This window comes from Carex rostrata, chromosome 6 (genome assembly GCF_964058835.1).
Source record: "Carex rostrata chromosome 6, lpCarRost1.2, whole genome shotgun sequence".
Classification (NCBI taxonomy): Eukaryota; Viridiplantae; Streptophyta; class Magnoliopsida; order Poales; family Cyperaceae; genus Carex; species Carex rostrata.
In genome coordinates, this window is record NC_135923.1 from 6432489 (window position 1) to 6576667 (window position 144179).

Consider the following 144179-nt stretch of genomic DNA (forward strand, 5'->3'; position numbering starts at 1 on the left):
GATAGGGTGCATTTGGGTGCACAAAAATTTGGGTGCATTTGAACCCTCCTTTTAAAATAAAATATTTTGAATAGTGTAAAATTAAATTCTATTTACAACACAAAAAAAATTATATATCGACTCCATTGTTTAATTTTCATAGCTTCGTCTAGGGTTGCAAACAAATCGAACTTACTCCAGTTTGAGTTTGATTTGAATTAATTTCGAACTAAGTTTGGTTTGAATTAATTTTGAATCGAATTTTTTACGAACTCAATTTCTAATCTTTTACGAATTTTTTTACGAAAGCGAGAATGAAAGTCGTCTAGGGTTTTAGAATTGAGAGCGAGAGTTACGGCTTACAAGTTATGGCTTATGGCTGGACGGCCTTATGTTTTAACTTTTAAGTCATCAGTGAACACAAGTCATCAGTGGAAATCAACGGTTCACGTTAATTTAAATTTCGAATTAAAATAGTTTGCGAACCTATTTCGAACGAATCAGATCCAGTTTGAATTTGATTTGAATTAATTTCAAACTATTTCGAATTAAATTTTTGACGAACATTTTCGAATCAAACTAGAATCGAATCACGAACTACGAATTTTTTGTGCAGCCCTAGCTCCGTCACTAATTTACAACATCTAGATATTTATAGCACCTTAGATATTTATGGGTAAAACAGTAACAATGGAATGATAAAAATGACAATAAACAAGTGACTGATATTCTCCAGTGAAACAGAGACGATTTATATCATAGCACCATCAAGTTAAAATCTTACAGAGAGGAGAAAGAATGTTTAATCACGGAGGTGTTACATCAAACTCAAAAGGAGAAAGGAACACGAAAGAATGTAATACACAATGATTTTCCACTTTAGTACTTTTTAGTCTTTAGTGCTTTAGTCAGAGATTCACGGAGTCAGGTGTCATTTGGGTTGGGGTTTTTTTAATCAATGTAGAGAGATATTGACATTTTAATGCATATCTAGATTGTGCATGTACTGATGTACATCTTCACTTTGTTATATTTAAATCTAAAGTTTTTTTTTGTGACAGAAAAAAAAATGCAAGTTTTTATAAAATTTTAATAATTTTTTATGTAAAAATTGAAGATCAAGCTACCAAATTATTTAATAAAAAATTTTCTCATTTAAGTTTCGAGTTTGTGACTTCTTATATAGAGGACATTGTTTTTGTTACTAGATTAAAAACTGATTCTAAAAATAATTAATGTGAAATCTATGTAATAATATTGTACGTTTTATTTAAATTAATTTAAACTTGACAGTTAAATCTTCAGATCAAAGTTGATTTACTTCTTGTAAATAAATCAAATTTGAACTAATTAAAGTTAATTTGCTGAAGTTGAACTTCTTTGCATGCCGCCCAAGATTGATCGTTATGTAAAGAAATCAAATTAGAACTAATTTAATTTAATTTCCTGACGTTGAACTTGTTTGTGTGCCACCTAAGATTGCTCGTTTGTACATAAATCAAACAAGAACTATAATAAAGTTAATTTGCTGAACTTAATCTTATTCGTGTGCCATCCAAGGTTGTTCAAATCAATGAATAGTTCTAGATTAGGCCTATTTATCGCATTTGGATGGTTCAGAATAGCTCTATTTTTTAGTTAGTGTTAACTTGAATTTTCTATTTTGTGTTTGGATGCGTTTTTCAATACAATATCTCTCTTAAATTAGCGGCCATATAGCCTGTAACACTGTGAACTTTTAAAATTCAGATTAATGAAAATAATATGTGGTTAAATCGAATAATATATATATACGTATATACGAAATTAGTGACGTGGATGGTGAACAATAATTATACGATTAATTGTGTTAAGAAAGATGAGCAATAGGTGTTATATAAATCATTTAATCAATATCGAATAAGTGGAGGGTTTATTTTGCAAAAATACCACTTACAAGTGGGGCCCCTTTGTCATTCTTTCCTTCCCCCTCCTTCCTTTCCCTTCCTGCGTCCCCACCCCTTCCTTTTCTTTTCCTCTTTTCCTTTGTTTCCGCCAAGAGAGAAAGAACGAGAGAGAGAGAGAGTGAGAGAGAGACACCCCGGTGACCGTATTGCGCGAAAACGGAGATTTAGGAAGAGGAGCTCAAATCTCGCACATCCATCCGTTCCATTGGTAATTCCCCTTTCTATTTCTCTCTCATTTCGTGATTCCTTGTTTTTAGGGTTTCGGTGAAAACCCGTAGAATCGTACCAAACTTATTATTCTGTGCCTTTGTTGTTTCTATAGTGTAAATTGACTGATTTCGTGTTCCAAAGTGCAACCAAATTTCCAAATTACGGATTTTCCCAAAAATTGATTAGGGTTTAAATTGTAAAAGTGCCGGAATTTAATAAATTGACCTATGGATAGATCCTAACGAGCACGGCTAGCGGGATTGACGAGCTTACCGAGTCGCGAGATCGCGGACCCTCTACGTGCCCTACATAACCAGGTGCGGGGGTTCACGGGATCTGTTTTGGGGTTTATTCGTAGAACTAAATAACGGTGCATATTATTATATTATGTTGATTGCTTGATTTAAATAAACTGTGCATAGCATGTTGAATCTCTGATTGAAAGTATCTGTTGCCGCATTGCATTAATTGTGATATTAGTGAAATTGAATTGTATAACTGTTATGATTCTCATGTTGGTACGGTTTATCGATTGTTGATCTGTCGTTTTGAATAAGTGAGTGGAACCACAGTATGACTTGGATTGATTGTGTGAAGTGAACAGTGTATCATAGTGGAAAGTCTAGATAGCTACTAGACTTTCATCCAGGACCCTTATGCGCATCTGGAGAATGACCCTAGTGAACCCAGTACCGGTTGGGTAAGGGAAGTGCAGTGTAATTTTAGGTAGAACTGTGGTTCAGTGGTTCAGTGATTCAGTGATTCAGTGATAGTGTCAGTGATTTCTTTTTGAGAAAAGTGGTATTCTGTTGCATATTCGCGGAATATGCCCGTGTTTATTTTAAGTGATGAATTGATGAGATTGTATGACTTGAAACCAGAAAATAGAACTGTTAAGCCGGAGGCGATAGATAGTTGATATCTGTACCTCATAACCAGACTTATATATATTATATCTGTGGAACCAAATCTTTCTGGAAATTCGTTGATTGATGTTGATGAAATGTGAATTGAAATCCGTTTGAATCTATTCCTTGTACATGTGCATTTATTGTTATTGGTAAATAAATAACTCGATGCCCTATTGCTAGTGTATTTAGTTCTGGTGATGGATTTCGCACAAATCCAGTAGCCCTTTAAATCCCGCACTGAGAAAACGGATGACAGGTTTTCTCACCCCCTCCCCTCGGGGAATTTTTCCCTTTGAATTGATATGTGCAGGTAAACGCGAGTGAAGTGGGACTCGGGCTCGACACGTGAGTGTAGGCCGGGCTAATAGGTTATGCCAAACCCTTTTTGTACCTATTTTGAATGTGTAGTTGAACCCGTAGTCGGTTATTTTGATGTATAGGTTGTTATCGAACCGTATTATGTTATAAAACCCTAACGGTATGTTTTAAATGGTTGTTATGATTTAAATATTGAAATTGCATTTTAAATGTCATTAAAATTGCTAGTGAATGGGGAATAATTGTTTAGTTATACGGGGATTTGATCGGGTTTGAAAACGGGGTGAAATTTCACAAAAATGGGCAAAGGAATGAAAATCAGTACCCTTATTGCGGGCCGCAATAACCCTATTGCGGGCCGCAATGAGAGTAGACAGAGAAAAATTCGCAGCTTAAAAAGCCAACCAGGTCATTGCGGGCCGCAATAAATTCATTGCGGGCCGCAATGAATGGAGGCAGAAGTGCTGTGCAGAGGCTGGGAATTTTGGAATTTGTTGCGGGCCGCAATAAATTCATTGCGGGCCGCAATGAATGGAGACAGAGGCAAATTTCAAAGGCTGGAAATTTTGGGAAGTGTTGCGGGCCGCAACAGCCCTATTGCGGGCCGCAATGGGGATTCTGAAAAATGCTGTTTTGAGTATAACTTAGCCAAATTAAATCGGATTTGAACCAAACTTGTTTTAAATCAAATCATATGATAATTTGACTAATCTGGACCGTCGGTTAAAGGATTTTAATGCAATTTGACTTCTCCAAAATAAAATTTTTCGTGCTCTATTGAGCGGTGCTTCGTAACCTCAGACAACGCTCGCAGGGAGCTGCCGCCCCCCCTGCCACCCCCCCCGCAGACTAATAGAATGAGGCTCACCCACATAAACATATATCAATGTATATATATATATATAGATAGATATGCATGAACAAAACCGCATTTTAAAACGAAACTGCGCGACCCCCCTGTTCCGGGGTGTGACATAGCCATTCTAATAAAAAATGTTTAGTGTTGGATTTGCGGTCTTTAATTAGCTTGAGTTGGCTCTAATCCTACAATTCCGAATTTTCATCCAAGGTAGGACAAGACTAATAATGCTATTCTATATGTTATTCTTGCATTATAAAAAAGGGTGAAAAATGTAGTTTGATAAAATGTTAGTTAGAATAAATAAAAATATTGGATTCTTTAACAACAATATTAATAGTAATAGTATTATTAGTAATAATAATTAATAATAATAATACAAGCAATAAATAATAATAATAAATTATTATTAATAATATCAATAACATGAGGGTGTATGGTGCTTTGGAAAGTAAAGAAATAATTTTACTTATTATCTTCATTTTTGAAATTGAAACAATCAATTTAAAATTGTTAAATTATGAATTGTTTAACATTATATTCATATTAAAATGTGGTTGAAGACCAAATTTTATATTGAAACTTTTTAGTATTTTTTAAGAAATTTCAAAAATCAATGTCTTTTTAGTCTAGTAAGGACCATAAAAAAATAGTAAAAAAAAAAATTCAAAAAAACATAAAATTTTGTCACCAAGCGCAATTTAACATGGAGATCATGTTGAATGGTTTGGATTGATTATCTGGATCTTAAAATTACAAAATATAGACATAAAGTATAACACTAGCTTTATTTCCCAAAACATGGTAGATTGATGGTCCACCTCGAATGTTCTTATTATTATTATTATCAATAATAATAATAATAATACCTAAATTAATAATAATACTTATTATTCCATCCACCATCAATCTATTATTCTACCAATTTACTAAAATAACAGATTATCTAATAAGAAATTGACAACTATTTTACTGTTATCACAACTCACAGCTGATCAGAGATTCAGAGTTGCCAAATAGGACTGTTGGATTTAAAAGGAGCCTCTTCCAGCCGAATTTTTTATTAATATCCAAATTTTATATTAAATTTAAAAAAATATCCGAATCGGTTAGTTTTTTCGAAATCTATCCATTCCGGAATTTTTTTTTCCGGAATTAAACTCTATTTCCGGAAAAAAAATTTCCGGAAACTTGGTTCTAACTCCGGAAATTTTTTTTCCGGATTTAGGATTTTTTTTTTTTTGGTAAATCCGGAAATTTTTTTTCCGGATTTAGGATTTTTTTTTTCAGTTTTTATTTATAATTTATTTATTTTTTGTATTGAAGTATTACAAATATTTAATATATTTTTTAAAAAATAGATGGAATACTATATAATTTGATTTATTCGAAAGACTGCTACAAATAATCCGGATCAACATTTTTCATGCCGGATTTTTTACGGCCGTAAAAAAAATAATATAATATAATATATGTATATGTATATGTATATATAATATAATATATGTATATGTATATATAAAATAATATATGTATATATATGTATATATAATATAAGAGGAGGGTTCAAATGCACCCAAATTTTTGTGCACCCAAATGCACCCTATATTTCAAATTCTTTTTCTCCGTTTTCAAAGTCCGAAGAGTCAATCCGAACCATTAGACGCGATCTACATATTAAGATGTGCTTGGAGACCAAATTTTACATTTTTTGGAATTTTTTTACTATTTATTAAGCCACTTTGAAAATCGCTGATTTTACATTTTCTGGATCATTGGATCAGCAATTTTCAAAGTGGCTTAATAAATAGTAAAAAAATTCCAAAAAATGTAAAATTTAGTCTCCAAGCACATCTTAATATGTAGATCGCATCTAACGGTTCGGATTGACTCTTCGGACTTTGAAAACGGAGAAAAAGAATTTGAAATATAGGGTGCATTTGGGTGCACAAAAATTTGGGTGCATTTGAACCCTCCTCATAATATAATATATGTATATATATGTATATATAATATAATATATGTATATATATATATAATATAATATATGTATATATATGTATATATAATGAGGAGGGATCAAGTTACAACATTTTTTGAGTTACAACAAGTTACAACAAGCATTATTTACATTTTCAAAGTTTAAATCGTCGATCCAAACCGTTAGATGTGATCTTTACAATAAAATGTGCTTGGAGACCAAATTTTACATTTTTTGGAATTTTTTTACTATTTATTAAGGTGGGTACAAAAACTAGTCAAATTCATACCATTGAATTTTATACCCATCTTAATAAATAGTAAAAAAATTACAAAAAATGTAAAATTTGGTCTCCAAGCACATTTTATTGTAGAGATTGCATCTAACGGTTTGGATCGACGATTTGTAAATAATGCTTGTTGTAACTTGTTGTAACTCAAAAAATGTTGTAACTTGATCCCTCCTCATATATAATATAATATATATGAAAATGAAGATATAAAATATGAGGTATGATGAGGTATAAAAAATATGAGGTATTGGAACCCTCGTTTAGTGCCTCAAAAATTCAGTTTAAATTTTCGTTCAACGGTAGGCATTCAACGATCGGTATTTTCAAAGTTTTCAAAGTCCAAACAGATCATTGAATGCCTACCGTTGAACGAAAACTTAAAAATATATAAATTTTAGAAAATTAAACATAATCAAACAAGGGTATTCAACGATCTGTTTGGACTTTGAAAACTTTGAAAATACAGATCGTTGAATGCCTACCGTTGAACGAAAACTTAAACTGAATTTTTGAGGCACTAAACGAGGGTTCCAATGCCTCATATTTTTTATACCTTATCATACCTCATATTTTATATCTTCATTTTCATATATATTATATTATATATACATATATATACATATATTATATTATATGAGGAGGGTTCAAATGCACCCAAATTTTTGTGCACCCAAATGCACCCTATCTTTCAAACCCATTTTCTCCATTTTCAAAGTCCGAATAGTCAATCCGAACCATTAGATGCGATCTATATATTAAGATATACTTGGAGACCAAATTTTACATTTTTTGGAATTTTTTTACTATTTATTAAGCCACTTTGAAAATGGCTGATTTTACATTTTCTGGACCATTGGATCAGCGATTTTCAAAGTGGTTTAATAAATAGTAAAAAAATTCTAAAAAATGTAAAATTTGGTCTCCAAGCACATCTTAATATATAGATCGCATCTAACAGTTCGGATTGACTATTTGGACTTTGAAAACGGAGAAAAAGAATTTGAAAGATAGGGTGCATTTAGGTGCACAAAATTTTGGGTGCATTTGAACCCTCCTCATATTATATATACATATACATATATTATATTATATATACATATCCATATATTATATTATATATACATATACATATATTAGATTATATATACATATCCATATATTATATTATATATACATATACATATACATATACATATATTATATTATATTATTTTTTTTACGGCCGTAAAAAATCCGGCATGAAAAATGTTGATCCGGATTATTTGTAGCAGTCTTTCGAATAAATCAAATTATATAGCATTTCATCTATTTTTTTTAAAATATATTAAATATCTGTAATACTTCAATACAAAAAATAAATAAATTATAAATAAAAACTGAAAAAAAAAATTTCTAAAAAAAAAATTTTCGGAAAAAAAAATCCTAAATCCGGAAATTTTTTTCCGGAGTTAGAACCAAGTTTCCGGAAATTTTTTTTCCGGAAATAGAGTTTAATTCCGGAAATTTTTTTTCCGGAATGAGTAGGTTTCGAAAAAACCAACCGATTCGGTTATTTTTTAAAATTTAATATAAAATTTGGATATTAATAAAAAATTCGGCTCTTCCAGGCTGGTCACTTTCCAATTTGACTTGTTACCGTTTATCCAAAGGCGGCACGGCGGCACCTATACGGCTATACGCTACGCCTACAAGCCGCCATTAGCATTTGGAACGACTCTATTTTTTTTTGGTCGCCTTTTACCTGTCAGAGAATCTTTCAAGTTCTCAACAGGAATTTTGGTATCTGTTGGACTAGCTCTAACGTGCCATGACCACAGGTCCAGTCGTTTGCGTTATCCATAAATTATAAAGCAATTCATGCGTTATCAACGTTTGAAAAATGCACCTGCACCAACCTTCTGTTACATGCATCTAGATACTGTGACATTTAATTGTATTAGGCACAGAGATTTGTCAAAATTTACTATCATGTGCAATTTATATAACGTCCTTTTTCTTTATTGTTCTTGATATTTATTTAAAAGTAAGGTAACTTGAAATGTTGTTGTGTAAATTTAGTTTTACTGTTTTACAATTTTAATTATTAAATCTTAAAGAGTGGAACGACGACAAAAAAAAAAAAAAAATGAAGACATTGAACTCTGCCCATCTGAATATTTTTCTCATATTGCAATAACGCCTCCATAAAATCCCAATTAGTTTACAATTTCGCAATAAAACAACTAATTAAAACTATCTTACATTTTGTAAGAAATATCTTATTATTATATCATGTCCTGCTTGTTAAAACATAGTATTAGAGGCGCTTAAGGCTAACCATTGAAAATTGTTCCTTACAAATTTCCCTATTTCCCTGAAACAATGTATGGGATTGTCTGCTAAGGCTTCTTGCATAATATGAATATGGAAGGACCTTTTAGCAAACTTGCTTGCAGGGTAATCAATTTAGATTTTTTAATTTCATTCAATAATTATCAACTTTCCCTTTCATATGGCCCAAACCAGTAGTAAATTCTAGTAAATTCTGTTGGCTGTTGTGGTACACACCAGTAAATTCTGGTACTTCAAATTTCATTGAATGTGGCCCCGAATTCATATCTTCTGCATTAACTCAAATTTTGAGTTAAAATGTGGACCGTCCGATTGAGATCTGTACTAATATTAAAGGGCCCCGTGCGTTATAGGCTTGGGCTGAATTGGCCCGAATTCTGATTGTACGGTTCAGAAATTAACTCAAACGGTACATTAATGCAGAGGATACGTGTCCCCCATAGTAGTACATTTTACAAGGACACCTACCAATGTTTTATTTATTTAGAATATATTTAAAATAAATTCTGATAGACGTTCCAAGCGCAATCAAAGACGATGCAGGCATTGATTGATATAAAGAGAAAAATCAGGTCTAATCGCATTCAAATCAGACATATAAAGAAAACAAGATTGAATCGAAAAGACTTGAATGTAGCAACATGGTGCAATGGCAACCAGGCGAGGGATATTTGATTGCATCTGAAAGGGACTGACAACAGAACAAACACCATTCATTAAAACAAATTATAAACCATTAATTTTTTGTGTTCCGAAGATGGAGATGCCTATTGAAATGACCATTCTGGACTCGTTATGCCTGCTCTTATTAGGAAATTTAAGTTGGTTGTGCCAGTGCATATCAATGTTTTTATCACAAGTGGGGTCCATGTGAATTTAAATTTATTAAAGAGGAGAGTTCAAATGCCTACATCATACCTTTATTTTTAAAAACTTTAATAACTCAAAATTTAAAACTTAAAAGTCAAATTAAAACCGATGGATATAATCTACATCATTTTATCTATGTACGTATTAAAAATTATGACATTTCAACTTTATTTTGATTATCATCAAGAGCTTATAAAAACATACTAATATAGATAATTTTTAGACATTGATTTTTCAACTTATCGATTCACATACAAAACCAAAATGTGATAATTTTTTATGAGCACATAAAAAAAAATAACATAAATCACATCTAACGGTTTTATTTTGACGTCTATAATTTAAATTTTGAGTTATTAATATTTTAAAAATAGAGACATTGTGGAGGCACAAAAAATAAAAGCATTTGAACCCTCCTCTTTTATTAAATAACTGTAGAAGATTTTCTACCATTGATTAGTTGCTGACCTAGCATTTCCTGGTACAATTATTCAAGCATGAACAGTTTCTCCTTACCTAACAGTACTGCAAAATTTTGACACATCTTCAAACTGGTACTGATATCCGGTACAATATTTAAACCGTTTGGTGTTCTTATCCGAGACTTCACGGTTGATTCACCTAATAATTTGATAAAATAATAGACTAATTTATGTACAAGTTGTCAACCAAAAGAATTTAAATATGTAGATGTCCTTCAAATGTTAAATCATCACAAGAACATCATTCCTAAACTTTTTTTCCTTGAAAAATATGGTACAAAGTACCACATCTTTCCCAAATTTATACACAAGTATAAAAAATTATGCTGTAAAATTTACCACAAGGTTGAACGTGGATCCTACTTTGAAACACATCCCCAAATAACTTCTCAGTCAGACTTGGACTTGGTTTCGTCAGAGGTTTGGGCCTCGGTGGATTTGGTTTCTTCAGATTTTTGGGCCCCAGTGGATTTGGGCTTGAGAAATTGTTTCGCACCCCAGACTCCAAACAGAGCGGCTTGGATTGGGGCCACCCAATAAACAAGCACATGCTCTAGACTTATGTGGTCCCCTCTTGCAAAGGCCCAACCAAATGCCTACATAGAGAAAAATAACCAAATTTCAGAAAGAAAAAAAATACAAAAATTCAAAAGACAAGGGACCAAGCTAATATTTTGTACATGATTAAGAAACAGCATTTCCCCACTAAAGAATCTTGTTTTTACTTTTTACTGAAAAATATTGAGTATCAAGGACTACTGTTCAAAAAGAAAGAGCATTTTCTACTGTAATGGTACAAAGCTGGTACAATAAAGTTGATTGATTACCATTGGTATTGAGTGTGTATTGACTAGTACTAATCCCATGTGAAGTTATTTACAAGCCCTGAATTCATTAAACCATACACCGGTATCACAAAGGGTTGTAAAGAAAGGCAAATTTTCATGCACACCTGTACAACCTTAAAACGTAACCCCTGGAAAATTTAAGACACCATATTTACTCCAACAAACATAAATATTCCTCTACATTTATTGGCTAGCTGGCAACTTCCAGTAACTAATTGAATATATCTTTTGCGAACATTGTTGTAAATTTATTTGTTTCTACTTTCCAAAATCAATTATTCTCAAGACTCCAATCCTTACTGTATAGGAAGAGGAAGAGAATGAAAATATAAATGTACTATGGATCAAATAGTTAGAGGGGGAATACTATAGTTTCTGTTTGCAGGAATTCTATGTCTGGAGTTATTTCAGGGGCACTCACTAAAATTCCTCTCAGAAAAATATTTAAAAAGAAGTCCTTACAGAAGCAGGATTCATGATGCCTCCAGTCAGGTCAGAGCTAAGGATGTGAAGTGTCATTTTGGAAATACTTGAAATCCAAGTTTTCATGAAGAAGCTGTTCACTTCTTGGTGCTTTAGTATCAGAGAAACCATCACAACTGCAAATGTGGCAAGGCCTTCAACCAATGCACCATGGTGAATGCCACCATTGACGCGGGGCCCATGACCCACTTGCGGGAATACTTCTTTGAGAAGCCACACACCAGCAACAGAACCCAGCATCTGTTAACAAAGTTTAATAATTAGACATCAGGTAAAATTGGAAAACTTGACAGTCATTTACTAGATCATTTTTGTTCCTTATTTTATTAAAGCAAGATAAATTTGATAGTGTATGAGAAAAAAACCTTCTTAATGACAGCTTATACTTGTTATATATATATCAGTATTGTAAATAACGGTATGCGCTCGTCGGACAGATAGGGTACCGCCAAGCAATTAATCGGAAATAATCGGCCATAATTGTGAAAAATTGGCCGATTAATCGGTCTAAACGGACATTTTTCACAACACTGATATATATATATATATATATAACTTTCCCATCATTTACAATGTGCACCCTAAGAAAAGCCGACAAATTTATGTAAAGAGTTTGGTTTTGCAGAAGCATTGCAATCAGTAATAAGAAATATACAATTAACATAAAAAAATCAGGGATGAAATCAGAACAAAATTTAGCCAACAAGTAGTAATTGCTTCTAATTGGTTTGGCATACATTGTTTCTGGGAATTAAGCAATATTCAAATAATTCATTGTGAACAAAAAAGGAATTACAGGTACATGCATAGCACTAATTATTTCTATTATTCTTTCAACAAGCAAATAATTATGTAATTTAGGGATTACATGAATCACAACTGAATAGTATCCGACAAGACAAAAGCAGCTTGTTGAATTCCAGCTAACACAAGCACACCTCGGGTTCCACAACAGCTATGATAGCAAGCAATGGACTAATTTAGCACCAAGAATGGATTCAGACTCATGACCTCTTGATTGACATAGAAGTAGGTGCAAATGGATCAGATATTATCCGTTTATATTTGGATCTGTGTTTGGACTTTTGCAGATTTGGATATTCCGATACAGATACACATAATTTTTTTGCGGACACGGATACAGTTTTAGTTTCGGAAGTGGTTACGGATACCGTAGTTTTTAATTTTTTGGATCTGTTTGTGCGGATACGGACATGAATACTGATACATATCATTATCCGTTTGTTATAGAATCATATATGTTTAGAGAGAAGAATATATTTTTGTTGGAATCTTTTGATTAAAAATATGGTTATATTGGTGATTAATTTTTGTTAACAAGATACATATTTTGTAACAGCACAAGTTTAACATGAGAAAAATTATTTTGTTGACCATAATGATTGAATATTCGAATTATCTCTGTATTTTATGTTATTTTTATTTTCTAATCTGTTTAATATCCGATCCGTATCCGAAAAATAAAAACGGATACGGATAGGGTTTTACCACTATCTGATCCGTATTTGATCTGTTTGCATTAGCAGTACCTTACCATTAAGGAATGTATGCAAATTATGAATTATCAACACAGATCGTGATCTGATCAAAGGGCCATAAGCAGATCATAGATAAAACCAGTGCAGTGGGGAAACAAGCACAGCAATTGCAATAAAGAAAGGGCTTTTATGAGCCAGTAGCATCAGTCTAGAAAGGAAGTTATCCTAACTTGAGGAGAAAGAAAATAATTTTTATTTAATACCATATTATCCCCCACAACAGTTTTCATTCCTTTAAGACATGTAATTGTACAAAGAGACCAATTCTAACTGTTAGGTTGCCTTCACAAAATAATAAATTGTATTTTACTTCTGTTAAAAATAAACAGTAAAGAGATGTTTGTTTTCAAATTGATAATGAAATTAAAGCTGGTCATAGAGCAAGTTATGATCAGGACTCAGTCAAAGGCATATTGTGACTAATAACAAGCACTTATTTCTCAGCGGACTACACTAAATGATCAAAATCAAAATTATGAAGAGACAAACTACCTGATGATGATTCAGGAAGTAAAGTGGATAAAGAGGAAATCAACTTTATGGCAAAAGACTGTTTCAACCAATCTACTCATCTGACAAACTTTCAGTCCCCTCTACTGATATTATTATTTTGAATGAGTTAGTGAAAAGATTACTTATTCAGTCGCTTTAAATTAAAAACAAAAGGTATTACAATAATTACAAATTCTCAGCTCAAAAGGGACAAAGAAAAAAGTGAGTCTCAGCCATAAGTTGCAAGAAATGAAAACTGAGCTATACAATGCGGAAATTATTTCCCTCAAATTTCCTAAATAGAAACATGACCCGGGCCACAAAGTTCATCTAAGCATAATGTGGATCACAAATCATGTACCAAATGATCCCGATTTCACTACAGTTAATTACCATAACAAGCACATGCTAAAAATTACATTAAGCTCAACAGTCGATTTTTCTCAAACATCAAGTACATATATTTACTTCTTTGTATTTGCATCTATAGCAAATTAATTCTGTATTTCTGGAGCACACTTTAGTAAAATAGTTATCTTTTTGCTATATATCTCAACCTACAAATAACTACAAGGACAGAATTATCCAGAAACTGCAACTCTCCAGAATCACGAGCGCAGTAATATATTAATTTTTAATTATCAAACTAATAGTCTAGAAGTAATAAACTGTAACCCCTGCAAGCTGGAGGTAATCTTTTGACAAGCTATCCTAAAGTCCTAAGTCCTAACCTATAAAGATAATACAGAACTTCACTCTTAATTCCCCAATTTTAACATTTGATGTCTATCCCAAATCGCATCTCAAATCATGCAAATAGCAAACAATTAAGTTAAAAGGGTGATAAAAAAATAAAATATAAATAAACCTGAGCAGGAATTCGACAGAATGCGGCGAACAGGTACCCTCCATTTCCTGCCACGGTGTAAATCAGAACGGTGAGCGGGTTGTATGACCCACCACCAGTGAGCTTATCGAGCCAGGCGAAGAAGAACATGTAGCCGATGGAGAGAGCGACTTTGAGGAGCTCGGCCTCGTGTCCTGGGGCCACCGTACGGTAGACGAAGAGCCTGACCATCGCCCCGGCCCACACCCAGAGAAAGGACAGCACCAAGTCTGCCACCACTAGCCTCGCTCGACCCATCGATTCACGCAAATAGTTTTTTTTTTTTTTTTGGAGAGGAGAGATGGTTTTCGATGGGGGAATACCGGAAGAGAACAATTCAGACGGGTTCTTATTATAGGGGGAATTTCATAACCCTCAAAAACTTCAGAATTACGGAACTTTATCTCTAAACTTTGAAATTACTTATTTTCTCTCTAAATTTCAAAAACTCACAAATTTATCCATTTTATTGTCTTTTATATTAAAACTTATTTTAAATTTATAAATATTCATTTTATCTTTTATTGAAAGAATAAAATTTTTGTGAGTTTTTAAAGTTGAGAGAGGAAAGTACGTGAGTTCAAAGTTTAGAGGTGAAAATACAAAATTTTGAAGTTTTTGAGGGGTATAAGTGAAATTCCCCCTTATTATTTTTATGTGAAAGAACGAGGGAGGGAATTTGTAACGGGTTACTGACAAGGAGTTAATGGTTTTTAAATTTTAAGAACCATAATACCTTTTGTTTATTTCCGGACAGAAAGTTCAGATATAAAGTAACACAGAAGATCGAGATGGGTGTGGGGTTAACTGTTTTTTATTTTATTTTATTTTGAGGAAATAAACTGGTTTGGTGCACCGGAAAAAATAATATAATTTTCTCCTGTTGTCCTGAAATAAAATCAACAAGTTTTAAAGTTCCTACTTGTCTGTTAACTCATAAAAACAAAGTTTTTAACTTCTTTTTAAGCAAAAAAACAAGGTTCCTCCTCATCTGTTGAAAACGACAACTGAACAATCAACAATCACAGTAAATTAAATTCGTGTTTCTGAAAAACCTTTTATTTAGGCCAAAAATATATTTCAGGCCGAAAAAAATACTGGTCGACAAAAGAGGAAGAAAAGCAGGTAGAAGAACTCCAGAAAATAAAATTCATATTTATGAAATAATTTATGTTTTAGTAGAAAAATATTTTTTCAGACGGAAAAAAATCTTTTTTGGCGGAAAAAGATTTATTTTAAGCTAGTTCAGTTTCTAAAAGTCGTTGTTTAGGCTGAAAGGAATTTTTTCGGACTGAAAAATATCTTTTTAGGCTGAAATAGATTTTTTTTAAGCCAGTTCAGTTTCTAGAAGTTGTTTTGGTCCTTTGGGCCAAAAAAAATATTTTTTTCAGTTAAGATGGATGAAAGGACATGGATTTTTTTTTTTTTTTTTCCTATTGAGGTAGTTATTTGTATTTTTAGTTATTTTGAACCACCACAGTCTTATAAGGGCAGCTATTTGTCAGAACTGCAGGTTCAAAGGTGGAGTATAGCATTTATTTTTATTTGTAACTTGTTTTCTACTAATTTATAGAAAAATGTTACAAGTAGTGTAAAATAATCTCATTCACAATAACTAAATTTTATATGATTGACTTCTATTTATGTTTGATCTCTATAACTAAAAAATCTGAGTGCGATTCTGTGTGGGTTCAACAGTAGTGGCGGTGCCTTGGTGGGCCTTAAGAAATCTCAAATGTTAAAATTAATCAACAATTTTATTTTAAAGAAGTAAGATTAGGCGAGAACTGTGCTTAATTTTTTTTTTCCTTATTCTGATTTATTTAAATAGTTGACATGAGTATTTTCGTTTTCTAATGTTTCATCACTCATGACTATATTCTTAAAATCAATATACATAATACATGTATGCCAGTAAATGGCTTATTTAGATGTAAACTTTTGTAAAGCTTAAAACTATCTTCTTAAGTCTCATTTTGTTCATAATTTTAACATTGTCAAAATTTTTAAGGAGTCATTCTACATGACTTAAGCACTTGAGACTTCTTAAGAAAGCTAAGCATCTTTTTTTTTTTTTTTTTTTTTGTTTGTTTGCCAAACACCTCTTTTTTAACATAGTTTAAACCTAACTTACCAAACACCGCCCTAGTGTTCCAGTGTCAACTATGACCATGCAGCTCAAAGGGTAGACTAGCTTGACGCTCTGCTACCCGTAAACTACAGAGACATCTCCAATTGTCAAATAAAAAGATTTGTAAGGACTAAGAAAAAAGAAGAAGAAGAAGAAGAAGAAAATTGGCATTAAAAGTCCTCGACGTCATATGAAGTTCCATTTCATTCCATTAAATTTGAGCATTTTTTTTTGTCTAAACAAGACTTCTTTGATCTTGAATGAAAAATATATAATGATTTGTACAGGAGATATGTGACAATTATGAACCAGAGTTGATGTCTGGACAGGAAAAAAATGGAAGCTAAAACTGAAAAGGAGGTCAATTTGCTTCCCCTTTGGGTGTATATTCTGGCTTAGTTTCACTTTGTTTTCACAGTTTGTTCCAATTTTAAATTTGAATTTGTATAAATGTCTTGAATGTTTTGTAAATATCAGTTTTTGCGAGTACGTACTAAATTTGGATCCTCGTTTTTTTTCTTCCAGAAAAGTGAGGTTACAATTTTTTTGACGAAAGGATTACCGAAGAATGAAGAAGGAAAAAAAATGCGAAGTTATAACTAAAAAGTTAATTTTTTAGAATACAAAGACAAAATTTTCATAAATTGTATTTAAGATAAATAAGAAGGCGGGGCGTCAAGTTTTCATCTCCAGTATTTCTTCTCCTCTCAGCTAATTGTCCAATTTACTTTACAAAACAGTTGAGAACGATCCCAAGAAATATCTCTCAACTCGGATCTCACGTTATTAATTTGAGACAATGCCTCATTATATTCAAACCCGATTTAGTAAACAAGCTGTGGCTCAAATTCAGCAAGATCAACTGATCCTGACTCAATCGGGGGCATGAGATAGGCAGCTATCAGCTCTGACACCAAAGCCGAAATAAGAGGAATTTTCTTAAGGTTCTTCACAAGAGGCATGTCGTTAGATTCGCCGACGGCAAGTAATTGTTCATTTATTTCCACCATTCTGTCGAGTTTTCTCTTAAACTCTGGGTTCTCTACATCCAAAACTGCCGGGAAAATTCTTGCAGTTGTGCGGTTGGTCTGAAAATATGTACATTAAAGAAGTCAAGAATTAGAGTACTGCAGTACTGCATTGCTAATTTTTCCTGGAGGGTTTTACTTTTATCAGTAACGTTTCTATTTGAAGCATAAAGAATATTAGGATCAAGCATTGTCATATTGGACCTCTATACCATACTGGCAGAACAATAACAGATGGTACCACTAGGTAAGGGAACCAGCCTTCAATTATATTTTGACTTCTCTTATTTCCTTATTTTTTATTTATTCATTGATTAATTTTTTTTTTTGTCCTCTGTAAGTGGTTAAGCACTAACATATAACATTATAGCATGATAAAACCTTATCATTGAAACCACCAATACCAGTAATTGGCATGCAGCAGGATAATCCTTGATTAGGTAATCATAAATCAAATATATTAACATACCTCAATAATAACATGCATGTCAAACTCCTTGGTGTTCAACCCAATGCCTTCATAGAATTTGGTTCTCTGACAATCGTTTAAGTACATTGTCACGTACACCTGTCATATAATAAAAATCATATCAATGCATCTTAATACAACCATATATCAGAATGGGGGAGCCAAATTCAGTGGTGTCAACCAAGAGAAACTTCTCAGGAATTTTTTGTGTGAAGTTAAAAAGTTCGTATAATTTAAAAGTATCTTTTAAAACTTAGTGGGGTCAATCAATCTTACTGAAAGGCAGAAGAAGCGGGACCACAGCTTAGCCTTCCAGTCATTCAAAAATTGTGGCTGAGCTTTCATCAGAGCGGAGAAGAAGTCACCATGCCGGTTCTCATCCTGGCACCAGTTCTCGAAGTACTTGAAAATGGGGTAGACCTGGTATTCAGGGTTTGCCTTCAGATGCCGATAAATGGTGATGTACCGCCAGTACCCGATTTTCTCTGACAGGTAGGTGGCGTAGAATATGAATTTTGGCTTGAAGAAGGTGTACTTTCGGGCTTTGGTCAGGAAACCCAAGTCTAATGCCAAGTTAAAGTCAGAGAGCCCCTTGTTCAGAAACCTGAAAATGTATTTAAATTATAAACACTGGATGTTGAAAGAAAGAAAATATATTAAAAATGTGTTGATATTTTGTTTGCATACCCAGCATGTCTGGCTTCGTCCCGGGACATGAGAGAGAAAATCTCTGCTACCACTGGATTTGTTTTCTGTCATGAAAAATTCAAAATGATAATTAGTAATTTAGTCAGTGAATATGGCCACGCACTACAATTCATAAATCCATGCACATTTTTCACTAGAGATTTTGTCACGATGAGGCAATTCATCAAACAGTTGACTAACATAGCATTGGTTCTTAAGACTTGGCTTTCAACAATCAATTCTAGACATTTCAAGTACTTTTAACAATAGCACGCTATAATAACAATAAAATTAACCTTAAGTCTCCTTCCAAGCTCCTTGTAAAGCAAAAACCCTGAAAACTCAGCAGTGCAAGACCTCTCCAGAAATTCCACAAAAATCTGACGAAGTGGGCCCTGCATCTTATCAGCCGCTTCTTTGAATTCCTTGTTGCGCACAAAATGGGTCTGGTTATAATCCGTCTTGAATTCATTTAGCAATGCCTCGAACTCTGTTTGGTTCAAGTTTTTGTTTATCTCTGTATTGAAAAGCTGCTCCATTTCATCGAAATCAGTTGTGTAAAACCGCGGGGTTAGCAGGGATTCCTTTATCTCAGTTTTACTAAATTTCTTCTTTGGGGTGGTGTTGGTATTGGTAGTGGCAGTGGCCATGACTCTGAATTGAGACGGGTTGAGGAGTCGGACTGTAGAGAATTTCAACATTGGTCGGTTGAGCTTTTGCATGGGAGAGATGGGTTTTACAAGAGACAGCTCAGTGGCCGCCATTTTTAATTTGCTTGTTTCTCGGCCGAGAAAGAGTACAGAGAGAGAGTGATCTTGTAATGGATAAAGAAGCAGAGAGGTAAATTAAGGAGCTTATTTTTATCTCGTCTTGGCGATTGGGAGTGTCATCCGGTGGAAATCCAAGGGTTCAAATCAGGTGATGACAGGTGGAAGAGAATCGTGAAGTAGAGAATTATGGTGTGTTGTGGGAGAGATAATTAGTGGCCGTAGAGAGGACACGTGGAGAGTTCTGAGTAGCTCTACGGATTACACATTGGCTGTCACAGTGGCACGGAGCAGATCAGAGTGCCCATAGGAAAAAGCACTTTGTTCTGAATTCTTTGATCGGTGGGTTTGAAAACCGGAAGTAAACTGCTCTTAATTGAAAGGTGTATACTGTATATGTCATGGGCCTGATCTTATAGGAATATCTTAAGACCCAAATATAGTCCATTTGAATCGGCCTTTTAATGGGCCGGTTTAATCTGTACCATGCTCGAACTATGCCCGAAATTACTTAGCAGACATTCCAAATGAATATAAGGTTGATTTGACACTAAGCTCCAGACTACGTATAATAGCAGCATTCTTAATTTCGATCTACAACTCAACATGGTTAGCAGAATCCTTTGCTGCATTACCTACATTTGCAGAAGTCAAAATCAAATAATTGCACTCGGATATAGAATAATTCCATTACTATAATATTTGTCTGGTCAGATCTCTATTCAAATTAGACCATTGATTTGCATTGCATCAAGCACTAACTTAGCTTTCCTGTGTATATAAAATTGCAACGGGTGCAATATTCTCACATCAAATGCAAACATGGATAAATTGAGGTTCCTGTAATTTTTTTCTCATTTTTTTTTGTTTGATAAAAGGTTTGTCAGCGCTAAGAAATTGCTCATACTTCAGGTTAGCATATTATTTTTTTTCCCTACTAAACCAGGGCATGCCAAATCCTCTACATAATTTGATTAACTTCTCAAAACTACATGCATTGGACAGCCAGTACAAGGCTACAGGCAAAACAAAAAACAACAGAAAAATAACAAAAAAAATTAAACAATCATTTTTTTTTTGAAGTCCTACTAATTCAAATTGGAGGATAGCTTCAGGCACTCGCTCTGGCAACGTTTGAGACATATATCGTTCCAGTTCGGCACCTGGTGCTGATTCACACAGACTGTTCGTGCGCACGCATCTGCACATGCATCCAGTTCAGACACCCCGCAGACTGTTACACAGGTATCGGGTATTGGGTCCTTAGAGAATGCCCCGACTTTTTTCAACATCCGCTTAGATGTGCAGACCCGCTCACACACGAAGACTTCGTCTGAGTTCTTTTCACGGCCTCTTGCAGCTTTCAGACGGTTTTCTTCATCTCTCCTTCTCTTTACACGAATTGCTTGTCCAGCAAGCAAGGCCGGTACAGCAGCTCCTAGTAAAGACCACCAGATGCCGTCCATCATGCAAGTTGGGGATTTATCAGGGTTAACCTCGTAAAATTTTCTTACCTGGATAGGAGATGTGGGCTTAATTAGAATATCAAAGTTTAAATAGAGCAAGGAGATGGAATTCAATCAATGCAAATTGGGATGATTGCAATGTTTATGCTCTGTGATTTTTGTATCTGTAACGCCAAAAAACATGATATATGTTAGTTATGTACTTAAGTTTCATAAATTACATTGTACAAAAATTTCCAAACTGAACACATCAGAAAATTAGATTAGAGAGCTTGGATGGGACAGTTGAAAACTGAAATTTCATACTTGGTAACCAAAAATAGGATAGTGGACGTTTAAGTACAATACATACACATAAGAGATCAAAAATTCAGGCAATAACTAAAGGACATATTTACATAAACAAATTAGCATCTCTCAGTAGAGCATGGAATTGGTGTCCTAGCAAAATTATTTTTGGAACAGTGAAGTAAATTAGCAGAATAATACGGAATGAGCAAACTATAGTTCCACAAGAGAAGAAATGCTAACTTCCCCCAAAAGAAACCAAGAATGAATTCATATATGTCCTCTATTTAATTAAACACATCTGCCCTTTCAGGACAACAACAATAGTACATATACAACCCTAATAGACAAGAGTTTCGCTTGCTAATGAGAAATTGTTTGAGAGAGATAAGGTTAGAACGGGCTACCAAAATAAAGAAAGAAACTTTGCAAAATAGTCCTTTTACACTAATTGTAAACCAAAATAGCTTGATGAAATCTTGTCCAAAATAACCTCCAGGGCTCGACCTTAGGATTTTGATCGTTTACCAGATAACAGTGCCATTTGTACCCCAAATATGAAATTGAAACTCTGTGCAAGACTGAAGCTGAGTTCCAGTATTAATCTGGTAACCATTCCCAGATATTATTCTGATAGAGAGAACCTAGAGGTGATTTTAACCCAAAATTTCAAGGGATGGTTATTATTATTACAGCTCGAAATTGGACTGGCCAGAATATTTTATATTTTACTAAACATTCCAAAAGAAACATATGCTGGAAAATGAAACTAGAAATGCAATTATTGAAAGAAAGAGAATTGCAAGAATTCTCACTCAAACCCAGGCGCCCTTTCTTACCCCGCCAAAATTTAGAAAAAAGAAAAGAAAAAAAAGCTACCCCAAAATATGTGTGTTGTCATGTTGTGTACTTCTGTTCTGAGATCAATCAAGCAACAGTTGAACTAAACAAATGAACCCTAGGGAGAAAATAACGGAAGCATATTTATGAAAAAACAAAAATGAAATAATACACACAAAGCAAATTGATAATAGTATTCAAAATTCACCTCCTATTTCAACGAGAAGACTAGGGTTTATGGAGCTCGTTCGCCCTTCTGGCGTTCTAGCTCTACTCGCAGATGAAATCGTACCTATAATTAACGTCATATATTCTTACTTCAACTAGAGAAAAAGAAATAAGACTGAGCCCATTGGGCCGAAGTTCTTATCTAAAAGAGCATTTTTTATAAATTGGAGGCCCATGTAGTAATTACTGTCGAAATTGTAGAGCTTATTTCTTGTTATTTTGCGTTGGCAGTTGGTAATTTCTGTATGTTCTCTGCGGTAAAAAGTTGATTAATTTTTTATTGATCCCGCAAAGTTTTTCTAGAAGTGTAATTTTTTAGTGCAGTAAGTTTGAAAATGTATTAGCTTGTTAAATAAAGGTACGAGTAAAAACTATTTTGTACTTGTAATTCTATAAGATAATTGATAAATATAAAAATCATATATGATAATTATTTGTATTTATACATATAACTACATAATTTTATTATTATAATTAGATTGATTTATATTAAATTACATATCATTTTATAATTTCATAATTTATGATAAGATTAATTTATTCAGAAATTTATATAATTATTTAATTAATAATTTGTATTTTTAAAATCATGAAATAAAAAAAATTACAAATGAAATAATTTTTTTATTATTATTTTTTATGATATTAGATACTGTATTTAATATATATTTATTGTATTTTTAAATTAAATTATATATGCTACTAATTTGTTAGCTAATAACGGTTGTTTGTTTTATTATTCGTTCTCTTCATAAATAAAAATAAAATATGGATAAAATAAAATACGAGTTAAAACTAATTTAAGTACAAGAATAAAAATAACTCAGGCCCTACTCGTTCACCTCTAAATAAAGCGAACAATCTATATATATATATATATATATATATATATATATATGTATATATCTGACTTCTCTTCCTCTTCGGCTTAAAACAATCATCGAATTAAGACGAAGAACAAGAAGCAAAAAATTGCTCTTTTTCGAGTTTCATCTCCATCTACCGAAAATTGATCAATGTCACGTTTAAGTTTTTCAGAGCTCATGCAGTTATACAGCTCCAACTTGGACTTGGACAATTTTGCTATGCCCGGATCTGCCATTAGAGCATCTGCTCTGGCCTCCAAGGCAATTCAGTCGCTAAAAATTGTTAAAAACGGAGAAAAAGAGAAGCTGGAAGAAGAGTGCGCCATTTGTATGGAGAAGCTATTTGGTAAGGAAAACAAAGAGGCAGTGGTGAAAGAGACGCCTTGTGGGCACAGGTACCATGGAAAATGCATAGAGAAATGGTTAAGGAAACACAGATCGTGTCCAATGTGTAGGTACCAGATGCCACAGGAGATTAGAGAGGAGAAAGTTAGAATTAGTTCAGAGCCAGACAATGTCCAACAAGTTTAAGAATTTAGGTTTATTCGTCGTGAGAGGATGGATGGAGATGCTTAGTGTAGTAGCTAATTAGGGTTTTAGTTTAGGGTGTGAGAGGATGGATCATGGAGATGCGTAGGGGAAGGTCTCGAGTCGAGTAGGGTTTTTTTTTTAATTAAGTTAAATTTTTCATTTTTTTCCCTTTTTTATTTGGTACAGTGAATTCAAAATCACAGAGAAATACGCATTTTGCTTTTTTGTTTGGACTAAGCATGATTGGATATTGACTTAAATTAGTTTTGGGGATTTTTTTTTTTTTATACCTGATGGTGGTGGTGGTGGTGGTCTCGTATATTTGACAACATGATAAAAGAACTACACATTTTATAAAATTGATAAAAAATGCAGAGAAGTGAACTAAAATATTGTTCCCTATATTAACAAACTACGAGATTAAAGATGATAAAAAACGTAGCAAATTTTATGAAATGCACTGATATGTGACACAATTTTTAATTTTTTTAATTTTTGTAGTTCCATCTTAAATAATTTCAAAGTTCAGTGTTACAACACAATTTTCTTACCAAATTTCAAACTTGCTAGAATTCAATGTGTTAATGGGTACGATAAGGGACACAGTTTGGATGAAAGTATTTTCATATTTATATTTATTAAGAATTGACTTTACACATACTTTATTTTTGTTCATTAATAATTTTCTTTATTTTACTCTACTATTATCTGTCAAGATCATCAGGTAACAAAACAATAGGAGATGAATAACAAATAAATACTAATATAACATTTAACTAGTTTTAGAAAATAAATAAAAATAAACTATCAATATCATTCATTTCGCACATATGCAATTACATTACTAATATAAAAATAAAAATACAAATAAGCAATTTCAAGTTTCAACTAAATTGTTTATTTTTATCAAAGCAAGAAAATTCAAAACACAGATATCTCAATTTTATTTCTTTAATAAAAAAAAGACATGTAAACAAAAATAATATGTTTATGCTTAAAGTTACAACGAATCTGATATTTTTGGTCGGTTTGATTGTTCTCTAGTTCCTTGTCTATTTCTTGTCTAGTCTCCTTTGATGCTACCAATTATCAAAAGTTAATAAAAAAGCTGGAGATGCACAATTACATACAATTACATAGAAGTGAAATCATGTCTTGCCATTTTAATATTTGTTATGTTCTGTTCATTACGCATTTAATCTTTTATATGATTTTAATTAAATATACATCTATATATATTATTTTTTTTGGGGGAATTTCATGTATTCTCCTAAAAAACTTCAATATTACGCACCCTCAAAAGTTTGTAATATCATATTTCCCCTTCAAAATTACAACAACTCACATATTTGCTCATTATTAATTTCACAATATATTAAGCATTTCTAAAAGTAATAAAATAAAATATTTGAGACTCTACAGACCATTATACTCTTATATCTTCCTTTTCTCATTATCTCCGGCATTGTTTCCATCAAATACTCCACTCCCCTGTCTAATTTTATTTCTCTCTGTGCTCGCCCGCTGCCTTCATTTAGTGAGCCGGTACGCATCCGAAAAAACTCAGTTTGGTACCGGCTTTTTTTGCAGTCCAGTACTCTCTTTGAGCCGTTACACATCCAAAGCAGGCTTTGTGCAATCTGGTACTGGTTTGAACCCTTTTTTTTTTTTTGCAATTCTTCGTACATCTCCTTGGCATCAGTAAGACGACCTGATTTTCCCAAGTAGTGAATCAATGTATATATCATCTGGATACAAATCCGATGAAATCTTTTCTCTTTCATTTCATTTAACAAGTCATGATGATCCAAGCCCATTTATCATTAGAATGTTATATGCATATATATCGGATTCAAGGCCCATTAACCCGATTTGATTGGAAAAAAAAGAGCCTGCAGAGTATATATATCTACTTGTTAGGAATTCAAGTACCAGAGAGCAATCACACAACACAGAAAGAAATAAAATTGAGAAAAATCACAAACATAACACAGAGATTTTTACGTGGGAAACCCTCTAGGGGAAGAAAATCCACGGCCGCTCGCCAAACAAAATCCACTATTTCTCAAAGTCAGTTACAACAAATTACAGAGAGATTTAATGTATAAATAAAATACAAAACCCACTGAAAGGGTGCGAAAAACGGATTAATCTGGACCGCACATCTTAATGGGTAATTTGACTAATCTGGGCCGTCGGATAAAGAATTTTCGTAGTCTCGGACACCGTTCGCAGGGGGCTGCCGCCTCCCTGCCACGCCCCTGTCACCCCCCGCATACTCCTAGAATCAGGTTCACATACATAACACTACTAGAATAGTGTGCGATTGAACGTCGAATTTAATCCCCTCTTTATACAAAATCAGTTCGTTGATAACTTGTGAATTTGGTTCTCTCAAAATGGACAGCGGAATTTGAACGAACGGATGAACAAATTGATATGCACCTTCTGGTTAATTTGGAGGGAGCACAACGAGCGAGTTTTCAGAGGAAGAATGGTACCGGACCGAAATTTTTGTTTGTAGCACAAATAAAAATCTAGATTTTGGAGATTTTTATATTTATCCGAGCCGCACAAACAATTTGTGGCTCATTTATGAGGGGCCGCAAATTGACTTAAAGATCTCCTAAGGCACAAAAAAAATGCACTGTAATATTAAATATATTTAAGTTTTGGAGATCTCTATGCCAATCTGCGGCCTCCATAAATGGGCCGCAAATTGGCTGTGCTGCCCCGATAAATATGAAAATCCTCAAAATCTAGGATGTTTTGGTTTATCTTTTTTTTTTTTTATTGGTTATGCTATTAATATAAATTTCGGAGTACCGGACTACCGGATGAAATATTGGGACGAAGGGTGGTACTGGAAGCGGAGTTGTGGTTTAAATATTGTTAGGCACCAGTTATTAAATGATGTATAGTTTTTTTTTTTTTTTTATGTAATTTGACAGCTCCTGTCAAATAGTTTCAAAAAAAGAAGAAGATAACTTGTGAATTTGTATATGTTATTAATTTTGTTCATATAACGATTTCGGTATTTTTAATCAGAAAAGGGGAGACTCTAGAAGTAGTATAAATTTCTTTTAATTCTAATATGGGTATGATGAGAATTATAAATTTAGATGAATGGTAGATTTAAAATTAATAAAAAAATTGATGAATTGGATAAATATGTGAATTTTTGCAATTTTAAGGGAGAAATATGATATTATAAATTTTTAAGAGGAAATATATATATAATATTGAAGTTTTTGAGAGAATACATGAAACACGTAATATTGCCTAGGTGCATACAAAATAAGTCATTCACTTGTGCATACAAAACCAATTGCCAATATAGATGTTTATCTTACTTTTGAGCTGTAATTAAAAATTAGAAATTTCACCCTTCTTTAGTTCAGGGGTAACTTGGTATCAAGAATGATATTATTCTTATGTTTAATATTGCTCTTTTTTTGTTTTAAGTGTGTATATTAACATTTGTGACTTAAATAATTTGACATGTATGGAATCTTGTTTAGCATGCCAATTAATTAGAACAAGTCATTTCAATTTTAAAATGCTTAGAGCACAAAAAAGGCACACTATACCCGATCTTTTATAAATTTGTATTACAAAAGTTAACTCGAGATCAAAGCCATACACTCAATAACAAATTTTCCTTAACTATATTCCCTTCCCCGTTCCGTCTTCTGGATCTTTCTAAGTCTCATCTCCGACACAACAACATTCTCCCTTCTCTCTCGCTCATCTCTATCAACTCATTCGAGAGGAGAGGGACCGGAGCCGATGTGAGTACGGTATCATCGGAACTTTGAGCGTAGAGTATCCATCTCGATAGAAACGTGACAGTGAGCAGATCCGGTCGATCGTCAGAGTGCAGCGGCTCGGAGGAAATCGGATCTAGTCGTGGAGAGAGATAGACAATAAGGTAATAGCATAATTAAGAGTGCAATAAGTGGGATTAAAAAAAATATATAGCACAATTTAGAGAAATTGATTAAAATAAATTAATAGATTTAGAAATGAGAGTTATTTGATTCGTTGTAAATATGTTTTTTTTTTATCAATTGAATCTTTAGTAGGTATTTAAAACCATTGATCTTCCAAAAAAAAATATTTTTATTAATTCATTATCGGATTTGATGGTAGCTGTCTCGTAATACAATTAGAAGGTAGAGCTTTCTTTATTACATTATTTGATGGAATTCGATTTGATAGTTAATGGAAATTTAATTAGATAGAGTTTCGTCTGTTGTCACAAGAGGTGTCAATATATGATAACTGTTTATTCGATCATTATATTCAATAATACAGGTATGGATAATTTTTTTTTTTGATAACTTATCCAGTATGAATATAAGTAAGATTTTTTTTTTTTTGGTTTATTAGATAAAAATATGACTAAGAAGTAAGAACTATTTCATACTTGTTATCATATAATATAATTGCTTTTATTTATATATACAAGTATATAATTGTATTGTTATAATTAAATTGATTTATATTAAATAACATAATTTTCTATTTAGTATTTTTTATAAGATTACTATATTTAGTATTTTATATAATTATTTAATTAATAATTTGTATTTTTAAAATAATGGAATAAACAATTACAAATTAAATAAAAATAAATATTTTTTATTCTATTTTATGATATTAGATAAAATATTTTTACATTAAATTATACATTCTATTAATTTGTTAGCTAATTACTGTTGTTTGTGTTATTATTCGTTATCTTAATGAATAAAAATAAAATATGGATAAAAATAAAATACGAATAAAACTAATTTAAGTTAGTACAAGTATAAAATTAACTCGGCCCGATTCGTACACCTCTAAATAAACCGAACAACCTATATATCTGACTTCTCTTCATCTTCGGCTCAAACAACCATAAAAATTAAGACGAAGAAAAAGAAGTTAAGGATCGCTAGCTCTTTCTCGAGTCTCATTTCCATGGCACGTCTAAATTTTTCTGACCTTGTTGAGTTATCGACGATCGGCAGCTCCGGCTCGGAGTTGAACAATATTGCTATGGGCGGACCTGTCATTAGAGCATCTGCTACCATTCAATCACTAAAAATTGTTAAAAGCGGAGAAGAAGAGGAGCCGGAAGAAGAGTGCACCATTTGTATGGAAAAACTATTTGGTAAGGAAAACAATGAGGCGGTGGTGAAGGAGACACCATGTGAGCACAGATATCATGGCCAATGTATAGAAAAATGGTTGGAGAAACACATATCGTGCCCATTGTGTCGGTACAAGATGCCACAGGATAGAGAGCCTGACAATAATGTCCCTCGAGTTGAAATTAGGTCAATAATTCGTCAACAATTGCCAATTGAAATATTTGGAGATGCTTAGGGTTTTTGTCTTAGAGTGTGAGAGGATGGATGGAGATGCGTATAACATCAGGGAAGGTCGTCTTTGAGTCCAGTAGGTTTTTTTTTTTAGGTTTTTTTGTTTCTTTTGAATTAGGTTTAGTAGTGGTGTTAGTAGGTTAATTTTTTTGTTCTTTCATTTTTATTTGGTACATTGAATCCAAAGTCTCCTTCTACAGAAATAAGCATTTTGCATCTTTTTTTTTACTTTTTGGACTAAGCTAAATTATATATTGATTTAAATTATTTTTGAAACCTGATTAAAGAAACAGAACAAATAAAATCTTTCTCAAACCTGATTAAACTCACTAGGCCTGCGGAGAATATAAGTTTAAACCAGTTGGGCTAGCTTCGGGTAGGCATTTTGTTTGAACAGGGATTTGTTTTTTTTTTTTTTTTGAAAGGCTTGGTAGAAGCTACCAAGTAATTGAATAGGGATTGTAAGTCTAATAATACCTGGGCAGAAATTATTTTCAAAATTTAGAAGTAGGTAATTATCTATCTCTGAATTCCCGATAGTATCGAATTTGAATCTAATTGAAATATGCTGCAATCTCTGGCCCGTGAACAGTATTTCTGAAATCTCTAAAATTCTGAATCTAGCTGTTTAATTTTTCCTATGCACACATCTCCAAACAGTTGGATTTTCTGTGCACGCATCTCGAAACAGTTTAACAACGAGATAATTAGGAAAACCAAAGATTTCCGAAACACTGTTCACAGCCGAGAATTTCAGCATATTCGTTTCCATTTGGATCACCTCTGATACCGCACGTACAATTACTAAATCCTGACCATTATTTAACTATAGCACGGATATCAAAAATGGAATCTCTTTATTTAGATGGGCACCAAATTACAATCGCTCAACTGAAAATTTGTTACGTCATATTGTACTCTATCCGTAGGGCTGCTAATGGGTCAATATTAGGCCTAAACCGTAACCGGTTCATGAATTTGAACCAAATAATCAGATTATGTCCAAACTGAATGGATATAGGAAACGCCCGGACCTTGTCCAAACCAATCTCAGCCCGGGCCCTGTCCAACATGAAACGGGCTCTGTCCGTTTCAATTAAAGTGTAGGCCCTGTCCATTTATGTCCGGACAATCTTAGTTTAATAAGTTGTGCGCTGTACACGGGCTTTATGTCCGATTGGATAAAACGCTTCAATTGTCCGCTAAATTAAATAAAGACATTAAGTATATAACAATATTAAATATATACACTTTTAATCTGGCCAGAGCTTAATCTTCTAAGAATTTCCTAGTTGAAATTGATTCCTTTGACCAAAGTCAATAGTCAAATAGTGGGGAATATTGAAACAAAATTTTTGTGAAGAACAACATAGAAAAAAATCATATAATTTTTTTTAACACTCATGTAAATTATAAATTTTCATATTGAACTAACCAATAAATTTTCATATTAAACTTAAAATTTACACACAAAAATATGTAAAATATTAGCTCTCATTTTATACTAACGTTTATCAGTACTGTATGCAAGCAGAAACCTGTTTATGACATAAACCTGATTAATAATAAAAGGAAAAAAAATGAGAACAAGAAACACAAATTTTCTGGTTATGTTCCTTTTACCTCCACCTGAAATTACCAAATGAAAATATAACTGTAAGATCATCCAATAATATTATTTTGCTTATTTAATTTATTTTTATTTTGCTTCCAACTCCACCTAAGTAGTAATTTCCACAAAACAAAGCAAGATTCTCCATTTATTTTAGCCATTTTTAAAGACCAATAGGGACTAATAGGAGTTAACAGTGGATTCTCTGTTGTACACATGACCCCAATTTTTTTTTAACTATGGAAGAAATAATTCAACATGACTACAAATTACATAGAGTTTCAGTCCGAATCTGCATTATCTAAAGTCGAACCACATCACCAACATCTCAATGACTAAAACATTATACCCAAACTACCCCTCTTTCTTTTTTTTCACATGAAGAAACCAAATAAAAATAGTTGGATATCATGCTTTGAGCAAACGTACCTGTCCACACTGATCTTCACACTTTGATGTATATTTTGTATCCATGTAAAACCTTAAACATCCACCTAAATCGAGCTGCACACAAAAATTTAGAAAAGATCAAGTTCATATAATTTATACTTGAATATAATAAAAAAAGAGCCAACAATATTTACCTCTAAAATCAAGGACGCCGCATGAATGGGCGAAAATCATCTAAATTGAAGCTACCATCAAAGGAGGCAAACCAATCATTTGTACAAACGAGAGCTTCCAGTGTATCCGAATTCATAGAACTACACAGATTATCCGTCAATCGACCCGCTATACTGAAAGCGGACTCTGATGCTACGGTTGATACCGGAACAGCCAAAAAGTCTCTTGCCATTCTTGCTAAAGTTGGCCACTTCTCTGAGTTTCTTTTCCAATATTGCAAAACATCAAAATCTTCTTCATCGGACACCACCAAGACGGGTTCTTCAAGATAATTATCCAACTCGATTTTGCTTCGTTGCACGGTACGATTTTTATCATTAAATCGAGAGAATCTCTCATCTAACTCCCTTTTGACAAGTATTCTACTTTCCATTTGTGGAGACTGACTAGTTGACACCCGTTCCATATTTTCATTCATCCTCTCATACTCCTCATATAATTTTCTAAGTAAAGATTCCACATCTCTCACTCTTTCATCATACTCAACAGTTTTTTCCCCATAAGCATCTTCGAAACAAAACTCCACAAAACGGAACTTTCTCATAGGATCAAAAACACATGCTAGTGTTAGAACCAAATTCGGACTTTTCCAATATTTGTCAAATTTCTTTTGCATTTCCTCCGATAAGTTATGCATAGTTGTATTGGAACTCGCAATTTCGTCCAACAATGCACTCCGAATAGAAAACACCTCTTTCATATATTGATTTGATGATGGTCGCCTCACGGTTGAGAAAATTTTTGTTGCATCTAGAAATACCTCCAAAAACCTCGCCATCTCTTTTGCCTCCTCCCACTTTTTTGGAGTAGGAACAACCATTCTAACATCATTGCCATACCTTGATAAAGCCTCTTTGTATTTCAACGCTTCATTAACTATCTTGTAAGTTGAGTTCCACCTTGTTGGACAATCTAGAATCATACCCATTTTAGATGGTAAATTGAGATCTTTTAGGATTTCATTAAACATTTGGAGTTTTCTACCACGCGCACAAATATTCTGTATTAAATCTCTAATTGTAACCAAACACGGGTCAATGATTTTCATCCCATCTTGCACCATGATATTTAAGATGTGTGCCGCATATCTCATATGCATGTGCTTTCCTTCAACAATGGTCCTATCCCTAAATTCCCTCTCTATATCTCCAATCGCATTATCATTTACTGTACAATTGTCTAGTGTAATCGTAAAGATTTTACCATCCAACTTCCACTCCATTAAAATATCCTTCATTAAACCCGCAACATTAGCACCCGAATGCGGATAAGGCATTTGCTTGAAGGAGATGATCTTCTTTTGAAAATTAAAATCCTTATCTATGTAATGTGTCGTTAGGCACATATAACTCAGATGCACGCTCGACGTCCATATGTCACTCGTGAAACACACACGAGAATTCAATGCTTCAAACTTCTGCACTGCTAACTCCTTTCCCGTCTGAAATACTCTCACGCAATCGTTTCTCAACGTTTGAAATACTCCTATTACAACTAGAAGGCAACTGTAGTTAAGCCTTGTTTTTTTTTCTTTTCAAAATCACAACAGCATTTGTGATACTGAATTATTCAAACTAGAAGGCAACTCGAAATAACTTGCAATATGTAGACTGTTACAAATAAACAAAACAGATAATTTGAGGCAACTATAACAATTACTGAGTCAAAAGATGTGACAACAAGGGCCAATTTATTTGCTGGATTTTTTTTTTTTTGCTTCTAAAGTTTATAAGAAGGACAAAACTACATCCAATTAATGTTACAACTGAGAGAAAATTGTGAGATTGCCACTCAATAACATTGAAATTGGGAGATTGCCACTCCATACTTCAAAATTGTGAAATTGCCACTCAATAACCTCTTAAATTGGGAGATTGCCATTCTTATACAATTTTTATACTTTTTTAATTAAAAATAATCTGAAAAATTCTGTTTTAAATACGTATTTTTTGTATTTCCAATTTTACCCTTCATATAATTAATTTGTTATTTTTCACTGCATACCTCCAGTTCAATGTTCGCCTCCTCTTCAAATCGTCTTCTCCGTGAGATTCCTCCTCTTCAATCCAGGCTTCTCCGTGCGTCCCCTTCCGGCGCTTCTCTGTGCATCCTAGCACCCCTCCGCGCCCCTCCAAATCACAGATCTCTCCTCTCTTGCGCAACACGTAGCTCCGCTATCCACTTTCCTGAGCTAGCGCGTGAAAAGAAGAAGCGCCTCCAGCCGCCTCCCTTGCCCTTTCAAAGCCCTCCATTTTCGGTAAGCACTCTCTTCCTCTCCCTCGTTCTCCATTTCTGTATGAAATTTGCTCCAAAATTTGCCTCCTCCCTAACCCTAAACATTAACTCCTCCAGTACCTTGCCATCGCCTCCTCCAGTCCGATCTAATCAGCATGTATCGCTCAAATCAGTCCTCCCATGGGAACTCTACGCAATCGATTTTGTCCACCGCCGCCCAGCCGAGTGATTGATGTGAAGAGATTTGTGAGCGGTACCACAGCAAATCCACAGAGGGTATTCTACAAATGCATAAACTACAAAAAGGTACTGAATTTTTGACAAATGATCTCTAGGTTTTACGGTACCAGGTTGGTAATAGATTATCGGCAAAGGATTTTGTAGATGCATCTATTGTAATAGTATAGTCAGTTAATGGAACAATAGGTTATAATAGGAATAACAGCACAAGCCGATTCAGTTATGCATTGATGTTAGTTAGACACTAATGATGTTAGTTAAGCTGTTAGAGATGTAACTGACATGAGATTAGTTAGCTGTTAGAGATGTAACAGTAATGAGATTAGTTAGACAGTTAGACCTAAGAAACATAACTCAATTTGGCGGCTCAGAAACATAATTCAATTTGTAAACTCAATTTTTCTTCTTTGTGCTCGTACCTATTTATGCATTCTAAATTGTGTTGAGACCGGAAGTACTGGCGCAAAGATGTATGCAAGAGATATAGCTTTGGTTTAAACACTGCTAGCAAAGAACATGCATGCCATTGTGCATGTTTTGATCATGCATAGAAATTTTTATCTTCTTTTCTTTGTGTTTTCGTTTCTTTATACCTCATATAAACTAATTTTTCTCACTAAGTGCTAAAATACTGGACAATTTATTCACATGCCACCTCTTTTCAAAAGAAAAAAAATGATTTGCTCATTTGTTGTTTGAGGCTTAATTGTGGCTAAATGAGAGATCAACAAATACCAAAAGTCGGTACAGCACCAGAATAGTGAGGTTCATCTCTTGTACCAAGCTCAAATTGAATTCATACGAATCAGACCCATAGGCAAGTTGCATCATCTCTTGTTCGTCAAGAGAGCGCAAAAAAGTGCAACAGTTCATAATGAGAGTTCATACCAATATCTTGCAAAATGACCTCCAAATATTACAATCTTACAAAAGACCCATGACAAATATTACAATCTTGCAAAATGACCTCCAAATATTATAATCTTACAAAATGACCCATGACAATAATACAACCTTGGAAAATTTACTTCCATGTGCTTTTAACAGCCTCCGTCAATGATTAAAAAAAAATTAATTATCCTGAAATAATACAAAGCCTAAAAAATAGAACCCATTTGGCTTTGTAACACTTTAAATAGTAGTAGGACATGTATCAGAAAAATAAGGTTGGACTTTTACAATGAAGGAAAAAAAAAAGTAGCCTTCTGCAAGTGTGAGATGAAACCAATAAGCATACACAATTTAAATCATAATATTACAATATATGTATAAAAATTAAAAAAAAAAATAATAATAAATCATAATATTTTAGAATGCTCTATTAAGGGTATTTGATAGAGTAGCTATGTACTGGTAAGTAAAGAGAGAAGAAGAATTGAGAGGAATTATGATTTCATTGATACTTTCACAATTTGATTACAGCTCCTTATAAGGATTGATTACAAGTATTAACTAGCTTAAACTAAGCTGTTACAACCTAACTACCATGATCTGTTATTAGTTACAACTAACTAACAGAGAGGCACTAACTAACCAAGTCAACTATAACCACTAACTAACTCAACTGCCAACTTCTAATAGTATTACTGGCACTGTAACAGGCCTTGGTACCAACCTGTTTTGTTGTCTTCAAGTTAAATAATGCATTCTTCTCCCTTGCTGTATATGAGGCGAAAGAAATTGTGTATGCTGTCGGGGAAGAAATCAAGGCATCAAGGTCATTGTTGTATATGAGGCGAAATCAAGGCATTTAACAGGAGGCGGGATTTTTGTATATGAGACGAAATCAGGGCTTTATTAGTGATCTTCGGTACTGCATAGTCTAGATAAGAGGGGAAATCAAGGCTTTATTAGTGATCTTCGGACTATGCAGTAATTTTCACTTATTAGTGATCTTTCGTACTGTAATTTCAGAGCAGTTTCACTTATTTAGAATTGCAAAAAAATCAACGAAGGGAAGAAATGCAGTGGACGGGAGGAGGCTAGGGTTCTCCAGGGGAAGAGTCTCCTCGTTATGTTTTTTATTAAGGGTATTTTAGGTATTACGTTTTTTTTTTTTTTTTTAAAAGATTAATACAGTGACAATGGCAATCTCCCAATTTAAGAGGTTATTGAGTGGCAAATTCACAATTTTTAAGTATGGAGTGGCAATCTCCCAATTTCAATGTTATTGAGTGGCAATCTCACAATTTTCCCTAGAACTGAAATTACATGCATGATAAATGATAACAGACTAAGATTATTCAATATAACTTGAGGGGACCCTTCACATTGCACCTTTTTTTTTGTGAAATTACATGCATTTGAAAGTGAAGATATGGAGAGGAATAGAAATTTGAGAAAGAGAATCAATGGATGAAATCGGAGGCATCCCAGTTCCTAATTTGAACGAAGCTTCATGGTAAAGCTTCATGGTAGTAGGTGGAGACTGGAGAAAACAATAAAGAAAGACTTGCGCAATCCTGCTCAAGTTAATCTCGGTTATTAGGAACTGGAGATGTTGTCTATGACTCTATGTGCGAACAGCGAGAATTTTTTAGTTACCATCTTAATATTTTAAAATTGGAGTCACTACGTCCTCCGAGGCTCCGACTCATTGTAAAATATGAATGCCACGTCAATATAAAATTAAACTGGAGCCCGGCTAATATAACTTCAGTATCATGTAACACTAATTTCAAAATCAATTGAATAAATTTTAAACGACTAATTCAAATTGTTAAAACCGATTTACTTTATGAGTGATGCATTTAGATACAATTTTTTTATATATTTTCGAATTATTTTAGTATCAAATCAAGCGGTAAAAATATTGAAAAATGAATGTATTAAAGTTAACTTAAAAACCCACATATTTAACCTTGACTTGATACTAAATAAATTCGAAAGATAATAAATTTTAATGTAAACACACAACTACCGTTTGAAGTTGATTCAATAAGTTTTAGAGTTTGTGTTATATAGGTTGAAATGACACTGTCAAACTCCTTAGGAAGTCATTTAAATTCGAATAAAATTATTTTATAAACAATTAAATAAAAGTTAATAGACTCTACCATCTTTCTATATAAAAATATAATTATAAAAATTAAACCCTAAAACAAAATAAAATACAATTTTTGTTTAAAAAAATATAGTTCCACACAGAGTGGGCGTGGAACTCAGGAGTTTTACGCAGATCCAATTTGCATGTAATGTAAAAATGAAATTTTTAGAAAGACGCTGACAAAATTTAAAATTTAAAATATTAAGGTGGTAACTAAAAAAATTCAGCTGAACAGCGCAAGGAATTTTTTTTTATAAATAACTGGATCTAAACGAAAGCACTTATGTCGAACTTCTAAATTTCTTTGTTTTGGGTGAACAGTAAGGCCAGTGAGTTTAGCAGCTAGCTAACTCAAGAGTTAAAAATAGTTGTTTTAATTATTTTGTTAGAACAGTAGAATAGTTGCTAATTCATAAAAAAAAGTGTTGAGAGTTGTGTTCAAATACGGAATGGAGTTTTTAAATTGGCGCTATTTCTCATCCATTCAAATGCGTCAGAATTTTTTAGTTGAAAATTCAAAATAAGATATATAGGCATTTAAATTTATACTTTAGAATTAAGGGTTTTTTTTTATTTTCAAATGAAAGGAAATATGATATCAAAAAAATTGAATTTTTAGTGTGAAATAGAGAACTTTCGGCTTTGGAAAAACTATAAACTTTCTTTTTAGATTTCCAAATAATAGGATATAGAATTGTGCAAATTTCAAGCTTTCAAATTATCTAAACGATGAACTTGAAAATTTGAAACCATGAATTTTGGAAATGTGATACGTTAAATTTTTTTTCTTCATAAATCTCCATTCTTATATTAAGCATGTAGATATCCTGATCCGCCAACGACTATGATTAAAAGATGAAATTTCAGACTAAATATCAGTCATTCAATTAAATAGTCTGTCTTCTTTTAATTTAATGCATATTTTTAATGTTCATTTTACTTGTAAAAATATAAATTTATTTATATATACACATACTTGCCACACGTACTGTGCACATAATGCGGTTGGATTTAAAATTAAATAGCGGTACTGCAATTGGAAAGCTATTGATATATTACTGTTTTTGTTCTTCTTCAATTTTTTTGTTTGTTTGTTTAATTTCTCTTATCCTTCCTTCTATAGATATACTTCAACCAAATAAAGAATAATTTAGCCACATAATATTTTAGACTTGCAGAAATTTATTTCAAATGAAGTAATATGAAATTTGAAATGTTGAGCTTTAACATGAAATATATAACTTTCTTTGGAGAAATTATGAACGTTATTCAGATTTATGAGGTTTTGAGTTAGAATTGGAAATCTAATTGTGAAATTATGAAACTTGATGATTTTGAAATTTCGAATTTCAAATTATCTACATGAGGAAATGAAAGTCGGAAAAAAAATGGCAATATCAAACTTAGGATTTCTTAATTCAAATATTTAAATATGTTTTTTTAAAATTAAAAATTAATGTTGAAAATCTCGGATTTTATACACCATATGAAGTGAAATACAAAATTTTAAAAATCCAATCCATTATTTTTTTAAAATAAGAACTTCCATAGATCTCGATATATTTTAACTTTTTAAAAAAACCTTTTGCAAATATTTATTCTGAACTTTTCTTAAAAAACCGATTATTATATCAGCTTTAAAAGTAGGTTCGCGTTATTTTTTTTTTTTTTTTTTTCTAACAAGTACAGGCAGTACACTCGCAGTAGCCAGCCCAAAGGTAAGGAATTGAGAATTTTGGGCTTGCCAATTATAATAATTTCCTGTGTCACACAGGCTGTGTGCATTAATCTATACTCTTTAATCTTTAAAATTTAAAAGTTTTGGCCTTCTGAATTAAAAAATATATATATTAATTATCTTATTGTTACAAGAATCAATCTAGATTTTTTTTTTCTTTCCTCAATATTTATGAGTTGATAATTCAAAGAAAAATTAATTAATCTGCCTTTTTTGTACTATTAGACAACCGATAACAAAAATAAGGCCACAATAACTACAAAATTTAAGCTAAATTATTTTCTTTACTGTTTCTAGAAAAGTGCAAAACTACAACTGTACCACCCCTCCTAATGCCAGAATTTTTGTTGGTAGCCAAAAGATATGGTATAGAGAAGTTTCAGTTAAGATTTTATCAGTGGCGTATTCAGAAAATTTTACTGATGTTTATCATGATAACATTGTTCGTCAATATTATACAGGGTTGGTAGCAATTAATTACTTTGGATCTTTTGTAGCATGTATAAAAACATGACAACTGATATATGAATCAATTTAGTCACTGAATGTGGGGCTCAATACCATTATTTTGTTGTCATTAATTAGCTTTCTCCCTTTTTTTTACTTATTTAATTCTGTGATTGTCAGTAGAACAATGTCACATCATATATAGCCGCAAAAAATCACTTCTAGAGAGTTCTACTCTGGCTATATAAGTTGCTAATGGCAGTGCCGGCTCTCAACCATAACCCTTGAAAGAACAGCCATTAGCATATATAGCCATGACTCCGATTGAAAAGGCCAGGACGGCAGGTTTCCTTTTTCTCACCCTTTATACTATCTATAAATCAATTTATGAAGATGACGTGAGGGAGTCGGGAGAATGGGACGATCTAGGGAAAGAAGAAATGGCGGTATTTATGGCGTTGAGATGGATGAGAAATAATGTGGGTGTCGATCTTGCTTCCTCTTCTAAGCGCCCACGTTATGCCGGCGGCGGTAAATGGTAAATTTATTTTATGTTCAACAATTGCTTGGAATTTTCATGTTAAGTCTGACAAACAAAATTGTTTGTAAATTTGTTTAATTTATTTTTTTTCAGATTAAGGTGCTGGAGATGGGCGTGGAGATAGGAGTGCTATAGTAAGATGTATTGAGTAAAATAAAGAAAGAATGTATCTGCTCCTTTTGGAATAGATCTATTCTTTTATGAATCTATCTAATAAATTTAAATAAGGTGCTTGCTGGTGTGAGAAATCTTAAATTTTCTTCTTTGGTGCAATCTTATTAATTTTCTGATGAGATGTTATGAGAACCTCGCAAATTAAATATGCGACTAGAGTTAGCGCAAATGCCGATTGCGAAGCACGTCGACACACCTTAATAGCAGCACACATTTACTTATTACCTAAACACAGTTGTATTTAATGCCATTTGCTCTACATATGCTCTTGAGCAAATGTAAAATCTTACTAATTTCTCCAATGACTATTTTCTTATACGAATATGATCAGTAGGAGAATTCAGAAGTGTCATGTCCTGGTTTGTAGATTAAATTTCAACAATCTTGAAAACTACCTAATATAAGAAAATCTGCACAGCTTTTCTGTTGATCTGTATACTTCTAATCTGATAATAATACAGTAAACACTTACGGCTTTACTGATACACCTCGTATAGTGATGAAGGGAGAGAGTCCACAGATGTGACTCTCCTCAGATGGTGCCTTTTTTTACACTTTTGTCTGGCCAAAGATTATCTCATAATCTGGTTTTGAATTGGGGAAGGAGACAGATTTTTTTTAACAATGTAAATTAAGCCCACAACTTGTAGGCCTATGTCATAGGAGTTTATTCAAATTAGGTGATGTTACCTCATCTGTCATCTCTGATTCAGAGACACTGAAACAATTAAATATGAAAAGCAAACAATTATGGAAAGTAATAAATTAGTGCATCAACTGGGATTCATGCACATATTTATTGAGTGGATTATTCCAGTTGTCATTCATGCACATATATATTGTGATGATAAACCATAGTGGTTCAATATCATGCATTGTATGAAACGTTAACTGATCTATAATAAGGTGGAGAAGGAGGCACAAAAAATAAGAAGAAGAAATCCTGAATAACCACAATGCATAAATCATGCTTCCGGTACTACCACTCATATGTATGTACTAAAATCACAATAAAATGGTGAAACGGGATCCTTCGTAGCAACTCCGGATAAAGCAATCTATGTTTATGTTGAGAATCGGTTATTGAATATTTCCCGGTTCATGTTCTTAATTTCAGTCCTGAAATGAACACTGGTTATTAATATTTTATTTTCAATTCAAAAATGGTATTACAGATTTGTGCCGTACATAACATAAAAATTCTTTATCAAAGCAAGTTTTCAAAAAGAAATGAAAACATTGAGTGGCTGTATTAAGACCACTTTATTTTCTCTGACTGCCTTCCTTTTCTTTTTCTTTTTAAAAAAAAAACAGCTCAGCTCTGTTTCATTATGAAACAATCACAGTTGCATTTCCATTACATTTTGTTTTGACTATCTATTAATCTATACTGTACGCTTTTATAAGTTAATAGATCCCAAGAGCTCCATGATGACTTATGGAGATGACACAATTTCAACAATGGCACAAACTTGAGCGTTTGTCATCAGAATTAGCCTAATTATCCACTGTACTTGCATATTTTACCATGCATGTTTCTTTGCAGTGCACAGGTGATTCATTTTGTTTACACCGGTGGAGTAGAGAAATTCCCCATTGTTGTCCTGGTCCTTGCTTTCCCATTAATATTTTTCTGATTGACGACGTAATCTATCGGGCTACAATAATCATATATAAATGCAAACAAAAGGATGATCGATCTACCATGCACAGCTTATGTAAAGATCTAGGTAAGATGATTGAAGTAGTTGGATGCAGTGTAGCCCTATCTACAAAAGGATTTGAGGGTGACTGATATTTATTTCTTAAGATAAAAATGGAGGTTATATCTTCCAATTTCCGTTATCTACAAAGAATCTCTAATCGGATTTTGAATTAATGTTCTCTATTCAGGGAGTGTTATCCCTTAGCCACTAAATCAAAAATTGATTTTGTGAAAAATATACTATCTTTTAAAACTTAAGAGTGTGTTCAGCAACCCTCCTTAGAGAACCAAGGATAAAAAATTTAAGCTCTACTAAGGAGCTATTGTTCGGCAAGTGTAAGGGATTAAGAATATATGACAAGTGTGTATAAAAAAAATCTCTGAAGAAGTAAAAGACAATATTGTCCCTCATATGATTGTGTACAGAATATGAGTGATACAAATAATTAGTTGTCTTTTTAAAAATATATATTATCCACAAATATGAGAACACTAATTATTTACAGAAAAATAAAAAATGAACTAAATTTGTAAGCTCTTGTATCATGTTTTTGTTGGTACCAGTGTCTCCTAAATTAAATTAAACCATCCAGTAACTGATCTGCAAGCTTCAAGTAATTTCAATAATCGTCACTATATATATACCAGTCACATAATGAAGTGAAGTAACTTTACATACTTTTAAAGATAATTTATTTCTAATTCGTTTGTTTTCATTTAGTAATGTCAAATACCAGGACATGATATCAGAGATGTCCAATACCAGTATCTTCTTTTTATTTTTCATAAATTCATCCTAAAATCAAATACAAGTTATTATATATTCATCTTCCAATTATAACAATCTCATACAAAGAAAAATGAAAATTAATCAACTACCATTAAGAAAAGATAAAACCATTAAATAAAATTATAAGAAATAAGACATAAATTGAGAAATAATGAAAGTCAGAATCCAGTTTCCAATCAAAAAATATATAACGAAACATTTAATTTAACCTGTATTTGAAGTAATATTACAACATTTTCATTACGTCTTTCCTCCTTTCAACCCCCATTTCCATTCGATTTCCTAGGTTCTCTACTGGACGAGAACGAAACAGAACATTACTCAATTTTGACGAAATTCAGGAATTAAAAAAATTTGACGAAATATAGACGAAATCCAAAAATGAAAAGAAACCAACAAATTTGGACGAAATCAGAAACTAAAAGAACCAAAAAAAAAATTTGGACGAAATTCATAAACTAAAAAGAAAAGGCTATTAGATAATTAACGAAACTTGACCAGATATAAGCATGGTGGGAATGAATATTTCATTCAGCGTTTCGCTTTCTCGAAAAACATCAAGTTAATAATAAGACACAAGTCGCATCGTCAAATAAATGAGCTATATTTGTATTCGTGGATTCTGTTACTCTTTACATCACCTCTTGCCACAATTCACCTGGATAATGAAGCTTCATATAGTTTTGTAATGTTACTTCAGTTCCATAGAAATTTACTAGAATCATCATATCTGGCTCCCTATATAATTAAAGTCTGTGACATACAGATATATTATTTACATGTGAAAGAGAATTTAATGGTACATTCTGCTATGTTATGTACATATTTCATCTGCACTCCATTATATTTCGGCAGACTTCAAATGAGTTTTTGATCTTCTGTTATTCAAATAAAAGACATTAAATCTTGGCTGTCGAGCAGGAGGTCAAATGAGGTGAGGGAATACGGTGAGATCACAACTGACATCTTTGCCCCTGTGTTGGAGATGTCAGTCGCCACTGGTACTACCTAGACCATTCAGCAACCAAAATTTTATATTAACAATTATGTCCAATAATCAGTGTCTCAAATTTAAGTTCCAGCATATACCAACTTCCAGCAAAAAAAAAGAGGAGGAAAGAAATAAATGGTGACAGTATATACAGGTCCCTGCAGTCCACTTTTAGGAATTAGTCCTGACAGGTTTACTTAATTTCTTTTGCTTGTACTTCGTAGGTTAAAGTCTGTGCTTGGGTCTTGCATGAAAGTAATGTAGGGTATAAGTGCAGGCATGAAAAAATAATTTTAAACAAAACCTTGTTTGGTTCTTGAAAGGAATTCTCATCTGACAATTTGCTTGATGTAAGAACAGTCTTTATTCCACCAGAACAAGAAATCTCCGTTTCTAATCCAGATATAGACATCTTCAAACTCACAACTTTACTCCCGTAATTTAATACCTGAACAAATCTTGTCTGGTCAGAGTCCTTGAATTGGAAATTCTGGATAGTGATACAAAAAGTTTCCTACGAAATACCTTTAGTTTAAGGTACTTCCTATTGCTCTCTGCATTTTCCCATGTAAGTGCAGATGAAAGCAAAAAAGGGTAGTTGCTTGCTTGGATGGTGGAAGGATGGTACGTTGCACTACTGGAATACTTAAAGAAGTGCTGCATCCAGTAGCTAGGTGTCCCGAATTGCATGTTTGAGTTGAAAACTATAGCATCTGGGTTAAATCTTCATCACATAACAGGAAAAAGAGTCCTAGTATTAGAATACCAAGGCTTAAAAATCTACAATCAACTTTTTAACAAATAAAATGACTAAATTGCAGAATTAGACCTAGGACAGTTGGTATAAGGCATCACTCTCCCTGTAGGAGACAGGCTAAAAACCCAATACAAGCCACAGGGGGTGATTTGATTTTTTTTTACCTTTCAATTCATGCTAAAAGAATAACAAACTTGTACCTGCGATCGTTGTCGTTTACAAAAAGTGGGGCACAGCTTGCCATCTCTACAATATCACTGTACGGAAATTTAAAGTTAGATTTCGTTTTCTTTTTGTTATTTCATTGATGTTGAATAATAAAAGGGGTTCCAGTTCATCTCTTTTCCTAAACCCCTCCCCCCCCCCAAAAAAAAAAAAAAAAAATCCCCCTCCCACACACAGGCAATAAAAATTGAGAATCTTGACAGTAATCAAGCATTAAAGATTTAGACGAGTCATAAATGTCAAACACAATAGAACTTCAATTCATTAATAAAAGATGCAGCTGAACTCTCTTTTTCTTATTTCTTTCTGTCTTACTCCTTTTGTTGCAACAAATGAGACAGATATTAATAAAGTACTTCTACACATAATTTTTTGAAAGAGCCAAATTTGTCCGAGATAGACATGGCAATTAAACAGAATATTAAAAAAAAGCTCCTTTTTACTATAAAATAGGCCGCTTCATAAATAGAACTCTAAAAAGTTTTATGCCAACACAGAAAATCTGGTTGTCTTTTTCCAAAATGAAACATTCACTAATAACAAAGATAACCACATAAATCAACTAAAAAAAAGTGAGAAAAAAGTCAAATACATTCGATTAGAAAAAATGTACCTGTTTTTTTCTAATCCCATAAGGAACCCAGCTTCTGCTAATGCGGCAACTAATGTCCCTTTTCCCGCGTCATTTCCAGTTACCGCATATTCACTAACAAAGGCCTGGCATCATTTGCAGAAAGCACCAATAGTTATAATATTTGACTAAAATGATGATTTTGATATATATGCAAACAATGCACATGATTTCTAGGATGTGAATTGCGTCCATAGTAGTTTTAAAAATATCCTTGCATATTGTAATAGAGGAGGGATCCGATTACCACAATTTTGAGTTACCACAACCATTTTCTACATTTTCAAATTCCAATTCGTCGATCCAAACCGTTCAACATGATCTCCACAATAAAATGTGCTTCCAGATCAAATTTTACATTTTTTTGAATTTTTTTACTATTTATTAAGATGGGTACAAAATTCAATGGTCTGAATTTGACAAGTTTTTATCAGATCCCTCCTCTATTACAATGAGGACCCTAGAACATGGGACCCAAACTGTTCTTTTAATTGTTTTTCTTTAGGTTCACCAAAACATGGGACCCTAAAAAGGTCTGTGCAGTTGAAAGCCTAAATTCTTTGATCCAAGGGAAAATAAACTACACTCGATCTATATTGTACCAAAAAATAAATATTGCCTTAGAGTATTGTTGAAAAACCCTAGAATATTTCTAGCTCTGCATCTACCAAGTATAGCTAACCAGATTCATGAGATGGTAGAGTTATATCATTCAAGCTGTTGATGTTTTCACCCCCCACATTTTTCATTCAAGCAAAATTAACATAAAATGATAGGAAGAAGGTCTAAATGATAGTTTTGAAGTTTGCATGGAGTGATTAAGAGTCAACTATTATTCACAAACAGCCGATATCAGGTGAGAGGTGCTAATATGAGTAATGTTAGGTGTCTTTCTGCAAATGATGTACAATGTTGGGGTGTGAAAAGATAAAATAATAAATAGATAATGATTCAGTAGGCTTGAAGAAAAATGACCTTCTGTCCATTTCGTGATGTCTTGTCAAATAAGTGTGCTTTGGAGAACATATCAGATACAGAAGTATAAACCTACACAAGAAAAACAAAATTAAGAGTTTTGACAAATAAAAATGGGAAGCACGATGTTATCATACAGTTCAGATCCTCACATGAATATCGTACAAATCAGCAGGATGATCTAACTGCCCATTTGATCCATCACAATTTGTAATCACTTTTATGTCAGGATATGCTGCTTTTATTGCAGTGTAGAACTTTAGGTAATTGGCTGTTAATAAATAAAGTATCCAGTTAGCCGACTAGTACATGCATCGCTAAAAAAATGTTGACAAGTCTAAGAAAATATACACCTTTGTAGTTGTTGTTCCCGCATTCTTGATTTCCTATGGAAATAAACTTAAGGTCAAATGGGTCGGGATGACCCATCTCAGCCCGAACTGAACCCCAGTTGGAGTTAGAATCTCCCCTTGCAAAGTCAATACCATCAAGAATATCCTGTAATATTAAAGTGATATTAAAAAAAAGAAATACACAAAATACGGGTAAGAACATTAGTAAACATGGGTGTAATGACATGCCTCAATAAAAGACGGTAGACTAGAGGGATTAATTTGCTCATTTAGGCTAATTCCTGCCAGGAAGAAAACAATTATTGCAATTAATAATGGCAGCTTTAGTATATTACCCAATTACCTACATGTAGTTGAGATTAACATATAGTTACCATTATGGATTACCCACACAGGTAAAGCACCAAGATCATTTGCCAGCTGCAGGAAAGAAAAAAAAAAAACTACTTTAGCATTTAAATGAAACAACTGAGAACATTCTTAAATAAACAAATCAAGTTAGAGAAACGGGAAATACAGACTTGAAGGAATTCAAAAAATCCAAGGCCGTCATCAGTCCAATAGTTCCATACGTCGTTGAAATGACCAGGTCGCTGTTCCCAGGGGCCCACAGTACTTTTCCACCTAAATGCATTCATTAGCCTTCCCCCTTGTGAATATGATCCACCTAGAATAAATTTAAGCACAATTATTGTTCTCTCATTTCCTTTTTTAATCAGATGATATAAGAAAAAATAATTCATTTTTTTACCTGGAAATCTGAGAAATCGAGGTTTTAGATCACCTAGCATGGAAGCCAGATCTTTCCTAAAACCATGTCCCTAAAATATGACAACCAAATAGTTTAGGAAAAATAATGTATACCTAACAGAACATCAAATATAATGCACACCATTGTGAAACAAAGGAATTTCTTATAGACCTTCTAAAGAATGAAAATTTCACATATATCCCTCCCATTCATTGTTTTACTGTTTTCACAGGACTAAAGAAAAAAAAGTATTTTGACACTCTTTAAAACATTTCTAGGGTGTATTGTATAACAATAAGGGTATGGAAGGTAACTTCTTGCTTTAAAGAGTACATTCTATTGGCAGTTAGAAGGATGCACATAAAATTGTAATATAACATTACTGCAGTTCTTTTACGTGTTATCATAACAGCTTACCATAAAGGTATCTGATGGCATGACTGACACTTGATCGAGCCAGATAATCCCACCTTTACTGGTGGTGATTTGAAGTCGGGAGTTGGAATTTGTGCCTGAGGCTTTTAACTCAAATTCCACCTTGGTCCAGGTTGAGAATTCCTGCTCATCAGCTCTACATAAAACAATAATGTAATTAACCAATCAAAAGGTTATTCTATCTCTGTTGTTTTTCCCTTTCATATTACAATAATAAGTGATGCTTACTCTATGGTATGCTGAGCTAGATTTTCTGAACCATCAGAACTTGTCAGAGAAACTGATAAATCTACTGAGTCTACTGACATTATATACAATGCAACGTTGTACACCTGTCCATCCTCAATATTCTGAAACATCAAAATAGTAAAACAAACAAAAGCCGGTTGTCAAAAACTATAATGGAAAGGGAAATTTTCATTGCTAACCCTAATATTTAAGAAATATATTATATGCTCCTTTTAGAAAATGCAAATATCACACATGTATTCCCACTCTACAAGTTCTTTGGAAATGCTCAGGGCATCTTTGAAGAACATGGGAGACAGAGCGATTCATTGGATACTTTCTATCTATTGTTTTTTGAAAGGTGGCATTACATCCCTCCTTTTGCATGGCTATACTTGATAGTTTGATGTTTTGCAAGGATACAGATAAAGTAACATACCATGCCCCAGAAGCCAGGATTATAAACACCGACACCTTGAGATGGACATGGATTTGAATTGTCGTTATTATCGCAAAGCACTTCCATTTTTAGCGCAACCTCGTTCCTTTCAAAAGTTGAAGTTCTGTCCGTCGACAGAATTATATTCGAGTCATTCCCAATTTGAACCCATGGATCAAAAATTGATGGAGTATTTTTACCACCTGCTTCAAAACCTGAAAAAGAAAATTTTAATTACCTTGTACTTTATTTTCTTGTTTTTATTTTAAACTTAAAAAACAAATAAAAAATATGATACCTCTATTGCTGACGAGCTCGGCCCACAAGCCGCCAGCTCCCGCATGATTAATCTCCTACAATTTCATTAGAATATATAAAAGAGAATTTCAATTTGTTTCTAGTAAAGGAATACGTGTATGGGGGCCCTACACGTCATTCATTCTATAACTCTTCAGACAATGGTAAAACAATCACATAACCCTTCCTTTGCTGATTTTGTAAAGTACCTGAATTGCCCCTCTTTTCTTTGTCACTATGCAGGACTGTTAGGGGACTGATTTCGCAGCCATTGCCTATCCGATCTCCTTGTGACCATACCAAATGGCAATGAGATCAGACAGATGAGAGCTGTGCAGGATGTGTGCTAAATTGTAGAGGACATACTCATGTGGTGTATGGGTAGTTTGGAACCTATTTGAAATTAAATAGAAAGGTGGGTTACCAGAACTTGTTCTTTTTTAATGTGTTCTCCCAACATAATTCTTCCACTTGTTTCTCATTTTTCAGGGTTGATCGTGATAAGTTGACCAATTTTAGGAATAATTATGAAACTGGACACATATTAGAGCATCATCAACATGTTATAAAGAGCTGTAGTCAGCCTTAGTATGGTATAATACTAAAAATGTAATCTCTATTCATAATTATAGAGCACATGGAGACGAAAATCTAGAAGGATCCAAACTTCATTTCAAATTTTTACCTCAAAAAAGATGCCAAAGAAACTCAATTTAAATTTTACCTCAAAAAAAATGCCAAACAAATTATCAGGCATGACCCGAGACGATTGAGATGAAGCATCTACATTCAAAGTTGCTGATTGTGTTTTTGTTAATCCAAAAGACAAGGCTCCACAATTTAAGAGTACAATCAAGGTATAAAACAAACAACCGAACAATGCCCATTTGAGTTCCATCTCTCTCCACTAACACAATGCAGACCAGAAAAACTGTAAGTTGCAATCCAACACTATATAAACCCTCAAATCAAAATTAAAAACACCCAATTGGGTTGCACAAGCGTGCTAATAAGTAGTATTTGCAGTAAAGAAAAAGCGAGAACAGAACATTGATTCTGACATTTGTGTGATACTTGAAGCAAGGTTATGTCATCTAAATCTGGCCATCGCTGCGTAAATAGCGGCCCAACGAAATCGTATTATCGGTTTGATCTCCATCCAACGAATCTAATCCAAATGGAGTTGCTTCTTTGAATAATTTTCTCAATTTCCATTGACAACTTGTGCATTTGAGCTTATCGCCTCTCAGGATAGTGAAAGCGAAGTGAGGGTTCCATTGGTCTGCTGATGTGTGACATTTGATCAGGACCGCTGTTTTCATGGAGGGAAAATGGATTGGAAGGTTGAGATCTGGTGGAAAACAAAGAGGTGGTTGGATTGGATGATTGGATGGTCCTTCTGTTTTTGTTTTTTGTGTTTTCATTTTATCTTCTCATTCTTTAATATTTGAAGTCAGATATTAATAATAAATTAGCGCGTAGAACGCGGGATGGATTAGACCACTATTCAGTGACAGACAGGGACTTGAAGCAGAATTGTCCAGTTGGCATGTCTATGTTAGTGAGCCGGGTGTACGGGGAAAACATTAGTAATTGTTTATGGATTGCTCATGGATTGCTTATGCTGACGTGTCAATTGTTTTTGTAATTGTTGAGTTGTATGGCTATTATTTATTTAGCAATTGTTGGAAATAATTGCTTAATAAGAAATCCTTTTCTAAAGATGAGTTGGCCAAATGTTTAATTCTTATTGGTCAAATGTTTAATTCTCAATTGTTTGGTTGATTGCACCAATGTAAGAGTGGATTGCTTAATTTTTAAAATTTTTATAATTGCTAATTTAGCAATTAATTTCAATTGCTGGATTGGAGATGCTCTAAAGAAAGGGCCGATCGAGGGTGGACTTACCAGCGAATCACATCCTCTCCTTAGTCCTTACACTTATAAGTGAATCCAGACCATTTTTTTTAACTTAGCACTAATCTTAAAGCTCAATAATACTGTCCCGCGCTAGCTCGAATCTCAAAGTGACTGAGATTTAATCTCAAACCGTAAAGTAAGTTGGATCCTCTACAATACATAGGAGGAGTTGGATCCAGGGCCGGCCCTGGTGCTGGGCAGCCAGAGCAACTACCCCAGGCCCCAAGATTTATGGGACCCCAAAAGAAACAAAAATATTTTGCATATATTAAAAAAAATTAACCTGTATATATTAAAAATAAATAAAATATTAGGGCCCAAACTTTGAATATTCAAAGGGTTCAAACTTTTCTATAAATATGTATGATCTATTGACATATCAATAAAAAAAATTGTGTATATCAGTATTGTAAATAACGGTATGCGCTTGTCGAACGAACAGGATACTATCAAGCAATTAATCGGTATGCGGCCGATTAATCAGAATTATGCAGACAATTTTGTATTTTCATTAAAATTGTGTGTATATATTCATAATTTATTAAAAAAAAATTATTTAACTCATCAAACTTATCAAATAAACTTAATTTAACTTAGTTCTATTATTATAACATAAAACTACGCTTAACAATACACACGCACTTTACATGTGTAAGTAACACATTTATTTAATTAAAAAATAAAATCGAGAATTAAGCATTTTCAAACACTAATAATATATTATTTGAAAGACGTGAAATATTCCAACATAAAATCACTAAAGTTATTTTGTAATAACAACTTAATTTAATATATGAACATGATGTAGTAATTGAAAAAAATACATCAGTAAGTAAGAAAAATATATGGTATATATATAATAGAGGAATTAATCAATTAATTCAAAATAAGTAAGAAGAAAAAATATATATAAAAAAATTGAATGTATAGCCAAGTACAAATAAAATTGCAATACATGTTTATGAAACTTATTATCACACAGTTACAGAAAAAAAAAAACAATGTAAAAATAAATAATCACTGGAATAAATGGGAATAAACGGAAAAAAAACGGACGATCAAACGAGAATAAACGAAATAATTGGAAATAATCGAGAATAATCGGCCAATTAATCAGAAAAATTCACTAATAGACCTCTGATAAGTGTATTCATAACTGTTTGATAGTCATTAACAATTAAACAGGCATATAATAGGCCGTTAAGTCCGTTTTTTACAACACGGACATATATAAAGGGTCCAAAAATTTCTTCCGCCCCGGACCCCAAAATCTTCAGAACTGGCCCTGGTTGGATCCAATTTCGAGTCTGTATCCCCATTCTCAGGTAACTGAGGTGCAATATATATAGATTGATGGCTCAGATTGATCTCACCTGAATCAAATTTAATTGGTACTTAAGAAAATTATAGAAAGTCTGTTTTGAGAATCATGTCAGGTTAAAAGAACAGTTCATATTTAATTATTGCACATCAGGTATCGGAAAACAAGTCGGTTGGAATCCACGAGGATTTTAGGGAACTTGAAATTCTCAATTCATCCACCATCTATATATTTCGTGATTTGTGCATAAAAATCTGTCTGCTTTGAGATTCGTGTATGAAAAACTTAGATGGTTGAATTTGAAATTTCAAGTACCTGAAATCTCCAAAGATTGCAGCGGATTTAATTCCCAGATATCGGGGATCCGAATTCGAGGACTTGTGGACTTGACATCTTGACTTGAACTGCACAACGATGATTAATTCGGACTGTTACGCCGTTACGCATCCTAGGAAGGAACCTTTTTGTTATCCGTTTTTTACGAATATTTGGCATCCATTATTTTGCTTTAAAAAGTATTTGATCATTATACATACGTTTCAATGTATGAAAATATTGCTAATATGGTTTTATTGTTGGATCGTATATCCAAAGTTGAGTATATATGTAATATAATTATGAGTTATATATTATCATTAAGTGATTTAATATGAAATTAAGATATTAGATAATATATGCATTCAATAAAGTGTAGTACATAAATATGTAGAACAATTTAGTCAAAGATTAAATTATTGATGAACTGATTATGATATTTGTAAATTCAAAAAACTAGCTATTCAGATAATACATGCAGCCCACGTACGTATGATCTAATAAGCGCACCCCTATATAAGAATAGGTTATTTTAGACAAGATACCACAACGTGCGTAACAACATAGCGGTTATTTTAGACATAATTTGAGTTTAGAAGAAATTCTACTAGAATAAAATAAAAGATAACCAATAAAACATGAAAGCCAGACACATTTTATATATCTACTTTCTCAACATATATATTCGGTAGTTATGTGTTTACATTATTATTGTTGTTAGTCCATGTTTTCATAATATAATTGATATTGCAATTGTTAATAACTTTATGTTTATTCAATATTTTTTATTGTGTTTTCTCCGGCCATTTTTATTAATATCCTTAAAAAAAACTTAATTTTAAAAATAACCCTACATTTATTTTTTTTATTAAAAATGCCCCAACCTCCAGGCCCATGGGCAGCCCAAAACACAAGCGGACCGCCCGTGGCTGGGGCGCTCCATACCAACTAGCGGAGCGCCTGTGGCTGGGGCGCCCCATAGTCTTTTTTTTTTTTTTTTTAGAGATCTTAGTATTTTGATTTGAATAATTTTGTGAAAAAAAAAGTTTTCTTATTTAGAGTGTATGCCAAAAAATAAAATATTTGATATATTTACGAAGTGATGTCGTAAATTTTTATAACTTTGATTTTTTTTTTTTTTTTTTTTGGTGAACTTTGATTTTATTTGTCAGTTGAATATCACAAGTCTAAATATAACACTAATAAGGACTTGGCCTTTATTATGATTTTTATAATATATGTATAATATACACATACACATACACATACACATACACATACACATACACATACACATACACATACACATACACATACACATACACATATACATATACATACACATATACACATACACATATAGATATACATATACATATACATACACATATACATATATACATATACATATACAAAGCTACATATATACACATATTATTTTAGTAGCTCTAAACTACTATTTTGAATAAATGTCAAGTCCTTAATTAGTGTTATATTTAAACTTGTGATATCCAACTAACAAATAATATTAGTATACATATACACATACACTTTTGCTTTGGTCCATACTACAATTATAATTTGATATTAGTTAGTAACTAAAAAAGGTAGAAGATTACAATTCATGCAACATATATATATACAAAGCCTTTTGTACATGCAATCTCATTAATTTCTCAAAACTGAATAAACCGAACCAACCGGTTATATAATAATTCAAGTATTATTTTGGTTCTTTTATTTACTTTGGACTAAAAAATCAAGAATAAATATTGATCTAGAACTTTGAATAGTTTAGAACATCAATATATTTGTATAAAATTGAATCATGTGTGTAATGGTATCTTAATTTTCATTTCTATGAAATTATGAATGTATTGGCTTATGTATCGAGTTTTGATTTTTTGAGATTGAATTCCTCTATTCGGTTCAACCGAACAAACCGAAGTTTAATTCGGTTTAATCGGTTCGATTTTAGTTTGGTTTTGGCATTTTAATTCGGCCGATTCGGTTGGATTTTAACCGGTTTGGTTTTAGTTCGGTTTGATAGATTTTAGTTTGATTTTAACCGAACCGACCCTTTGAACACCCCTACATATGAGTGAATGTATCATAGAAGTCGTTGGATATATACATTAGAATTATCCTATAATATATATTTGTTGTTTTTTTTTTCAGAATTCTTTGGTAAATAAACAATGGAATATATACGTTAGAATTATCCTATAATATATATCTGTTTTTGGTTTTTGCAGAAATCTTTGCTAAATAAACAATGGAATATATTATAGAAGAAGGACGCACTTGATAATGAATATTTTGACAATGTTGGTAACAATTTTAAAAAGAATCAGAAATTAAAAATTAAAAAGTAAATATATAATATGTTATCATATGTATTGATAGCTTAATAATAAAATTTCGTGTAATTTTAGTATTATTTGATTATGCATTAAATATCATTAATTTCGAGCCAATGAAATATAAACCCGCTTGATATAGGTTGAAATCAGGAACATTAAAAAAGTATGAGGATCAAACACTAGTAATACCATATTAAAAAAAAAAACTACTTTTTTTTTTAGAATTTGAAAAATACCAGAGCCACAAAGACAATTGGCATCTCCAAAAATGGAGCCGCCAATTAACCTTGCGCCCCGCCTTTTTTTTCAATTGTGAATTTGATTGGATCTCTTAGTTGTTTGTTTTTATAAATTTTAACGAATTTTGATTTTTTTTATTAGAACTCCCATTCACTCCCCTTTAGTTTGAGACATTAGAGATGATAAGTATAGAAGAAAAAAAGAAAAAGAAAAAGTACAATCGCATAGTCAATTGGTGGCCTTAATCTTCAAGCCGTAGCTGCACATGACGACCCTCAAGAAAAGAGCCGCCAATTGACCCAGCAGTTCTAATATTTTTTGAAAAAGTGATTTTTGTTTTGTTTTTTAAAATAGTATTAATATAAATGCCGGGATCAAGTACACATTAAAAATTGATTATATATTTTTTTTAAATAATAGAGATCAATTTTACAATATCATAACATTTTACTCTAAATTATAAAAAAAATCATACAAAATTAGAGGTCAATTGACTTACGAATTTTCTACTTAAATCTAGGGGTGTCAATGATACCCGTTTACCCTACCCGTATCGCATTCGATAAGATATGTATGGATAATATTTTTTTTCGTTAGCTTATTGGGTATGGGTATGGGTATGGGTATGGGTATGGGTATGGGTATGGGTAAGTATTTTTTTTCGTTAGATAAATCGGTATGGGTAAGTACTATTTTGTATCCGTTGGGTAACATATAATTATATAAAATAAATTACATCTTGAGAAAATGTATGCATGTTATTGTAAGAAGAATATTATGCTAAACTTGTTATTTTTTTACTTGAATGTTTTGTTATTTAGTTAAAGAATTGAATTTGTTAGAATAGTTATTTGTGATTTTGATTTGTTTTACTTCATAAAAAAAATATTAGTTAGAATTGATTGCATATTTATATTTTAATTTTATATATTAGTAATTGTGATTGCATATGCATGACATGATAAATTTTCATAATTTATTTGTAAAAATAATAAAGCTATTATATTTGTATTATTCGTTATTCGCCCACTACCGTTTTGTTACCCGCTAATTTTAATGGGTGTGGGTAGGGTAGGGTAAATCAAATTCTTAACGGGTATGAGTAGGGTATGTGTAAGATCAATTCTTAGTGGATATGGGTATGAAAATAGTTCCACCCTACCCGTATTGTATCCATTGACACCCCTACTTAAATCTGCCCCTGATTGAAGTATTCATCAAATTTTATCATTTTATAGTTATGATATATGAATAATGATGAGGGTTCAAATGCCTTCATTTTTTGTGCCTCCATCATGCCTCCATTTTTAAAAACTTAAATAACTCAAAGTTTAAAACTTCAATGTCAAAATGAAACCGTTAAATGTGATCTATGTTATTTTCTCTCTGTGCCTATAAAAAATTATCACATTTGGATTTTGCTTTTATGTGAATCACTAAGTTAAAAAATCAACGTTTACGTTTAGAAATTATCCACATTAGTATACATTTTTACAAGTTCAAGATGATAACCAAAACAAAGTTGAAATACCATAATTTTTGACATGTGCATAGATAAAATGATGTAGTTCATATCTAACGTTTTATTTTGAATTTTAAGATTTAAATTTTGAGTTATTAAGGTTTTAAAAAATAGAGGCATTTGAACATATAGATTTAAAGATATATTAAAAAATAGAAAATATCAAGTGGTCCGTCCTCTATATATAGGGTCAATTACTTTTACTTTTGGATGCACTTTCGCTCTTCGAGTGTTCTTTTATGCCTAACCAATCATAAATTAATGCTACTACTCGATCGACTCCGGAGTCAAGAAGCAAGTAAATACAAATCAAAAGAGCAAAGGCGCGATTGGATTCCTTCTCTGGTACACTAATTTGAAATCCATCTAAAATTAGTAAAACAAAATCCTAGAAGATGGAGATCTTGATGGGATGTCGCCTTCTTCATTATTTAATCCGGTGAAGAGTTAAACACTGACTGAAGCGGGAAGGACGAACTTAGCAGTGGAAAAAGAAACCCAGTGCAGAAACCCTAATTAGGGTTCACATAGGCTGATTTGGTGGCCTTTAATGCAGTCTGGCCCCACCACTTGAACCACCCATCGACCCAAATTAAATGCTCACACACTCCATGTTTGATCAAGTCTGGTTTTGTCTTACAAATAGCATTGCATTTTGCAAAGTTTCTCATATATTCACTTATTAGGAGCCTTATTTAATTTTACTATTCATACTGCCCTCGGTAAATAACTTCAATGATATAGTCATATAGAAGTAAAATTGTGTCAAAGAATTTGTGATGGTGAATTTGAATACATTAAAATCTCAGCTCCATTGGTCACTATATTTATGTACACAATAATTTAGAAATATTGTAAATGTAAAATGTATATGCATCACTCATAAAAAATAATTATTTGCGAGGATAAAAAATGACTATTGTTAAGAATAAGCCAATAAAAATTATTATTTTTGAGAGTTGCGATTATCGACAACCGTATTCACGAGAATATATACCGATGCTCAGGGACGGAGTCAGAATTTTAAACTATGCGAGTCAATCACATAAACTTTTTATGCGGAGAACAAATGAGGTCAATTTTACAGTTTCTTGATATTTTACTCTAAATTATATTGAAAATCATACATAAATACAAAAAAATTAAAAATAAATGGAGTCAATTGATCTCATATCTCCTTCTTACCTCCGCTACTATCAACTTTGTTAAATATTTCTACCCTTGTAGATAGTCACATATTTTTATAGCGTGTGTGTCGTCATTGAACAAGTTAATCGTGTGACCGACATGATGATTATTTATGTTAAACTAATAAAATTCTATATTGAGCTTCAACTCACCGTAATTTCACTCGACAACTAACTCTTGATAAAAAAAAAACAAATAAATTACTGTTGATTCTTTCACAAAGAGGTAGAGTACAAAAAAATTAGGTGTGCCAATAGCTTCATACATACCCAATGTGAAGACGTTAATCAATATTGCATTTCTTAAGTTCTAACTTAATTTGCTCATTATTTTCACAAAGAGGAAAAGGAATAAAATGTGATGACCATCGACTATTACATAAGAACAAAGAAAGGAGAGGGGTTCAAATGAGAATATAATTCAATTTGAAAATTCACGATAGTACTTGTTGGAATACACACCATGCACACGATCACAAAAGATCAGAAGATGATTGACAAACAAGGCAGAAGATTACGGAAGATTCGTTTACTTTCAATATAATATTTAGACACTCTTTTATTAAAGAAATAATGTGGAGAAAGAAATATGTTATTAAGTAAATATTAAAGTAAAGCATGATAGATTAGCAATCATATTGTATATGAAACAAAGGGAGGGAAGGGAGTTTTATGAGAGTGATTATGTTTGTGTTCCTTGTTATATTATTCTAATATTTTTGACATGGTATCAGAGCATGATTGCTTGATGGTATAGTTAGAAAAATTATTGTCATTCTTGTCTTTAACTTCAATTTTTTGTGCTATATTGCTCTAAGGAGCTATCCATTCTCGATAAAACAATGTCTGAATTAAGTGAGACCATAAATCTTATGTATTTGCCAGATAAACTTACACAACTTACCGAAGCAATAACCCTCTAACAAACCCAAATGGTGGCTATGCAAAATTTTGCCCTTACCAACCCTCAACCAGCGGTACAACCTGTTATCATAACTGATGGGTTAATTCATCATAACCCAATTGACGTAAAGATGGACGACACCAACTATATTTTCTGGTGTCAAGTAGTCGAAATATATGTCAAGGGAAGGGATCGAATGAAGCATCTCACGGGGGTTCTGCACCTCCGGAGGTGACACATCCTGGATTCTGAAAGTGGGAAGTAGATGATGTAGTCGTCAAAGGGTGACTCATAAATTCTCTTAAGCCACGATTGTGAAGAAAGTACATCTGACACCCTACCGCAAGAGACGTGGCAAACACTAGCAACCACCTTCTATGATGGAAGTGATGAGGCACAAGCATTCGCGATAAATTAGCAGTTCTCACATGTCAAACAAGACGGTAAAACTGTAGAAGAATTTTATGATAAACTGCAAGGTATGTGGCAAGAAATCGATTTCCGCGGTCCAAATCCAATGGTATATGCTTGTGACATAGAAATGTTTAATAATTTCATTCAAAAGACCAGGGTATACACATTTCTTGATGGATTTGATGATCGCCTTGATAACATTTGAGCACAAGTTCTGCAAATGAGTTTCTTTTCCATTTCTTGAGCAAGCTTATGCTCATGTCAGACGTGAAGCAAATTGCCAAGGCATAATGGTCAAAAGTGGACAAGAGACGGTGCAAAACTTGGCTGTCATGGCCACATGTGATTATAGACCCCGCGAGGTAAACACTAATACTGTTAAGTTTTCTAATTATAGAGATAAATCAAAACTTAAGTGTAGTCATTTTGGCGGCACGAGGCATCTTCGTGAGCAATGTTTTAAACTTGTTGGATATCCCGAGTGGTGGAAAAATACAAAAAAAGGTGCAAAATGAGGTGAATATAGGCCGAGCAAGCATGGCGGGTGCTGGAGAAAATAAGCTAGAACCAGTTCATTTGACCGAACTAAATGACAGTAGAGACTCTGGTGAATCAACACAGACAACTAGTAACCTTGCAATAGTGGTGGCACAAATTGGACACATCACAGCTGAAACTTCAAGTATAAGTAAAGGTATAGATACCTCGGTACAAGGTGAGAAACATAATTTCTTTTCTAATTCAAAATTTGGCAAGGTATTTCAACTCAGTAATCTCATAAGAGTTGTCTCATCGACTCTCAAGATTAGATTATTGATTTTGGTGCGACGGACCATATGACACATGAGAAGAGATACATTATTAACCATAAAAGATCACAAAAATGGTATAATTAATGCTAATGTAGGTGTATATCCCGTAACTTGAATTGTGTTGCACTTATGTTCCCCTCTCATTGTATTTTTCAGGATCTCCTCACAAAAGAGATAATTGGCCATGGTACTAAGAGGGGGGATTGTATTACTTAGATGATTTGAAGACTGGAAGAATGTGTCTCACAAAGAGTGTAGTAGAGGATAAAAAGAGTAAACTAATGCTATGGCATAAAAGGTTAGGGCACCTGTCGTTTGAGTATTTGAAAAAACTTTGTCCTCATCTGTTTTTGAAAATAAATGATAGTGATTTTTCATGTAATACATGTGTTGAAGTTAAGAGTCATCGAATTTCTTATTCTGACAGTTCAAATAAATGTCTTGTTCCGTTTGACTTGATTCATACTGATGTGTGGGGGCCTTCTCCTGTTATGTCTAAATTGGGTTGTAAGTTGTATGTGATCTTTATAGATGATTGTACACCCATGACATGTCTTTATTTATTAAAAAATAAATATGAAATTACACACTTTCCAATCGTTCAATAGTATGGTTGAAACTCAATTTGAAAAACTGATCAAAATGGTAAGAAGTGACAATGAAACTGAGTATGTGAACAAAAACCTTAGATTTTTTTTCAGTGACAAGGGTTTTCTACATGAAACCTCGTGTGTAGGAACCCCACAACAACATGATATTGCATAACGAAAAAATAGACACCTTCTAGAAGTAACTCAGTCACTGTTGTTTGAAAGCAAGGTATCGTCCTATTTTTTGGATAATGTAATCACATTTGCCACATACCTTATTAACCAAATGCCTACAAAAATCAATGATTACAAAACCCCTTTACAAACTCTATCATCACATGTAAACATACCATCTATCTTGAATCTTTCTCCTTGAATATTTGGGTGTACAGTATTTGTTCATATCTTGAAAAATCATCGTACAAAACTAGATACCAATGCTGAAAATATGTGTTTTTGGGTTTCTGTCCTTATAAGAAGGGTTATAAATGTTTCAATCCATCTACCTAAAAATTTCATACCTCAATGGATGCCACCTTCTTTGAAAATGATTTTTTCTTTAAAAAAACAAAGTTTTTTGGGTCAGGGGGAGACTGGTGAAAGTGACCAAATCTAAACCCACAAAATACAGAACCAAACCTTATGTCATACCCGGATAATATGAATCCCACTTCTCCGGGTCCTACTTCTAACTCGGATCTGATTGAACATGAACTTGAGCCATCAACATTTGCTGCTACTCTAAACAGAGAAAACACAAAAGAGCCCACAAAAGCTTTGACCAGTGACTTGGAGTTATGGATTGACTTGAATGATGTAAGCGAAGAAGTAATACAGTCCCAACCAAAGCCAATATCTCTAGAGGAGGATCCTTAGGTAATTGTTTCTTAATCCAGATTTGAATTACCACCTCGTACAACTAAGGGTCAAGCACAAAAAAAGTATGTACCAGAGGATGGTTCGAGTAGGGAGGTTATATATCTTTACCAATTACACCAATACTAAAAATCTGGTAAAATCCTTAAGAGCCTTTGCAAATCAACTAACTTCCGTCATAGTCTTGGATAAACTAGAAGAAGTTGTGAAAGATAAAAGATGGGTCTAAGCAATGGAGTCTGAGATATCTCTTAAGAAAAATTGTAGATCTACCAAAAGGAAAAAACACTGTAGGGTGTAAGTGGGTCTACTCCAACGAAAAGGAGAGGTTGATAGATATAAAGCCCGGTTGGTGGCTAAAGGATACACACGAGTTTATGGGATTGATTTCCAGGAGATGTTTTCACTTGTAGCAAAACTAAATACAGTGCTAGTTATCTTGTCTCTTGCAGCGAATTTTGATTGACCATTGCATCAATTTGATGTAAAGAGTGTCTTCCTATATAGTGATCTTGAAGAAGAAATTTATATGGATATGCCACCAGATTATACAGATCGTGGATTACGAACCAAAGTGTGCAAACTTAAGAAGGCACTGTATGGACTTAAGCAATCACCTAAAGCATGGTTTGGAAGATTATGCATGGCAATGAAGAGCTATAATTATCAGCAGGGAGATTCTGATCACATAACGTTCTTCAAAAAGACGAGAGATAAGATTGCAATTTTAATAATCTATGTGGATGATATGATTATTATTGAAGATGATGAGATTGAAATTGAGAAACTTGAAAGAAAATTGAGTAAGGAGTTTGGGATGAAAAACTTAGGTGGATTGAAGTATTTCTTAGGCATAGAGGTTTCTCGTAGCAAAATAGGTATAACCAGCAGATACACCAATGGTCCAGAATGTGAAACTTAGTGCTGATTCTGGTCAAGTGCCTACTAACAGGGAACAATATCAGAGGTTAGTAAGAAAATTGATATACTTGTCACATACCCGACCTGACATAGCATAGCATATGCAGTAGGAGTTGTAGGCTAGTTTATGTATGATCCAAAAGAAGAGCACATGGATGCTGTGATGAGAATAATTAGGTATCTCAAAGGAAGTCTTGGTAGGGGCATAACATTTGGAAAGCATGGGCATACCAACATTGAGGGATACACTGATGTTGATTGGGTTGGTAACCTTGTTGATCGAAAATCTACAGCTGGATACTTTACATTTATGGGTACTAATATGGTGACTTGGAGAAGTAAGAAACAAAACGTAGTGGCACTTTCAAGTGCTAAAACAGAATTTAGGGGCATGGTAAAACGAATCTATGAGCTCTTGCGGTTGAAAAAGTTGATCACTAAACTTGGTTTCGAACCAGAAGACCCGACGAAATTATTCTTTGACAACAAGACTGCAATTGATATCTCCCACAATCTGGTACAATATGATAGAACCAAGCATATTGAGATAGATCAACATTTTATTAAAGAAAAACTTGATTCAAAAGTTATCTATTTACCATTTGTGAGGTCACATGAACAAGTAGCATATATTCTCACCAAAGCAGTACCCAATAAATAATTCAACATAGCTCTAGAAATATTAATGATGAAGGATATTTATGTGTCATAGTGAGGGGTGTGTTGGAATATACACCATGACACGATCACAGAAGATCAGAAGATGATTGCAAAAGATTTGTTTACTTTCAATGTAATATCCAGGCAATCTTATATTAAGGAAATAAGTGGAGAAGAAAATATGTTATTAAGGAAATATTCAAATAAGACAGGATAGATTAGCAATCATATTATATATGAGAGGGTGTTGCCCAAAAAAAGATATATGAAACTACTATGTAATTCTATTCTGAAATAATAAAACAAAGGGAGGGAAGGAAGTTTCATGGTAGTGATTGTGTTTGTGTTTTGTGATTGTGTTTGTGTTCCTTGTTATATTATTCTAATATTTTTTAGACTACTGTTTTAATGTTCATTTCAATTTAGGAGTGACAAAAAAAATTCATAGTTCGTGATTTGATTTGAGTTTGATTTGAAATTAGTTTGTTCTGAAACAAATCAAACTAGTTCGGTTCGAATCTTATTCAAATCAAACTCAAACTGGGTATAATTTGTTATAAATTGATTCACAAACTATTTAGGTTCGAATCTCAAATAATACAACTAATGGATTCAACCATTAATCTTTAATAATGCAGGAACCAAACTTATACCACAGCTCAAAATTGTTAATATAATAGCAACTTATAATAGGAAAATATTTCAGCAGCGTAACAAATTAACAATGGAATAAGTTCCATTTGACTAGATCCATGCTGTGATTTTAATCAATCCAGTAGCGTAAAAGGTAAGGAAATCTTGAACTGGCTCATAATCCATTAGTGTAAATTTGTTAAAGATAAAAGGAAACCGCATGAATTTTGTTCCGCGAGAAGAAAACTAATGCATAAACTATCAGTATAACTAGGGCTGCTAAAAAAAATTGTAGTTCATAATTCGATTGACTTCAATTCAAAAAATATGTAATTTACAATTAATTCGATTCAAAACAAATAAAATCAGTTCGATTCGAATCTTATTCAAACTCAAACTCAACTCAAAATAGAATAAATTCGATTCGGCTTGATTCGTTGCCACCCCTATTTCAATTTATAACGACCGGATTTAAATTTAAATTTTGAATTAATTATCTTGGCAGATCTGTAGGGGGGTTGAACAGGGAATGGGGTTGAAAGCCAGCTGAGGGGCCGGCCTCTTTCTTTAGATTTTATAAAAAAATTAATTTACCAATAGTTTTCGGCAAAAATAGCTTGTTAGTTATAGTTGATTCTTTAATGCGGTTGCACCTAAATCAATTTTATTAAATTTTCACGACCTCCATTTTCAGCTTTAGTAAATATGTATAGTACAAGCTATACCGGATATCAGAAAAAGTTACATGTAAATATATAGACTTAAACTACCAACAAGACCTCACATCTCCGCTTTATATTCCCTTCCCCCTCATTTCCCCACAAATTAATTAAAACCCTGGAATACACCTCCATCCTCTTCTTCTTCTAGCATCAGAACCCTAAAGTTTGAGTCTCTTGCAAAAATGGCGAATGAGCCATCGCCGCAGTTCTTAAGCTCGGTTCGATTGAAGTATGTAAAGCTTGGCTATCAATATCTTGTAAACCATATAATGACCTTGCTTCTTATCCCCGTAATCATCGCTATATCTGTTGAGCTTGCACGTGTCGGGCCAGATGAGATACTCTCTCTCGTCCGCTTCCTATATGACCTCGACCTGATTTACACGATGTCGACTGTGTTTCTCGTGATCATAGCCGGCACCGTGTATTTCATGTCTCGCCCAAGACCGGTATATCTTGTAGACTATGCCTGCTTTAGACCGCCCCCGAACTTCCGCGTGCCATTCTCGACATTTTTGGAGCACGCACGCCTTGTCCCTCAATTCGATGAGAGGACCGTGCGCTTCCAGGTGATTTTCATTTGATTCTGTACTTTCTGATAGATATATATATTTCATTCCTTTGCTTTAAGTGGTAAATAAAACATATATATATATAAACTTGACAAAAAAAAGAAAATTAAATTAATAATACTTGCCAGATTTATTAAAAGGTAAGGAACATTTCCAAAATTAGAGTAATATGTAAAATGCAATAGGCACTTGGCAAAAAAAAAAATAGTTATTACTTGAGGTTTTGCAATCGTTGTGTGTGTGTTGTGTGTGTGCGCGCGCGCGTATATTTTCTTTGTTATTCTTATAACAATACATAGACAACATAAAAATTATATAAACTTAATTATAGTAACACATCACTTAGAAAAACTTAAATTAATGTTTAAATTAGAAAATAGTGTTTTCAAAATATATCTGACTAAATTACCCACAATAAAACTTAATTTCTATATTAAATTAGCTATAGGATCTTACAATCTGTTGAATATATTTTTTTTTTTTTCTTGAATCAGGTACGTATATTGGAGCGTTCGGGTCTAGGCGAAGAGACGTGCCTCCCGCCAGCAAACCACTACATACCGCCAACGTGCAGCATGGAAGCTGCTCGTGGGGAGGCTGAGTTGGTCATTTTCTCAGCCATAGACGAACTGCTCAATAAAACGGGTATGCGACCCAAAAACATCGACATACTCATAGTTAACTGCAGCCTCTTTTCCCCGACCCCATCGCTCTCTGCCATGGTCGTAAACAAGTACAAACTAAGAAGCAACATAATGAGCTTCAACCTATCTGGCATGGGGTGCAGTGCTGGTCTCATTTCCATAGACCTAGCACGCGATCTGCTACAGGCACACGGCAATAGTAATGCTCTAGTACTGTCGACCGAAATAATCACACCAAATTACTATCTTGGGAAGGAGCGAGCAATGCTCCTTCCCAACTGCCTGTTTCGGATGGGAGCAGCGGCCGTTCTGTTATCAAACTGCCATCGTCAGAAGAATCGGGCCAAGTACCGACTGACCCATGTTGTAAGGACACATAAAGGAGCAGATGATGCCGCGTACAAGTGCGTGTTTCAAGAGCAAGATTCAGAGGGAATTACCGGAATAAACCTGTCAAAAGATCTTATGGCTATAGCCGGTGACGCTCTCAAGTCGAATATCACTACTATGGGCCCTCTAGTGCTTCCTGCCTCTGAGCAACTGCTCTTCTTATTCTCCCTCATCGCTCGGAAGGTAAATATATATAAGATTAAGCCAACATAATTTTTTAGTATTCAACTATTCATCACCAACTTAAATTTTTTGCATTGATCTTCAAATTAACAACATAACTATTATATTGAATAGTTGTCTCCATGTCAACTGCCATACAAGTGAACAACTTATCCATTTTGTTTCCTGTTTTTTATTTTTATTGTTTAATTTAAAACATGTGTAGGTTTTCAAGGCAGAGTGGAAACCGTATATCCCGGACTTCAGGATGGCATTCGAACACTTTTGCATTCATGCCGGAGGCCGTGCGGTCATTGATGAGCTGCAAAAGAACCTCCAACTCTCGGACCGACATGTCGAGGCATCACGCATGGCGCTCCACAGGTTCGGTAACACATCAAGCAGCTCACTCTGGTACGAGCTCAATTATATCGAGGCCAAGGGCCGTATGAGGAAAGGTGACCGCGTTTGGATGATAGGCTTTGGCAGTGGGTTCAAGTGCAACAGCGCCGTCTGGAAGTGCTTGAAGACTGTTCAAACACCAGTTGAAGGTCCCTGGTCGACGTGCATCCACCGGTACCCGGTTGATGTCCCGGCAATGGTTAAGGTCTTGTGATCGACCTGTGCATACGGCGTGTTTAGGTATGTCTATTGTCAGCATCGCCATTAATTGCGTGTGGCTATTGGCATTGTAAAATTTTATTCGCACATCATTAATCCAATAAAAAAAACAGAGAAAGAATGATGTACTTCAGTCAAATCTGCCATAGCTTGCATAAATGTACCACAGTCAAGATTTTATTTTCTCGTTCAAAAGCCGGTATTTTTATAGTAAGAGGAATGGCTAATTTTACCCAAAAAAAATTATAATTGAGAACTGTGCGAAAAGGTTTTATGATGTTATAATGCTTATAAATAGTACTCCAATGTTTGCATATTTATTGCTAAAGAACAGATCTGGGTGCTTGGTGTAATTCAGTTTAAATGCATATTGTACGACGCGGTAAATGACTTCGAATTTACCGTTGTCACTTTGAATTTATTATTGTACGTCATTGTTTATTTGTTATCAGTCGGTGTTTAATAAATGTGGAGGATGGGGTTTGGTGTTTCCATTCAAGGAGAAATTAAATTCTATTAAGGGTAAGATTTGAATAAAGGAATCTTCTGATTGGAACATGTACACCTACCTATACACATCTGTTGGCAAAAACTTGAAACTATATCACATTCTTGGCAGGAATACATTATTGAATTCTGAATAAAATCTTTGAAGACACATATATGGCTAATTTAATTATCAACATATATACTTGCCAATTTATGGCTAATTTAACCTTAACACATATATGGCTAATTTAATTATCAACATATATACTTGCCAAACAAAATTAATTCAACAGTGACAGCACACTGGCGATTCCTTTTGCGATAGGTTTAAGGAACGATTTTACAATGAAACATCCCCAAAAAGATAACGTACGAAAGGAGAAATTCATAAAGCACTTTTAGGGTTTAGAAACTTTTGAATGATTGAATATCTATATGGATTGTAAAAAATGCATTTCAAAGCTTATTGCATTCGTATGTCGGTATTGAAAGAAATCTACTTATTAATTGGATTTATATTAGATCTAACAAGAATGCAAGATCCGTATTTAGAATCAATTACGAGTTTCATTAATTGGATTCATATTAGGATCATTAAGAGTTTCGCCAAAAGTTGCTTACCAACTTGCAATTTAGAAACAACTGATACGTACTTTTTTTTTTTTTTTTGAGATAAGTGATGCGTACTACTTTCAGATTAGAATCGCTAATAGTATATGCGGTTCCAAGGATTCTGGTACCAACTACATTTATGAGGTTTACCAGCAAGTCATAAAAGCATGCATGGGTCCTGGCACGGCACACAAATGAATCTGGTCCCAGTGTTTTACTGTGCCTATTGGGCTGTGTCGTTTTTAGAGAGATGGTTCAGTCACTAGATCCATTTCAGCTCCTCAAAAATGGCGAACGGTCTTGGTTTGGTGCCTACCAAATCGCAAATCGGTCATTTCGTCAGCGAATTTTCAGGTGGAAATATTTTTAATTGTCAGCGAGTTTGACGCATAGCGTTTAATGAATATTTGTAATCATCTAAATTTTGTATGAATTCGATCCTTACATTGTATACATACAGATCTATAATTCTGTATGAATGAATTTTAATGCAGATTTAAAAAAATAATTCTCCATTATCCATACACGCTCGACCTGAATCGTTAGATCGTCACTATTATTCATTCCATGAATAGCAAAAGATTAACCCTTTTATCCGAAGCATTTTTTTTAGTAAGAGTAGGAGTCAAGCTTCCACTGTATTAACCGCAATTAGTTATATATCTCAAACTAACCCTATGAAAAATAAAAAAATACTTAAGCATTGTATTTATTAACAACGATATATATATATTACAACTCAAGAGTATATATGCATGTATCTGTAATTATTGTTTGTAATTTTTCGCTTTGTTTATAAATGTTTATTGTCCGTCCAGTCTAGCTTAGTGTCCGTACATGTCGTTCTTTCCGATCTTAATATGGTGAAAAATGTGGTTGGATCTAGATTGTGTAATTGAATACGGATGAGCAAAAGCATCCATTCACTAGTGAAAAAACATGAATCAGGATCGGCCTATTTGGATCGGCTATATGAAACAACCGATACTAATACCTATCTGGATCGGTTTTCTGAACAAAATCGATCCTAAAAACTAATCAGATCGGGTTTTTTAGTCAACCGATCCTAATTTGTGAACTATCAGGATCAGTTTTTTATAAAATCCGATCCTGATATCAGGATCGGTTTTTATAAACAACTGATCATAAACTATTAGGATCAGTTGTTTAGAAAAACCGATCCTAATATGTAATTCATGTTAGTAGGTTTTCTTGTAACTTAATTTTTTTCATGATATATGTAATTTAGTATCTTTTTTTTTTCATGTTACATGTACCAAAATTTTAATATTTCTAAAGCATGTCATAATATTGGTTCCTAAAGTATTAATATTTTTTAAGTAAGTCATAAATTATTTTAATAAATAACCTTATAATTATCTAATAAATTATTTCATAAAATTTATCTTATAAATTAGAACATAAAGAAGGTAATATATTATATTAGAAATTAACTTATAAGTTATTGTATCTTACAAATTGTTCCTAAAAGATGGATTATTTTTTTTAATAAATTATCTTATTAAATATAAGTTACAAAAATTTGTAACATCAAATAAGTATATAAAAAGTCAGATATTTATTTATTTTTTATATTTTTAATCCAATAATAAAATTAATTAGAAGAATTTTTTTTTAAAGTATCTGGATCGGTTCTGTCTAAACAACTGATCCAGATAACTATCTGGATCGGTTCTCTGTTAAAAACCGATCCAGATAGTTATCTGGATCGGTTATTATATAAAGAACCGATCCAGATGTTATTATCTAAATTAACTTATAATTTATTTTTTTAAAGTATCTGGATCGGTTCTGTCTAAACAACCGATCCAGATAACTATCTGGATCGGTTCTCTGTTAAAAACCGATCCAGATGTTATTTTTCTTTCAAATTTTCTTTTCATGTTATAAAAGTAAATTACATATAAAAACGGAGAGCAAAATGTAACCTTGATTTATTTAGAATTGTTGCATGTCATGGTAGTTATTATAGTGGTTGCTATGGCCAATCATACACAGATACATGTCAGTGTTGTGATAGACCTAAATTATATACATATTCAATCTAATTTTTATCACAAAATAACATCAAATATCTTGTATTTTGAATATAAAGTGAATAGAATACACCTAGAATCAAGTTACTGTGTTTGCTTGGTTTTAACTTGCAGGAAATGAAGAAAAATGAAGAAAAATGCTCAGTGCAGACACACGGTTTGCGATATGGCTGCAATAAGTATTTAGATGGATTTCTGGACGCGCGCCAATTTTAAAAAGATATAATAAGCTATACATCAAAATCTATGCGGATGCACGGATATCGATGCGGATACACGGATATCGATGCAGCCGCACTCTGGTCGCACAGGAAAAGTCCGAGCCTAGTGCGGACGCAGTTTCACCCGCAGTGCAGGTGGTACAGACGCAGTGCGAATCCCAGTGCGGATGGTACTGTAGCAGTTAGCCAAAAATGGAGTCTGAACTTAAAACGGCCATAACTTTTGACTCGTAACTCCGATTAAGGCTTGTGACCACTTTTTGGAAAGCTAACAAGAAGATCTACAACATGAGAAACTAAAAAAAAAAATCAAATTTCTCCCAGTGCGGGTGAGACCATACGCAGTGCGGCCCGGAGCACCCGCACTTGACTCGCAGAAAGCCAAAATTGCACGCTTTTGACAGTTTTTTTATTTTTGGCGCATCATGGACGCGTTTTAACAGCCACATGTTGACAAGGCATCCTGAGAAACAATCCAAATATAGCATCCACTAACTCCACTTCCTAGTCTCTTAATTGGACATGGTCATTGGCTATAAAAGAGGATGTTCATTCCCATTTAAATCATCATCCATCATTCACACATCCATCATCCACTCTCATCTCTTCCCATCCATCCATTATCTCATTCTCTCCCTACACACACACAATACTTAGCGATAAATTCTGAAGGAAAGCTTTCAAGCAAGGAGAAGAAGGGTTTCCTGAGCAAGATTCAGCAAGATTGAGGATTTTGATCCAATAAAGGGTGTAATCATTTCTTTATTTTATTTCTTCTTACTTTTCCAACTTTTTGTAATGGATCTCTCTAAGAGAGAGTAGTTCTCTCTCTAGGGGTTTAGGTCAATGCATGAACTTGTTTAATTCTATCTTATTCGGTTATTTGTTTTTATTATGATTGTTTTATGAGATTTGATTGTTAATTTCTGTGATTTAATAATTTGTGTTAATTACATAGTTAGTACTTGAATTGTAGTATCCCGTTTTGGATTCAAAAGAACCAAAATTGACTGTGATCAATAGGATAGTACCAAACTATGAATGCAAATACCCTAGGTTTAGATTAAGATTGTAACCAATTTAATCTAAGCCGGAACTATAGAAATTAAGATTAGGGACTTGGTGAAGAACCTAACCGTGAAATCAAACCCTAATTAGGACATCTCAATTCGAATCGGGTATTGGTATGATGGACTTAATTGTGAAGTACCAATATTTGAGGAGAGGAGAGACTAACAAGAGCTCAATGGGTCTAGGTAGCTAGGGTGGGGGACTTAATCGAGAAGTCCGAGTTACCTAGGCATGTTATTAATTTACGAAAGTAACCCTTAATAACATATTAGGTTAGAAACCTCATCAAATCATACATGAATTCAAACAAATATCGAATTAATAGAGTTAGCAAGGGATTGTAGACCAAAGACCCCTAGATCTCTAAATCTTGAAAGCAAATCAATTCCTTTCTTTTACTTTTATTTACAATTATTGTTTCAAACTCCTTTCTTTTGGGTATTGAACCCAACCTTAGGAATTGTTAGAACAAACCCCCCAATTTACTTTTATTGCACTTTACTTTATTTTATTTTCTGAAATTTATTACTAAAGTTTATGCATAGTAATTAAACACACTCCCTGTGGATCGATACCCGAGAATATACTACACGATAGGATTGTATACTTGCAATCTGAACCGAAAGTGTATTTAGAGTTAAAAGGTACATCTCATTGTACTGAAACTTTTTACCATACCCTTTGGACGTAACATGTTGCTATTAGTGTCAATAGTTATTAATTATTGACGACTGTTAATTGGTTGATACTAGTTGCACTTAATTACATGTCTGCCAATTCTGGTACGTGTTGAGAAATTAAGAAATATAATTCTGAGGAAAATGAATTTTATTGAATGTTATTTTTTAAATTGATTTTGTATATTTATACAAACTAATTAAGGCTCAAGGAGCCGTTATTGTAACGTTGGTTTTGTTTCTGAAATACATACAAGGACATATTCTCTTCTTGTTCTTTTTTAATTCTAGCCCTTAATCTACGACGATGATTAATTTAGATTGTAAATTAATATCCATCAAATATTCTTCTATTTCCGTATATTTTATTTTATTAATTTATATGAATAAAAAAATTCTCCTTGTTTATATCCATTTTCTTTCTTGGTAAAAATTTATTTTGTAAATTGTTTTAATATGTTATTCTAATAAAATTCTTAAACAAGATTACTTCCTAAAAATTATTTTGTAAATAGTGTTATGTGGTTGAGTTGGCGATCTTTTCTTTTGTTGTAATATACTATTTTTGTTGTTTTAATGAAGTTAATTTATCAGCAAAACAATGCATATATTCTCGATAGAAAATTCTCCGTAACAAATATAATCCATAAAAAATTATCTAATAAAAAGAACAACATCTCAGACATAATTTTAAAAAACAAATATCAGAACTTTTATTATAAACAAAAACAACCATAAAAAATGAAGTAAAATCTACAATACATATAAAGCTAAATACATAAAAAAAATTGAAAATTAATTATTAACTTATTGTATTGAATTGTCATTGTGATTTTAAATAAAAAGAATACATAACTACTAAAAATACACATGTCCATTTTAGTATGGTGATTGTCGAGGAAGAAGGTGTGTTACCATAAAATGGTGCAATTGTATCCCTCCTCATTTATTATTATTATAATTAATCATGTTAATACAAATATAAACCTGTGGGAAAAATTAAGACACTAAGATTATGACTGGAAACACAACATGCATGTGAAATAGAAAATATAAATTGTAACGTAAAAAAAAATAAGGATGAGTAGACGGTTTTAATTATTGGGTTCACTTTCACTTCGAGAGAAGTTAAAGCTGATCGGTGGTCGGTAGGTCCAAATAGAATAAGGAATTCAAGCCTTAATTATTTTATCAAATGCGGATTATAATCATGTCAGTTTAACATTTAAAATTAGGTCTCTAAATGTAAACCACCTATTCTTGTTGCTTAAGAGTAATTAGTCCTCTAATGATCCCACTGTCAGTGACTATTTTTTTTCAGATCCTAATTCTAAAAAATAAAAAATAAAAAAAATACTTTTAGGATCGGTTATTTATTAATAACCGATCCTAAAAGTTTTTTTTTTTAGAATTAGGATCTGAAAAAAAAACTTTTAGGATCGGTTATTTTTTAATAACCGATCCTAAAAGTTTTTTTTTTTTAGAATTAGGATCGGTTGTTTAGAGAAAACCGATCCTGATACTATCAGGATCGGTTCTAACCTAATAATCGATCCTAATATATGATAATTAGGATCGGTTCTTAGCTTAGAACCTATTCTGATAGTATCAGGATCGGTTTTTAGAGAGAACCGATCCTAATGCTTATGTAGCGCTAGGGTTTATTTTCGTTTCGCGCCTCTGTATTGATCCAAAATATTTGAGTCTATTTGAGTCTCGTTTCGCGCCTCTGTACTGATCCAAAATATTTGAGTCTATTTGAGTCTCAACTCATCCCTCTTCTCCGTGTCTCTCTCTTTCTCTATCTCCGTCTCTCCCTCTCCTCTGTGTTTCTCTCTCTCTGTCTCCGTCTCTCCCTCTCGCCTCGCCCTCTCCGCTCAGTAAGCTTTACTATTAATTTTAGGTTTATTAACAAAGTGGATTTGCATGTGATTTAAGAGCTTTGATGTTAATTTTGTCTTCCATTTGCAAATTTTATTTTGAACGTTACCTTATTGGTATTTTTTCAGGCTTGCAAATTGAAGTTAGGGGATTTCAATGGTGCTCTATTAGATACTATTTTGCAATTCGTGAGAGGGAGGGTCATGCTAAGGCTTATTTTCGGTAACGACAGGTTCTGAAATTTATTTGATATTTGTGTTTTTGATACCAAAATTTATTTATATTTATCTAAAGCTTTAGTTTAGGTAAACTTTGCATGAACATGAATTTTTTGTAAGCTTATTTGTATTATATTGTTATCCACTCAATTTTAAAAGTAAATAAATAATATATAGCTATCAAACAAAAGGACAACTAATATAACACAGCTCATAATGTACGTAACACAAATTTCAGATTCGTTAGTTCCATTATATGAAAAATATATCAATCACTAATTAGAAAACTACATAATCATCGTCATTACAAACATTGTATGCTCAAATTAAATGATAAAAAAAATATCATGTATGGGATGTTGTATTTGTGAATTATTTATATAATGACGAATATGACGTAGTTGCTTTTTTTATCAAATATTTTTTCTTGTCAAACGAATTATCTTTTATGAATATTTTTATTTAATAAGCTAAATAAAAAAAAATTACTTTATTTTTACTTGCTTGAAGAGATGTCTATCAATTAGACAATTAAATAAACAAATTAGATTAACATTGTACTTGCTTTAACACAAATTTATTTGATAGATGGCGGTTGAAATACGGAGCTCACCCCGTCAAGGCAGGAAAATCTATTGATTGCTGATTGCTGATTGCTGATTGCAAGCGAAAGTTAGTTCTAATTGTATCTGATTTCGGTTGAGGATAATGGAAAAAATATGTGACATGACTAATATATCTAGCTTGATCATGCCATATTATATTATGTTATAGTATTTGATTAAAATTTATTTTTACGTAAAGATGTGGCGTGATTAAAATTGTAAAGGAAGTTATGTTATACAAATAGTCACATTATATATGGTTACGGTATGATATGATTGATCACATTGAATTATTTATTTTCAAATTTTTAATTAGTTTAAAGAAAATAATAATAAAGTATATCAAAAAAATAAGAAACTATTACAAAATAAATTATAATTAAGAAATAACATTAAAAAAAGTTGGTCGTATAACATGTTACGTGACATGATATTACGTGGCGTAACTAAGATAGTGAAAGAGATCAATCATATTACGTCAATAGTTGCATTACACGATATATGGAAATCACATTTTAAAAAAAGTATAAAGACAACTAATTTCCTTCTCTATTTGAAAAAACACTAAATCATAGAATTGGTAAGGGCCGCAAGGCCTTGTTCAATTTTTCAGCCTCTACAATCTTTTCTTTGATTTGAGTCGAACTACGACTTATTATTTAAAAATTAAACTTGTTATCATAGTAACAAATATGTGAATAATTCCAAAATATGTCTCATGTTTTTATACTTTCGAACTGAAATCCGAATAAAACAAAAAAAAAATATAATACATTTTATTCGCGAATAAAATGCGAGTCACAAATTATTCATGAGAAAAAAATGCGAATTTTTATTTTTTTATAATTTTTTTATTTTTTTGGGTTTTTTTTGTTCTTTATGTACTGAACCGAAGTATTATCAAATTATATCCGAATCACGAATTTTAACTCCGCCGAATCGAAACCAAACTATTCATTTGTCACTATACTTGCTATTTAAAAACTAAAAAGGTTCAAAACTGTTATTTTGAATTAAAACTAAGATGATTTAAATAACTTTTGTTTGGTGGTTTAAGTTATGACTTAAGTCATGACTAATGAGAAAAAAGAAAAACTGGAAAATGAATATGCTTATCTGTTAGTAAATTTTACATACAAAATAATTGTAGAGCAAGTTAATACGGCTATTTCAATGTACTATGTCATAATTTCGTTTTATTCTTCATACTTTATTTTATTTTTGTTTGACAATTTAGGTAATAAATAAGTCTTTTATTCAGCAGCATAGTCAGAATTTGAGTAAGGAGTAGGTATAAATCAGGTTCATTTTTTTTTCTGAATGGGTTCGGATTTGAATCGTCTTTATAATTCTCTTCCCACCCCGTCCACCTACCAAATTGCATCTTTGCCTATCGAATCGGTTGTAATTTCTAAATTTAAATGATAAAAAAAACTATCATGTATGTGATGTTGTATTTGTGAATGATTTATATAATGACGAATATGACGTAGTTGCTTTTTTTATCAAATATTTTTTTCTTGTCAAACAAAATATCTTCTATGAATATTTTTATTTAATAAGCTAAATAAATGTAACACTCCGGTAATATACCTTTTTAATTATTTTGGACTTATTTATAATATTAGAAAACAGATTTTAATTGTAAAATTACAAAATTTAAAGAAATATAAAACAACAACGTGGCACTAGGGCCACGTGGCTCTCATGCGTGAAACAACCAAGCCCCTCTTCTAAATAAACGAATATTTTCTCCTGATCCGATTGAGGAGAGAAAAATGAAAAGAAAATCAGAAAAAAGAAAGGAAAGGAAAAATAAAAAAGAGAAAGAGAGAAGAAAATTAGGAAAAAGAATAGAAATATTTTTATTGGATGTTCGATTGAAATTCTGATTACATTGATTTTTAAACAGTTATTGTAACTCGAATTGGATTTCTGAAAAGAAAATCGTTCTGTCGCATTTCGTGTCTAGCCCGACCGCTAGGACGTGACAATAAAAAATATTATTTTATTTACTTGCTTTAAGAGATGTTTATCAATTAGACAATAAAATAAACAAATTAGATTGACATTTAACTTGCTTTGACACAAATTAATTTGACAGATGGCACTTGAAATACGGAGCTCACCCCGTCAAGGCAGGAAAATCTATTGATTGCTGATTGCAAGCGAAACTTATTTATGATTGTATCTGATTTTTTTTTTTTTTTTTTTTTGTCATTCAAGGCCCGTAGGCAGTATTACAGAGATAAATCATCGTACAAGTCAGCATTGCACATTGCCATTTAAAATAGAAACCTTCAGCATGATTAAGGAAAACAAGGTAACATATGGTCGGTACAGTTCCAACCATTTAACCTTCCTTTTTTTGCTAAGTTGTCGGCCATTTCATTCTCACTTCGCTGCACATGAACACACACCAACGACTTGTTATCTCTTAGCAAACTCCAGATATCCAAGATTTCATCAAAAGCCCTCCAATCAGCTGCCAAGGGGGGGTGCTGACTAGTGCATATCTCTACCAGCGACAAACAGTCTGTGAAGAACGAACACTCCTTTATCCCGAGTCCGAGCACGAGTGAAATAGCTTCTTTTAAAGCTGCAGCTTCTACTTGCAAGGGGCAGCAACCTCTAACAGCTTTTGATTTATAAACTATCAATTCATCCTTGTACCAAACCACCAGACCAATGCCGCCCCACCATCCCTCCATCCAAGAGCCATCAGAGAAGCATTTATAGTCACTGTCAGCTACTGGTAAGGATGTTTGTATCTGATTTGAGTCGAGGATAATGAAGAAAGGAAGCAGCTAACAGTTTCCGGCTCTCAGTCTCTCGAAAATTTCTGGACTTTTTACACTAATTCTATAAACAAGTTTATTAGATCCTGTAATACTATGAAAACAATCCTATAAACAAGTTCAATGGATGTTCTGCAGATGAAACCGCGTGGTCCCAGATGAAAACGCGTGAAAGCTGTTAAAAACGCGTGACAGCTGTTGGGGACCACCTTCTGTGAACATACACATAGTATCATGTAGACATACACATATTATCTTGTGAACATACACATATTATTCTGTAAACATACACATATTATCCTGTGAACATACATATTATACTTGAAATTATGGCAGTTGAAAGTGCGTCGGAACTAAGCTAAAAAGGGAAGGCTTTTATACGCAGGGATTTTTGGGGGACTGTAGTCCGAGGGACGTTACCTTTTCTCATGAAGAAAATATGTAACGTGACTAATATTTTTAACTGATCATGTCATATTATGTCATAGTATGTGACTAAAATATATATACATTTACGTAACGATGTGGCGTGATTAAAATTGTAAAGAAAGTTATGTCATACAAATAGTCACGAATTATACGATTAGTGTTGTGCTAACAGGCAAGGCGGGCCGAGTCGGGCAAAACCCGTGGCGAGTGATGGGTACAACGGACCGGGCATCACGGGTTTTTTTTCAAGAACCCTGCCCTACCCGTTTTATACCCGTGCCCATCACGGGTTCGGGGGCAGGGCTGTCTGGGTTCAAGGGTAGGCGGCTTTTTTTTTCTTCTGTTTCGGCCTCTGTTCCGGCTAGGAATAGAGACCGAAACAGCATATTTTTCCTTTCTTTTTTTTCTTTGTAAACCAATAAATTATAAATCAAAATTTATTTGACATGTTTGTATATTTGAACTCAATAATTTTTGTTATAATAAAATATAAATCAAAATTTAATTATATGTATATGTATATATTATATGTAACTTAGGTTTTTGTACAATTATATAAAAAGCTAAATTACTCTGTATTCAAACTAAAAAATTCTACAATTAATAATTATACTACAAAAACCTAAATTATACTAAACAAAATACCGATCGTTGTACGTCTACTGTAGAAACGAAAACTTAAACTGAGTTTTTGAGGCACTAAACGACATTTTTTGAAATTCTAATGCTTAAAATATCCAGGGGAAACACCCGGATGATATTCGGATCTGTCTCGTCATCCCCTTTCCAAAAAGTCATCATACACGCAAATCCGACTTTCCTAACAAAAGTTATGGCTGTTTAAAGTTTTTTCGACAGCTGAACTTTGAAAATTGATAACTAACTATAGAAAAATTCAAATAAATTGAAATTTGTGTCAATTCTGTGTATTTTTGAATGCTCTACATGCTGGTGTAATTACTTTTGCAATTTGGTCCATATATCAGTCCAAACTTGCTAATTTACCAGAAGATGTCAAATTTGATATACATATACATATATTCAATGTTTTAAAATACAGCCGCATGCGCCGCATTTGCCGCCGCATGTGCTATGTATATATGTATAATATATTTATATGTAATATAATATATGTATATGTTTATATAATATAATACATGTATATATATGTATATGTAGAGCCCGGCTAATTTGCTGCCGACAGCATTTCTGCCCAAGGTGCTGCCGGGCTTTTTTTTATTTTGTGATGTCCAAACAACAAATCCAAACCGTTGGATGTTTAATCTATATTAAAATATACTTGGAGACCAAATTTTACATTTTTTGGATGTTTTTTACTATTTATTAAGCTAGTTTGAAAACCGTTGTTTTCAGTAAATTTCTGCAGCATTGAAAACAGCGGTTTTCAAACCAGCTTAATAAATAGTAAAAAAATTCCAAAAAATGTAAAATTTGGTCTCCAAGTATATTTTAATATAGATTAAACATCTAACGGTTTGGATTTGTTGTTTGGATATCACAAAATAAAAAAGCTCGGCAGCACCTTGGGCAGAAATGCTACCGGCAGCAAATTAGCTGGGCTCGTATATGTAATATAATATATGTATATGTATATATAATATGAGTAAAGCTAGGGTGTGACATGCTCACCAAGAAAGTTTGGTGAGCATAACTCCAAAAATATATCGGATCGACGTCAAATGCCAAATCCAAACCATTGAAATCCATGCACTTCATGAGTGATGCATATACATTCAAAATTTTGAAAGTTTCGAGTTTATTTGCTACACAGTCAAGTGGTCAAAGAAATGAACATTTTATAAGTTAATTTATAAGTTATTTTATATATTCAATTTTTATTATTTCTTTGACCACTTGACCGTGTAGCAAATAAACTCGAAACTTTCAAAATTTTGCATGTATATGCATCACTCAAATTGCCAAAATGCTTGGTTATGATCTAGTTTGGACCGAAATTTCATACAAACTAAGGCGTATTAGATTCAACATATCAAAAAAAGAGTATGCATGTGATCCATGACATGATGTCTCTTAGTTAAAGATCTCCAACATATTGCATCTCCAAATGACATTCATCAACATATATGTGCATACATAATAAAAAATAAAAATTCTCAGTTAAAATTTTCGTTCAAAATTATAAGAAAATATTTATACATAAAATTAATTCAATCTGTATAACTTTTATACGAACCACTGAAAATCAATTTCGTAAAAAAAAATTATTGCATATTATATGAATTTACGACATCACTTCATAAATATATCCAAATGTTTTATTTTTTGGCATACACTCTAAACAAGAAAACTTTTTCTTCACAAAATTATTTAAATCAAAATACTAGTATTAGTATATGTATATGTGTGTATGTGTATATTATACATATATTATAAAAACCATAATAAAGGCCAAGTCCTTATTAGTGTTATATTTAGACTTGTAATACCCAAATGACAAATAAAATCAAAGTTCACCAAAAAAAAAAAAAAAATCAAAGTTATAAAAATTTACGACATTACTTCGTAAATATATCAAATATTTTATTTTTTGGCATACACTATAAATAAGAAAACTTTTTTTTTTCACAAAATTATTCAAATCAAAATACTAAGATCTAAATAAAATAAAATAAAAAAAGACCATGGGGCGCCCCAGCCACGGGCGCTCCGCTAGTTGGTATGGAGCGCCCCAGCCACGGGCGGTCCGCTTGTGTTTTGGGCCGTGGGCCTGGCGGTTGAGGCATTTTTAATAAAAAATTAAATGTAGGGTTATTTTTAAAATTAAGTTTTTTTTAAGGATATTAATAAAAATGGCCGTGTTTTCTCATCATCATCATCGCACATTGTTATTATAATCACTATATTGTTGATGTTGATTATCATTATTCTCATTATTCAAATATTTAAAAACAAGCTCTAATTCCAATTTCTCACACACTAACATGCTAACTAAAAAAAATAACAATAGGCTCAAATTTTGAGAAAACAAAATTATCTTCTTTTAGCATGAGATGAGAATCAAAATTTTCAAATCATCTTCGATGCGGATACTGAATTTCAAACATACGAACTCTCATACGAAAAATAATATCTTAGTTACTGGACTATGTGTGATTTTTTTTTTAAAAAAAAAAATTCCCTCTCATATTTTTACAAGTTCTTTATTTTTTTTATACTTAATTTCAAACATACGAACTCTCGTACGAAAAATAATATCTTAGTTACTGGACTGTGTGTGATTTTAAAAAAAAAATCCCCTCTCATATTTTTACAAGTTCTTTATTTTTTTTATTAGCCCTTTTTGGACTGTGATGGTGAGATTTACCGGTCACATTGATTTTGCCCCTTTTAAGTTTTGGGTACAAAGGAAAAGAAAAGAAAACCCTTTATAATCAAACTAAAACCCGATAATAAATTCAAAACAAATGACAAATATAAGTTAATAACGCATCCTCATTAGTCATTGTTAGACACTGATTAAGACATGTATATCCCGTGGCTACAACCTCAACACCGAAAAAAAAAATCATAATATCACACAAATTACACATTTTGTCTATGTATAATGCCAGATGACACCTCTATTCATCCGAGTCTGTATCCTCTGCATTATCTTATATCTTGGGTTTGAAATCTCGACTGTCCAATCACAACTCGGACCAATCCGGCCCAAGCATGTATTTCATAGGGTCTCTTTAATATTCGTACAAATACATATCAGATGATTCAGATTCGTTTTGCAGACGATATGAATCCCTGTTTATCTCTGCAAGGCCCCGGAATCTCTTCTGCCAGTTTTTATAGGGTTTTTATATATTGGTTGTATACAAAGCTTATTTTAATGCGAGCTACAATTAATTTGGTTAGATTTTGGATGTAAATTTTGTCCTAATAATGTATTTACTTTTAGTGAAATTTGTGAGTGCATGTACTTTAAGATTTCTAAATATGTACATCTTTTTCTCAGTGCAGATCAAATTAATATCAAATATAATCGGATGAACAAGTTTAACAAGATTTGGCTGCTCTTAAACAGCTAAGTTCATGCAAAACAGATTTTTCCAAGGTAAAAGCTCTTCGTAGCCTGATACTTTGATTTCTTATAAATTTGATTACAATCATCATATATCGTCGAATTATAATAAGTCCATGACAGAAACAAATATTATTTGCATGTAGAAGATTCTGAAATTAAATGATACATTTTGTAGTTGTTTGTAATATTATTTTATCTATACTTCACTATTTTACTGCAGACTTCAAATAAGTTTTTTTTTTTTTTTTGGAGTAACAAATAATCTTTTATTATTCAAATGATAGATCTTAAATTTTTTCCGTCAATCAAGAGATCAAATGAGGTGAGGGAATACGGCGCAATCATATCTGACATCTTTGCCCCTGCTTTGGAGAGCTTAGTCGCCACTGGTATTACCTACACCATTCATCAACCAAAAGTTCAGATAAAAAATATGTCCAAAAATCAATGTATTAGATCTTAGATATGGTGCAGTATATAAAGGTCTCTACAGCCGTTTTAGGTGTTGGACATGACAATTTCACTTATATTTTTGTTGTATTTTCCAAGGATTAAGTCTCTGATCTGATTTTGAATAACAGTAATAAGGGAATAAGTACTGGCATTAGAAGAATAATGATTAACAAACCTTTTTTGGTTCTTGGAAGGAATTCTCATCTGACAATTTGCCCGATGTAAGAACAGTCTTTATTCCACCATTAGAAGAAATCTTTGTTTCTAATCCAGAAATGGACATGTTCAAAGGCACAACTTCACTCCCGTAATTCAAAATCTGAACAAATCAATGTATATTTAGAGCTATAGAATAGGAACCTTGGAAGTTTTGGATATGATACAATACATGTCATGCAAAATACCTTTAGCTGGAGGTATTTCTTTTTGCTGTCTGTATTTTCCCATGTAAGTGCAGATGCAAGTAAAGAAGGGTAATTACTGGCTTGAATGGCAGAAGGGTGGTATATTGCGCTGCTGGAATACTTAAAGAAGTGCTGTATCCAGTAGCTAGGTGTCCCGAATTGCATGTTTGAATTGAAAACTATAGCATCTGGGTCGAATCTTCATCACATAATAGAAACAAGAAACCCAGAATGACATGAAGACTAAATAATTTCTACAATTAACGTCTTAAAAAACAAATTGACAAAACTGTACCCGTGATCGTTGTCATTTACAAAAAGTGGGGCGCAGCTTGCCATCTCTACAATATCACTGGAGAGAAATTTTAATGTTAAACACAATAAATTTACTTTTGTATTTGTTATTTTATAGATGGACATGACTACACAATGAATAAACTGCTGCTTCTGTTAAAGTCAGACTCTTTATCTTTCGGGGTGGGTAGATTCAAGCTGATTCTCCCCGCCCTAAAATCCCTAATTTTAGAAAAATCATGATTTAAGGAATTCTGAATATATTCAGAACCCACCACTGAAGATTATTTAAGAGTAACCAAACAATGAACAATCAGACAAGCAAAGCATGGCCACTGTATCCTTCCTTCTATAATACACACTAGGAACAATAGGTATTTCACGAATTGATTTCAAGTTTTACTTAGAACGGAACCATTTGCAGGCTTTATACAAAACCAAACTAGAGCCGGTAATAATTTTAACCTTGTGAAAACTTCTTTTTGTAATTAAATATCTGTCTTATTCTTTGTTTTGTACCAAATGAGGCAACATGAAAGGTAGGCAATACACTTTTTGTACATAATTATTTGAAAGGGGCAAATATTTCTAAGAAAAATGACCGAACAATCATACAGAATATTCAGAAAGACTCTTTCACTAGAAAATTGGTTGCTTTCAAGTACATTGTTGAAGTTCAGCACTGAACAAAGGCCCAAGCCCATTAGTTTATTCTAGAATATTCAAGAAATATCCAACCGGCATATCAAAGTCGGTAGTAGATTAGTAATAGGAATTGACTAGAAATTATTTAGGAATAATATATGTATTATCTAGAACTTGCCAACCAACACTAGAGAGCTATAAATAGGACTTGAAGGCTAATGTATCTTGTGTCCGTGAGTGAGGAATTAGAGTGTGTGTCCATGAGAAAGCCGTGTAGTATTCCTCTCTTAATAAAAATCAAGTTAATATTCAACATACATTATGGGTGTTATGCAAATACTGAAAAAATCTGGTTGACTTTCTGCTAATACCAAACTTTTAATAACAACAAAAAGAAAAAGAAAAAATAAGTCAAAAAAGAAAGAGAAAAAACCAACTACACTAAATTAGAAAAGCTGTACCTGTTTCTTTCTAATCCCATAAGGAAACCAGCTTCTGCTAATGCAGCAACTAATGTCCCTTTTCCAGCATCCTTTCCAATTGCCGCATATTCACTAACAAATGCCTGATATCATGTCCATCATAAATGAGATTCTACCATAGCTTTCCATCTTTTGGACAATTTAATGAGTATCTTTGAAGGAATTTATTTGTGATATTTGCAGAAAGCACCCAATCGGTGTAATATTTAACCTTGGACTATTTTATTTTAATATGTATGCAAGCAGTGCATGTGGTTGCTAGTGTGTCAATTGCGACCACAGAATTAATTAATCAAAATGCCCTTGCAGATTCTTATAATGAGCTTTAAACAATTTTCTCAAGGTTTACGCCCTAGAAAGGTATCACCTGATGCACTTAACAACCTAAATTACTTGAGCTAATGCAAAAATAGAAAAACCTCATCTATAATTTACCCAAAAAGTTGTTAAATTATAGTCTTGTTAAACCCCTAATACATATTTCTAGCTCATCGGCAGTTGCAAAAGATAGCTACCTAGATAGGCTAGATACATGAGATGATAAAGGTATATGGCTCGAGCAATTAAAAAAAATAAAATAAAATAATTGGGTGTGCAAAGCAAAAAAAATAAAATAAAATAATTGGGTGTGCAAAGCAAAAAAATATATATTCAGTAGGTTTGAAGAAAAATGACCTTGGGTCCATTTCGTGATGTCTTGTCGAATAACTGTGCTTTGGAGAACATATCAGATGTATTTGTATAAACCTACGCAAGAAAAAATAAAAACAGAAATAAGTAGAGAGTTCATAAATAAATATGAGAAGCATGATTTTATAAAGATACAATACAGTTTAGATTCTCACATGGATATCATAGAAATCAGCAGGGTGATCTAAAGGCCCAATTGACCCATCACAATTTGTAACCACCTTTATGTCAGGATATGCCGATTTAATTGCAGTGTAGAACTTTAGGTAATTGGCTGTTAACAGATAAAAGATTTAGTTTAGCCATTGGACACTTATATGCTATGCTAAAAAAATGTCACTAGTTTGTGAGCGAAAATATATACCTTTGTAGTCGCTGTTCCAGCATTCTTGATTTCCAATGGAAATGAAACTTAGCTTAAACGGTTTGGGATGACCCATCTGAGCGCGAACTGAACCCCAGGTGGAGTGAGCATCTCCCCTTGCAAACTCAATACCATCAAGAATATCCTACAATGTTACGGTCATATGAAAAAATAAAGTACATCCTCTACAAAAAAAAAATCATCTAAAGTAGAATAAAATCAGGGTAGAGAATTAGTAAACATGGCTGTGATGACATGCCTCAACAAAAGAAGGAAGACTGGAGGGGTTAATTTGATCATTAAGGCTGATTCCTGCCAGGAAACAAATCTTGCAATTAATAATGGCAGCATTAGTATATTCACCCAGTTACCTATATGTAGTTCAGATTAAAATATAATTACCATTATGGATTACCCACACAGGTAAAGCACCAAGATCCTCTGCCAACTGTGAGAAAAAAAGTTAAAAATAAATAAAATAAAAACTACGCTACAATTTGTTACTTGATTAAGGAAAGCCACTTTATCAAAGTAAATTAACGTAAAAATTAAGTCACAGAAACTGGGAAAATTCAGACTTGAAGGAATTCGAAAAAACCAAGGCCGTCATCTGTCCAATAGTTCCATACGTCATTGAAATGGCCAGGCCGTTGTTCCCAGGGGCCCACTGTACTTTTCCACCTAAACGCATTCATTAGTCTTCCCCCTTGTGAATATGATCCACCTAGAACAAATTTTAAACCACAAATATTACTGTGCTATTCCCCTTTGGGATCAGAATACAAGATATAAGAAAATAAAAAGAAAAAAAAGTTGACCTGGAAATCTGAGAAATCGAGGTTTTATATCAGCCAGCATGGCAGCCAGATCTTTCCTAAAACCATGTCCCTGAAATATGGTAATCACATAGGATCGTAATATTAATGCGCACCTTACACAAGACCCTATATAATGTACGCCCTTGTGAAATGAAGAATTTCTTGTAGACCCTCGAAAGCATGGAATTCATCACGTGTATTCTTCCTATTCCAGTTCATTTAAAAGAATGCTCAACTAACTTTTCTTCCTTGTTTATGTAAAAAAAATAAACAGAATTTGCAAAGAAGAGAACATGCAGGGAGCAGAGGTTCTTTTCATGACTGTTAGGGTATAAACATGACAATAAGTTTTTTGTAGGGTATGCAAGGTAAATTCTTGCTTTGCAGAGTCTACATGATATTGGAATTTGGCAGGATGCACATGAAATGGCTCTAAAAGTTTACTACAATACGTATATGATAAATCTTACCTTAAAGGTGTCTGATGGCATGACTGATACTTGGTCAAGCCAGATAGTTCCCCTTTTACTGGTTGTGATTTGAAGTCTCGAGTTGGAATTTGTAACCTTGGCTTTTAACTTAAATTCAACCTTGGTCCAGCTCGAGAATTGGTGAGCATGAGCTCTACAGGAAAAAAATATATATATTTTATTAAACAATAGGACTACTCTCTCTATCTCTCTCTCTCTTTCTCTCTGTATTTCCCTCATTATTCCAATCCAAAAAATGCTTACTTTATGGGATGCTGAGCCAGATTCAGTGAACCGTCGGAACTTGTCAGAGAAACAGATAAATCTACAGAGTCTACTGACATTATATACAACACAACATTGTACACCTTTCCAAGCTCAATATTCTGAAACATCAAAATAGTAAGACAAATTGTTACAACAGTCAGATGTCAAAAAATAAATTCTTGAATGGAAATTTTTCATGTCTAACCCTAATTTTTGAGAAATAATTTATTTGCCCCTTTAAAACATTGAATATCACATATGGACTCCCAACTCCACAAGTTCTTTGAAAATGCCCAATTACCTTGTTCTTCTTTGTCTGAATACAGTTTAAGAATGACGAAATGATACTTCTGGGCTAATATGCTTTCTATCTGTATTCTTTTTAGAGGGATCCAATGTCCATTAGTTTTGATGTCAAATGGTGCCAAATTCTGATTATACTTGATATATCAAAGTTAAACCGTTTGATTTGTTTTATATCATCTCTGTCACATGCACATAAAATATTATAGGAATCTGAGTTTATTTTAATAGTATAAAATATGTAATTCCTCTTTGTTTGAGCACTGTAATTTGTATAAAATATTCAATCAATTTGTTTTGTTTATTTGAAAGTTTAAAAAGTAATAATTCGAGACCAATTTTATTGGCAACCATTTGATACCAAAACCTTCAGCATTGGACCCCTCCTTTTCTAAAGATGACATGATATGTTTCATTTTGCATGAACATACTTAATATGTTTTGCATAAACACAGGTGAGTAACATACCATGCCCCAAAAGCCAGGATTATACACACCAACACCTTGAGATGGGCATGAATTCGATTTGTCATTTATATCACAAAGAACTTCCATTTTTAGCGCGACCTCATTCCTTTTGAATGTTGAAGTTCGATCAGTCGACATAATTATTTTTGAGCTGTCCCCAATTTGAACCCAAGGGTCAATAATTGATGGAGTATTTTTACCTCCAGCTTCAAAACCTAAGAAAAAAAAAAACATAATAATAATCCCTTGAGTTTTATTTGCTTATAATTATTTAAATCTGAAAAACTTTAAACAAATAAATCAAATCAAAAGTACAATACCTCTATTGTTGACGAGCTCAGCCCAAAGACCGCCAGCTCCTGCATGGTTAATCTCCTACAATTTTATTAGAATATATAAAGAGAACTCTAATTTAACTTGCATTTAGTAAAGGAATAATTATATGGGAGCCCTACAAGTCATATTTCCAGCACTATTAATAATATGGGAGCCCTACAAGTGTCATATTTCCAGCACTATTAATAATATCTTGCATAACTCCTCCTAAGTCTAAGTCCTAACTGGTTTTCTAAAGTATCTGAATTGTCCCTTATTCTTTGTCACTGAGCCATAGAACTATTAGTGGAGTGGATCTTTCAACCTCTGCAGCACAGCCACCTTGTACTGCACAGCCCTCACCTATCTGATCTCCTCGTGATTTGATTGAATCACAGTGAGATCAGACGGATGAGAGCTGTACAACATGAATGCACAACTGTAGAGGATCTAGTTGTGTGGTGTAAGGGTTGTTTAAACAACTATTTGAAATTAAATTAGAACGAAGGGGTACAACAAAACTTTTCTTTATTGGGTGTACTGCGTACAGTTGAAACGTGAATTTTCCAATTATCTCTCATTTTCCACGGCTAAAAATGAAATTTGATTATCTGTAGAAATAATTTATAGATACTCCTAATTAATTTCATCAGCAAGCTGAAAATGAAATTTGAAACGTGAAATTTGATATTTCCCCGGCTAAAAATAAAATTTGAAGGTACTCCTTCCTAATTAACTTCATCAGCAATTCAGCATGTTATAATTTATAAAGAGATATTAGATATAGATAGCATAAATATGATAAAACATTAAAATTGGTGAGCTGTATCCAACAAATATGGACCAAATTTGCAGACGAAAATCTAGAAGGATAACAACTCTAATGTTAATTTTACCTCAAAAAAGATGCCGAACAAAGTATCAGGCATGACCCGGGCCGATTTCGATGAAGCATCTACATTCAGTGTCGCTGATTGTGCTTGCGCTACTCCAAAAGAGAAAGATCCGGAATATAAGAGTACAATCAAAGTATAGAACAAAGAACCTAACAATGCGCATTTGAGTTCCATTTCTCTCCGATAACCCATTGCATGCCAGAAAGACTGAAAGTCACTATATAAAGATATAAACCTCCAATCAAGAAGAAAGAGCGTGCTAACAAGTAGAATTTAAGTTTAAGAAAAGGCTAAACTAGGATTTGGGTATTACTTGAAGCAAGCTTGCAAGGTGACATACTTATAACGATCAAAATGAGGCTATCCGTGCGGAAATAGCGACTGAACTAAAATCCTGTTATCCATTCGATCTCGATCCGACGGGTTTAATCCAAATGGAGTTGCTTCTTGCAATAATTACCTCCATTTCCATTGATGACCTGTGCGCTTGAGCTTATCGTCTATCAGTCTATCACGACATTCAAAGTGAAGTGAGGGTCCCAACAGTCTGCTGACGTGTGACATTTTGAGCAGAACCGTTGATTTTATGGAGGGAAAATGGATCGGAAGGCCGAAATTCGGTGCAAAAACGAAGACGAGGCTCGAACTTTTTCTTTTTTATCTTTTTCCTCGTTCTTTTCTATCCTAATAGTCGGACAAAGTTAGGGTATTGATCACTGACAAGTGGGGACATGATGCAGAGTTGCCCAGTTGGGATATCTGTATTGCCTGAACCAGGTGTACGAGAATACCAGTTGCAATGACGGGGACTGATAGGACAAGGACTTGGAGTCTTGACGTGTACTACATAAACAACGAGGATTACAAGTCAGACTGTTGTGAAGTGGGGACCACCGAGTGGAGATAATTATATAAAGGGCGATGGGTCCAAGGCGGAGTGACCCTACCCTGTAAAAGGGTCCGCATCATCTGAGGTAACAGAATTGTTGAGTTTCATAAAGAGTCGTGCTAGTATATAATGAACGAACCGGATTCAAACTCAAAATTTTGTTAGCTCAGGTGATATAAGTTTACCCTATGATCCATCTACTCATTCCGACCCAATCGAAATTATAAAAATTGGATTTTTTTTTTTTAATTTTTAAATATGGTTCTTTTAACTTTAATTTGTCAATTTAAACGGAAAGAAATAAAAAAAAATTGGTAACTTAAATGTTCCGATTTTTTTATTTATATCAAAAAATAAATCAAATTATAAAAAATAACCACTTCGGCGTTGAATTTCAAAATCTACCCAATCCAGTTACCCAGTAACTGGTTTTTTTTTTTCCGGTTACCCAATTCCCAGAAATGTGAAATGGGTCCGGTTATTGGCTAACCGGAAATGAGCAAAATTGGTATGGTATATGTCCAGTTAATGGTGCACCGGTTTTGTGTGTGTGTGTGTGTTTTTTTTTTTTTAAACATAATTTTTTTATTTTTTGTATTAAAATATTAGAAATATTGAATATATTTCTTTGAAAATAGATGGAATACAATATAATTTGATTTATTAGAAAGACTGCAACAAATAACTCGGATCAATATTTTTTAGGTCGGATTTTTCGCGGCTGTAAAAAAAATTAATATATTTCTTTATGTGTTATTGGAAAAAAAATAAAAATGCTTAGATTCCGAGTTATTTATCCCGGTTCAAAAGTCACTTCTAGGTAATCTAGAAAATATTATGATCTTTCTAGTACATTTAATTTATTAAAAGTTGTATCTATTTTGAAAAAAAAACAAAACTTTAATTTATTTAATTATTGTTATTCAAAAATAATTCTCAAAATAGATACAACTTTTAATAAATTAAATGTACTAGAAAGATCATAATATTTTCTAGATTACCTAGAAGTGACTTTTGAACCGGGATCAATAATTCGGAATCTAAGCATTTTTATTTTTTTTTCCAATAACACATAAAGAAATATATTAATTTTTCTTACCGTCGCGAAAAATCCGATCTGAAAAATATTGATCCGGGTTATTTGTTGCAGTGTTTCTAATAAATCAAATTATATTGTATTCCATCTATTTTCAAAAAAATATATTCAACATTTCTAATATTTTAATACAAAAAATTAAAAAAAAATTATATTTAAAAAAAAAAAAAAAAACCGGTGCACCATTAACCGGACATATACCATACCAAACATTTTGCTCATTTCCGGTTAACCAATAACCGGACCCATTTCACATTTCCGGTTATCCAATAACCGGACCCATTTCACTAATCCGGGAATTGGGTAACCGAAAAAAAAAAATTCGGTTACCCAGTAACCGGATTGGGTAGTTTTCAAAATTCAACGCCGAAGTGGTTATTTTTTGTAATTTGATTTATTTTTTGGATATAAATAAAAAAATCGGTTAAATGTTTGTAAGTACATAAGTAGTAGTTTTTTTTTTTTTGTACTGTTGAATTGTGTTTTGTTTATTTTTTTTTAGTTGTCAATTGATACATGTATTAGTTTGCAATCTAAATTTTAAAGTATGGGCTTAAGCAAGATAAATTTATTCTATTCTTTTCATATTTGCTGACTACAAGTTTACTAGCAATCACTGAGCTAAATTGATATATGTACCAGCTTGCAACCTAAATTATATGTTATAATTTAACCAAGTTACAACCTAAACTAGTGGAAAGGCAAAAATTATAAAAATAAAAAAAACCTAGCTTGAAAGCAAACAAGAATAGAAGAAAGGTCTCACATCCATCCATGAAAAGACAAATTAATTAGAAAACAAAACAAATTGAAAAAGGCACAAGGTATGTACAGTGAGAAATTATATCTAATTTTTTTTTTTTTTGAGAGTGAGAAATTTCTAATAAACACAAACGGAGGGAGAGAGACATGTGCCTCCGCCAGGTATGACCACAGTTGAAAATTCTTTTTTCGTGTCGAAATTTCCCTCCCTCACATTTTTGAATGAGAAATCATAACAAATAACAGAGATAAATTAATAATATAAATCTTAACTATTACTCTTTAATTAACACATGTATATGTCCAGCAACCAGAACGTCAATTTAAGTATCACAAAAGAATCATAATAATATCACAAAATTTATATATTTTATATCCATCTATATATCTATCTGTCATGTCTACCAACATCCCTGTTCATCCTATTAGGCCTTGGTGTAATAATCTCTTTGGCATTCTTGAGCATCTCCAGTTCTGGCAAAACATCAGACATGTTGGGTCGATTTCTCGGGTCGGAATGCAAGCATTTTATTGCCCAATAAGCGATACTCTGCGCTTGTTTTTTCGAGTACTGGCCACCTAATCGGGTATCCATAATCCGAAATATTTTTCTCTTTTCATTTAAGTAGGGTTTTGCCCAATCCACTAGGGTCTCATCAGCTGCACCTCTCTCTTCTTCCAGGGCCCGCTTTCCAGTGAGAAGCTCCAGGAGGACTACTCCGAAGCTGTATATGTCGCTCTTCGATGATAAATGACCTGGCAGTAAAAAAATTGTAAGATTGTGTAACGAATAAAAACGGTAAATTCGTTTAGAAGGTGTCTCTTGCATTTAGAGTAATTATGACTTAAATTTCAATTCACGCTTGATGTTATCAGGAAATTTTTTTTTTTAACCTGTGGCTATATATTCAGGAGCAGCATATCCGCGGGTCCCGACAACCTTAGTCGAAACGTGACTTTTATCTCCGGTCGGACCGCTCCTTGCCAAGCCAAAATCTGACAATTTTGCTTTGAAATCCTGATTAATCAAATTTTGGTTCAGTATACAGTGTACACTAAAAGTTAGGTTTGTTCTTGTTTTATTAAAATAAATTAAGATATTGAAAAAATGTTACCGAGTCAAGCAGGACATTTGATGATTTCAGATCACGGAAAATAACTTGATTTTCCAAGTTGTGTAAGAAAGAGAGCCCTCTTGCTACATCAATTGCTATGTTAATTCTCATGTTCCAAGAAATGGGCTGCATGCCCCCTAAATAAAAAATAAAAAAAAGGATAATAAGTTAAGGTGATATATATTAAATATTGCTGTTTCCACTTAACCAGGTCAGAAATGGTGATCTGACTTAATTTCTTATTGTCTTTTGTCTGATTCATGAATAGCAAGTCAAAGAATGCACTAATTACGTGTACGTGTCATATAGTTGCATTTTATATTCCACAAATTAGTTGCATTTCTTGAACACTTGAAGTTGAAAGTGATTAAAATTTCACCTGACAAGTTGGTACCTAACCCAGAGAAGTTTGTACTTGGCACCACGTGTTTTAAATTGTACTAAATATTTAATTGGGATATGTCATATCTGGTGTAAACGGAGCGGATTCAGAGCTGATAATGCTTCTTTTAAATGGATATTAAAATTTAAAACTATATCCGCCTTAAATGGATACGGATATGGAGCGGATAATCTACGGATACGGATTTGAATACGGATACGAAACGAATAATTATCAGATAATTGAGTTACACATTTTAATATACAAAATAGTAACTTGTTGTTGTCTTGAAACAATGGTTAAAATTAATTTAGCAGAGACTAAAAGCATACTATATTCACGGGCTAAAATTTTGAATGAAAAAGAATGGAGAGTGAAGAATGGATGTAAAAAGAAAAAAAAATTGCGTTATTGTAGCACCATCACCAGCTAAAAAGATATTAAATTAAAAACTATATCGTATTATCATTTGTACCACAACCAAGACTGAAATGAATATGGGATAATATATAACAACTTCTATCCGGAGCTATAAAATCAAAGCTGGTTGGGAGTAATTTCAAATCCGAATAATTACAGATATGGATACAGATATTTACCTTCATGAAATTATCAATATCCATATCCGCCATTTTTTCACCATATGCAAAAATTATATGTATCTGTTTAATCCGGATTCGGATAATCTCCGGATACGGAGCGGATTATCCGTATCCATTTACACCCCTGGTCATATGTATGAAGAGGAGGAATCCACTTGTATCAATTTTTTGGTGACACCGGATTATATTTTATATTTTCAAAGTTCAATCAGTCGATCCAAACCGTTTAATATGATAGATATATTAAATTGTGTTTGCAGATCAAATTTTATATTTTTTTTGAATTTTTTACTATTTATTAAGATTGATACGAAAATTCATTGGTCTAAAAATAACGATTTTGTAAAATACTTAATTAATAGTAAAAGAATTTGAAAAAATGTAAAATTTGATCTGCATGCACATTTTAATATATCCATCATGTTAAATGGTTTAGATTAACTGTTTGGAATTTGAAAACTTTAAAAATATAGAGTATAATTGAGTGTCACTAAAAAGGTGCAAGTGAATCCCTGTTGGAGCATACCTTATATTTTGTTAGCATTAAACAAAAACGTGCAAAAAAATAAAATAAATTAAAATATAAGAAATTAACATACTTCTAAATAAATGGTTTTCCAAGCTGCCTTTTGGCATGTATTCATATACCAGTAGCTTGTTGTCAGACTCAGAGCAGTATCCTACCAGCTTTACTAAATTTTCATGGCGAAGTTCCCCCAAATATCTCACTTCAGTCTAAATATACAATGCAAATACAAAGTATTAGAAAATGACAATATATATTGTAATTCTTCTATGGATTTGTTCATACATGAAATATATATAGAGGTTGGCTACTGTACTCTACTTCCATAAGTCATTTTAATGTCCAAATGGTCGATCTGAAGCACTCAATATGTTTTTCATACTATAATGTGCTTAGGACCAAATTTTATATTATTTTGAATTTTTTTACTATTTTTTTCAGAATTTTTCAAATCAGGGAAATATTTTAAAAATATATATATGAAAAACTATGTTTCGAAAATTTCTAAAAAAATAGTACAAAAATTTCAAAAAATGTAAAATTTGGTCTCCAAACACATATTAATGTGGAGAACGATGCTGAGTGCTTCAGATCAATTATTTGGGCATTAAAAACACAAAAATGATTTATAAGCATATGCTGTCATATGCTTATCGAAGTAGAGTAGCAACCTCTATATATATATATATATATTGAATGATGATATTAATAAATTCCAAGAGCTTGTCAAAATAATCAATTTAAGATTTAAGATTTCCATACCATAGTATTAGTATGTCAGGGCACAAACCTGTACCGGCCAGTTTCCTTACCTAAGGATTACCCATTTTTCTCTATTTTGTTTTTAATTAACAAAATATCAACATGACTAAAGCAACATTAAAAAATTTCACATACCATCCATTCCTTCTGACCTTGAAAGCTCTCCCTTTTTAGTTTCTTAATGGCAACGACAATTCCGGTGCCAGGTTTAGTTGGCGAGAGAGTGTTGTCATCTATCCAGCCTTTGTACACACACCCGAATCCGCCTTCGCCAAGATATGCGCTCGACCCGAAATTTTTAGTGGCTGATTTGAGATCACTCAAGCTGAATGATTTCAGGCTGGCAGCTGGAGGCAACACCTCGCTCTGGTACGATGGCGCTGAGCTGGCTATGCTGTGTTGTGTGGCCTTGCTTGTGTCAGTTGAATTGGAGGTTGTGTTGCTGTGCAGTGGATTTTCTGGTATTGAAGCGTAATTAAATTTGAGATAAATCTTGGTAATTTGCAAGAATAACCATCAATTTTTTGTTTTTTTAAGGACCAACATGAATCTGGTGCCATAAATTGACAAGAATTGGCTAAAAACTATACCAATTTTGTGTTTCAGAGTACTGAAATTAATCTGATATTGAAAGTTTGGTAACTAGAGCATCATCTCAGTCGTCATCTTTGAATTGTCAGAATGGAGACCTATCTAATCTAACTGTCAAGTGAACAAGAAGGTGGATATTATGTGATGTCACTTGGGGATAAAATAAGTGCTGGTGACAAATGCTGTACAAGTTTGAATTCTCAGTTTAATTAGTCTAGTCAACAACCAACATTTCGGTCAATACTGGCGAAGCCATTATTTAACATATAATAGAACCTAAAAGGATAGGTTTCGTAAGTACAAAACCCTACCAATTGAAATGACTAATTTAATACTTCTCTGAAATTTCAAATTAAGCATCACACCCAACCTTTCAAAATGAAAAGACATGAAATCATCAAATAAATTATTCACAAAATATGATATAAAGGGGAAACAGAGTATACTCCTTTGGATGTACCCCCAATGACCAATACCATGAAGAAAAACAAATTTTAAGCTTCAGTTTATTAAATTAAATAAACTTAAAAGTTACAGAGAGTCAAAAATAAAAATTTGAGAGAGCGAAAACCAGAGAAATTCATGGAAAGTAAAAAAGATAACTTCCATGGTTATCTTTAACTAACACATACCAGTAACCAAACAATACAAACTTGCATCAATTCAACAGACCACAAAAGAAAACGCCACAAAAATAAGGAACAATATTTTAACTCCTCATACAAGAAAAACATTTTGTGAACTTCAATTAAAGAGAGAGAGAGAGACAGAGGAAAGCAATAAAGAAGAGGGATCTTACTTGAAGGAGAAGAAACACCGTTAGCAGAGGCTCCGCACAAGTTCCCCATTTGAGTCTCTCTCTCCTAAAAAAATTGCAAGAAAGAAACATGAAAAGTAAAGTATATATAACTGTGAGCGCGTGCTGAAAAGGAAGATAATAAAATAGATAGAATGTATGAATGGGGATATTGTTGACTGTGTGAGGGAAGTCAAGGATCCTTTTTCGTGCATCTTTCACGAGGAAAGCTATCTATTACTATGGGAGTCAAGATATTCTGCTGACATGTAGATGTGGCCAACCATGTGGTATTTTACTGAGCATAATTGTTGACTAACATTGATGAAACTCAATGTGTCTTACCCAAGATATCAGAGATCAGTCATAGAAGACTGCGAAATAAAAAATCCGGAGTTGGTATTGGACAAATGACATCGTTTTTATGGCACCCAAACTTTGTACCCTTCAAAGTCCAAACCTTATATAATATTATATATTGTAGAGTCCTGCTAAGTATAACATCGATGATATTACATAACATCAATTTCAAATCTTATAAAATAGATTTCAAATGACTAATTTAAACTATTCAAATCAATTTATTTTATGAATGATGTGATTACATGCAAAAAAAAATAGTTTATGAGTTATTTTAGTATCAAGTTAAATAGTAAAAAATGTTAAAAAAATAAATGCATTAAAATTAAATTAAAAACTTCGACATCTGACCGTGTAACTTGATACTAAATAAATTTTAAAAATTATAAATTTTGTATGTAAACACACAACTTATAAAATAGATCGATTTGAATGATTTAAATTTATTGTTTGAAATAGATTATTTTATTTGAACAACTTTCAATGACGGATATTTAAAAAAAAAAAAAGGGGGTCAAACAAACAACAATTGTCCCAACTACCCTAGGCTTCCCCATTATTTAAATCCTGTTATTAGCATGCATTATTTACAAAGTATTATCTTGTAACCTCCACTAAAAAGGAAAAAACACCATAATTATGTACTAATTACGCACCACAAAATTAAAACTAAAAAGCAACACATATAATTTAATTTAATTTCAGAGATATTATATTTGAAAATATATAATTTTTCAATAAATAAGTGGGCCTAGCTGGTTAGGATTCAACTCACTTTACGGTTTATAGATTAAATCTCAGACGTCATTTTGGGATTCAAGCTAGAGCAGGAATCAGTATTATTAGACTTTGAGATTCATGTCAAGTTACAAAAACAATCTGCATCCACTAATTGTAAAAGATTTCATTTTCAGGTAATGGAGAGGATATGAATTCAACTAGCTAGCTTCTTTTTGCCTTATTTTTTTAGTGCCACTAAGCTCTCATTTTTATCAAGTTTTCACTTTGATTTAGTAATGACCTTCAGACCAATTCATCGTACTAGTGTCTCTTATATCGATGCTCCACTATATGGCCCAATAGTTATAACTAGCAGTATTCTAAATAGTTAGCTATAGTTGTGCTATAATTTTTTTGGACTTTAAGAGTTATAATGCTATTAGTTGTTTTTCTATTATAAAAGTTATAAATAACTAGTTATAGTTGTACAATAGTTGCACTATAGATTTTTCAGATCTTAAATACAATAACGTGATAATTGCTACTTAGAACTTTGAAAGCTAGTAATCTTATAATCTACTTCATATATGGAAGTATAAACTATGGAGTAGATTATAAAGTGGATCATCTACATCTAATTTATTCCTAATCCAACAATAATATATATAAGAATAAAGATTTTTATCCCCCGTCACTCATCCCCCATTCATCCCCCATTAACGGTCAAACTATTTAACCACTAACGACTACCTAACATGTCTCCCCTTCTCTCTTTCCCGATCGAAAAGAATAAAATTATGGCTATCTCACCAAAAATACATTTCAATCAACTCCAAATGTAAAACCCTAAAACTTACGACAATGTCACCAGTAGCTCTCCGCCTAAACCCTAGACTCCACCGACCTCTACTCTGCCGCTGTCGACTCGCAACCCAAACCCGCACCAACCTCCTCCAATCTGATCACACGCTTGAAAGCAGCCATTCGCCGCGACCCCAATCCAGACCGCATTGCCTCCAACTTCGTATCCACCGGCTTCTATCGATCCGCCGGCAACAAAGGCTTTTCTGATTGCACAGGCCAGGCGCAAGCTCCAAGGTGTTTAATTTTAATACAAGTGGAGTAATTTCCCTCCGACTTCATTAAGAAAGAACCAAACTACTGGTACCATTGGTACTAGGACTACTCCCAAAAGTCTAGAGAAAAGATACAAAGCATAACGAGGTTTTCTATAGGCCATTATCAAAACCAATAGTTTTGTAATCCATATAATGAAATGTCGTTGTTATGCCAGGCAATGGAGTAGTGCAATTATCTATCCTCATCCAGCTTTTCTCTTCAAAAAAAGGATACAAGGAGCGGTGAAGATACTGGTAAATGGAGTTCAGGAGATGAACCAGGGGCAAGATCGTAATTGCTTTTGGTAAGGAATTGAGGAGCAATAATTGGGGGCTGGGGCGCACAAGTGAAATGGAAGAAGAAATCAAATATTCTGACAAGGAGTGGCTGTCAGAAAATGAATGGAGGAAATTACCAAGAGACCCTCCAACTTCGAATATTTCACATATGTGAAGGAAGGAGTACTTTATTTTCTAAGTTTACTTTTAGAATTATTAATGATTAGGTAGCACTTTTATTTTCTTAGTTTTCCAATTTTACGATATTGTAATAGTTCTAGAAACAAAGAAACAGAGTTGTATTTGGGGATACAAGGCTAAGCTCATCAGTGGTAGAAGAGAGGTGTGCTAATGAGATAAAACTTTGGCTGTCTCATTGTTGAAAGCAATTAGGTGCTTTAATTTTTTGTTTTTCTGCTTTCTTTTTGTTTTTTTTTCATATTTGTTTGTTTTTCTTAAGATTTATGATGTGTAAGAGGAGTTGTTTTCTGTAAGCTATGTGGAGGACTGTAAGTTGTAACAACTTTAAATTTTATATAACCTTGGAAGCCACTTCCATGTTTAAAAAAAAATAATAGTTTTAGAGTTTTTAATATAATTCACCTACTTAGATTAGCAATTTTAATTAGATTGTTACTTTGATTGTCACTTAGATTGTTACTTTGGCATTAGTTTAGTTTATTGATTTTTTGTTATTTTAGTTGTTTGATATTTTAGATATGAATAGATGATTTTTTATATATTAATATTTGTGCATATAGACATTTATACTTGCATCCAGTTATTTTAGAAATATGTTAGGTGTCTTAGGAATAAATACTTTCATTATGAATATATAAATATTTGCTCGATGTTGTATGAATACTTGTATTCTAGATTTTTAAAAATTACGGTATCGTCGTATTTGTATTGTATCTGTATCATATCTGATACGATATCCGTACCTGTATCCATACAACATAGTCTACAACGTAAATATTAGTACATAAATGCACATGTGTGAATACTTTTCATATTACGTATTAATACAACCAAGCATTAAATAGAGTAATTTGTAAAAAATAAATATTAAATTAAAATATTTTTCAACGTAACAATTCATATTTCAGTTATGAGTCTGAATACTTACATTATGATGTATTAATACATACAATACTTGATATTAATACTTTCGAACGTCATCTAGTGCCACAAGCAAAAAAATAGAGAATATGTTAAATACAAACACTTGATACACAAACTATTCACACTTGCATGACAATATATGAATACTTGCAATACTTGATATTAATACTTTCAGATATCATCCAGTGTCATGTGAAAAAAATTGATAGAATTTCTTAGATACAAACACCTGATACATGAACTATTCACATTTGCATAACAATGTATGAATACTTGCAATACTTTATATTAATACTTTCAAATATCATCCAATGTCATATGAAAAAAAAATATAATTTGTTAGATACATATATTTATATATTAACTATTTACACTTACATGAGGAGGTATGAATACTTGCATACTTTATATTAGTACTTTCAAACGTCATCTGATGCCAAAAGAAAAAAAAACTGTTGATAAAATATTTTACATAAAACGCTTGATACATAAACTATTAACATTTGCAGGACAAGATATGAATACTTGCAATATTTAAAATTAATACTTTCAAACATCATTCCGTGCCATATGGAAATAAAAATAAAAAATTTATAAATTCTGTTAGTTACTAACACCTGACATATAAATTATTTACACTTGCATGACGATGTATAAATACTTGCACTATTTAATATTAATATTTTCAGATGTGATCCTGTGTCATATGAAAAAAAAAATTGATAAAATATGTCAGGTACAAACACTTCAGACATGAATTATATACACATGTTTTACGATATATGAATACTTGAATGAGGAGGTATGAATACTTGCTCGACAAGATATTGACGACGATGTATGAATACTTGCATGATGAGGTATGAATACTTGCAAGACGAACAACCCGAAAGTACGTCATCATGGATCTCATTTGAAAGAAAAAATTACGTAGAAGACGTCCATGGTTTTAGATTTGTAAATTTCCTCACATATCATCAGAAATATTGACGAGATTGAACGGAGAAAAAAAAACCCAACTCTAAAAACGTGTAGAAGATGTGTCCAGTTTTTTCTTTTCGAAACACTTGATATCTTAGGTATGAATACTTGATATATTATATATTAACACTTGCGTGCATAGGTATCCATATTTGCACACGTTAGTTATAAAATCTATCAAATATTAGGTGATCCCCCAAGTAATTAATGAAGTACAGTTAGTTAACGGTCCCCACAAGTAGTTATTGACTGGGGGATGAATGGGAAAAATTGACTGGGGGATAGTTAGTCGATCCCTATATATAATTGCGAAGAAAAATTATGGTAGGGAGAACGCTTGTAAAATTATATCACATTATGTATAATGTTTTGTCATTTTTATCTAGTATCGACTTAAAAAAGAGAATGAAATCAATTGAATTTAGAGTAAAATATCATGATATTGAAAAATTGATTTTGATTATATGTAAAAAAAAATTATATGATTGATTTCATTATATATTTAATCCTTATAGTTCAAAATTTTACCTACGTCCCTGCTCTTGTCCCATGATCTATTATATGACTAAACAATATTATAGGCTGATTAAATTTTCTAACCATTTTTTTTAATTTAGCACAAGATAAAAGCCTATATATGGTCACTCTTCTATAATAATATGTATTTGATATAAACAAAATTATTTATACCAACTAACTAAAAGTCTTTTAAGTTTTAATGGTATTGTATATTTTTTTAAGTCCACCAAACTTTGTATGCTTTCCTCTCCCCCATGCTCATTAAATAATTATTTCTTAAAACTATGTCCAACTTTATGTCTTACTCTGTTCCCTCGTTAAGTAGTTGTTTATCTTTGTATCATTTCAAATTTTGAAGATGTGGCCATCCTTTGACATGAGAATTCACCTTGCTAATGAATAATGATCCTTCGATTAAAAAACCCTAAATCAAAGCACATTTTAATCGATTGTATCGTGGACCAAATAATTGAGCATCCATGTGGGATTACATAACAAATACGGATAAGAATATCTAGCTCAATCTCAATGGGAAGTTGGTAACCATCCGGGTCACAAACGAAATTGAACCGGGGACCACAGATGAAGACTATTGACCGGGTCAATGAAACACATCACAGTCCGATTTTTTTAATCGCAACAGTAACAAAAGAACAAATTAAATCTATAACGTCACTTTTTTTCTTGTAAAAAATATCAAATATCGCAATCATTCGTTGCGCGCGGTTCGATTCATTGCTTTCCAAAGGTTTGAAATACAGTTACTAGTTTCTAGGCTTCTATCTAATTGTGACCATTAGTTGTGACTTGTGAACCATTAGAATTCAAGGCGATCCGAATCATTGAGGTCTATCTATAAGTCGCAACGAATTATCGTGATTTTATTAGTTTTATTTTTTTGTAAAAAAATATGCTACGAATTTAATTCTTAAATTTTTTTTTAATGTTTTATAAAAAAACGAGATTGTAGTTACTACGGGATAACAATTTATATGTAAATAATTGTCTTCCAATCAAATTACATGAGGGGTCATACATGTTTTCAGATGTGTGTGTGTTTTTTTTTTATTCAATCTTATTCATATTTCTAGTGATTTGTAAGGAATTTTGTAAATCAAAAACTATGAACGTCTTCTATATAATTTTCTCTTCCAAATGAGATTCATGATGACGTACTTTTGGACTCGTTGTCACACGAGTATTTATACATCGTCATGCAAGCATTTATACATATACTTGCAAGTATATTTAACATATGATACTGGATGATGTCTGAAAGTATTAATATCAAGCAATGTAAGTATTTATATCTATGTGATCAACTATTTTTGTTAAATGAAGGTTGATGTGGGGACAGTTGGGGGACTGAAAAATGGATGATCATAACAAGTTATATATCAAAGAATTAATATCTTATTTATTGTGTTAGTATTTTATCTTTCAAGTATTTATATCTATGAAGGTTAACGCGGGAACGAGTGCAGAAACTGGGAGATTAGAAATCATATAATTAGTGGGGACTACAAAGAAAGAGTGTTGCAGAAAATTTTAGAATGATAATTAGTGGGGATCATATAATATATTTTTAGAATAATAATTAGTGAGGACCAGGTGCAAAGCCAGACCTTTGAACTATGGGGGTCAAATGTGAATGGGCATCAATTATATAAAAAAATATAGGTCAATTTTGCAGTATTCGTAACATTTTGATCTAAACTATACATAAATAAATGGGGTCAATTGACCCCCATTTGGTGTTACTACCTCCGCCCTTGGTGGGCACTATATAATTAGTAAGGACTATATAATATCTTTTTAAAATAATAATTGAGGACTATAGTACATAATTTTTCTAAGAGGAGGGATCAAGTTACAACAAGTTACAACAAGCATTTTCTACATTTTCAAAGTCCAAATCGTTAGATGTGATCTCTACTATAAAATATGCTTGGAGACCAAATTTCATATTTTTTGGAATTTTTTTACTATTTATTAAGATGGATACAAAATTCAATAGTCTGAATTTGACTAGTTTTTGTACCCATCTTAATAAATAGTAAAAAAATTTCAAAAAATGTAAAATTTGGTCTCCAAGCACATTTTATAGTAGAGATCACATCTAATGATTTGGATCGACGATTTGGACTTTGAAAATGTAGAAAATGCTTGTTGTAACTTGTTGTAACTCAAAAATTGTTGTAACTTGGGTGCAGTGATTTTGAGAATAATCATTTTAAAATGAGAGTACTCAAATAAATATTCAACTAATTAATATAATTTTGTATAGGCTATGGAAAACCAATCAATCTGTTATTAAAATAAAGAACTAAAATTACAGACATGTTAATAACTTCAGCAAATTGTGTATCAAATTTTGGGTAATTTGAAATCTATAACCATCCATCAAATATTTGAAAATTTTATGTTGTTATTATACTTGAATAGTGATTATTTAATTTTCAAATTATATAAAAATTTTGATATACTTCATTATCTAAAGGATTAAAAATATTTCTACAAATTTTCCGATTTTAATAACTAAATTGTCGATTGATGATTTTTTGTATACCATAAATAAAAATATACATTTTATCGAACCAATGTGATTAGTGAGTTTTTTTACAAAAATTATAAGTACAAGTAGCTTATTCGGTACATAGAAGGATACAGGGGCGAATCTAGTGTAGTATGGGGGGACAACTGTCAGGGGCGGATCTAGGATTTTCATCAGGGTAGGACACTAATCGGGTTCAAATAGTTAAACGGATTCAAATTCATTAACTAATTGGGTACTAAATAGTTAAACAGCTGACTCTTCATAAGTATTTTACAATAGAAAATTTTGAAGGATAAAGGCAAAGACAGGGAAACTTACCTTGCAATTAAAGCTTACATGTGTACAATCTCCTTGTACTTTTCTTCGTTCAAGAACAGATCCAAATTCGCTGTTATTCTAAGGAGAATAGCAGGGTGGTGCTCTCCATTTTTGTCTTTATCTCTCTCTTGAAAAAAGGAGGAGAGAGAAATAGAAAAGAGAAAAGAGAAAAGAGAGAGACAGAGAGGAGAGCAGGGATAACAGGGATTTTGAATAGCAGCAGATTTCATTCCTTTAAGAACAAGAGTATTAGGAAAACCAAAAAACCAATGAAAACCTGAAGTTTTCAGAAGTGGTAAAGGCCCCATATACCTAGAATCCAATCAATCACTGACATTGAGCCCATAAATTTAGGAAGAGATGCTAATTTTGTTTGTATATTAAAATAATTTATTCAAAGTGTTGTAGCATAGTAGCTGCTACTCTCGAGAAAACAAAATTGAATGCTCAGCGAAGGCATGCCTCCTATTTTCTTCAGCAGCTCTTCTTCTCTGCAGGGTTATTAGGTCAGGGGTAGGCACAATTCTGGGCCAGGGTTAGGCACAAGAGAAAAATTGCACTGGACCAACTTATTTTTTTTTCAAATTCAGGGGTAGGCACAATTCTGGGCCAATTGCAGTGGGCCTTTATGGATCTGCCCCTGGCAGCTGCTCCCCCTGGATTTTCAAAAATAGTGGAAAAAATAAGTTGATTTTGGTTTTGCCTCCCCCCTCCCCCCTTTCTGGAGAAGAACGGATCAAGTTCTTTCTCTTGATTGCTGATAAGAATGACCCACTCTTTCTCTTGAATTTTGTTGTTCTAAAAATCTTCTTCAGCCAATTTTCAGATAACAAAAGAGGGAGAAGAATCTTACAAAGGGGTCTCACATGTCATTGACCCAATAGAATGTTTCTTGTTATATTTTAATTCTTTGATAGGCTTGGTTTATGGTGAGCCCATGGTTTTTTCATATTTTTCATGTATTGGTCTATAATGGTGTGGGTGTATCCAAAATGACACATTAAATGAGAAGTACAAATTCATTCAAATGGTGGCTCTATGACAGTGGGCTCCATTGGTCGGGTTGCCATCTAACACATCCAAATTGCACCCAAATGTGCGTTAAATCTTGTAAAATTCATATAAAATCAATTGTTTGGAAGCTTTTCGCGTTTTTCATATCGAAATTCTCGGTTTAACGCGTATAACATTATTATATATTTTATTTCAATAAATCCAAATCTCATTTTTGTGAATTTTAAAAAAATTAGATTTTTAAGACATTGAATCAATCCGATAAGCTAATGGGTTTGAATCCGATAAAATATTTGAATCTGATTTTTGCCTCTCTCTGACTAAAATTCTGCGTCTGCCCCTTGAAGGATATCCATTAACTTCTCCGATTATCCGGTACGTCCCAATTTGAAACTTTTATGTCACAAAATAACGTGAAAAAAATGTGGCATAAGAAGTGTACCAAACAGGCTATTAAGTACCTCCTCCTATGTACCAATTGATTACTTAGTTAATCAGTACTTATAATATTTTGTAAAAGAAACTAAGCAATTATGTTTACTTAGTGGCATGACCGTAATTCATAGCTAACAATATGTACTTAGTCCACACTATGTACAAAGTGGCATGACCGTAATTCATAGCAGCTAGCAATCAAGTCAGGTGACCGTAACAGAGAGACACTGACCTATCTCCAATCATAGTATTTTTTTTTTTTTTTTTTATGAGCAGAAGTTAATTTTTGGTGACAATGAAATTTACTGAATCAACATAATTGTTTAGTAAAAAAAAAATACTAAGCAATTATGTTAATTCAGTAAATTTTATTGTCACCAAAAATTAACATCTTCTCATAAAAAATAAAATAAAAATGAAACGTCTAATTGTTCATAACTAGTTGTTGATGTTTTGTTCACAAAAAATCTGTCATTTGACTTGCGTGAATCATGTAAAATTTCATATTCAATGCTGTAAACTTGTGTAACTAATATTATAGAAAACGCACTTTAAAATTCTAACATCTAACGGGACCACTTTGTGTACTTGCAACTTGCACAACTTGCCAAACTAACTGTGCTTGATGCGGAACCACTTGATGTACTTCTCTAACTTACAATTAATGACAATTTTAAAACCTTCTAGAACATTTTAAAATTGAACTTCTCAAACTTACAGTTTTTTCAAAATAATCCTGAAAATTATACAAAATTAATTTTTTTGCATCAAAATTATTTTTTTAATCAAATTTTCTTTTTCATAATTGAAATTCATTTAATTTTTTTTCTTCAATTATTAATATTTATATATGCATCTATATCCTATAAATTAACACTACACATACTGTAAAACATACAGATGCAAACTATACCGTTTTTTTTTCCTACCACCCTCAAAAATCAGAATTAAATGAATACCACCCAAATAATCAGATTTCAGATTCTGCCACGTTCGCACCGTGGATCTGTAGATCGCCAACCCGTTCGCGGAATGGATCTGCGGACTGACCCGCTCGCGCCCTGACCCGCTCGCGTGACCCGTTCGCACCGTGGATCTGCGCACCGACCCATGGATCTATGCACTGACCCGCTCGCTTTGACCCGCTCGAGTGACCCGTTCGCACTGTGGATCTGCGCACCGATCCGTTCGCACCGTGGATCTGCGGACGGGTCAACCCGTGCGCAGATCCACGGTGCGAACGTGGCAGAATCTGAATTTCAATTTTTCGGATGGTATTCATTTAATTCTGATTTTTGAGGGTGGTAGGGAAAAAAAACGGACTAACTATACAACTTAAATACTGTAAAATTTACAAATATAAACTATAAAACTAACGGATACAAACTATAAAACTGTAAATATGAAACCTAAAACACTATAATACTGAGATAAACACACTGCAAAATTCAATACTATAAATTTAAAAGATGTAAACAGTAAAACTAACAGATGCAAACTATAAATCATCAATACATTAAATATTCACAACCACATTGTTAAACATTAGTAACTGTTCACAAGATGAATACTGTAAAATTAACAAAATGAATACTGTAAAATGACAATATCAATACTTTATATCGCCTCTCCATCATATCTTTCCTCTAAATTTTCACAAGATGAATACTGTAAAATCACAAGATGAATGCTATAAAATTAACATAGTGAATACTGTAAAATGACAAGATCACTACTCCATATCGCCTCTCTATCATCTCTTTTCTCCAGATTTTCACAAGATGAATACTGTAAAATGACAATATCAATACTCACACAGCAGAGTTGAGCACGAGGCCTTGTATGGAGATATGACATCAATATTTACCGCTGCCGATCTCGAGAATTCGATGGAGAGATATTGACGAAGAGAGAGACCGTCGCGGCCGTCGCTCCATCCAATGAAGAAATAGAGAATTAGAAAGAGAGAGTTCATTGGATATAGATCCGCTTCGGAATCGATTCTTCATATTCGATTCGAGTTTTTAATAATTTGTTACACGCGAAGGTAAAGGTGTAGATCAGAAGAGAACAAAACAAAAAGAGAGAGAGTTCATTGGATTTGATTTCTCTTATGATCAAATCAGAAGAGAAATTTTGATGAACGAAAGTAAAGAGATGTAGATCTATCGGAGCATAGAACTTGATGAAGAGAAGAGATTGATCGGAAAAATTGAGAAGAGAAAAAAGAACGGAGAAAGAAAGAAATCAGGAAGTTATTAAATAAGACGGTTAAGACAGTTTGAAAGCATCGTTGGAAGACTGTTGGTGAATAACGTTGTGGACAAAACGTGAACAAAGGTTCGTGGATCCAAGGGTGGAACTAGAAAATTTAAATAGGGGGGGGGGGCTAATCTATAAAATGTAACATGTGAAAAAAACAAAACAAAAAAATGTGACTAGTGGGAATTGAACCCATGACCTCACACATAACAACTAGAACTCAAAACACTAGACTACTAACAAACATTTGTTATTTCATGAGGGGTGCTAACCTATATAAAAGTTCAAAAACTCAAAAATTTAATTAAAGTTTAATATATATAATTAAAATTTTTAAAATCATAGGGTGACTTAGCACGCCCTTGACCTATACATAAATCCGCCCTGCGTGGATCTCAAATAAAAAATACTATGATTGGAGAGAGGTCAGTGTCTCTCTGTTACGGTCACCTCACTTGATTGCTAGCTGCTATGAATTACGGTCATACCTGATCGTACATGAGTCAGAAAATCCAATTACGATTTCACATTTTGGACAAGGTCGATCAGCCGATCAGGGCATCAAGGGTCCAAAAAAATTTTAATGAGGTCACATTACTGAAAGCTACATTAAGGGTCCAAAACAAATTGAAAATGAGAGGAGTGAGAAAAGGGGTGCCCGGATTAAGCGCGTCAAGTCTCAACAGGTACAATATGAGTCAAGTGGAGTCATTTTCATATTTGTACCTGTTATGATAATGAAAAAAAAAATTATTTTTATCTGTCGTTCTGAATACGATACGTGTCAAATAAACAGATAAAAAAAGTGTTATTAACATTTCAATTTGTGCTTTCAATAAAATATTTTTTAACACAAGAAAAAAAATAATAATGAATATAACTTATTTGTATTATGAAAATTTAATAAAATACATAAATTTATTGTATCATGTATTATATTCATACAAATATATATTTATATATATTTTTAAAAATTATTTTATACGAAAACGGATAAAGATAACGGAAAAAAAATTGTTACCCTTATCTATACCTAATAAGTTAACGATTTTTTTTTTTTACCTTTATCCGTATTTTCGGATACGATATAGATTGAGTAAATGAATAAAAGGGTGTCATTGACACTCCTAGACCGGATACGACTAGCTTATGTTTACTTATTCTCATTCTCAAATATTAAAATTTCAATGAGAAAAAAGAGAGAAGAATAGAAAACTTTTGTATACAAAGTTGTTTGTCCATTTTCTGTTACGTAGGAAGATATATTTAATATTATTACTGCGTAACATTATTACATTAAAGTATTACCTAGGTCCTAGGGTTGCAAGATGGTTACGTAGTTTCAACAGTAATTATAGTAACTAAAAGAAATGCTAAATCATATTTGAGAACCAAATCTAACTTAATTTTGTACTTAATTTACATACGGCATCCATGCAAAATATTTTTTTTATGCAGATATTTCGAAGAAAAATAAATAAAACAAATGTTTTACAAAAAAATTACATCTACTTTAAAATTTGCAAAATTAAGCATGCATTAAATTGTAATTATTTTCCGAGTTACACAATCATCGCACAGAAAAAAGAATACATAGCTGATAGAATGGGCCATATGAAATATCTTTTATGGTTCCCCGTAGAGCCTGGCGTTGCACGAGACATCATTATCTACAGGGCTGCAATGCCATGCAAGTGTCATTGACTCATTGTTACCACTTACTACAGTTAGAGGGATCCAGACAGGCACTAGTGAAATGAATAATGATAGTCTTCAGTTGAAATCATTTCTTGTGGCTTGATTGCTGGTGTTGAAAGAACGCGGTGGGTTAACACGTACTCAATAGGCCTTATTCGCCACTTGCTTTTGTTGTTAGTATAATCCAATGCTAGTCACTTGCCAGAGACGGATAGATGCAGATCAAGGATTGTGCTAACATGTCTTCTACTCTTCTTGCTTGTCATTGTCTGTAAATGAGAAGATCAAAAAGCAACAGCTGCTTCTATGGTATTTGAATCAAAAGAGAAACGAGTACCAAAGCTTCTTGGGGCACTGGGGCAGCCTTTATTAAAGCCTGGTACAGTTTTATGGAACCGTGATAAATTGTAACAAAAAATATAGAAGCCATGCCCTCCCGTGGGCAGGAAATTTCTACACACAGAATCCGTCCATCCATACATTTCATGCTTGTTTCAATTTGAACAATTATAATTAAAAAATAAAAAAATATTTGAATTTTGAAATGACACAATTAATATGACCGTTCAAATTGAAGCAAGTATAAAATGTATAGATGGACGGACCCACTTAGGAGCAGGAGATTTGGTTTCGTCATGCACAAGTGTGACATTGCAAAATTTGATGTTGCTGAGTCGGCGTCCCAAGCCTCTATCCAAAAAAAAACCTCTCAAGTATAAACGCAGGTGAAATGGATTCTTAAAGATTAAATGTTAACACTTTTATAGACGCAGGTGAAATAGATTCTTAACGATAAAATGTTATCACTTTTAATATTTTTATTTTTGTTTTTAGTTTCAAATTTTAAAATTTAAAATTTAATTTTTTTGTCAAAATAAAATTATTAGGTGGTGACATTATTTTCTCAATACACAGGTAGAAGATTATAGCATTCTAATTTTGCTTTAAACGTCACCAAGAATTTGTAAAAATATAATGACGTGAATGACTTTTGGGCTTGTTGATTTGTATAAAAAAAATAAAAAGTAATAATATTTTATGTACATGTTTAGAAAATAATATATATCACATCTAATAATTTTAATTTGGCATATAAATTTTATTACTTCTGTTATTAAAATTGAGAATTACAGGCATAATATAGGGAAAAAATGAAGACATTAAAACCTTTTCTGGTAACAAGAAAGTAAATACAAATCGGATGCAAAAGGATGTTAATTACAAATCGAATGCAAAAAGATGTTAGATAGTCATAATTTTGTTATCATCTGAAACATGAACTTCGAGAATTTGTTCCATAAATCAGACACAGAAAAAAATCTCAAGAAAAGAAAAAAAAATAATAAGAAGATAAACCAACTCTCCAACAGAAAAAAGAAAAAAAATTCTACCACTATAGTCTTTGTAACAGAAACACACCCACACAAACAAATGAACTACTCCCCAAAATTCCTATCTACTAATATCATCTTGGCTTGACTAGAATTTACATGATGCAAACCCTTCTGGCACAGCCACTCTTTCAATCGACTTTCATTCATCCTTAATTCCTTCAAAAACCATTCAACATCCTCTTTGTTCATGCTCAAAAGTTTCAAACAATCACTCACAAAAGGAAAGAACGCCTCTGGCCTTGCACAAAGTGGCTTAAAAACAAGGAAAACTGCCCTCATATCAATCCTAAATTGGTATACTCCTGAATTGGAAAACCTAACATCTATCCATGGAATGCTAGAGAAAATATAGTAGTCTAGTCCCTCAGCCACACTTCTCCAAAGATCAAAGAAATCCTTGGAATTTAGGAAATCCTTTAATTTTAAAATGCGTTCTCTCAAGATTTCCAATGCTTCGACAAAACCCAGAGAAAGAGTTCCATTTTCAAATTCATCCTCTGACATATCACATTTTTGCTCTCCTTCATCTTCCCATTGATCAATATTTTGAATGTAGTCGTATGAGAGAGCCTCAAATTCAAGAAGAATTGCTGACATGATTTCTTCTAGACAATCAGTCTCTAACTTGACCAAAAACAATAGCTCATCAGCAAAAAAGGATCTCGCTTTTTTCTTTCCACCAGAATCCAAATCCAAGAAGCTTATATCTTCGTCCCACTCAGAAATAACTGATTCAAAATATCGAGCTGCATTTATTGAACCAGCAATTGTCACCATTGCATCTTCATCTATAGCTGAGGTGATTAGTTCTAAGTCGCGGCACCTTTGAAGCAATAATACAAAGAAATGGTTAAGAAACAGAACTCCTGATTTTCTGATAAACTCAGTTTTTGTGTTTTTAGTAAGTAAAGCTCGGCCTCTCTCAATCATTAGTGATGTGTTTTTCAGGATAGCATCTACAATTGGTGGTGCCTTGTACTCTTCCCTAGTACATAGAAGGAATTTATAGTTATACTCTACTTGGACTTTAGCATGATCTTTAATTTCGTAAGACCAACATTTCTCATTTTCCAATTCAGGCTTTAGTTTTTCGTGGGCAACACTAACCTCTATCCCCGCCCAGATTTGAAGCCAATCTAAGTGCTCATCAAAGATCGACAAAATCGATACCGATTTAGAGAATGTTTCATTTAAATCTATTAGAGGTTCGATCTTTTGAATACCCGAAGAGGAGAGAACTCGCATTCTCTTGTCAAAACTAACCATCAAGTCAATCAAATTTAACCATGAAGAAGAAACCTCTATGCTCTCAACTTTATTTTCCCGAAATTTGATTACAAGGGGAGGGAATATTTCTTTCTCTAAGTACACCGAAAGCACCTTGACCATTGAACTGACCCATGCCTCTTTTGCACTCAGGCCCAATAACCTAGCCTTATCAATCAAAGGTTGCAAGACATCATCTACCCCACCCATAAAATCTTTGGTTATTTTAAAAACCAACGCGAAAATAAACTCTGGCTGATGGGACCATTTAGCAAAATGGTGCTCCATCCTGGATGCAACAGGCTGGACCAGCTCATCTATAGACCAAAGCCCGCTTTCAAAAGAGGGGCCTTTTTGTAATTTCTCATTTTTCATGGACTGCCTTGCATCACGTTGAGACTGTACATGTTGCAATGCACACAAGGCCAAAAAGCTTTGAGAAAAGATCATCCTTTTAGTAGAATCCATTAAAAGAAGGGGATTTGGGACTAATTGTGATTTGTTATTTGTGTCAGTTTGACTTGTGACAAGGGGTGGGGGCCACCCAAGAGATGCAAGGAGGGCCCGATAGTTGGTCAGAGCTTGGGGCCTTAAAATTGAAAGGGCTTTTTCTACTCTTGAGTCGACAGCCTTTACTAGATTAGACCACTTTGGTCTACTTGTGCATATTTCAATCAATTCTTGCTCGATTTCTTTCATGACATTGATGGCATCTAAAAGCTTCTCTTGTTTCAATTGACTGTCCTGAGATAGGTGCAATTCAAAGATTAATAAATTGTAGAGATTGTCATGTAAATGGAGAATTATTGATTTCTGGTACTTTGTAAACAGCGCCAAGAAGACAATAATTTCCAGAGCTGCATACCAGTAAAATGGGGCAGTTGGTTTTTGGGTTCAGTGTTCTGTGTATTCACTGGTGCATTGGTGGATTTTTATGCACATTGTTTTCGGAAGTTCAAACCGACATTATCAGATCATCATCCTGTATTGTAATTTAAGGACGTAATATTGATAAAAGGAAAGTAAAATATTGGGACTAACATTAAAATTTGGCAAATGTGGAAGTCCTAAAACGGACTTATTTGTAGAGGTTTGTCTAACAATGGTAAAGGCTGAATCTTCAAAGTTACCAACCATTGCTTCAAGCTTCAGTGCTTTCTCTGAAAGAGGTATTGCAGAAGCAGAAACAACAAATATCATCAACAGCAACAACACAAATAACAAAAAATATTATAAAAAATAACTGTGATTAAAAGACAATTGTTACCAGCATACAATTGTATAGTCTGAATCTTACAAACTTCCTTGGCAAGATTTGGCAGATCAATTCGCACCATCCTCTCCACATCCCCACCTTCGAAGAAAAACCCAAATCAAATAAAAAATTACATCACAAACTCCAACTATGTCAATCATTAAAGGGTAGTTGTAGCATGCGTCTATTTTATGATACATCCATTTAGACATTTACCACGATGGAAACTCTCAAAATGTAAAAAGTCGTAGATGTATCATTGATCATTAATAGATGGTTCATGCTATTTATGATTAGATTTGGAATTTATTTTATTATTCATCAAAAGGTAATTAGAACTCAACCATTGAAAATTTCAAATAATTTAATGGATAACTAAATGAGTACCAAATTTGCTCAAATTTTAGACACCCCAATTTATGATGGAATAAGCCTACAATTTCAGTTCGTTCAGTATGAACAATATTACCGAACATATCAAATGATGTACCATAAGATATGGATGTACTATAGAACTACTCAAATTAAACCTTCAGAGAAAAAGACCTTGAGATTCAGGAAGCATTGAACCAAAACAATCAACAATTCGACCAAACTCCTCTGATCGGGTGATCCATTCCGAGCAAGCCAGATAAACCTTCTCCTTGAGCTCACCAGTGCTTTTCTCAAGAGCATTGCATTCTCCATTAATCTGCGACTGAAGAGATGGCGCTTTCGACAAGTCATCGCGAGTCTTGAAATGGTCGTTGAGCAATACCACTAAGCGGTGTGGCAAGGCGGAGGAAGTCGACTTCGGCTGAGGTGGCGGGTTACGACGGCGGCGCGGGGTTTGCGGGAGGTCAGCTTCTCCCGCTGCGCCTCTTCTTCGTGGAGTTCCGGGAAAATCGAATTCTCGAGCGGAAGTGCGACGCAGTGGGGTTCTGGGAAAGTCTGATGCGACAGCGGAGGTACGACGGAGTGGAGTTCGGGGAAAATCGGATTCCAACGATGTGTTCACGCGGCGTGGGGTTTGTGCGTAGTTGGTTTCCGTGGAGGTGGCAATGCGGCGCGGAGTTCTGGGAAAATCCATTGTGGGACTTCCACTTCCGAGGAGGAGGTGGGTTTTAGGGAGGTTGCTTGGAACTTGGAAGCGGATCAATTCAAGGGTCAAGCAGCTGGAGACAACATAAATGGAATGTTTTTTTTTATTGAAACCCCGTAGGTGCATAAATGGAATGTGGGAGAACACTTTGTCATGTCTAGTTCGGTCATTGGATGTTTGAATTGATTTAATATAAAATATATTTTGGCACGTGTGTAAGAATCGTTCTAATCGCCTAATGAGAAGCACCAATATCTCGTATTTTTCTTATCTCATTCTGCTTCGTATTTTATATCTTTATTTTTAAAAACTAAATTATTGATCTGAACCGCTTAATATGATATTTATATTAAAATACATCTGCAAATAAAATTTTAGAATTTTGTAAATTTTTTACTATTTGTTAAGATAGATACAAAATGACTGTTTTTGGACCGTTCAAAAAACAATGATTTTCTATTTATCTTAAAAAATCAAAAATTTCAAAAATTATAAAATTTCATCCCAACAATATTTTAATTTAGATATCATGTTGAACGGTTCGGATCGACAATTTAAACTTTGAAAATAAAGATATAAGATGTAAAATACGATGAGGTATGAAAAACATAAGGCATTGTACCCTCCTCTTGCCTAATTGGTATGTTTGAAAATTTTGATTACTTTTGTTTTGATTTTTCACTTTATCAGGTGGATGGAATGGTCTTCTCCGAAAGATTATTACTGAACATCATTATTTTCAAAATTTGGAAAAATGTAATTCATATTTTGTCATGAAAAAATTGGAAATTAGAGTAACGGGTAGTATGTTTTCGTTTGGAAACTAACAGCTTCACTGAACTGCTTAACTTTTACAAGGTAGGGAAAGCTAAAAAGTCAGTATAGTTTGAAGCAGCTTTGTTAATTCGGTGAAAGTCGTTATAAAAGCAACCTAATACTTTCAGATGATACCTTCAAAACATCAAATTAGGATATCCAGGTGAGTTTAGAAAAAATTGAATTTGAGTTCCAATTATCAAGTGCTGATAAATTTGCTAAAAGTGTTAGTGATTCTGGGAAATTTGGTTCAGTGGTATGGATGATATATCTTGCAAATCGATGAGTTGTGCATTTTTCATTGAACTTGGGGGCCTCCTGCATTTTCAAGAAAATCTAGCATTCTAGCGCTTTGTTGCATTCAGTAATTGAAAGCTATTCAAGTAAAGCTAGATATTGAACCTTCAAAGTTTAAAAATTCTCAACCAGTATTACTGCCTTAACTGCCCCCATTTTTAACCCGTATTTTTCTCAAGTTAAATCCGATACTGTGAATCTGTGAGTAAAATCTACAGCTCTCGAGCAATTCCAGGTGCACAAAATCATTCATTAACTGGTGAAATATGATATCCACTGTGATTTATCAAAACAGAATATCTCAGTTTTCTGAAATTCAAGAAACCATTAACCTGTGGTAAATCACTGTAACGGTTTCCCCAAATGCAGGACTTTTTAAATCAGGGATCCAGTCGTCTTCACCTTTTATTGTTATCGGGCTTGACTTATAATATGGATTGAGTTGGTAAAACCAAACGATTATTCATACATGAACAAAGAGCAATTCAAAAGATGGAAATTCCGAAGCCGACTCGCTTCTAATTTACAAGGCATGAAATGCCAGCATCACTTAATTCTGTACTCAAGGTGAATTATTCACTGTTCCAGTATAGGAAAAATGGATATAATTTTTTTTTTTTTTTTTCCAATCAAGTCGATCGATAGATTTAGTCACAATTATTTTTTTGAAATGCGCAAACTAACTAGCAATGTAGACCACCGCTATAATGTAAGCCTCAAAATATGGCCCAATGGAGGCCCATATAAATGTATTCCTTGTCTCTTGAATTTAGGCCCATATAATAATCATGTCACGATTCAAGCCCTGTACTCAGTTAAAAATTGTGAAGTAGATGTTGAATCCGATGGAATGAGAATAAAAATAAGAAAAGGAAAAACAGAAAATAAAAAACAAGAAGAAGAACTACACATTAAAGAAAAATGATGAACTTTCTAAACCTAAATGGTACTAAACGGGAATGCTACACTGAAGGGAAAGTGCCTAAATAGAAGTTATAAACTGTGAAGGGAAAAGAATTTGATAGAAATATTAGGCAGCATTTGTAATTCTCTGTGAGAATCTTGTCTCGGCTCAAGAATTATCCTTTCTTTAAAGGTCCATATTTCATTGTCGGCCGTTATCATGTTATAAGCGAGGCGTTATTAACTGTAGGGATGACGAGGCTTCTGTATTATTTTAGTGGGGAAAATACGCAATTTCAAGATTTTTGAACGGTATATATGAAATTCTCTCGTAATTTTAACTTCACAGCAATGATTTTTTCTTTCCTTATAAATGGAGAACCAACGGGTAGGGGTGTCAATGATTTACTTTACCCGTATCGTATTCGATAAGACGGGTATGGATAAGATATTTTTTTCGTTAACTTATTGAGTTTGGGTATGGGTACGTGTAAGGATTTTTTTTCGTTAGATAAACGGGTATGGATACGGGTAAAGGTTATTTCGTACCCGTTGGGTAACGGATAATTATATAAAATAAATTATATCATAAGAAGAATATTATGCTAAACATTTTACTTTTTTATTTGAATTTGAATTTATTATTTAGTTAAGGAATTGAATTTGTATGTTTGTGATTTTTTTTTGTGCTTAATAAAGAACTATTACTTAGAATTAATTGCATATTTATATTTTAATTTTATATTACTAATTGTGGTTGCATATGTATGACATGATAAGTTCTGAGTTTTGACAGTTTATTTGTAAAAATAATAAAACTATTATATTTGTATTATTCGTTATTCGCCACTACCATTTCGTTACCCGCTAATTTTAACAGGTATGGTAGGGTATGGTAAGAAAAATTCTTAACGGATATGAATAGAGTATGAATAAGATTAAATCTTAATAGGTATCAGTATGAAAATAGTTCTAACCTACCCGTATCGTATCCATTGACACCCCTGCCAACGGGATGGTAATTCAATTTTATGTACGTCATTTTATTCGCATGCCTCAGCCACCTACCAGAAAATTACACTTCTGCTTTTCCTCTCGATCAACAGAAAGAGATATATAAATATTATATATTATTTATCTTCTTTGAATGAGAAATTTGATGCACGGGTCTATTTATCTCAAAATGATTGTCATTCAATCCCTAATCGTGCTTCTGGACAGGGGCGGATCCACATGATCTCAGCTGAACTTCTGAATTTTGAGTTTGGAGATTGAGATGTTCTGATACACTTTACCTCCCTTCTGAAAATTTGTTTGTCTTCCTCTGAATGTTTAATTTGTTGTTTAGGTTAAATTGAGAATTAAAATTAAAATAATTTTTTTGAATTATGATTGGTAATTAGAATTATAGCTTAGAGAATAAAAAATTACAAGTTAAGAGTATTAAAAAGTATGAGTTAAAGCATTATTTTTTTTTACAAGTTAAGACTATTAAAAAGTATGAGTTAAAGTATTATTTTTTTCCAGTATCTAATTAATGAGTTCAAATCCGATTTGATTTCTTTTTTGTCTCCCCCTACCCCCTCACCCGCCTCTGATGAAAATTCTAGATTTGTCCCTGCATTCTGGAGATTGAATTTGAGATAAGTACTCAAGGTAGAACTTTGTAGATCTATAAGCAATTAACTTTGCACGAAATAACGCTATTTATTTTTACAACAGACAAAACTCGATCACTCCACGCACAAATTTACCTGATTTACTTTATAATTTTTGTGAAATATAAATTCAGTATTTTTTTACAGCCCTCACTTATTTAATTTTTCAATAATAGTTTCACCGATAACTCATAGTGATATCCATTTTTACTTATCATTTCCTTTTTAAAGAAAAGCTTTTCATAAAGTTTTTTATTAATCATATCCATTTTCTTTTCATCATATCTTTTGCAACCTTCACCAATAATACGTGGTGACTGTGGGCAGAGGCGGATCCATAATTCTCGTCAGAGAGGAGTAAAAAATGATCGAATTGGGTTTAAATAACTAATCGGGTTTAAATTCATTAATTAATTGAATACTTGATAATAAAAACAATGATTTGACTTATTTTTTTTCAATACTATGAATTGTAATTTCGGATGCTCTAATTTATAATTCTAATTACCAATCATAATTCAAAAAAATATTTTGATTTTAATCTTAAATTTAATATGAATTATACAAATTAAACATCCATAGAAGGACAAAAAAAATTTCAAAGAAAGCAAAGTCGATCGGAAAGGATAAATGACTACTAAAACTCAAAATCTAGATAGGGAACGGCTACCTCCCTTGGCTCCACATGGGTCCGCCCTTGAGTGTGGGGATGATGAAGGTGGAATGAAATGTTTTGTACATTTTAACAATATATTATTACCCCACAATCACGGATCTGAATCTGCTGAAATTCGAGGTCGGTACTGTTTACTCTGAAATCCCTGCAATCCAAATCTAGCCGTCGAACTGTTCCGAGAGACATGCAAGGAAAAATCAGCTGTTTCGAGAAGCATTCTCGAAAAAATTCGATGGCTGGATTTCAGATTGCAAGAATTTCATAATGAAGAGTACCCGATCTCGAAATTTCAGTTGATTTATTTCCCACAATCACATATACCAAACTTAAGAAAAGCAAACTGGGAAAAATAAAGGACAGAAGAACAGTCTCTTTCTAATAAATGACAGAATAACTATTTGAAGAAATTCCAAAAGTTAGATCTGGATAAAGTGAAAAATATGAAGTGTAATGCCCATAAATTTTTGTACTACTAATGTTAGTAATATGCTAGTGAGAGATAAGATAGGAAATTAAACACAAATTAAGCTAATTAATCAAACCTCCGTTGGAGTTGAAAAAAAGTCCCTAATAAGTCTAAGAATTACATTTTATCCTCGTTCCTCAACAGATGTACACCACATGCATTCCCCAAATGGCCACACCATGTGCTGTACATTTGACATTACCACCATCAACCCCCTCGTGGAGTTTCTAAAACAAAAAGAGGATACAAAAGAAGATATAAAAAGGGAGGACAACACAAAAAGGATTTCTTTTGAACCTCCTCTCATACAACGCTCCACGACTCCAGCGTAGGGAAGCAATTAACCGGATCCATTTGAAAAACCGGGTCTCTACCTGGACCCGCGACCAGCCCAACCGACTCTCTCCCCTCAAGTGCTCCAATTAGCCCCTCTTGGTTAAGTAAAAATGCTGACGTGTCAAGCGTAGGCAATACACAGCTAGATTGCATAGTAGCACTCCCTGCACGCTTCGGTTCAGGTCTAACCAGATCGGGTTCAGCCCTCAAACCCGATTCGCTGAACTCAAACCCGACACCAGTGACATGCTGCACCATCTGCCTGAAATTCGCTGCATCAGTGCTGATGTAAGTCGTCAGATTCCTCTTCAAAGCACGTGATTTTCTCTTTCTTTTCGCAACGCGGCGAGTCATGCCGGGCTGTGCTTGCGTGTTTGTAAGATCGGAAACGATCTGGCGGGTCAGATCGGACCCGATCCAATCAGCTGGCAACCCGAACTGGTCGATGGAGGCAGTGGATGAAGAGGAGGTCTCGGAGAGGGAGAACTGGAAAGCTCTGGTAAACGCGTCGTTCTCTAACGGCAACGGCTCAGAGATCCATGAGACCATGCTCGCCATGGATTTAAGTGGTAACAGTTAAAAGAGTGGATAATAGAGTTTGAATTTGAGGAAGAGGGGGAGGTGTGACCGTGTGAGGTATGAAAGGAGAAGGGGAGAGAGGAGCTGTTTAAATAGAAATCGAGAAAGCGCGTGGGAGTAAATAAGGTGTGGTCACTGTGACACTGTGGCAGTGTGGTGAGTCCAGAGAGGGAGAGTTGCGAACAGTGATGAAACAAAAGAGAGAGAGCACTGCACGAGGCATGCCAAATGCGTATCCTCTACATTAACTCAAAGGGAATATTTTGAGTTAATGAATCTCAACCGTCTGATTTTAAACGGAGCCAATCGAGCCCTGCTTATGATATAGGGATTCCTTTAATATTAGTGCGGATCTAGTTTGCACGAATCATCAAACATATTGGATGGTCAAGATTTATTAACTCAAAAGATTCCCTTTTGAGTTAATGCAGAGGATCCGAATTCGAGGGATGCCGCGGTTTGTGTGACTGTGGCAGTGAGTCCACTGGTCAGCTTTTGTGGTCGTAATAGAGATTGTCCGATTCTGATTTAAATTAGTTTGTCTTATTAATAAATAGTCAAATTTTAAAATTATTAAAAATAGTCAATTTTAAATTTATAAAAAGTTTGAATTCAGTACTCTTAATTCTAACTCAACTAAACACCACTATTCTGAATAATCTAATTTTAAAAATAACATATTTTCAATTCAATCAAACATATCCTGAATTAATATTAGCTGGTTAAGCTGGTGTGTTTGTATTAGGAGAAAGGATTACTAAATGTTTTTTTAGTTTGATAATTTCTACGATAGTTAAAAATAAATAAAATTTAAATTTAATTATTCATGTATCGTATCTATAAAACATGATGAATATTATGTGTTTTCTTATCGTTCGCACAGTTGAAAATTAATGATCTATAACACATTGTCAAACAATTCATAAACTACATTGCTATACTATATAAATAACATACTTATTTATTTTTCATTTTTTTTTAATTTTTTAAAATTATTATTAAAATTGTCAAAATAATCATTTCGTGTGGTCCTATTTTAAATTTGATAATTTGGATAAAAAAAATATAAAGTCCTACGATATGAGTTTAAAACAGTAACATATACAGAACCCAGCCAGAAACGATCAATATTTTCTTCAAGGGTAGAACAAATATTTACTGGTACGATTATCAAGTAGCGGACTATTGTGAATTAATTAATAAAACAGTGGTAGTTTTTTTTTTCTCAAAAAATATGTGTTTATATGTGATTTTTTATATAAATTAGAATAAAATACCATGGATACGGTAAAATATATTGACCATCATTAATAGCATAAAAAATTTATATGATTGACCTCCATAATTTAAAGGTCTGGCTATGCCCCTGTGTTTAGAGATAAGCAAAATTTTCTCCATCAGTAAGCAATAATCCAATTATACATAAATTTATACCCAATTTCAAAATACAGTAGACAATTGCCAACACCTGGTTCCATGTAGCTCTACCACTGAAACAAACTAAAATAGTAAGAAGGTTTGGTGAGCATAACACTAAAATCTACTGAATTGGAATTTGAATTTATCCAGTCTAAAGTCAAGCGGTAAAAAAATGGAACGAAGTTCTATAAATTATATTAATGCATTCATTTTTCATCATATTTTGACCGGTTGGCTTTGTACTAAATGAGTTTGAAATTTTTAAAATTTTGCGTGTTCACAATCACCTGTGAAGTGGATTGGTTTCAACGGTTTAAATTTAGTTATTCAAAGTCAATTCAATAAATTAAAAGAGTTACGCTCATCAAACTCTCTTAGTGAACACTACACACGCTAACTTTGTTCCTCTAATTGACTTAATATTCCTATTAAAAATGAGAATGCGGCTATTATGATTTGTAAACCGGTTTATTCGACGTGTTATTGATTTAATTAGAGTTGTTCTTCGGACATTTTCTTAAGGAAAAAAAAAATGTTGGAGACAATGCGGGCATAGTCTCCATTGGTTATAATTTTTATTTTTGTTAGGCTTAACGTAAAATAAAAGGTATCACAAATTAAGAAGGTCATGCCGTATGCATGGTTGTAAAACGAATCAAGCCTGTACTTATTTAGTTATTTTACTTGTAAAGTTGAGACGAATATTTTGAAAATATATTTAACTTAATCTAAAATTTCAACCTGAGCATACATACATACATCCGTGACATAAAAATTGTGATATAGTGAGATTTACTTTGTAATTAACAGATTTGATGGAGATCAATATATAAAAGTGATGAATAAATAATACATGTCAACTTATCCAATCTACTTTGTACCAGTGTTACCAGTGTTGTAAATAACAATATGCGTTCGTCAGACGGACAGATTATCGTCAAACGATTAATCAAGAATAATTAGAAATAATCAGTCATGATCGATCGATTAGTCAGAAAAAATGTAACAATTTGATTGCCACCAATAACTAATCAACTGATTAATCGACCTAAACCGTCGTTTTTTACTACACTACTTTGTACCGGTGTTGTAAATAACGGTATGCAGTCGTCGGACGGACAGGGTACCGTCAAACGATAAATCGGGAATGATCAGCTATAATAAAAAATAATCAGTCAATTAGTCGAAAAAATTCATAACGATTTGGTCACCGTCAACAACTAATCGACCGATTAATCGTCCTAAGCAGACGTTATTTACAACACTGCTTTGTACAATTCAGTGATATGTAACGGTTCGATTAAAATATAATAATTTTAATTGCTAAATATATAATTAAAGAAAAAAAGATGGACCATGCTACAGTAGAATGAACGATTTTTTAAGTGAGGTTAGAGTATATATCAAGTAGTGTATAGAGCATTAATCAGTTTATTAATGTCAAATTGATGGGACGCTTCTCCGGGTGACGTGGAAGAATGTTAAAACTTAGAAGAAGAAATTCAACTTTCAAACCCTTCCAGAAGAAAACCAGATTCCCTGTAAGGCGACCAATCTGTATGGCACTGTGTAACGAGTCACTGAGAGCATAAATCCAAAGTGAGCCAATCAGCCAGGTATTCCTAGTGTCACGCTACATACATGTCTCTTTATTCTCTGGGTAAAGAACTGCTCTATGAAAGTGATTCATTAGGCTAAGGTCTATCAAGGCCATTTGATAGACTTGTAGGTTTGCTTTGTCCCGCAAATTGGAAGCAAAAAGAGGGGTGATGTGCTTGTGGATTTGGCTCTAACCATTTAATGAATTTGTTCGATTTGTCTTGAAAAATAAGAATTTGTTTGGAAGGTTTTGTGACGTTGTTTACACCTCATGTGTTTTTTCTTATGTCAGTGCTGGCGTACTTATCAAATCATCCACCAATTATCATTCAAAACGTTGTTACAACTTACAAGCTGATATTTTCTTTTTACAGTAATAAAACGGTAAATATCGTTACAGTCTAGTCTACGTCAGTTTTCCTTTTCGTTAGTTTGCTTTAAAACTTTAAAGTGAATTTCTCTGTAGCATGAACGCAACAGATAGACATTATTATAGTTCTTTGTCTCTGTTCTGTTTCCTTACCCCCCCCCCCCCTTTTTTTTTATTTACATCACACAGTGCGTTGATAACGAATAGTAATTCCGCTTAGTTTACTGTTAAAGGAGGAGATGGGGACTGATATGAAGCGTTGTAAAAAACGGCTGTTTATATCAATTAATCGACACATTAGTTGTTAACGGCGATCAAATTATTATGGATTTTTTCGACTAATTGGCCGATTCTTTTTTATTATGGCTGATTATTTTCGATTGATTGCAATTGGTTGTACCATGTTAGTCCGACGAGCAAACAGTGCTGATACGAAGATAGTGTAAGCAGGAGTAGAGCAAGATCAATTTATGAGGATCAAACGTAAATATAAGTAAATTATTTATTTATTTTTTTACTACGAATGAAAATCAATTTATAGTCATTATAGCATTTTCTTTTAAATTCTATAGAAAACTATATGTAAACACACAAAAATTGAAAAAAAAAATATATAACATAGAAATTAATTGACCCCATGTGCTATTAGTATATCACCTCTGAGTGTACGAGTTATATTTATTTTCTTTTTTTAACAATGTTATAGTCACATTAGTGTTTATATAAGAACTATATATATTATATAATCTTAATTACTCAACAGGTTCTTTAAGGGGTTTTGGTGTTTATATGCCGTGTTGATTTCTCATCAGTTTCTAATAGTGTTGTAAATAATGGTATGTGCTCGTCGGATAGATAGGGTACCGTTAAATAATTAATTAAAAATAATTGAAAATAGTCAGTTATAATCAGAAATAATTGATCAATTAGTTGAAAATTTTTATAACGATTTAGTCACCATCAATAGCTAATTGATTGATTAATCGGTCTAAATGGCAATTTTTACAGCACTGGTTTGTAATAATTCGTAGACTTAGTAGGATTTAGAGGAAATCAGCTGGTTTCGGGGGGTTTCGTTACTTTTGTTTATTGTTTTTTATTTTGTTATTAAACTGATCTATCCATATACTTTGTAATAGTTTTCAATTATAAACTTAAGTAGGTGAGGAGGTGACATATGGTCACAATTTACAAAAAAAAAAAAAAAAAAAAAAATCTGTGTAAGACATGTGATCAGATTGCAAAATAATATATATGGAGATCAACTTGAACGGTTCGGATCAACGTTTCGAACTATGAAATCGCAAAATATAAATGTAAAGTAAAACACTCGCTTTACTTTATTAAGCACCGTAGCTCAACTCTCTCTCTCTCTCTACACACACACACATATAGAGGTTGACTATTCTACTTCCATAAGCATATGTGGGCATATGCTTATAATTCGTTTTTGTGTTTCCAATATCCAAATGGATGATCTGAAGCGCTCAACATGTTCTCCATATTAATATGTGCTTGGAGCCTTGGAGACCAAATTTTACATTTTTTTGAATTTTTTTACTACTTTCTCAGAATTTTTCAAAACAGGGTTTTCATATTTTTTTTAAAATATTTTTTATGACTTTTTTGAAAAATTCTGAAAAAATAGTAAAAACAATTTCAAAAAAATATAAAATTTGGTCTCCAACCACATATTAATATGTATAACATGTTGAGCACTTCAGATGACCATTTGGACATTGTAAACGCAAAAACGAGTTATAAGCATATACCCACATATGCTTATGGAAGTAGAATAGCCAAACCCCCCCCCCCCCCCCCCCCCCCCCGCTCTCTCTCTCTCTCTATATATATATATATATATAGAGTCCGGCTAGTATGACATTGGCGTCACGTGATATTAACTTCAAAATTGATTGAATAGACTTCAAACGACCAATCCAAACCGTTCAAACTAATTTACGTTACGAGTGATGCATTTACATGCAAACTTTTTATATTTTCGAGTTATTTTAGTATCAAATCAAGCGGTAAAAAAATTGAAAAATGAATGTATTAGAATTGACTTAAAAACTCACACATTTGACCGCTTGACTTGATACCAAATAAATTCAAAAAGTTATAAATTTTTCATGTAAACGCACAACTATTGAAGTAAATCGGTTTGAACGGTTTGGATTTACCGTCTGAAGTCAATTCGATAGGTTTTGGAGTTGGTGTTATATAGACTGAAATGACACTGATGTTATACTAGCAAGACTCATATATATATAGTAGAACTAGGGTGTTCTTAACCTCACTAAAGTGTTTGGTGAGCTTAACTCCAAAACCCATCAAATCGGTTTCAAATGACGAATCCGAACCATTGGAACCCACCTTACGAGTGATGCGTCTACATGTGAAAATTTTAAACATTCGAGTTAATTTAGTGAGTATGGCTAATATAACATCAGTGTTATTTCAGCCTATATAACACCAACTCCAAAACCTGTCAAATCGAGTTCAAATGGTGAATCCAAACCGTTCAAACTGATCTACTTCATTAGTTGTGCGTTTACATGTAAAATTTATAAGTTTTTGAGTTTATTTGGTATGAAATCAAGCGGTCAAATGTGTGAGTTTTTAAGTTAATTTTAATACATTCATTTTTCAATATTTTTTACGCTTGATTTGATACTAAAATAACTAGAAAATATAAAAAGTTTGCATGTAAACACATCACTCATAAAGTAAATTGGTTTGAATGGTTTGGATTCACCATTTGAACTCGATTTAATATGTTTTGGAGTTGGTGTTATATAGACTGAAATGACACTGATGTTATATTAGCCATACTCTAATTTAGTATAAAGTCAATTGATCAAAATTAGAAGGTTAATAAATTAATTTTAGTGCATTCATTTTTTGAACATTTTTTGACCGCTTGACTTTATACTAAATTAATTCAAATGTTTAAAATTTTCACATGTAGACGCATCATTCGTAAGGTAGGCGGATTTCAACGGTTCGGATTCATCATTTAAAACCAATTTGATGAGTTTTGGAGTTAACCTCACCAAACACTTTAGTGAGCTTAAGAACTAGTTCTACTCATCTATATATATATATAGGAATATGCTAGCATGCTATGCATAGCATAGAGCCCCTCCATGCAATGCCTTGGATTTTGACTTTTCAAAATCCTAATGGCCGATCCGAACTGTTCATCTTGTTCTCCATATTAATATGTATTTGGAGACCAAATTTTACATTTTTTGGAATTTTTTTACTATTTCTTTAGATTTATTGAAAATCGCTGTTTTTTTATGGTCCAGATTTGCTGAAAACAGCGATTTTCAATAAATCTAAAGAAATAGTAAAAAAAATTTAAAAAATGTAAAATTTGGTCCCCAAACATATATTAATATGGAGAACAAGATGAATGGTTCGGATCGACTGTTAGGATTTTGAAAAGTCGAAATCCAAAGCGTTGCATGGAGGGGCTCTATGCTATGCATAGCATTCTAGCATATTCCTATATGGAATCGACCGTTAGGATTTTGAAAAGTCGAAATCCAAGGCGTTGCATGGAGGGGCTCTATGCTATGCATAGCATGCTAGCATATTTCTATATATATATAGGTAGGCTAATAAACAATCGATTGTTTCTAGCCTCCCGTGCAACCAAGTCGTTTTTCAATTTTTAAAGTCCAAATGATCGATCCAAACCGTTAGATGTGATCTCCATATTAAAATGTGCTAGGAGACAAAATTTTATATTTTTTGGAATTTTTTTACTATTTATTAAGCCACTTTGAAAATCACTGATCCAACGGTAGCTTCTGATTTTACTGTTTGGTTAAGCCACCGTTGGATCAGCGATTTTTAAAGTGGCTTAATAAATAGTAAAAAAATTCCAAAAAATGTAAAATTTGGTCTCCTAGCACATTTTAATATGGAGATCACATCTAACGGTTTGGATCGATCATTTGGACTTTAAAAATTGAAAAATGACTTGGTTGCACGGGAGGCTAGAAACAATCGATTGTTTATTAGCCTACCTCTCTCTCTATATATATATATATTCAACCTCTTATCAAAATTAAAATTTACATTCATTTTAAGAAAATTTTAATTATAGAAAACCCGTTAATTCTATATTATAGGTTTCTTCTGGTCCAAAAAATAATAATAAAAATTGAATTCTCAAGAATGGATTGAGCGACTCGAATCGGACGATTAGTACTGAAGAGATTTGGTCATAATACACGCGGTACTATCAATAATACCATTTAAAAGTACCTAATTTTTCTTTGAGGAGGATTCAAATGCCTCCACCATTCCTCTATTTTTAAAAATATTAATAACTCAAAATTTAAAACTTAAAAGTCAAAATAAAATCGTTGGATATTATCATTTTATCTATGCATGTGTAAACAATTATAACATTTCAATTTTATTTTGGTTGTCATCAAGAGCTTGTAAAAAACACACTAATGTGGATAATTTCTAAATGTTATTTTTTCAACTTATTTATTCACATTTAAACAAAATTGAAATGTGATAAATTTTAATGAGTACATAAAAAAATAACATAGATCATATCTAACAATTTAATTTTAATTTTAAATTTTAAATTTTGAGTTATTAAAAATTTTAAAAATAAAAGTACAATAAAAATATAAAATATGAAGGCATTTGAACTCTCCTCTTTCTTTTGCTCCGCTATAACAAATTCTTTAACTCCCTTACGACAAAATAACATGATTCTATTTATCGGATAAAATTAACACTGACAGCACATTGCACCCGTTTTTCCAGATTCAAGTACAAACCACGGTCGATCTTCAAAGATTCTGTTGGCGCAAAAAAAAAAAAAAAAAATTCATTATGGCATTAATCACATGGGTGAAAACGGAGGAAAGCGTATCATCTACGAAGCCAATCGCTGCAGAGCTTTTAATTTAGTATGTTTGTTTTGAATCGAACGAGTCAGATCAGATCTTGCAAATTTTGAGAATATATATTTTTTTTTTCAATTTGGGCAAGATCTGATCTGGTCCGTCCGATCTGAAACGAACGGACCAGATTAAAAGCTCCGCAGAGGATACGCTTCCGAAAACGGAGTAGATAGTGATAAAGTAAAACCATATTCATATTTTTTTTTTCATTTTCTAGATACAAATTCACAGTGGATATCAGACGGATATAGATACGGATTCAGATCATATCAGATATTAATTAAAATAATATAAAAACTATATTAAAAATATTAAAGTTTAAAATATCTATCTAATTATAATGTTGAGTGACATAAATTTTTCATAATATATATTAAAATATATGGTATATATCTACTATTCAGATTCAGATAATTAAAACGTAAACCATATCAGTATCCTTATCCACGCGGATATTTAGATATCGATTATTCACATCTAAGTTTTCAAATACGCATTAAATACAAATTAAATATTATCCATACTATTTTCACCCCTAATTAATCATCATGGTCCCATAGAACTGATAATTAATTGCTCAAGTTTTTTAATATAAGTTGAAATCATGCTCTCATATTTCATCAAAAAATAAAAGTAGTACAACCCCAACTGCTCCAATAGTTTGACCTGGCAGTCAACAATGGTAAACAAAGATTAAAATAAAGGGAAGGCATCTCTCATGTAGCATTAATCATTCTAAAAGTTTGTGTTGTTGTAAAGTTCTTAGACTTTGGGTACCCATACACTTGAGTGCTGCCACTCATGGATTTTTTAAGGAATAATTAATTACCAAATTATCATAACAAATTAAGAACAACGTAGACTTCACTCAAAACCCACTTGAACTCGGTTGCTTTCATATAATACTTGGTCTTGTTCCACGGAATTTTTTATTTCTAGAAATTATATAAATTTATATGAAATATTAGATAGAATGCATTCATATTTTGATACCGTAGAATATTTATTTTTCACATTCTTTATAGACCATACCGCAAAAAATGGTCATGGATGTTACATACCTAGGGGTGTAAAAAAAACTCGTAGTTTGTGATTTGATTGAGTTTGATTTGAAAAAAAAAAGATCGGTTCAAAACGAATCAAACCAATTCAGTTCTGAAACGAATCAAACCCAGTTCGGTTCGAAATTGGTTCGAATCGAACTCGGACTGAGTATGGCTCAATTTGAAACTCTTCTTTTTAGTTATAAACTATGCTTCAATTTCGAACTAGTTCGGTTCGAAATTGATTCGAATCGCAACGGATCAAACTCGAACTCTTCTTTTCAGTTTGAAACCTTGCTTCAATTTTGAACCACTTAGGTTCAAAATTGATTCGAATTTGAACTCGAACTGGATTAAGTTCGATTTGGTTCGATTGGTTTGCAGCCCAGCATACCCTTGAAGAAACTATTTTTTTCCCGTTCCTTTATATTGCCTAAAAGAACAGAAAAATATTTTCCGTTAATCGAAATATTGATACAATCTATCTAATAGTTTGTATTACTTTTATGCAAGCTCTATAAATAAAATTTCTCCTTGTTCTGACTCGTTCAACATATAAAAGTATACTTGTCAATGAATGATTCAAAAGAGCAGATAGTGGAATTAAGCAAGTGGTTTTGATGCTTGATTCAACTGTTCCATTGTTTACGGTGGTTGGTTCCTTTCTCTGTTTATTTTCTTCTAAAAAAAAATATACTTCTGTCTTCCCGATCGCAATCAGAATTATACATATAGCTTATTAAATTTTAGTGGACTGTTGCGTTTGTTACACTTAAACATCTACATTTCTGAAACTGTTAAAGTTTATAATATAACGTGACAATTTCTAATTCAATTTTAGAAATGTGTGAGAGTTTCTTATTTAGAAACTATGCAGCAAAATTTATTATTAATAAATTGTTTATAAATTCCACCACAGTCAAATGATTAGCTCAAATGTAACACTGTGAACTTTTAAAATTCAGATTTAATTAAAATAATAAGTGGTTAAATCGAATTATATATATATATATATATATATATATATACGTATATACGAAATTAGTGACGTGGATGGTGAACAATAATTATACGATTTATTGTGTTAAGGAAGAGGAGCAATAGGTGTTATATAAATCATTTAATCAATATCGAATAAGTGGAGGGTTTATTTTGCAAAAATACCACTTACAAGTGGGGCCCCTTGTCATTCTTTCCTCTCCCCTCCTTCCTTTCTTTTCCTGCGCCCCCTCCCTTTTCCTTTGATTCCGCCAAGAGAGACAGAGAACGAGAGAGTGAGAGAGAGATCTAAACCCCCCGGTGACCGTATTTCACGAAAACGGAGATTTAGGAAGAGGAGCTCAAATCTCGTACATCCATCCGTTCCATCGGTAATTTCCCTTTCTATTTCTCTCTCATTTCGTGATTCCTTGTTTTTAGGGTTTCGGTGAAAACCCGTAGAATCGTACCAAACTTATTATTCCGTGCCTTTGTTGTTTCTATAGTGTAAATTGACTGATTCCGTGTTCCAAAGTGCCACTAAATTTCCAATTTACGGATTTTCCCAAATTTCTCGATTCCGTGTTTTTAGGGTTTCGGTGAAAACCCGTAGAATCGTACCAAACTGATTATTTCGTGCCTTTGTTGTTTCTATAGTGTAAATTGATTGATTCCGTGTTCCAAAGTGCAACCAAATTTCCAATTTACGGATTTTCCCAAGAATTGATTAGGGTTTAAATTGTAAAAGTGCCAGAATTTAATAAATTGACCTATGGATAGATCCTAACGAGCACGGCTAGCGGGATTGACGAGCTTACCGAGTCGCGAGATCGCGGACCCTCTACGTGCCCTACATAACCAGGTGCGGGGGTTCACGGGATCTGTTTTGGGGTTTATTCGTAGAAATAAATAACGGTGCATATTATTATATTTATGTTGATTGCTTGATTTAAATAAACTGTGCATAGCATGTTGAATCTCTGATTGAAAGCATTTGTTGCCGCATTGCATTAATTGTGATATTAGTGAAATTGAATTGTATAACTGTTATGATTCTCATGTTGGTACGGTTTATCGATTGTGATCTGTCGTTTTGAATAAGTGAGTGGAACCACAGTATGACTTGGATTGATTGTGTGAAGTGAACAGTGTATCATAGTGGAAAGTCTAGCTAGCTACTAGACTTTCATCCAGGACCCTTATGCGCATCTGGAGAATGGCCCTAGTGAACCCAGTACCGGTTGGGTAAGGGAAGTGCAGTGTAATTTTAGGTAGAACTGTGGTTCAGTGGTTCAGTGATTCAGTGAAAGTGTCAGTGATTTCTTTTTGAGAAAAGTGATATTCTGTTGCATATTCGCGGAATATGCCCGTGTATATTTTAAGTGATGAATTGATGAGATTGTATGACTTGAAACCAGAAAATAGAACTGTTAAGCCGGAGGTGACCGATAGTTGATATCTGTACCTCATAATCGGACTTATATATATTATATCTGTGAAACCAAATCTTTCTGGAAATTCGTTGATTGATGTTGATTTTATGTGAATTGAAATCTGTTTGAATCTATTCCCGGTACATGTGCATTTATTATTATTGGTGAATAAATAAATAGATGCCCTATTGCTAGTGTATTTAGTTCTGGTGATGGATTTCTCACAAATCCAGTAGCCCTTTAAATTCCGCACTGAGAAAACGGATGACAGGTTTTCTCACCCCCTCCCCTCGGGGAATTTTTCCCTTTGAACTGATATGTGCAGGTAAACGCGAGTGAAGTGGGACTCGGGCTCGACGCGTGAGTTTAGGCCGAGCTAATAGGTTATGCCAAACCCTTTATGTCCATTTTAAATGTGTAGTTGAACCCGTAGTCGGTTATTTTGATGTATAGGTTAATATCGAACCGTATTATGTTATAAAACCCTAACGGTATGTTTTAACTTATTGTTATGACTTAAATGTTGAAATTGCATATTAAATGTCATTAAAATTGCTAGTGAATGGGGAATAATTGTTTAATTATACGGGGATTTGATCGGGTTTGAAAACGGGGTGAAATTTCACAAAAATGGGCAAAGGAATGAAAAACAGTACCCTTATTGCGGGCCGCAATAACCCTATTGCGGGCCGCAATGAGAGTAGACAGAGAAAAATTTGCAGCCTAAAAAGCCAACCAGGTCATTGCGGGCCGCAATGAATGGAGGCAGAAGCGCTTTACAGAGGCTGGGAATTTTGGAATTTGTTGCGGGCCGCAATAAATTCATTACGGGCCGCAATAAATTCATTACGGGCCGCAATGAATGGAGACAGAGGCAAATTTCAAAGGCTGGAAATTTTGGGAAGTGTTGCGGGCCGCAATGGGGATTCTGAAAAATGCTGTTTTGAGTATAACTTAGCCAAATTAAATCGGATTTGAACCAAACTTATTTTAAATCAAATCATATGATAATTTGACTAATCTGGACCGTCGGTTAAAGGATTTTCATGCAATTTGACTTCTCCAAAATAAAATTTTCCGGGCTCTATTGAGCGGTGCTTCGTAACCTCAGACAACGCTCGCAGGGGGCTGCCACCCCACACACATAAACATAACAATTTATTTATATATGTCACACCCCGGAACTAGGGGTCGTGCAGTTACGCCGTGAATATATAGATGACTATACATTCACAAGGCAATTACGGTGTAAACCTAACATAATATCGGTTTACAACATCACCACTTATCATTTAATCCGATTTAAAATCATGTTTATACAAATACATTTATAGATTATCAAACTATACTCAATAGTATATGTATAAATTCGTGCAATAACTATATAATCGAAAGATTAAACAATCCCAAATCAATTCCCATTTTATACCATTTCTCTTCCCCGATTTCAACTCGATCGATCCCCATATTTCCAAATCAATATAAACCATTCCCATTAACATTTTATACACAGTTTAAAACATAAAAAAAATTCATATTAAATCACAGTAAACGTTTAATATACAATTAGGTTTACAAAACCACTCGACACGGTCCGATAACATGGTTATACACAAATACCATACCAAAACCCTATCGACATCAAAATGGACTCAATGTGAGGCATACCCTATCGCTATGCGGCTTAAACCTCACTGGTCGAGCACTCGAATCCCTTCTATTCGCGTTTACCTGCAAACACATACAAAAGAATAAAGTTCCCCGAGGGGATAGGGGGTGAGAAAACTTGTCAACCGTTTTCTCAGTGCGGAATTTAGTCAGGGCTACTGGATTTGTAAGAAATCCATTACCGGAACTAAATAAACCCGCAACGAGTTTCAATTCAACAATTCGATAAAAGAAATGCATATGCAACATATATAGAAGCAATTGAAATCCAACTCACATCACAATCAAATGAAATCGAAGAATTCATAGAATGGTTTGGTATAACAGATACAATTGCTAAGTCCGGTTACAATTGATAGATATCGACTATCCATCTCATTTGGCTTAACATTTCTCTGGTCTGGTTTATAGTCAAACATCCATATCAATTCGTCAATTTCCAATTTAGGATTGCATATCTCCCGATCATGCAACGGGTTTTCACTCTTCCAAAGAGAGACCAATAACAATCAATTATCCACAGTTTCAATCCTCCTGCTATACTCTACCTTTTTGGTATCAGTTAACCTAGCTCTGCCTTTCTCCTTGGTTACCGATACCCTCCACAATTAGGGTTATTCACCGTATGCGCATATGGGCCCTGAGACAAAGTCTAGTAGCTAGCTAGACATTGTCCCTACAATTCACTCATTTCATTCACAATTAACTTATCCTCTGCCCTCTTCACATTTCAGTACTGGGGTTCCATTCAATTATCAAGACGATAGAACAATCAATCGAATAACAATACCAACATGCTAGATCAACAATATCATATCAATTCAATTATATCATTACTTATTTTCATGCAATGCTGCAAATAATGCTAACAATAGAGATCCAACATGAGGTCATGCACAATAAGTCAATTAACAATTCAATCGGTATATATATATAAGCACATATATATATATATATATACATGTACCGTTATTTAATTCTAAGTAATAGAATCCAAAACAGATCCCGTGAACCCCCGCACCTGATCAAGTAGGGCACTTGGGTAGGATCCGGTATCGCTAAACTCGACGACCTCGTCTAATCCGCTAATCCTCGGTTAATCGGGTCTAGGCCTAAATTACATGGCATAGCAAGTCAATTTCAATATATTTCATAATTCCTATACCCAATCGCATTCTAATACTCGTAAACGGTCAATTCAACAAATTCGGACGTTTTACCATCTTACCCTTGCAATTCACCCTTTTTTTTTAGGGTTTAAGTCACATTTCTTCTCAATTGGGGTTTATATCAAATAGATAGCAATAAGGAAGTCTCAATTCACTCAAACTCGTAATCACGGTCATTTACAATTCAATTCATTCGAAAGTTGGTTCAAAACCCTAATCAATTTGGGATAATCTCACCATTCGGGTTTTAGTTGGAATTGAGACATGAAATCAATCAAATAACGCTCAAGAAGCAACAAAGACATTGATTCTCGAGTTTGGTTCAATTTGGTCGGGTTTCACCGAAACCCTAAAAATCAAGGGACGAGAAAATAGAGCAAACGAGAAGAGGGATTACCAAACCAAGTGGAGGAAGGGGCGAGATTTGAGCTCCTCTACGATTTTCTCAAGTTTCGGTCAATTCCGCGGGAAATCAAACTCTCTCTCTCACTCTCTATCTCTCTCTCGTGTCTCTCTGTTGGGGCGGCCAAAGAGAAAAAGAGGAAGGGAGGGATGGCGCAGGAAAGGAAAGGAAAGGAAAGGAGGGGAAGAAAAGAATGACAAGGGGCCCCACTTGTAAGTGGTATTTTTGCAAAATAAACCCTCACTTTGTCGGATAAAACGTTATAACGTTTTGGTAAATCGTTATAACGATTCAGCTAGTGAAAAACGCAGGAAATAGTGTATAAAATGCATAATTTAATGTATAAAACGTTATAACGTTTTGGTAAATCGTTATAACGATTCAGTTGGTGAGAAACGCCCTTAATTTAGTCTATAAAACGTTATAACGTTTTCTGAAAACGTTATAACGGTTTAATTGAATCCAGCCTTCATAAAATTGCCATTTTTATCAAGTTTTACAGTGGAAAACGTTACATAACGTTTTAGGAATTTTTTTTTTTTTTTTTTTTCACGGTGTTACAATATATATATAAATCTACATGAACAAAACCACATTTTAAAACAAAACTGCGCGACCCCCTGTTCCGGGGTGTGACATCAAATTACTTCTCCTTTTTAATTTATTGCTGACGTGGCTTAATAGAAACTCTAAATTTAATTTTAAAAATGTGAGAGTTAAAACCTTTAGAGATCATAATTTCTAAAAAATGATTAACAGTTATTTAGAAACTCATATGAGTTGCTGGGAGTCCTTATACAACCTTGAATCAAAACTTCGAGCTCGGATGATAAAGGGCAAAAAAATTAAAGAAAGAAAGATGCTTTTGACCCAGTTCAAAAGAAATTGGGGCCGTTGGATAGATATAATTTGATCCGATGTTTTTAGTAGGGTTTGAAGGTCAAGTTATCAAATTATTCATGTTATTACAATAAAATATATATTTTTTTATCCAGTTTTCGAACTTATAACTTCCTATTAATTAAAGAAAGAAAGATGATTTTGATCCAGTTCAAAAGAAATTGGGACAGTCATATAAACATAATTTGATATGGTATTTTTAGTAGAGGTTGGAGATCAAACTATCTAATTATTTAATATCATGTTATTAGTTATTACAACAAAAAATTCTCTTATTTATCTTGATTTCAAACTTATTTTAAGTAAAAACATCATTTTTTTCTACATGTTAAAAAAAAATTAATTTATGGATATGAATATGAAAATGTGGATAAAAAAATATATATTAAGTCATCCAACTATTTAATAGTATGTTAGTACAACAACAAAATTCTCTTTAGCTAGATTTCCGACATTTTTATTTTTACCCAATTAAAAAAATAATTTAATAATAATAACCATGATCCAAGAACATTATTAAAACTACCCAACCCGTGGAATTTTTCCACGGTTCCAACCCTTTTTTTTTTTTTTTACAAAACAGATTTTTTTTTGAATTGAAATATTAGAAATATTGAATATATTTCTTTAAAAATAGATGAAATACAATATAATTTAATTTATTAGAAAGACTGTAACAAATAACTCAAATCAATATTTTTCAGGCCGGATTTTTCACAGCTGTAAGAAAAATTAATATATTTCTTTATGTGTTATTGGAAAAAAATAAAAATACTTAGATTCTGAGTTATTGATCCCGATTCAAAAGTCACTTCTAGGTAATCCAGAAAATATTGTGATCTTTCTAATACATTTAATTTATAAAAAGTTATATCTATTTTGAGAATTATTTTTGAAAAACAAATATTAAATAAATTAAAGTTGTATTTTTTTCAAAAATAGATACAACTTTTTATAAATTAAATGTATTAGAAAGATCACAATATTTTCTGGATTTCCTAGAAGTGATTTTTGAATCGGGATCAATAACTCAGAATCTAAGTATTTTTATTTTTTTTCCAATAACACATAAAGAAATATATTAATTTTTCTTACAGCTGTGAAAAATCCGGTCTGAAAAATATTGATCCGAGTTATTTGTTACAGTCTTTCTAATAAATTAAATTATATTATATTTCATCTATTTTAAAGAAATATATTCAACATTTCTAATATTTCAATTCAAAAAAAAAAATAATAAAAAATTCTGTTTTGTAAAAAAAAAAAAAAAAAAGGGTTGGAACCATGGAAAAATTCCACGGGTTGGGTAGTTTTAATAATGTTCTTGGATCATGGTTATTATTATTAAATAATTTTTTTAATTGGGTAAAAATAAAAATATCGGGCTAGATTTCAAACTTATGACTTCTTACATCAGACTTTAACACTAGATCAAAGACTAATTTTTGTACAAACAACTTTAAAATTTGTATGAATCGAGTGAACAGAACACTTGATGCATGTTGGACGGTTCTGATCGGATATTGTTTCTAATTTAATCCAGTGTCCATCATACTACCCCTCCGTTCAAAAATGAAATAATGAATTCTCTGAGAGGCGTTGATATGGTAAAATAGCGCTATTCAGACAGAAAACAATAATCAAACGCATATTAGAAAGATCGAAATAACACGTTCAAACCTTCACATATAAAAAAAAAAATACGCCATTACCAAATTTTGCAACTTTGATAACTTTAAAATTAGCAAACCTAACCAGCAATTAATTCTTAGTCAAGATTTTTATTTGGTTTCGAATAAATTATTCATAAAAATGAGATATTCGGAAACTGTACAGAGTTTGAAAATTATGGATTTATAAGTAAAAGTCGTACACCCGTGATCCTGCAGGTCTTGACATATAAATCTTAAAAAAAATGTCTGTACTGCTTTCAACTTTATACTCTTCTGTTTTTTATTTGAAAAATATTAATCTATTTTGGAATGTAGCTCTCTTGGACAACTCCAATGGATAAAAAAAGAGAAAGAATAAAAAAAAGGAGAAAGAATAATGTCCCTTTGGCAGAAGAGTGAATGTTATTGTTTACGTGGGAAGAAACGAATTCACTTCGAGTGAAATTTTTTTTTTCACGTGAACAGTATCATTCACTCTTCTGATGAACAGGGTCTAAAAGTGTTTTTTTCTCCATTCATGCCTCTATCACGTGCAAAACTGTTTTGAAATTTTTATCTCAAAATATATAAATCATACAATTTAAAATTAACAAATCTTATCGAGTCGGGTCGGGTCGGGTCGGGTCGGGTTAGTCGGATCGATCTTATGCTATTGGGAAGACTCTATTAGTGCAATATGAACAATTCATTGTAAATCAAATGGTTATAAAAAAGCTTGACAGCGAGATGAATAACAAAAAAAAGCTAATCCAACTAGGGATGCAAATAAATCGGATACAGATCTGATAGTAGTAAAATCACATCTGTATTCATTTTTATTTTTCGAAAATGGATATGGATTTGGATATTAAACGAACAAGGATTGGATATTTGTTCCTCAATACTGTTATATATTAAAAAAATATCAAAGTTTATAATATTTATTTAATTATAATATGAATTACATAAAAAATTTCGGATAAGGAGAATTAAAATTTAAAATCATATTTGTATCCGTATTCACATGAATATTAATATATCGGATATCTATATCTATTTTTCGAAGGATATTCATATATTAGATATCCATATCTAATTTTCGAAAACGGTTGGATTCAAACGGATAATATCAGATCCTTTTGCACCCCTAAATCCAACCCATTTGTGTACATATTATAATTTTGCATAAGCAGAGCTTGACACTTGTTTCATACACAGGGGACACTGATCAACGCACGAACTTAAAATGAACATATGTTAAACGATAATTAGCAAACTTTCGCAAATTAAATTTTCAATCGTTCGTTTTGTCACTTAATTTCCCTTGGATACTTCTTTTAGGCGATTGTCAGTATGCATAAAAACAATAACACGCAAAAAAAAGTCACACATGTCAATTAATAATGATTATGACGGTCCAATAAACTATCATGACGAAGTAATAATATGCCAAGTTTGGTGATGTCATTCACTGGGGAAATTGAAATGAAAAAAAGAATTTGATTAATATATTTAGGTGACAGATATGAAGAAGATAAATGTACTTATTCATTGATTTATATTTTATACTGGTTTACTACCAAATTTTCAAAAAAAAAATAATAATAATTATACTGGTTGGAAACCTTTGCTACGCCGGTTTTATTTTTAATTGTTGCAAAGGAGGGGTTTAGATGTTTTTATTTTTTTATGCCTCCATTATTATTTTTCTTTTTAATATTTTAATAACAAAAATTTAAAATTTATATATTAAAATAAAAAACAGTTAAATGTGATATATATTAATTTATTTACATGTACGTACAAAATTATCACAGTTTATTTTATTTTTATACGAATCAATAAGGAGAAAAATTAATGTTTATAAATTATTAAGGGTGAAAACGGTATGGATAATATCTGATCCGTGTTCGATTTGTATTCGAAAACTTAGATGTGGATATTCGATGTCCGAATATTCGTGTGGATAAGGATAATGATATGGTTTTACGTTATAATAATCCGTATTTCAATAGTAGATATATATCATATATTTTAATATATATTATAAAAAAATTATATTATTCACCATTATAATTAGATAAATATTATGAACTTTCATTTTTTAATATTTGTTTATATTATTTTAATAAATATCAGATCTGATCTAATCCGAATTCTTATTTGTATCCGTATCCGTCTGATAAGTCTGATATCCGCTTTGTATCTATATCCGGAAAATGGAAAAAGAGTTATGGATATGGTTTTACCACTATCCGCTCTGTTTTATCCCGATAAATTATTCATGGCAATGTATTTTTCCACACTCTTGATAACAATCAAAATAAAATTAAAATATCATGATATTTTGTATGTGCATAAAAATAACGTATATTATATCTAAAAGCTTATTATAATATTTAAGTTTTAAATTTTATTTTAATAAAGTTGTAAAAATAAAGACAAAACACTCTTCTTCCAATAAAATTACACTATAAAGTTTTTGAACCTATAACCAACCAGTCTTCAATCTCATATGCTCACTATAAACCAAACAAATTATCAAGAATTTCAAATCTCCTTCAAGAAAACAAAAATAATTTCAAATCTCATTAAAAGCTCTTCTGCTCGTAATTACTCGTCACAGGAATAGTGACTGCCATCATTGAATGATTAATGATCGATAATACTTTTATTTGTTGGACATTCCTTGTAGAAGGTCCCTCCCATTATATCTCTAATTGATTACACGTTTGTCTTTATTTACAGAGAAAAGTATATAACATTATTTACTACATGCAAATATTGTCTACTTTTTTATAGTGCATAGCTTACTAATTTATAATGATATTTCTATAAGATTCGCTTACACCATATTTTTAGTGACACATGATTATACTCTAAATTTTTAAAATTCAAACAATTGATTCAAATCGTTCAATATGATAAATATATTAAAATGTGTTTGCATATCAAATTTTATATTTTTTTTAATTTATTTTACTATTTAGTAAAATGAGTACAAAAATTCAATATTTTGAAAACAACAATTTTGTAAAATATTTAATAAAGAGTAAAGAAATACTTAATAAATAGTGAAAAATTATAAACATAGCTTTAAATGTTTGGATATTAACGTTGAAAATGAAAATTGAGAAGTATTAGAAGATTTTTTTATATTAAATTACTTGGAAAACGTGCTCGAGTATGATGGCTCGGGGAGCATAACGTTTCTCATTTCTTTCAGACGATTGTCACTTTGTCAGTATTAATAAAAACAATATGGCGCAAAAAAAAGTCACACATCTAAATTAATAATGATTATCATGGTCCAAACTATCATGACGAAGTAATATGTCAAGTTTGGTGATGTCAATGTCATTCACTGGGGAAATTGAAATGAAAAATAGAATTTGATTAATATATTTAGGTGACAGATATACAAAAGATAAATGTATTTATTCATTGATTTATACTGGTTTGAAACCTTTGCTACGCCCGTTTTTTTTTTTGGACGATGTAATAAAACGAAAAGCATCATTTGAGGATTGTTGCAAAGGGTTTAGGTGTTTATGTTTTCATTTTTTTATGCCTCCATTATTCTTTTGCTTTTTAAAATTTCAATAACAAATTTTTTAAGATTTATATATATAATAAAAAGGTTAAATGTGATACATATTAATTTGTTTACATGTACATGAAAAATTGTCACTTTTTCTTATATGAATCAATAAGAAGAAAAATTAATGTTTATAAATTATTCATGACAGTGTATTTTTACACATTTTTGATAATAATCAAAATAAAGTTGAAATATCGTGATCTTTTGTATGTGCGTAAAAAATAATGTATATTACATCTAAAAATCTTATTATGATTTTTAAGTTTCAAATTTTATTTTAATAAAGTTGTACAAATAAAGACAGAACACTCTTATTCCAATAAAATTACACTTTAAAGTTTTTCAACTCAAAATTCTAACCTTGAACCAACAAATCTTCAATCTCATATGCTCACTATAAACCAAACAAATTATCAAGAATTTCACATCTCCTTCAAAAAAAACAAAAAGAATTTCAAATCTCATTAAAAGCTCCTCTGCTCATAATTGCTCTTCACAGGAACAGTGACTGCCATCATTGAATGATAAATGATAATACTTTTATTCGTTGGACCTTCCTTATAGAAGGCCCCTCTCATTATATCTCTAATTGATTACACGTTAGTCTTTATTTACAGAGAAAAGTATATAACATTATTAATTACATGCAAATATTGTCTACTTTTTATAGTGCATAGGCATAGCTTACTAATTTATAATGATATTTCTACAAGAGGAGGGATCCACTTACACCGTAGTTTAGTGACACCGGATTATACCTCACATTTTTAAAATTCAAATAGTCAATTCAAACTGTTTAATATAATTGATATATTAAAATGTGTTTGCAGATCAAAATTGACGTTTTTTTAAAAATTTATTTTACTATTTACTAAAATGAGTACAAAAATTCAATGATCTGAAAACAACGATTTTGTAAAATATTTAATTAGTAAAAAATTAAAAAAAATACAAAATTGGATCTACAAGCACATTTAATATATCAATCATATTGAACAATATTAACAATTTATAAAAAAATGTGTAATCAAGGATAGCACAATACTGACAATTTATTAAAGATGAGCTATATAATATTCTCATCCTTTGTTAGATTTGTATTTTTAACTAATGTGCACATGACCATAAAACTGTCTGAAACTGGAACCTACTGAAGTATGGGCATGGGATTAATTTATGGTTATGGCATGAAAAACCCAACTTTTTGCTTGAAAATTTCGCACAGTTAGAGCATATTAAATTTATTACTCACAAAACCTCCTGTATAAAATTTAATGAGTTGTTTGTAATGAAAAGTGTGGGATCTATTCTCGCCTCAAAAAGAAATTCCATAATTTCATGTACATAAAATTTACAATTATTGTCTAGCAATTGTAATTTTTTTATTATTATGTTATTTAATCGCTATTGTTAAAAAATGATCTGGCTAGAAAGGATGCTACAAATAATGAACAGAGTTTGTATAATTAAGAATATTTTAAGTGGAATAGCTTCCTTTTCTATAGTTGAAATTCATCACTTTGAATTTCGCCTTGGTTTTAATACCGACCTTTATACTCTCTTTTTTTGAATTTTTTTATAAACCATAATTAGTTTTTTTTTTACAAAAACCATAAGGACTGAAATGCCATTTCGATCCTGAAATACACACACACACACACACACATATATAGTACGGCAAAATTGCTACCGGTAGCACTTCGACCTAAGTGCTTACGGGGTCATATCTTCGTATTTGATGTTCAAACAACAAATCCAAACCGTTAGATGTTCAATCTATATTAAAATGTGCTTGGAGACCAAATTTTATATTTTTAGAATTTTTTTACTATTTATTAAGATGGTTTGAGAATTGTTGTTTTTATTAAAATTCTGCACCATTAAAAAACAGCGATTTCAAACCATCTTAATAAATAGTAAAAAAATTTCAAAAAATATAAAATTTGGTCTCCAAGCACATTTTAATATAGATTGAACATCTAATAGTTTGGATTTGTTGTTTGAACATCAAATACGAAGATATGACCCCGTAAGCACTTAGGTCGAAGTGCTACCGGTAGCAATTTAGTCATACTATATATATATATAGAGAGAGAGGTTGGCTAAAATCAAAGTGGTAGTTCCTGAGCTTTGGTGCTACCAATTCGTTTTTCAATTTTCAAAGTTCAAAATGTCGATCCGAACCGTTCAAGTTGTTCTCCATATTAAATTGTGCTTGGAGACCAAATTTTACATTTTTCTGAATTTTTTTACTATTTATTAAGCCACTTTGAAAACAGCTGATCCAACGGTGGCTTCTGATTTTACTGTTTTGTTAAGCCACCGTTGGATCAGCGATTTTCAAAGTGGCTTAATAAATAGTAAAAAAATTTAGAAAAATATAAAATTTGGTCTCCAAGCACAATTTAATATGGAGAACAATTTGAACGGTTCGGATCGACGTTTTGAACTTTGAAAATTGAAACACGAATTGGTAGCACCAAAGCTCAGGAACTACCACTTTGATCTTAGCCAACCTCTCTCTCTCTATATATATATATATTTCTAGGACCGAAATGTCATTTGGTCCCAAAAAAAAGGGACCGAAATGTCATTCGGTCCCAAAAAAAAGGGACCGAAATGTCATTCGGTCCCAAAAAAAAAGGACCGAAATGTCATTCGGTCCCAAAAAAAAGGGACCGAAATGGCATCTCGGTTCTTATAGTTTTTGTGAAAAAAAAAACAATCAAGTTGTTTTAGTAAACTTTATTTTTTTCATTTATGGTGTCTAAAAGAATTTTTTTTTCTGGGATCCAAAAGTAAAATATATAAAATAAAAGAATTAATCATGATCCGGCTCCTCTCTCTTCTAGATCATATATCTCAAGTTAAGATTACTGTAGTACTATTCTACAATTGAGCTATATCTTTATTCAAAGTCCAATAGTCAATGGCGCTAAACATGATCTTTATATAAAAAATGTGCTTGAATGTTAAATTTTATATTTTATAGAAATTTTTAACTATTTTTATATAGATAGAAAATAACTTTGAATAATCAAGTTGGTTTAGTAAATTTTATTTTTTTCATTTATGGTTTCGAAAAGAAATTCTTTTTTTTTGAGGATCCAAAAGTAAAATATATAAAATAAAAGAATTAATCATGATCCGGCTCCTCTCCCTTCTAGATCATACATCTCAAGTTAAGATTATTGTAGTACTATTCTACAAGTGAGCTATATCTTTATTCAAAGTCCAATAATCAAT

General features: G+C 32.6%; 9 protein-coding genes and 1 pseudogene across 16 annotated transcripts; 2 read left to right on the forward strand and 8 right to left on the reverse strand.

The window, feature by feature from the left end:
• Window positions 1-9383: 9383 nt before the first annotated feature.
• SIP2;1 (small and basic intrinsic protein 2;1) lies at window positions 9384-14798 on the reverse strand. Of its 4 annotated transcripts, XR_013511951.1 has the most exons (5): window positions 14430-14798; window positions 11490-11750; window positions 10519-10775; window positions 10214-10318; window positions 9384-9518 (listed from the first exon to the last, which is right to left on the reverse strand). XR_013511951.1 is itself a non-coding variant. In XM_078303257.1 (3 exons), the coding sequence occupies exons 1-3, from the start codon at window positions 14703-14705 to the stop codon at window positions 10569-10571; spliced, it is 744 nt and encodes a 247-aa protein (XP_078159383.1). In that variant the 5' UTR covers window positions 14706-14798; the 3' UTR covers window positions 10329-10568. The 4 variants fall into 4 exon arrangements, 1 of the variants encoding a protein (XP_078159383.1); XR_013511952.1 differs by lacking the exon at window positions 10214-10318; XR_013511950.1 differs by lacking the exon at window positions 9384-9518 and having other exon boundaries at window positions 10095-10318.
• Window positions 14799-17326: 2528 nt separating this feature from the next.
• Window positions 17327-19730, reverse strand: CRD1 (dicarboxylate diiron protein, putative (Crd1)). Its single transcript, XM_078303253.1, has 5 exons — window positions 19059-19730; window positions 18763-18827; window positions 18352-18679; window positions 18076-18174; window positions 17327-17666 (listed from the first exon to the last, which is right to left on the reverse strand). The coding sequence occupies exons 1-5, from the start codon at window positions 19524-19526 to the stop codon at window positions 17403-17405; spliced, it is 1224 nt and encodes a 407-aa protein (XP_078159379.1). The 5' UTR covers window positions 19527-19730; the 3' UTR covers window positions 17327-17402.
• Window positions 19731-20417: 687 nt separating this feature from the next.
• LOC144556079 (uncharacterized protein At5g64816-like) lies at window positions 20418-22418 on the reverse strand. Of its 3 annotated transcripts, none has more exons than XM_078304575.1 (2): window positions 22332-22418; window positions 20418-21043 (listed from the first exon to the last, which is right to left on the reverse strand). In XM_078304575.1, the coding sequence occupies exon 2, from the start codon at window positions 20996-20998 to the stop codon at window positions 20618-20620; it is 381 nt and encodes a 126-aa protein (XP_078160701.1). In that variant the 5' UTR covers window positions 20999-21043; window positions 22332-22418; the 3' UTR covers window positions 20418-20617. The 3 variants fall into 3 exon arrangements, with proteins under 3 accessions (XP_078160701.1, XP_078160702.1, XP_078160703.1); XM_078304576.1 differs by lacking the exon at window positions 22332-22418 and adding an exon at window positions 22300-22322; XM_078304577.1 differs by lacking the exon at window positions 22332-22418 and adding an exon at window positions 22099-22121.
• A 976-nt stretch (window positions 22419-23394) lies between these two features.
• LOC144555613 (E3 ubiquitin-protein ligase MPSR1-like) lies at window positions 23395-23748 on the forward strand. Its single transcript, XM_078304008.1, has one exon. The coding sequence runs from the start codon at window positions 23395-23397 to the stop codon at window positions 23746-23748; it is 354 nt and encodes a 117-aa protein (XP_078160134.1).
• A 19111-nt stretch (window positions 23749-42859) lies between these two features.
• Window positions 42860-49725, reverse strand: LOC144555050 (alpha-L-arabinofuranosidase 1-like; annotated as a pseudogene). The gene is made up of 16 exons (XR_013511949.1): window positions 49076-49725; window positions 48353-48407; window positions 48055-48269; window positions 47616-47737; window positions 47370-47523; window positions 46953-47022; window positions 46723-46868; window positions 46576-46621; window positions 46202-46482; window positions 46001-46119; window positions 45849-45920; window positions 44856-44959; window positions 44218-44274; window positions 43786-43984; window positions 43565-43708; window positions 42860-43277 (listed from the first exon to the last, which is right to left on the reverse strand). The product of XR_013511949.1 is annotated as an alpha-L-arabinofuranosidase 1-like (transcript).
• Window positions 49726-63859: 14134 nt separating this feature from the next.
• LOC144555826 (3-ketoacyl-CoA synthase 6-like) lies at window positions 63860-66262 on the forward strand. Its single transcript, XM_078304257.1, has 3 exons — window positions 63860-64320; window positions 64818-65540; window positions 65746-66262. Exons 1-3 carry the CDS (start codon window positions 63934-63936, stop codon window positions 66133-66135), a joined length of 1500 nt encoding a protein of 499 aa, XP_078160383.1. The 5' UTR covers window positions 63860-63933; the 3' UTR covers window positions 66136-66262.
• Window positions 66263-81301: 15039 nt separating this feature from the next.
• Window positions 81302-88681, reverse strand: LOC144555051 (alpha-L-arabinofuranosidase 1-like). 2 transcript variants are annotated; one of them, XM_078303250.1, is made up of 18 exons: window positions 88472-88681; window positions 88125-88341; window positions 87234-87288; window positions 86914-87128; window positions 86140-86261; window positions 85876-86029; window positions 85406-85475; window positions 85166-85311; window positions 84990-85035; window positions 84847-84899; window positions 84588-84732; window positions 84379-84497; window positions 84209-84280; window positions 83513-83616; window positions 82408-82464; window positions 82113-82311; window positions 81884-82027; window positions 81302-81651 (listed from the first exon to the last, which is right to left on the reverse strand). In XM_078303250.1, the coding sequence occupies exons 2-18, from the start codon at window positions 88314-88316 to the stop codon at window positions 81529-81531; spliced, it is 2016 nt and encodes a 671-aa protein (XP_078159376.1). In that variant the 5' UTR covers window positions 88317-88341; window positions 88472-88681; the 3' UTR covers window positions 81302-81528. The 2 variants fall into 2 exon arrangements, with proteins under 2 accessions (XP_078159376.1, XP_078159375.1); XM_078303249.1 differs by having other exon boundaries at window positions 88438-88679.
• A 2441-nt stretch (window positions 88682-91122) lies between these two features.
• Window positions 91123-95808, reverse strand: LOC144555868 (putative serine/threonine-protein kinase PBL3). Its single transcript, XM_078304306.1, has 6 exons — window positions 95649-95808; window positions 94394-94716; window positions 93570-93705; window positions 91987-92123; window positions 91766-91889; window positions 91123-91627 (listed from the first exon to the last, which is right to left on the reverse strand). Exons 1-6 carry the CDS (start codon window positions 95695-95697, stop codon window positions 91260-91262), a joined length of 1137 nt encoding a protein of 378 aa, XP_078160432.1. The 5' UTR covers window positions 95698-95808; the 3' UTR covers window positions 91123-91259.
• A 14641-nt stretch (window positions 95809-110449) lies between these two features.
• LOC144555936 (RINT1-like protein MAG2L) lies at window positions 110450-114072 on the reverse strand. The gene is made up of 4 exons (XM_078304379.1): window positions 113493-114072; window positions 112959-113045; window positions 112733-112851; window positions 110450-112435 (listed from the first exon to the last, which is right to left on the reverse strand). Exons 1-4 carry the CDS (start codon window positions 114013-114015, stop codon window positions 110468-110470), a joined length of 2697 nt encoding a protein of 898 aa, XP_078160505.1. The 5' UTR covers window positions 114016-114072; the 3' UTR covers window positions 110450-110467.
• A 4834-nt stretch (window positions 114073-118906) lies between these two features.
• On the reverse strand, window positions 118907-119891 carry LOC144555902 (calmodulin-binding protein 25-like). Its single transcript, XM_078304339.1, has one exon. It carries the CDS (start codon window positions 119735-119737, stop codon window positions 119147-119149), a length of 591 nt encoding a protein of 196 aa, XP_078160465.1. The 5' UTR covers window positions 119738-119891; the 3' UTR covers window positions 118907-119146.
• Window positions 119892-144179: the final 24288 nt, after the last annotated feature.

Coding starts and splice junctions, on each gene's coding strand:
- LOC144556079 (XM_078304575.1), bottom strand. CDS start 20,998: ATGATGGACGGCATCTGGTGGTCTTTACTAGGAGCTGCTGTACCGGCC.
- LOC144555868 (XM_078304306.1), bottom strand. CDS start 95,697: ATGGGGAACTTGTGCGGAGCCTCTGCTAACGGTGTTTCTTCTCCTTCA. Junction 93,706..94,393: donor AAGGTCAGAAGGAATGGATG/GTATGTGAAATT, acceptor TTGTATATTTAG/ACTGAAGTGAGATATTTGGG. Junction 92,124..93,569: donor GGAAAACCATTTATTTAGAA/GTATGTTAATTT, acceptor TTTTTTATTTAG/GGGGCATGCAGCCCATTTCT.
- LOC144555902 (XM_078304339.1), bottom strand. CDS start 119,737: ATGGCGAGCATGGTCTCATGGATCTCTGAGCCGTTGCCGTTAGAGAAC.
- LOC144555613 (XM_078304008.1), top strand. CDS start 23,395: ATGCAGTTATACAGCTCCAACTTGGACTTGGACAATTTTGCTATGCCC.
- LOC144555051 (XM_078303250.1), bottom strand. CDS start 88,316: ATGGGTTATCGGAGAGAAATGGAACTCAAATGCGCATTGTTAGGTTCT. Junction 87,289..88,124: donor TGTTCGGCATCTTTTTTGAG/GTAAAATTAACA, acceptor ATAAAATTGTAG/GAGATTAACCATGCAGGAGC. Junction 82,465..83,512: donor ATGGGATTAGAAAGAAACAG/GTACAGCTTTTC, acceptor ATTTCTCTCCAG/TGATATTGTAGAGATGGCAA.
- CRD1 (XM_078303253.1), bottom strand. CDS start 19,526: ATGGCGGCCACTGAGCTGTCTCTTGTAAAACCCATCTCTCCCATGCAA. Junction 18,828..19,058: donor AGCTTGGAAGGAGACTTAAG/GTTAATTTTATT, acceptor TTTTCATGACAG/AAAACAAATCCAGTGGTAGC. Junction 18,175..18,351: donor CCCGCTTCTTCTGCCTTTCA/GTAAGATTGATT, acceptor ATTATATGACAG/GTGTACGTGACAATGTACTT.
- LOC144555936 (XM_078304379.1), bottom strand. CDS start 114,015: ATGGATTTTCCCAGAACTCCGCGCCGCATTGCCACCTCCACGGAAACC. Junction 112,852..112,958: donor GACTATACAATTGTATGCTG/GTAACAATTGTC, acceptor TACCTCTTTCAG/AGAAAGCACTGAAGCTTGAA. Junction 112,436..112,732: donor CACATTTGCCAAATTTTAAT/GTTAGTCCCAAT, acceptor CACCTATCTCAG/GACAGTCAATTGAAACAAGA.
- LOC144555826 (XM_078304257.1), top strand. CDS start 63,934: ATGGCGAATGAGCCATCGCCGCAGTTCTTAAGCTCGGTTCGATTGAAG. Junction 64,321..64,817: donor AGAGGACCGTGCGCTTCCAG/GTGATTTTCATT, acceptor TTCTTGAATCAG/GTACGTATATTGGAGCGTTC. Junction 65,541..65,745: donor TCTCCCTCATCGCTCGGAAG/GTAAATATATAT, acceptor AAACATGTGTAG/GTTTTCAAGGCAGAGTGGAA.